Source organism: Nerophis ophidion, linkage group LG12 (genome assembly GCF_033978795.1).
Source record: "Nerophis ophidion isolate RoL-2023_Sa linkage group LG12, RoL_Noph_v1.0, whole genome shotgun sequence".
In the NCBI taxonomy this organism is placed as follows: Eukaryota; Metazoa; Chordata; class Actinopteri; order Syngnathiformes; family Syngnathidae; genus Nerophis; species Nerophis ophidion.
In genome coordinates, this window is record NC_084622.1 from 34,333,205 (window position 1) to 34,477,383 (window position 144,179).

At 41.5% G+C, this 144,179-nt stretch overlaps 3 protein-coding genes and 2 long non-coding RNA genes across 6 annotated transcripts; 1 reads left to right on the top strand and 4 right to left on the bottom strand.

Annotated features, from left to right (window-relative positions):
* The first annotated feature begins 6,427 nt into the window (after positions 1 to 6,427).
* Positions 6,428 to 17,233, top strand: LOC133563352 (myosin heavy chain, fast skeletal muscle-like). Its single transcript, XM_061917439.1, has 39 exons — positions 6,428 to 6,647; positions 6,721 to 6,864; positions 6,960 to 7,116; positions 7,208 to 7,235; positions 7,325 to 7,439; positions 7,524 to 7,616; positions 7,702 to 7,765; positions 7,845 to 7,943; positions 8,027 to 8,130; positions 8,254 to 8,392; positions 8,497 to 8,615; positions 8,817 to 8,966; positions 9,056 to 9,226; positions 9,367 to 9,670; positions 9,782 to 9,849; positions 9,952 to 10,039; positions 10,143 to 10,260; positions 10,337 to 10,460; positions 10,624 to 10,764; positions 10,866 to 11,117; positions 11,186 to 11,428; positions 11,545 to 11,721; positions 11,829 to 11,974; positions 12,111 to 12,201; positions 12,295 to 12,684; positions 12,781 to 12,907; positions 12,999 to 13,117; positions 13,192 to 13,388; positions 13,613 to 13,796; positions 13,892 to 14,057; positions 14,166 to 14,290; positions 15,390 to 15,698; positions 15,798 to 16,001; positions 16,087 to 16,212; positions 16,295 to 16,465; positions 16,538 to 16,642; positions 16,724 to 16,819; positions 16,902 to 17,033; positions 17,148 to 17,233. The coding sequence occupies exons 1-39, from the start codon at positions 6,441 to 6,443 to the stop codon at positions 17,166 to 17,168; spliced, it is 5,814 nt and encodes a 1,937-aa protein (XP_061773423.1). The 5' UTR covers positions 6,428 to 6,440; the 3' UTR covers positions 17,169 to 17,233.
* Positions 9,336 to 40,393, bottom strand: LOC133563354 (uncharacterized). Of its 2 annotated transcripts, none has more exons than XR_009809030.1 (4): positions 40,255 to 40,393; positions 26,465 to 26,532; positions 24,915 to 24,953; positions 9,336 to 10,774 (listed from the first exon to the last, which is right to left on the bottom strand). It is a non-coding gene; the product is annotated as an uncharacterized LOC133563354 (long non-coding RNA). The 2 variants fall into 2 exon arrangements; XR_009809031.1 differs by lacking the exon at positions 40,255 to 40,393 and adding an exon at positions 28,626 to 28,849 and having other exon boundaries at positions 25,637 to 26,532.
* Positions 40,394 to 43,870: 3,477 nt separating this feature from the next.
* syt19 (synaptotagmin XIX) lies at positions 43,871 to 68,224 on the bottom strand. The gene is made up of 8 exons (XM_061917436.1): positions 67,985 to 68,224; positions 67,814 to 67,887; positions 61,380 to 61,451; positions 60,898 to 61,077; positions 56,202 to 56,351; positions 50,426 to 50,545; positions 44,871 to 44,982; positions 43,871 to 44,801 (listed from the first exon to the last, which is right to left on the bottom strand). Exons 1-8 carry the CDS (start codon positions 68,187 to 68,189, stop codon positions 44,494 to 44,496), a joined length of 1,221 nt encoding a protein of 406 aa, XP_061773420.1. The 5' UTR covers positions 68,190 to 68,224; the 3' UTR covers positions 43,871 to 44,493.
* A 476-nt stretch (positions 68,225 to 68,700) lies between these two features.
* Positions 68,701 to 72,288, bottom strand: LOC133563348 (uncharacterized). Its single transcript, XR_009809029.1, has 3 exons — positions 72,115 to 72,288; positions 68,945 to 69,167; positions 68,701 to 68,847 (listed from the first exon to the last, which is right to left on the bottom strand). It is a non-coding gene; the product is annotated as an uncharacterized LOC133563348 (long non-coding RNA).
* Positions 72,289 to 96,871: 24,583 nt separating this feature from the next.
* Positions 96,872 to 127,175, bottom strand: si:dkey-12e7.4 (uncharacterized protein LOC558132 homolog). The gene is made up of 6 exons (XM_061917438.1): positions 126,954 to 127,175; positions 113,795 to 113,846; positions 98,050 to 98,237; positions 97,738 to 97,908; positions 97,414 to 97,524; positions 96,872 to 97,292 (listed from the first exon to the last, which is right to left on the bottom strand). The coding sequence occupies exons 1-6, from the start codon at positions 127,104 to 127,106 to the stop codon at positions 97,179 to 97,181; spliced, it is 789 nt and encodes a 262-aa protein (XP_061773422.1). The 5' UTR covers positions 127,107 to 127,175; the 3' UTR covers positions 96,872 to 97,178.
* Between the last annotated feature and the right edge of the window lie 17,004 nt (positions 127,176 to 144,179).

Consider the following 144,179-nt stretch of genomic DNA (forward strand, 5'->3'; position numbering starts at 1 on the left):
AGAGCTGTAGAAATTATTGGAAACTCAAGACAGCCATGACATTATGTCCTTGACAAGTGTATGTAGACTTTTGACCACGATTGTTTATATATACATATATATATATATATATATATATATATATGTACACATACAAAACAGTATCAGCATTGGTCTGACCAATATTGTCCCTCTAACTACTTGGTATTCTATCAATGTTCAAATTTCTAGTATGACCCAAAACTTACGTGAAGTATCAAACAATAGAAAAAATAAGTAGTTGTTACGTTTTAACATTAGTGTATATAGAAGAATGTTCCAGCAGAAAGTAACCAACTATTAAAAACAGTAAATTAGCTTATTGTTTAATATTGGGACGGCGTGGTGCAGTAGGAGAGTGGCCGTGCGCAACCCGAAGGTCCCTGGTTCAATCCCCACCTAGTACCAACCTCGTCACGGCCGTTGTGTCCTTGAGCAAGACACTTCACCCTTGCTCCTGATGGGTGCTGGTTAGCGCCTTGCATGGCAGCTCCCTCCATCAGTGTGTGAATGTGTGTGTGAATGGGTGAATGTGGAAGTAGTGTCAAAGCGCTTTGAGTACTTTGAAGGTAGAAAAGCGCTATACAAGTACAACCCATTTATCATTTATATCAGTTTTGAAAAGAATAATACAACCGGAAATGACGTAACATGTTACTACGTATGTCAGCTGCTAAATTCGGTATATATACACATACACACACATATATATATATATATATATATATATATATATATATATATATATATACCGTATTTCTTTGAATTGCTGACGCGGCGCTAATTAACTTAAAACCTCTTCTCACTCCTGCGCTTACCAAAGGCATGCGGTAAAAGTAAGCATGCGCTAATTATTTTAAAACCTCTTCTCACTCCTGCACTCACCAAAGGTATGCAGTAAAAAATTGAGTGTGATGTAAGCTTGGACCTTAAATCCTACTGAATAGCTCTTAATCTTCTTCCCTTTATGCGATTTCAAATTGCCGGTATTGAAATCAGCCTCCTCCATTTTGAAAATTATGACAGGAGAAGTGTCACTCGTGACGTCACGAGTTTGACCAGGCGGGAGTACTCAGCATGAGCTAATTATTTTACGAAGCGAGTTTTACCCGGCAGTAATTGAAGGCAGGCGCATACTATATGCCCTGCAGCAATTCAAGGAAATACGGTATATATATATATATATATATATATATATATATATATATATATATATATATATATGCTGCAATATATATCACAATGTAAATAAAGATTTTAGGCCATATCGCCCATCCGTAATTCAGACTTGTATACGCAAATACTCAAAATGTATACATACTTAAATGAACTAGATAAGGCCTATGTTTTTAACAGTCCCTCCCCTACATGCCTTGAAATGTTGACTGCCAGGAACATGTGAAAGATCAGCACTGATGAGCAGTTTCTGCACCTGTGCCTGCCTTTTAGATTTATTATCTGTTTGAAACTATTTTGCTTGTAATCTTAATTTTTCATCATGATTGTCGTATGGCAATTTTAGTCAAAAAGGTGCTCCTAAAATCCTATTATGATATGTCGTGTCCCATTTACTTGCATTTACTTACTGGTTTCAAGAGAGATTTGGACCATTAAGTCCAAGTCTGCAATTAATTTTCCCTTTTTTTGGCCTTGTTTATCGCTCAATCATATACTTGAGGACATAATAATTAACCCACTTATTGAAATCAAATACAACCCTTTTCTTTTCAATGAAATGGGCCATGAGCCAGACTGTTCATAGCTTGTGTGTTCACTAGAACAAAGATACGATCTACCAAACTAACATTTTAGTGAGATAACAGATTGAGATTGTTATTTTGATGATACTACTATCAAGTGCTGAGCAAACACATGAAGAGCATTTATCCATCCATCCATTCCATCCATTTTCTACCGCTTATTCCCTTTCGGGGTCGCGGGGGGCGCTGGCGCCTATCTCAGCTACAATCGGGCGGAAGGCAGGGTACACCCTGTACAAGTCGCCACCTCATCACAGGTGAAGAGCATTTAAGTAAAGTATTTAAAACATGTATGCGTTTGACATTCTGACAATATAATTGAAAGTGGGCCAAAACATCGGATTATTTTTTTTTCAATCAATCATACTCCTAAATCACAAGTGTCTCAAAGGGCTGCACAAGCCATAACGACATCCTCGGTTCAGAGCCCACATAAGGGCAAGGAAAAACTCACAACCCAGTGGGATGTCATGGTGAATGACTATGACAAACCCCCGCCAACCTCCATCGAGGGGAGACCGGATGCAATGGACGTCAAGTGGGTCTAACATAATATTGTGAAAATCCATGCAAGAAAGTAATTTACTGTCATTCATCGGGATTTATCAAAATTGAAGAGTGTAATTAATCTGATTTTCAAAATTAATCATTAGACCGCACTGTTTGTTTGTATTAATTGGATGATGTCTTACTAACAAATAAGCATGACCATGTATTAAATAACTCAACTCAAATCAAAAATGTGTTTGATTGTACATTAGTGAGTGCTACAATATTCTTGAAAATTGTAAAATTTTGATTTTGAAAAAAAATTAGGCCCATTGTTCCTCATACCACACTGGTTAAACATGCCAAAATGCACCGTCAAAAGGTGTCTTTTTCCTGCCAATTACATTTTAACATATTTTAATAAGACAGATATTGAATTACAAATACGGTGGGGCAAAAAAAGTATTTGGTCAGCCACCGATTGTGCAAGTTCTCCCACTTAAAATGATGACAGAGGGCTGTAATTTTCATCATAGGTACACTTCAACACTGTGAGAGACAGAATGTGAAAACAATCCAGGAATTCACATTGTACGAATTTTAAAGAATTTATTTGGAAATTATGGTGGAAAATAAGTATTGGGTCAACCATTCAAAGCTCTCACTGATGGAAGGAGGTTTTGGCTCAAAATCTCACGATACATGGCCCCATTCATTCTTTCCTTAACACGGATCAATCGTCCTCTCTCCTTAGCAGAAAAAACAGCCCCAAAGCATGATGTTTCCACCCCCATGCTTCACAGTAGGTTTGGTGTTCTTGGGATGCAACTCAGTATTCTTCTTCCTCCAAACACGCCGAGTTGAGTTTATATCAGAATGGATACATGGATGATACAGCAGAGGATTGGGAGGATGTCATGTGGTCAGATGAAACCAAAATAGAACTTTTTGGTATAAACCCAACTCGTCGTGTTTGGAGGAAGAAGAATACTGAGTTGCATCCCAAGAAAACCCTACCTACTGTGAAGCATGGGGGTGGAAACATCATGCTTTGGGGCTGTTTTCTGCTAAGGGGACAGGACGATTGATCCGTGTTAAGGAAAGAATGATGGGGCCATGTAGCGTGAGATTTTGAGCCAAAACCTCCTTCCATCAGTGAGAGCTTTGAATGGTTGACCAAATACTTATTTTCCACCATAATTTACAAATAAATTCTTTAAAATTCCTACAATGTGAATTCCTGGATTTTTTTTCACATTCTGTCTCTCACAGTTAAAGTGTACCTATGATGACAATTACAGAATTCTGTCATCATTTTAAGTGGAAAACTTGCACAATCGGTGGCTGACTAAATACTTTATGCCCCACTGTATATTCAATCTAGTGTTTTCACCAGCCGTTGCTTAGTCACCTGCTTTATACAATGTGTTTGTGGTGTCACGGCGTTTGAAGCATTTGCCACAAAGAGAGGAGACTGACAAGCTCAAGATACTGTAATAAACTGCAGCTGAGCCTGGAAACCTCAAAGCTGGAGTCGATGACAGCAGCCCAGCAAAGGCATGAGATAGCCGGTGAGAAGATGCGCCATCATTTTCTACCTCCATGTGATGGTATTTGAAAATGTGAAGTGAGCTACAGTCCACTACTGCATGTACCTTTAAATATGTGTTCCCTGCCTTTAGTCATTTTAATCTGGGTGATTTACGTATATTAACCTTTGACAAAATAAGCCGTTCCAACTGTTATTTAATATAAAATGTGCTAAGCATGTAAACATCCTGCAAAAAAGTTAAGTAATATCAAATATTAGGTTAAATAAGTTATATGAAGTGTTAAGCATACTTTAAGTTACTTAATTTCCATATCTATGTCAATTACAAACTTTATTATTCACATGCTACATGAAGCACAGCACTCATACTGCCTACAAAAAAAAAAAAAGATGTCTTTACGTCATCGGTAAATAAAAATGTAACCTAAACGAGTATAAGAATTAGGTAAAAATTCTCAATTTGTTACATATCGTATTGTATTTGAAATGAATGTAATTTTCACTTAAAATGTAAACAGTATGTTTTTTTTTGTAATCCTACAAATATGTTTAGTGTACTGTGAACTTTGTCAGTATTGAATTTATAGATCCTAGCCAATTTATACCATGTTTCCCTAAGAACGCTGAATTTCCATTTTAAATTAATTTCAAACCAGTCCCTTGAGAGTATGTTGCAATTTAACCATGCTGGGAATAATTAGTCTGTTTTTGGACACAGGACAAAAATACTTTGTTGAAAGTTCAATTAAATGATTGACAATTTGATAAATTGGTAATTAAATACCTATTGCATGTGCAAAGTAAGTTCGGCAAAATAGAACATTTTTTAATCATAACTCAATATCGTGTTGGATAGTAAAGACATGCAGTGCCTAACATTCTTGAGCGACAAGCCAGACATGGAACAACAGCTGCATGTTGTTGTTTATAGCTTAGGATCACAAGAGTCAAATGACTCAAAGAATGAAATGACAAATTAATATCACTAACAATACATTAAGTTGAGGAATTTAACAAGTAAGATCTGTCTGACACATAATAAACACATACTTACTAAATGTATATATGGACAAACAGTGTGGAGATAACTGAGGAGTTCCTGCTGAAGGTAAATATCTTCATAAAGACAGGATATATACAGTATGTAAATATTTTATATATTAATTGAACCTTAATATTTATAGAATGTAATATTTTGGAATCATTGTACCTCATTTGTATGTGTCTATTGGATGCCCTATGTACTTCAATACAGTGATTAGTAAACCAATTATATTATTAACTATGATGCTAAAACATTTTGTAATCATACTTAATAAGGCATGACATATATTAAAAAAAAACAACCAAGTGGTTTAAATTGCTGAAAACCCAAAACACAACAAAAGTATACACTTCCAACATGTTTTAACTTAAGCCACTACTTGCTGTGGGCCATACCACATTTGGCATGTACACCATATTTAACTTTTGCTGTGCAAGCAAACCTCATCCAATATAAGGACGGTTTGAAGAGAGAAACGGCGTGGCGATAACCCAGGAGTTCCTGCATAAGGTAAAGATCTTCATATTTACATTCACTTGGTATTCTTTAATGTGTTAGTGTCTTGAGATAACTTGTGTTGTTATTTGGCACTATACAAAGAACATTTACTTCACTTTATATTTTCCTCACACTATTGAATACATTTGTGGTATATAGACTCTAGACCAGTGGTTCTCAAATGGGGGTACGCGTACCCCTGGGGGTACTTTAAGGTACGTCAAGGGGTACGTGAGATTTTTTTTTTTAATATTCGATAAATAGCCACAATTAAAAATCCTTTATAAATATACCATTTGAATAATACTTCAACAAAATATGAATGTAAGTTCATAAACTGTGAAAAACAAATACAACAATGCAATATTCAGTGTTGACAGCTGGATTTTTTGTGGACATGTTCCAGAAATATTGATGTTAAAGATTTATTTTTTTGTAAAGAAATGTTTAGAATTAAGTTGATGAATCCAGATGGATCTCTATTACAATCCCCAAAGAGGGCACTTTAAGTTGATGATTACTTCTATGTGTAGAAATCTTTATAATTGAATCACTTGTTTATTTTTCAACAAGTTTTTAGTTATTTTTATATCCTTTTTTCCACAAATAGTTCAAGAAATACCACCACAAATTAGCAATATTTTGCACTGTTATACAATCTAATAAATCAGAAACTGATGACATAGTGCTGTATTTTACTTCTTTATCTATTTTTTTCAACCAAAAATACTTTGCTCTGATTAGGGGGTACTTGAAAAAAAAAAATTTCACCGAAAAAAGGTTGAGAACCACTGCTCTAGACTACAGTAAGTAGTATATTTTTTTCTGTTAGACTATTATATCATTGCTGAAGATATTGAATAAATCAAAAGACGATTTTAAAGGTACACTGACTCATTCTGTTTTGAACAGTATTGGACCACAGAATTAACAGGAAAGGCGTCAACCAGGTAGGTCCAATCTGAACGGTTGTTGAAACGATCAAATCATAAATTCTGTCCGACTCAAAATTCACACCATTTCTAAAATGACTGTTCCTTTAACATATTTAAAATAATCTTACAGGCAAACTTCCACCATGAGTACTGACGCAGAAATGGCCGTTTACGGCAAAGCTGCCATCTTCCTTCGTAAACCAGAGAGGGAGAGGATTGAGGCTCAGAGTAAACCTTTTGATGCCAAGACAGCCTGCTATGTAACCGATGCCAAGGAGCTGTATTTAAAGGGAATAATCACCAACAAAGACGGTGGCAAAGTCACCGTCAAAGTTCTGGACACTAATGAGGTTGGAATCTTTAAACTTCTAAACAAAAATATGTTTGACTTTTATTTTTAACGTGACTAATGTCTTCTTGTAGGAGAAGACAGTTAAAGAAGATGACGTCACTCCGATGAACCCTCCCAAATTCGATAAAATTGAAGACATGGCCATGATGACCCATCTCAATGAAGCCTCTGTTCTGTATAACCTCAAAGAGCGTTATGCAGCATGGATGATTTATGTACGGATAAATGCCCACTGAGTAGCATATCAAAGGATTGTATGTACAGTTTTAAGACATGCGGTTAACTGTGTTACACCTCTGATCTCTATCAGACCTACTCTGGGCTTTTCTGCGCAACAGTGAACCCCTACAAGTGGCTCCCAGTGTACGACGCTGAAGTTGTGTCTGCTTATAGAGGCAAGAAGCGTATGGAGGCTCCACCCCACATCTTCTCTGTCTCTGACAACGCATATCAATTCATGCTTACTGGTATGTAGTTAGCTAACACTTTTCAGTTTTGAACAATCAAAGCATTCAGCAGCAGAAATACAAAATTGATTGCACTTTTTTATTTTAACAGATAGAGAGAACCAGTCCGTCTTGATCACGTATGTTTTTGTTCGTTTTAAAATGAGTTTTTTTTTTTTTTTTTTAAACACAGGAAAACATGTTTGAATTAGTTTGCCTTTATTTCCAGTGGTGAATCTGGTGCGGGAAAGACTGTGAACACCAAGCGTGTCATTCAGTACTTTGCCACAATCTCAGTTGGCGGAGATAAGAAAAAGGATAGTGCAGGATCAGCACAATTTAAGGTTTGTAAAATTACAAAAAATTTGGATATATTCTAAGAGAAAAACAAATAAGTTTGTTGATCTTATTTCTAAACCTGATTGCAGGGCTCACTTGAGGATCAAATTATTGCTGCCAATCCTCTTCTGGAAGCCTATGGTAATGCCAAAACTGTGAGGAATGACAACTCTTCTCGTTTTGTAAGTATAGCTACCTTTTGCAAGAAAAGAACTGTTTTACTCTTATCCAATTAATGACTGTTAAACAAACCTTTGTTTAAAACAGGGTAAATTCATTAGGATCCATTTTGGTACAACTGGCAAACTGGCCAGTGCTGATATTGAGACTTGTAAGTACAAAAAAACCCCCAGTAAATTTAGGTTGCAGTAGAAGTGTGCTTGACTGTAATTTAAAAATGTTATTTGCAGATCTGCTGGAGAAGTCCAGAGTGTCATTCCAGCTTCCTGATGAGAGAGGCTACCACATCTTTTACCAGATGATGACCAATCACAAACCAGAACTGATTGGTATGGAGTGGAACAGTCATTTTAACAAGCTACATCATTCAAATGTGTCCAGTAGTTGCTAATTATTACATTTGAATTTGCAGAACTGTCACTCATCACAACCAACCCCTACGACTTCCCTATGTGCAGTCAAGGACAGATCACTGTGGCCAGTATTGATGACAAAGAAGAGCTGGAAGCCACCGATGTGAGTAAAAGTACTTTGTAAACAATGTAATTCAAATAGATGTAAATACATTTGAAGATATGTTTCATTAATTTTCTTTTCTGAGTTATATTATCATAATTTAAATACCTTCTTTGCACACAGAATGCCATTGATATCTTAGGCTTCAGCCATGAGGAGAAGATGAGCATCTACAAAATGACTGGTGCTGTCCTCCATCATGGTAACATGAAGTTCAAGCAGAAGCAGCGTGAAGAGCAGGCTGAGCCTGATGGCACAGAGGGTACGTAGCAACTAAATTCCGATTTGCAGAGGTAGAATGGGTAAAACAAATAATATTCATTTTAGTCTATTTTAAGTCTAACAAAAAAAAAAAAAACTTTTCAGAAGCTGACAAAGTTGCCTACTTGTTGGGTTTGAACTCTGCTGACATGCTGAAGGCGCTGTGCTATCCTAGAGTGAAAGTCGGAAATGAGTATGTCACCAAGGGACAGACTGTAGCTCAGGTAATTATTCATATTTAGGGTGGTATATGTTTAAATGTTAAATTGAGAGCTCAAATTTAGAAAATGGAATAGAGATTAATTTGTATGTAATTTTATTGTAATATATTATCATTTTGTTTTTAATCATATGTTCAACATATATTACAACATTTAAATGTCAACAAAAAAAACATTCTTAATCCTTTCATCTATTTCATTCAGGTCAATAACTCAGTGACAGCCCTTGCCAAGTCCATCTATGAGAGGATGTTCTTGTGGATGGTCATCCGTATCAACCAGATGTTGGACACTAAACAGTCAAGGCAGCACTTCATCGGTGTGCTGGATATTGCTGGTTTTGAAATCTTTGATGTAAGCTTCATTCGTATGAAATGAGTAAATCATATTTTCAGACATTAGTCATGGTGATGGACTGGTGTAAATTACTTGTCTTCCTGTAGTTCAATAGCATGGAGCAGCTGTGCATTAACTTCACTAATGAGAAGTTGCAACAGTTCTTCAACCACCACATGTTTGTCCTGGAGCAAGAGGAATACAAGAAGGAAGGCATTATCTGGGAGTTCATTGACTTTGGCATGGACCTGGCTGCCTGTATTGAGCTGATTGAAAAGGTAAGTATTTGATTCAGAACAAATATTTGAAACTAATTGAATGGACAAAAATAGTGTTGTATTGCTATTGCACTTAGAAAAATAAAACAAGATAATTTGACTGAATCGCTCAAAATGTTTATCTCTACTCATTATTTTAGCCAATGGGTATCTTCTCCATCCTTGAAGAGGAGTGCATGTTCCCCAAGGCCACTGATGTATCCTTCAAGAACAAGCTCTACGACCAGCATCTTGGCAAAACCAAAGCCTTTGAAAAGCCAAAACCCGCAAAGGGCAAGGCTGAGGCCCACTTCTCCCTGGTGCACTATGCTGGCACAGTGGACTACAACATCGGTGGCTGGCTGGACAAGAACAAGGACCCACTGAATGATTCTGTTGTGCAGCTGTTCCAGAAGTCTCCAGTTAAACTTCTGGCTTTCCTATATCCTCCTGCTCCTGCTGAGGGTATGCATAGAGTTCTGTTTTCTGTTAGAATAATGAAAGTTACATTTTTATCACATGAATATCACATTTTACTCTATGGTGAATTGCATTGTCCACCAAAATAATTCACAGAAGCGGGAGGCAAGAAGGGAGGCAAGAAGAAGGGTGGCTCTATGCAGACTGTATCCTCACAGTTTAGGGTAAGATCATCTATTTTGGACAGGTCATGTATAATTTTTATTTTGAGTGAGTAAACACGAGTTACATTGTATGACAATAATCCCTGTTTGTAACTTTTTCAGGAAAACTTGGGCAAGCTAATGACTAACTTAAGAAGCACTCATCCTCACTTTGTGCGTTGTCTGATTCCTAATGAGTCAAAGACACCAGGTAATTATATCAATAAAGTATTTTATGTAATATAATTAGGTTTCAAAATGCTGTTAATGAATATTGATAGCTGATAAAACATTATAGTTGTCTATTTCAACAGGTCTGATGGAGAACTTCCTGGTCATCCATCAGCTCAGGTGTAACGGTGTGCTGGAGGGTATCAGAATCTGCAGGAAAGGTTTTCCCAGCAGAATTCTCTATGGAGACTTTAAGCAGAGGTACTATTTGTAATTTAAAGGTTTTTACTATTTTTATAAGACTTAACTTATGTAACAATATCCACTGACAAAAAAGGTACAAGGTACTGAATGCCAGTGTCATCCCTGAGGGACAGTTCATTGACAACAAGAAGGCTGCAGAGAAGCTGCTTGGTTCAATTGATATTGACCATGACCAGTACAGATTTGGTCACACCAAGGTAAACTAATTATTGAGTTTAAAGTTGTATGTGTAATGTGATTAGTTGTTTTCTAAAGATTGATTGTATTCTAAAGGGTTCAATCCACAATAACGTGTTGTTGACATTTCATTGATTTGGGGTAGATGAACATCTGCTGAACTGTATGTTTCAATCTGGTCAGGTCTTCTTCAAAGCAGGTCTTCTGGGTACTCTTGAGGAAATGAGAGATGAAAAACTGGCAACTCTGGTCACAATGACTCAGGCCCTCTGCCGTGGTTATGTCATGAGAAAGGAGTTTGTGAAGATGATGGAAAGGAGGCATGTTGAAAATCCTGAAAACACAATCAGTATCAAGATAAAACAGTAAATTAGTCTAAATATTCCATACAGTGTCCATAACTAAATATTTATATCCACAGAGAGGCCATCTATACCGTCCAGTACAACGTGCGCTCATTCATGAATGTCAAACATTGGCCATGGATGAAGGTGTACTACAAAGTTAAACCTCTGCTGAAGAGTGCTGAAACTGAAAAAGAGCTAGCCCAGATGAAGGAGAATTATGAGAAGATGACCACTGACTTGGCTACGGCGCTTGCTAAGAAGAAAGAACTTGAAGAAAAGATGGTGTCTCTGCTGCAGGAAAAAAATGATCTGCAACTGCAAGTGGCATCTGTGAGTACATACCAATTTACAGATAAGCATGTGTTTACAAAAAACAATAACACATTTCGGTCCAACAGGAGTCAGAAAATCTGTCTGATGCTGAAGAGAGGTGTGAGGGTCTTATCAAAAGTAAAATTCAGCAGGAAGCCAAACTCAAAGAGGTAACCGAGAGATTAGAAGATGAGGAGGAAATCAATGCTGAGCTTACTGCAAAGAAGAGAAAACTAGAAGATGAATGCTCTGAGCTCAAGAAAGATATTGATGACCTGGAGCTTACCTTGGCCAAAGTGGAGAAGGAGAAACATGCCACTGAGAACAAGGTAAGTAATTATCGTACATAGTTACAGTATCTGTCTGTTTGTATATTGATCTGTCTATCTACAGTTAACACCATCTGTCATTTGATAATAACAGTTTTTTGTTTTGTTTTTAAAAGGTGAAGAACCTGACTGAAGAGATGGCGTCTCAGGATGAGAGCATTGCTAAACTGACCAAGGAGAAGAAAGCCCTTCAGGAAGCTCACCAGCAAACTCTTGATGACCTGCAGGCTGAGGAAGATAAAGTCAACACTTTGACCAAGGCCAAGACCAAGCTTGAGCAGCAAGTGGATGACGTAAGAGTTATTTAGGTTATTAAGTCACATTATTATGTTAGTAATTTGTACTACAAAAAGAAGATTTGTTTTGAATGTCATAAAGACTGAATCATATCACTATACAGCTTGAAGGATCTCTGGAACAAGAGAAGAAGCTGCGTATGGACCTGGAGAGAGCCAAGAGAAAGCTTGAGGGTGACCTGAAACTGGCACAGGAATCCATCATGGACCTTGAGAATGACAAACAGCAGACAGATGAGAAAATGAAGAAGTAAAAAAATAGTTATTTATGTCAATATAAATACAATTCATGACATGTAAAACATGTGTAAACATTCTGAATATTGGCATTACGTGTATGAATTATGTTAAATATTCTAAATATTTGCTCTTTGACATCTCCATAGGAAGGACTTTGAAATTAGTCAGCTTCTAAGCAAGATGGAGGATGAGCAGTCAATGGGTGCTCAGCTCCAGAAGAAGATCAAGGAGCTTCAGGTGAATGTTTTTGTCTGTCTGTCGAACTGTATGTATGTTCTATGTTATATTTTACAACGTAAAAAGTAAACCAACAACAACATGTCTCAAAAGGCCCGTATTGAAGAACTGGAGGAGGAGATTGAGGCTGAGCGTGCTGCTCGTGCCAAAGTTGAGAAGCAGAGAGCTGATCTCTCCAGGGAACTTGAGGAGATCAGTGAAAGGCTGGAGGAGGCTGGAGGTGCCACTGCTGCTCAGATTGAGATGAACAAAAAACGCGAGGCTGAGTTCCAAAAGCTGCGCCGTGACCTTGAGGAGTCCACCTTGCAGCATGAGGCCACTGCTGCCGCTCTGCGAAAGAAACAGGCTGACAGTGTTGCTGAGCTGGGTGAGCAGATTGACAACCTCCAGCGTGTCAAGCAGAAGCTTGAGAAGGAAAAGAGTGAATACAAGATGGAGATTGATGATCTCTCCAGCAACATGGAGTCTGTTGCTAAAGCAAAGGTGCATAAACATGTTACACTGTCTTCAAACAAACGCTTTAATACTGTAAAATATGTAAAAACTGACCAATGATTTCCATACATTTTTACACAATAGGGCAATCTTGAAAAGATGTGCCGTACTCTTGAGGACCAATTTAGTGAACTGAAAACCAAGAATGATGAAAATATTCGTCAGCTCAATGACCACAGTTCACAGAAAGCTCGTCTTTTGACAGAAAATGGTAGGCATAACCCAACTTTAGATTACAATGATTTCCTGTTTTTAGATGTAAAACTGAACACACACTAACGTGATGATTATTTCCAAAAAAGGTGAGTTTGGCCGTCAAATTGAAGAGAAGGAAGCTCTTGTCTCACAGCTGACCAGAGGCAAACAAGCCTTCACCCAACAGATTGAGGAACTGAAGAGACAGATTGAAGAGGAAGTCAAGGTGAGTAATAATACTCACCAAATAATGTCTTGCACAAGAAATATGTTCATAAAGTGCAATATTTGTTTTACCAGGCAAAGAACGCTCTTGCCCATGGACTTCAATCAGCACGCCATGACTGTGATCTGTTGAGGGAGCAGTTTGAGGAGGAGCAGGAGGCTAAGGCTGAGCTTCAGCGTGGTATGTCCAAGGCCAACAGTGAGGTGGCTCAGTGGAGAACTAAATATGAAACTGATGCTATCCAGCGAACTGAGGAGCTTGAGGAGGCCAAGTGAGTGTAATTTCAATTATAACAATTATGCAGGCATATATTTAGTTTTCACCTAAGCGAGCAAGTGGTTGCTACTAGTTCACATTGCAGCATATTAAATATTGACCTTTTTTCACATGATTATCAACATAATAAACTACATACTTGGATTTCCCTCGATGCAATGTATGTGTGTATTTAGAATTTTAACACAAATGCTCATTGATAACCATGTTTATAAACAGGAAAAAGTTGGCACAGCGACTTCAGGAGGCTGAGGAACAGATTGAGGCTGTGAACTCCAAGTGTGCTTCTCTGGAGAAAACAAAACAGAGGCTCCTGAGTGAGGTGGAAGACCTCATGATTGATGTGGAGAGAGCTAATGGGCTTGCTGCTAACCTAGACAAAAAGCAGAGGAACTTTGACAAGGTAAAACTTCTTATTTAGTGCAGTCAAGAGATACCAAAAGTCAGGTAAATACTGTATGTATTGATCAAAATATATTGTAAAAATGGCTGAACTAGGTGTTGGCAGAGTGGAAGCAGAAGTTTGAGGAGGGACAAGCAGAGCTCGAGGGAGCTCAGAAAGAGGCTCGTTCTCTTGGCACTGAGCTGTTCAAGATGAAGAACTCTTATGAGGAAGCTCTGGATCAGCTGGAGACCATGAAACGTGAAAACAAGAACCTGCAACGTAAATTCCTCCAATACTTTAACTGTGGAGTCAGCATATAATTCACAGTATGTGTTACAATGATTAATTCTGATTCTATATTTGCAAACTCTCTTTCCATCTCTGTAGAGGAGATCTCTGATTTAACCGAACAGATTGGTGAGACCGGGAAGAGCGTCCATGAGCTCGAGAAGGCCAAGAAACAAGTGGAGACAGAGAAGTCTGAGATTCAGACAGCTCTTGAAGAGGCTGAGGTGATCTAACATAATATCCTTTAGCTCAGTGTTTTAGTGTGCCGTGAAATACAGTCTGGTGTGCCGTGGGACACTATCTAATTTCACCTATTTGGGTTAAAAATATTTTTTTCCAAACCAGTAATTATAGTCTACAAATCATGTGTGTTTAGGTTTTTTTAAATGTTTTTTTTGGTCCTGTCCAGCTTCTCAGGCAATTTATATTGTTGATGTAGATTCCCATATCGGCCTGACAAATTTACTTTACTAAAGAAAAAAAAAGTGTTGTTGTTAAGAGTCGGTGTTGTCTGGAGCTCAGCAGAGTAATCGTGTAATACTCTTCCATATCAGTAGGTGGCAGCCGGGAGCAAATTACTTTGTAGATGTCGGAAACAGCGGGAGGCAGTGTATAGGTAAAAATGTGTCTAATGCTTAAACCAAAGATAAACAAAAAGTGAGTGGCACTAAGAAAAGTCATTGAAGCTTAGGGAATGCTATGCAGAACGAAACTAAAACTAAACTCGCTACAAAGGTAACAAATACAGATTGCTAGACGAAAGCAAAGACTTACTGTGGAGCAAAGACAGCGTCCACAATGCACATCCGAACATGACATGACAATCAAAAATGTCCCCACAAAGAAGGATAAAAACCACTTAAATGATCTTGATTGCTAAAACAAAGTAGAATGGGGAAATATCGCTCAAAGGAAGACATGAAGATGCTACACCAAAATACCAAAAAAAAGAGAAAAAGCCACCAAAATAGGAGCGCAAGACAAAAAATAAAACACTACACAAAGGAAAACAGCAAAAATCTCTAAATAAGTCACGACGTGATGTGACATGTGACAGTACACCTACTTTGAGACAAGAGCTATATTGATGCATGGTAGGTTATGGTTTATAGTCATATCTAACAATTGCGACAACGACTTAATACTGTCAACTGAGTTTCGGTTTTTAATGTTTTCTGCTGGATGTGTGCCTCTGGAGTTTTTCGATGCTAAAAATGGGCCTTTGATCAAAAAAGGTTGAAAAACACTGTTCTCGCTGAAGTGTATACCTTATCATACTGTACCTGAGTACAAAGAATAATATATCATTATCAATGTCAATAGGGAACTCTGGAACATGAAGAGTCTAAGGTCCTGCGCGTCCAGTTGGAACTCAACCAGATTAAAGGAGAAGTGGACAGGAAACTGGCTGAAAAAGATGAGGAAATGGAGCAGTTTAAGAGGAACAGTCAAAGGGTGATTGAGTCCATGCAGAGCACTCTGGATTCTGAGGTCAGGAGCAGAAATGATGCCCTAAGAATCAAGAAGAAAATGGAAGGAGACCTGAATGAGATGGAGATTCAGCTGAGCCACGCCAATCGACAGGCTGCTGAGTCTCAGAAACAGCTGAGGATCGTACAGGGACAGCTGAAGGTATTTACAGTAAATGTGATGATCTATATCACACACTGTGGTGACTGGTCATGTTGTCATTCATTGATTATCATAACCATTTTACCTTGAACTAACTAGGATGCACAGCTGCACCTTGATGATGCAGTGAGAGCCCAGGAAGATCTAAGAGAACAGGCCGCTATGGTGGACCGCAGGAATGGTCTCATGGTGTCTGAAATTGAGGAACTTAGAGCTGCTCTGGAACAAACAGAGAGAGGCCGTAAAGTTGCTGAGCAGGAGCTGGTGGATGCATCTGAGCGTGTTGGACTTCTGCATTCTCAGGTAAACAAATACATAATTATTTAAGAAAAAAAGTTTTGTTATCTGTAGACTTTACACTGAAAATATACATATTTTGATATCTTAGAACACAAGTCTGATAAACACAAAGAAGAAGCTTGAGTCCGACCTGGTCCAGATTCAGGGTGAAGTGGATGACACAGTTCAAGAAGCAAGAAATGCAGAAGAGAAAGCCAAGAAGGCCATTACTGATGTACTTTTGTTTTTTCTTTATAAAGTTTTCCTCGCTTCTCTTCTCAATAATTTCCTAAAAACAATGAATTTTTTCCTCCTAGGCTGCAATGATGGCTGAGGAGCTGAAAAAGGAACAGGACACCAGCGCTCATCTGGAGAGAATGAAGAAGAATCTGGAGGTTGCGGTCAAAGACCTGCAGCACCGTCTGGATGAGGCTGAGAATCTGGCCTTGAAGGGTGGCAAGAAGCAGCTCCAGAAACTTGAGTCCAGAGTAAGATAGTTATATCGAAAAAAAAATGCCATCAGAGAGTATGCCTGTTACTTAAAACATTGTTTTCTCCAGGTGCGTGAGCTTGAGGTAGAGGTTGAGGCGGAGCAGAGACGTGGTGCTGATGCTGTTAAGGGTGTCCGCAAATATGAGAGGAGGGTGAAGGAGCTCACTTACCAGGTGATTATTGCCATTAGTATCAAAAAAAGTGGCCTTGAACTGATATGTACTTACATTTGCAAACACATATTTCTATTACAGACTGAGGAGGACAAGAAAAATGTCAGCAGGCTGCAGGATCTGGTTGATAAGTTGCAGCTCAAGGTGAAGGCCTACAAGAGGCAGGCTGAGGAAGCGGTAAGGAAAAAATCCAGAGTGCAAAAAGTTACACTATTTATCCAAATGTATTTTTAACTGGATGTTGTATCTCACTTTGCAGGAGGAGCAGGCTAATGTTAACTTGTCCAAGTGCAGGAAGGTCCAGCATGAGCTGGAGGAGGCTGAGGAACGTGCTGACATTGCAGAGTCTCAGGTCAACAAACTGAGAGCCAAAAGCCGTGATTCTGGCAAGGTAATTTCGTTGAGTAGTAACTAAATGCAATCAAAACACTAAAACCTAAAAAATATTACGAAATGGAAATTAAATAAAATTTTAATGAGTGTCCAATTGTTTACTTGTTTGCAGGGGAAAGAGGTAGCTGAGTAAAGAAGACTTATAATACCAAAGGTTGCATAAAATTCTTTAAAAATAAAATATGTGATGCTCTGAAACATGTGTATTCGCTTATCTCTGACTTTTTTATTTTAAAAACAAGCTGTCGACCAAAAATGGCTGCACCCCTGGTCTAAAGAGATCACACACATCATAGTGTGTTCTTTTCTTGTGTGGCATACTTGAACAGGCCCGACATACTGTATGCTGCTCACTACTCATCGCACACGATAATGACGGCGGCCCCTGGCAGCACGGGAATGACACCAGACCGGACCGCGGCTTCATTACAAAACATTGGAAGAGACTAACATTTTAAGCAGATACCTAAAAACAATCCGGCATTGTTATAGAAATGATCGTTGACTCACTTTTTTGAAGTAAGTCCTTAAACACTTTTCATGCAATTTTTATAGCATAATAAACTCAATGGAAAAACATATGTCCACAGCAGAGGACACTGGTTCTCAGGAATATAACAAATGACATCTATGACATGAACAATACAATTTCTGTAATCCATTTCACTTTTATCTTTGCATTGCCTATAATAGGGTTGTCCCGATACAAAAAAATATTTTTATACTTTAAAAAAATAAAGGGAGACAAAAACAAATGTTATTATTGGCTTAATTTTAAAATAAAATCTTCTGGTACATCAAACATATGTTTCCCTTTGCACTCGAAGCACACTTTTAGAAGGTTAAAATAAAAATCTAATGCATTTTGGACTCTGTGCTTTTCTTATTGCACTAAAAGGACGATTTGCCATTTTATGTATTACATATGGTCTGCCATTATCTAGGATTAAGTTAGAATAGGATAGAAAGCTTTTAAACATTGTATTAAATGCTTCATCATTTATGGTTTCCACTCTTGATAACTCTGATAACAAATCAATTTTTAGTTTAGGGAAGTTCTTAACATTATAATTTATCATTGACAAACGCTTGCTTTGTTCCTTTCATAGCTTGTAATAACTGTCCGTAATTAACATGTCATCTAGCACTGATCTCAAAGTTTAGGTCTAGCATGTACCAAAAGGTTAGAAAACAAAACTTTAGCTAACAATAGTTCATTTGTAGGTAGGGCTGGGCGATATATCGATATACTCGATATATCGTGGGTTTGTCTCTGTGCGATATAAAAATGTACTATATCGTTATATTCGAGTACACGTTCTCACGCAGTTGCTTTTAGCTGCTTGCATTACACTGCAGGCGTTTCCCACTCTTTCTTATCTCTCCTTCTCACAGACAGCAAGCGCACCTTCTTACATTTGTCACGTCATACATCACATACGTATACTCTCTCGTGGAGTAGAGAGGTAACAGCATGGGCAACGTTAGCTGTGATGCTAGCGAAGCCGTGCGAGTGGTAATGCGAGAGAAAAAAGGTGCGATCAGGTTACAAATGAAGGAAGAATTAATTCCCAAGAAAAACAGCAGGGGGTCCATGGTCTTGCGGTGGTTTGGCTTCAAGCGGGAATATGTCGAACAGACAACTTTAATTTGTTTAGTGTGGTGCACAAGCATTGCTACAAAAAGTAGCGTTACTGCTAATATGTAGCATCATTTGAAAAGTCACCCGCTAGAGAATGAAGAGTGCACACTCCGCATGTCAACATCTCCGTTCGGTGCCACACGCCCACACAATCAAAATGCCGAGGCAAACATTTCCAGATCAACACCGTATGAAAAAATTGTCAACAACAAAAGGAGATAATGTCTGTAGTGAACTACCACACAGCGAAGGACGAACACTATTTAATTTCCTATTATGCAGCTCATTTTTATTTGACACTTATTGAAATATCTTGTGTGACCTCATGCACAAAAGTGCACTTTATTTGTTTTAAACTGTTGTAGTGGCCAGATCAACACTGTATGAAAAAAAAGTCAACAACAAAATGAGATAATGTGCGCAGTAAGCTACCACAGAGCGAAGGACGAACACTATTTGATTTCCTATTATGCAACTCATTTTTATTTGACACTTATTGAACTATCTTGTGTGACATCATGCAAAAAAGTGCACTTTATTTGTTTTAAACTGTTGTAGTGGCGTTCGATACAAAAAGTGCACTTTAATTTAGTGTTGTGTTGATATGTCATCTTAGTGACATCATGCACACAAGAGTACTAATATCTTGTTTTAAAATGTCTCTGACAATCTTGCACTTTCTGTTTTGGAAATGACATGAATGTTTGTGCCACTGCTAAATAACAGTTTAATAAATACAGTTTTGGTCAATTTACCTAGCTGTGATTTCCCTCTCTGCATGAAAGTTTAAAATGAGGATATATTAATGCATTATGAACAAGAATATTTTAATGTAGACAAATAGAATCATCATACTGCTGTGATTATATGAATTAAGTTTTAATTTAAGGCTAAGGCAAAATATCGAGATGTATATCGTGTATAACGATATGGCCTAAAAATATCGAGAAAAAAGGCTGTATCGCCCAGCCCTACTTGTAGGGCTAGTAATCTCTGTGGCTTACCTTTCATATGACTCGATAGAGCTGACTTTCCTATTGCGAAAAGCTAGCTTTCCTTTTTGCATATTTTGCAGCAGGCTACACGTGAATTTGGTCCACATTTTATCCAAAGTTTGTATTTGTCATTTTCCATCCAATGTTCATTAAAACGACAACCTCCCCCGGCATGATGGACCGATGCACCACTGTCCTCTTGGGGGCAACATACAGCTCTGGCATGACCACAACCTAATGTAAGGGCTTGTGCAAAGCCAACAGATCAAGCGTGTAGCTTTCATTTTTAAGAAAACTTTTTTTTTTTTTCCCATTTTATAATTAGCCTATTGAGGCAGACTACTGGAAATATGGTGAACATTTCCAAGCATTTACAAGCACTTCACCCAAACTTCAAATATTTTTCAAACCTTGAAAACACATTAAAATCCAAGCATTTTCAAGGTTTTCAAGCACCCGTACGAACGCTGATATTAGCTCTATTAGAGTACTATCAAAAGGACTATGTGTCGCAGGCTGATGCAAATCTTCTTTGACATCCATCCATCTATCCATTTTCTACTCCTTGTCTCTTTTGGGGTCACGGGGGGTGCTGGAGCCTATCTCAGCTGCATTCGGGCGGAAGGCGATGTACACCCTGGACAAGTTCCCACCTCATCACAGGGCCAACACAGTTAAACAGACCATCCATCCATCCATTTCCTACCACGTATTCCCTTTTGGAGTCGCGGGGGGCGCTGGCGCCTATCTCAGCTACAATCGGGCGGAAGGCGGGGTACACCCTGGACAAGTCGCCACCTCATCAGGGCAGTTAAACAGACAACATTCTTAAAAAAAAAAAATATGTCTGTTTTTCCTCGATTGGCTGTCTTTTTACACATTGCTTTTTTGCTACATTTAAAGGAGGTGTGTCAAAGTCATTTTAGCTCAGGGGCCGCATGGAGTAAAATCAGACATGTAAAATCATGACATAATAATTTAAAAATACGAGAACTTTAGATTGTTTCTCTTTGTTTTACTTCGACCCAGAATAGTACATCCTAAAAAATTTACATATCACAAATGATACTCTTGACAAAACATTTCAAGTTAGTTGAATATTCTGAGGAAAACATTGGTGCAGTTTCAACAACATTGGAAAACATTACTAAAACGGAGGCTTTTCAAGGGGTTTGATCATTCCTGGAAATGACTAGCTTAGAATGGCCAAAAGTAAAGATGTGTGTGTTCAAGTTGAAGGAAACGGAAACTACAAATGAAATTACCTCAAATATATCGTATTTTTCGGAGTATAAGTCGCACCTGTCGAAAATGCATAATAAAAAAGGTAAAAAACAGACAGTATATACGTCACACTGGAGTATAAGTTGCATTTTGGGGGGAAATTTATTTGATAAAACCCAACACCAAGAAAAGACATTTGAAAGGCAATTTAAAATTAATAAAGAATAGTGAACAACAGGCTGAATAAGTGTACGTTATATGACGCATAAATAACCAACTGAGAAGGTGCCTGGTATGTTAACGTAACATATTATGGTAAGAGTCATTCAAATAACTATAACATATAGAACATGCTATGCGTTTACCAAACAATCTGTCACTCCTAATTGCTAAATCCGATGAAATCTTATACGTTTAGTCTCTTACGTGAATGAGCTAAATAATATTATTTGATACGGTAATGTGTTAATAAATTCACACATACGTCGCTCCTGAGTATAAGTCGCACCCCCGGCCAAACTATGAAAAAACGTATAGTTCGAAAAATACGGTACCTGAAATACGAGACATAATGATGCATTATGTACATTCAGCTAGCATAAATAGCATGTTAGCATCGATTAGCTTGCAGAAATGCAGTGATTAGCACTCCAACAAGTCAATAACATTAACAAAGCTCACCTTTGTGGATTCACGCAAAGCAAAAGACGTCGGATGGACAAATAGAGACAAAGAAGGAGTGGCATAAAACACGTCTCTCTGTGGCAGCATCAAGGTAAGTTGCACATGCTAACAAACTATGGTGCGTTCAAGGACTGCTGAAATCAGGACAAAAATGGTGCGCGCCAAATACTCTCATCAGTGAAGCATGTTTAATGTAAACAGTGGGATTTCGAACAATTAGGAAGGTTTGTGTCATGTTTGTCCTCCTACAGAAACCATATTAAAACAAAACATATATTTTTTTCCTCATATTTTTCCATTTTCATAAATATTTGAAAGCCGTGAAAGCCGTGCATTGCCGACCCCCGCCCTACACTCACCACGAGTTGGTGCTTTGCATATACTTGCACTAGTGTTGGTGTTGAAGCCAAGAACAATTAGAATGGACTTTCCATCACTTTATGTAGATAAAAGTTTATGTTTTTGCAGTATTTGTCAGAAATTATCAGTAATGGTATGACATACAGGGGCCAACATCATCGCGTCCCCTCCATCTGGGGACAATGCTTCCATAGGGGTAGAGTGATTACGTGATGTGCGCTGTTATTCGGAATTGAAAAGAGTTGAGATTAAAGTTGTGCTGCTCCCGAGCGCCCTTCTGGAATTGTGTTTAGGGAACATCCGACCAGCAGGATGACACACAACTCTTTAAACGCAGCAAAAAAGTCATGTGTAAAAAGACAGCCAATTGAGGAAAAAAAGGAAAACATTTTTTTTTTTTTTTTTAACAAGAGACAAATCATAATACGCACAGATATTTAAAAAAACCACACACACGGCTCTGAATACACACACACACACAATGAAATACAGACACAAAATAGTTCACGATCATGTGAATTGTATTAAAGACGGACGGATTGAGATATGCATTTGCATATAATAAACATGCTTAACATTTACGATTGTTTTGGCCCTGACCATTTTTCAAACACTTCGCTAACACACAACATAACCTGCACAACATCGTCACGCGGGATCATTTTCAAGCCACAGATCATCAGTCTGTTGCTGACTTGGGTTGGAAGGAGGAGATTGGGCTAAAAATCTGCGAGGTTGGATGTACTAGGCTTAAACATTTTTTTCTCTCCATTGTTTTCTACTCATTGTTATACTTAATAAAACAATTTAAATCCCAACTATTAATAATATCCATCCATCCATCTTCTTCCGCTTATCCGAGGTCGGGTCGCGGGGGCAACAGCCTAAGCAGGGAAACCCAGACTTCCCTCTCCCCAGCCACTTCGTCTAGCTCTTCCCGGGGGATCCCGAGGCGTTCCCAGGCCAGCCGGGAGACATAGTCTTCCCAACGTGTCCTGGGTCTTCCCCGTGGCCTCCTACCAGTTGGACGTGCCCTAAACACCTCCCTAGTGAGGCGTTCGGGTGGCATCCTGACCAGATGCCCGAACCCCCTCATCTGGCTCCTCTCGATGTGAAGGAGCAGCGGCTTTACTTTGAGTTCCTCCCTGATAGCAGAGCTTCTCAACCTATTTCTAAGGGAGAGCCCCGCCACACGGCGGAGGAAACTCATTTCGGCCGCTTGTACCCGTGATCTTATCCTTTCGGTCATGACCCAAAGCTCATGACCATAGGTGAGGATGGGAACGTAGATCGACCGGTAAATTGAGAGCTTTGCCTTCCGGCTCAGCTCCTTCTTCACCACAACGGATCGGTACAACGTCCGCATTACTGAAGACGCTGCACCGATCCGCCTGTCGATCTCACGATGCACTCTTCCCTCACTCGTGAACAAGACTCCTAGGTACTTGAACTCCTCCACTTGGGGAAGGGTCTCCTCCCCAACCCGGAGATGGCATTCCATCGTTTTCTGGGCGAGAACCATTGACACGGACTTGGAGGTGCTGATTCTCATTCCGGTCGCTTCACACTCGGCTGCAAACCGATCTATTAATAATAATTGTGTTTAATTCCGAACGGGACAATCGGTATAACATGGATGGATGGATGGTTCAAAGGAACAATTGATCCTTTTGTCATAGCTATTTCCAGTGCTTTAAAAATTCTGCAACGATCAGTGTTTACTATTAAACCTAAACCTTTCCTTGTAGGCAAGGAAAATGGTAATATAATTAAATATGGGGAATCATTTATTTGAAGCATAGTTGCTGGTAATGTGAGGATGTGAGTTACAACCAGATTATTTTTGCAGGATTGATTTTATTTTGCCATGTATTTACATTTTACAAACCCTAATCTCACAAAGTGACAACTGTGTGATTCTTCTACCCAGTTTTAAAGGGAAACTGTAGTTTTTAAGGAATTTTGCCAAACATTCACAATCATTATTAGAGACAAGAACACAGAGGTCTTTTATTTTTAATTATTTTAAAGATGATAAAAAAAAAACATCATAGTCATGATACATGCAGCACATCATGCATGTGTCATGGCAGACTACATAACCTGCCTAGTCAGCGGTGTACAGCAAAACATGAAATGTGGGCTAATACTTCACAGATACTCTAATATGATTGTTCATGTTTTTTAGTCAGTACAGATTGGGGTCTTAATGCATTGTGTTATGCATTACAAACTCAAACGTGTTTCGTGCTGACATATAAGCTATCTTATCACTCACCGTAGCTAGCTCACGCCTAATACCGTATGATTCCCGGGCGCAGCCACCGCTGCTGCTCACTGCTCCCCTCACCTCCCAAGAGGTGATATCGTGTGTGTGTGTGTGTGTGTATGTGTGTGTGTGTGTGTGTGTGTGTGTGTGTGTGTGTGTGTGTGTGAGACTATCATTGGTACATTAACTTTAACTTTAGCACACTGATGTGTTAATGTGTTAGAAAAAAGGTTCCTCTGTGTTTGCTCTTACAATTACAATGTCGCCACAGTTTGGTTATTGTATAGGTTACGGAACATATGTGAAGTATTGACGACGGTTTTGCATTCATGGAATGCATTTTTAATGTTTTTTGGAGGTGAAATTGACTGCTCCAATTAATTACAACAAGATGATTTTTACATTTAAGAATGCAAAAAATGTATATTTTGTCTTCTTTTCTCTCATAATGATTGTCAACAATAGGCAAAATTCCCAAAAAAATGCAGTTTCCCCTTAAGGGTGACATAAATCACTATTAGTGGGATAGACAAATCAAAATAAAAGTCAAAAGTATGATTTATCCACAGTAAATATAAAAAAATGTTGCTATACACTTTCGATGTCAGGAGCTACAACCAGTGTTAATGTATGGAAATGTTATTTTATCATACTATAGTATCATGTAAGTATTACAATATTGTATTTGTACACATATCGGCCTACCGTCTCAGCTTCTTCACCTGTTGTCCTTCACATTCAACACTAAAATGAAGAAAAAATATAGAACTTAATTAATAAAACATTATACATACACTGGAAATGGGAATACGTCATCAGCTTTAATATTCAAGGTAACTGATTTTACATTCTGCTGGATTTGCCAGCCAGCACTTTTTCTGTGTCCGAAGTGGCTAATGCTAAGTTAGCTAGCTAATGTTAGAATTTGCTGAGTTGAGTTTCTTTCGAACATGAACACACTTACATTATGATACATCACATAATTTCATATCATTTGTACAGCACATCTGAAACTGAGTAGTAAGAAGCAAAGCTTATTTAATCCATACTTGCCAACCTTGAGACCTCTGATTTCGGGAGGGGCGGGGTGAGGGGCGTGATTGGGGGTGGGGCAGGGGCGTGGTTTTGTGGCGGGGGCGTGGTTAAGAGGAGAGTATATTTACAGCCAATTCACCAACTCAAGTATTTCATATATATATATATATATATATATATATATATATATATATGTGTGTGTGTGTATGAAATACTTAACTTTCAGTGAATTCTAGCTATATATATTTATTGTATTATATATATAAATTAAATAAATAGTTGAATTTCAGACAGCACCTATCAAATACACACTAATAAAAACACAGTTGTTCTACTAACTGTACTGTGCTTGCTGGTTACTTTGTTACTAAAAAAAAAAAAAAAACACCTACCTTTCACTATTTGAGTAACGTCACTTCCGAGTTTCCAGAAGATGGCGCCAGTATGTGCTTTGCCCTGCCGTCTCTCGCTGTCAGCTCTGTTCGTTTTTGTGTTGTTTGCGTCTATTTTTGTCTCTGTCAGCTCACTGCTTGTGTATGACCGCCAAACACTGTTGGATCTCTGCCCCTTTCCCACTGATATGATCAACTTCGACGTTGGCTTTTTCGACGTCCCAGTCAGCTTTTTCACCTGGCCGGATCACTGCCTTCCTTTCCTGCCTCGTGGCTCCTCTCCCCCGCCACCTGCGGGCTGTGTGTTGGGCCCTACCAGGATTAGCTGCGCCCTTGGACGTGCTGGCCCCCGCCAGGTTTGGTCTTGTGAAAGCAAGATCTTTGACAAACAAAACGTTTATCCTGAAGGATTTCTTCACTTCCCGCAGACTTCGCTTCTTCTGTGTGACGGAAGCATGGCTGAGAGCTGGTGAGTCTACCCCTCTTGATGAACTTCTGCCTCCGGAGTGTTTCTACTTTAATTCTCCGCGGCCGTCCGGTCGAAAAAGAAGAGGATTAGCAGTCATTTTTAAAAATGCCTTTAAACGCCATCAGATCCGCCTGCAATCCTCCTTTTCAAGCTTCGAACTGTGCATGTTTGAGCTAGAGTGGGCGTGGCCTCCAGCTCCAGCTGAATTTCGGAAGAAAATTTCTTCAGGGAAGTTTTCGGGAGAGGCGCTGAATTTCGGGAGTCTCCCGGAAAATCCGGGAGGGTTGGCAAGTATGATTTAATCCCAACCATTTCCCACTTCAAAACACTTACTGACAAATATGTTCACTTATGCTCACCTCTTTTGTAACACAATGACAGCATCCATCCATCCATTTTCTTTTGGGGCCACGGGGGGTGCTGGAGCCTACAATGACATCAGTGAACTTTTAATACAGCAGTTCTTGGAATAGATAATTATGTAAGTCATGAAAAACATAATGAGATGAAGAGTATCTTGTTTTCCATTAGGTTGAAGGTATTTGTCAAAATTATTTTCCTTGTATTTTGAAAGCACTTTTAACTTTGAACAGCCTCTTAAAGTGGATCTTACTAGTACATTGTTTAACTGATTTGCTCAATCCATTCCATAATTTCATTCCACATGCTTGAACTAAGGTTATGTTTTTCTTCTTTTGTTGAAAATAATTGTTGAACATTCCTGGGTAGCAGGTTATAGTTTGCTTTGTGTATAATTTTAGCTGTTTGCAAATACACCAAGTCATTCAATTTCAGTATTTTTGATTTAATAAATAAAGGGTTTGTATGTTCTCTACATCCAACAGTATGTATTATTCTAATTGAGTTTTTTTGTAACACGATTAACAAATTGAGTTAACTTTTGTAATTATTCCCCCTTATTTCTGCACAATAAGTCAGATATGATATAAGCCATTTTTTCAACCTTTTTTGAACCAAGCCACATTCTTTTCACTGAAAATATCCAGGCAGACACGATCCCATCCTTGTTGCTGTTGTTGTGTGCCCAACTTGTCACTTATCAGTTAGTGCAAACTAAACTTAATAATTCACCAAAAGTAAGCGTATTGTCTTTTTCTGCCTTTTACTGGTACGGAACTTATAGTTAAAGCCCCAACGATTGTCACACACACACTGGGTGAGGTGAAATTTGACCTCTGCATTTGACCCATCCCTTATTCCACGCTCCTGGGAGGTGAGGGGAGCAGTGAGCATCAGTGTGCGCCGCACTCAAAATAATTTGGTGATTTAACCCCCAATTCTAACTCCTTGATGCTGAGTGCAAGCAGGGAAGCAATGGGTCCCATTTGTTGTAGTCTTTGGTATGACTCGGTCGGGGTTTGAACTCACCACCTCTCAGTCTCAGGGCGGACACTCTCACCACAAGGTCACTGAGCATTACATGGTTAATCTGCTGATCCTCAGACAGCACAGACACCAAACAACGGAAGATAATTTGTGGATTATAATTGTTGGTTTACAAAAAATATTTTTCCCACCAATTAGGCGAAATTGCAAAATTTCCCCCGACACACCAAACAATATCTCAGGGTACACTAGTCTGCCGCAACACAGTGGTTGGAAAACATTGATATATGCAGTAGTTAATATGGAGTGATTTTTTTTTGTCCAGAACCTATTTTGCTTTATGTTGTATATTTTTACATGGGATTTCCCATTAATTTTCTCATCTTTTGTTACACCCAAAATGTGGTTTATTTTACTCTGTCAATGTTTATACTCTGTCTATTTGTATTTGTGTTTGACTTTCTTTTCGACTGTTAACAAATAGCATTTTTTTTTCCTTTTACTGAGATTCAAAGATAGTCTGTTTTTGTCAAACCCTTGGTTCATTTCTTCTGTTATTATTTGCACTACCATGAATTGATTAACGTGGACCCCGACTTAAACAAGTTGAAAAACTAATCCGGGTGTTACTATTTAGTGGTCAATTGTACGGAATATGTACTGAACTGTGCAATTTACTAATAAAAGTTTCAATCAATCAATTAAAAAAGCTTTTGTGTGTTCTTTCCTGAACAAAATGCAGTCGTGTTGTCTTTAAATACAACTAACTTTAACAATTTGGTAACTTTACAAATAGTGTGTGTATAAGGATTAAACAATGTTGGTCCCCAGTATTGATCCCTGTGGTACACCGCAAGATATAACCAGCTGTGTTGACATATTTTCATCTATCTTCACATGTTGCTTCCTGTTGGTTAAATAGCTTGGTTGCTTAGGAATATAGTATTTATTTTCAAACCATACATAAACCTGAACAATGTGCTCAGCAGCCTCGAATGGAAAATAAACCAATATTTTTTTACTACTTTATTTACATCAAATACATCAATTCACAATACTGATTTTTTGGAAAGTCTACTTTATGTCAGGCTGCAGATTTAACATACAGTAAGTGCATTGTTTAAAAAAATAATCAGAAATTTAAATAAAACATTCAAAGTATATTAAACAAACCTTTAAGATGGGAGGCAGTGGCGCGTGAGTCATTAATTGCAACGACAGAGGAGTGAAAGTTGCTGAAAATGTGGCGATAATACTCCCTGTTTTTTTAATCCACCCCTTGTTCGTGTTTTTATTTCTGTTACCTTTGACTCATAAGTAAGCTATTTTAATACAAAACATTGACGAAACATTCATAATATATCACAAAACAAGACGTCGCAAAGCCCCGCCTAAAAAAAAATGTAAGTCTGGGAAGTGACGTAAACTTCGCGCATGCGTGTATTCATCATGTTTTCTGGGCCCGACCAGTGTTGACTGTAATTTGTTTAATGAATGTTTGTTTGGACAAATAACTTACTTGGGATTAAAAGGGAACAAAATATAAACATGAACAAGGATTGGATAAAAAAAAAGGGAATATCATCGCCATATCTTCAACAAGTTTCAATCTTCTGTCGTTGCAATGAATGACGCACGGGGGCGCCACTGCCTCCAATCGTAAATGAATGATGTACTTTGAAATCATTTTTTTAAACTGTAGATTTTTTTTAAACAAGGCACTTAAATTTTAATAAATAAAAATGATGAGTATTGTAATTTATGTATTTGATGTAAATAAAGAAGAAAAAAGGCTGCTGAGCACATCAGATATTGGTACTGTTTCAAAATAATTACTGTATTTGTATTTTTTGGGGAAATATCTTTTATTGAAGTTTACAGTTAAAATCACATTTGATGATCACACTCAAATGCACGCTTGAGGACTACTACCCACCACGCAGTCTGATAGTTTATATATCAATGATGAAATATTATCAATCAATCAATCAATGTTTACTTATATAGCCCTAAATCACTAGTGTCTCAAAGGGCTGCACAAACCACTACGACATCCTCGGTAGGCCCACATAAGGGCAAGGAAAACTCACACCCAGTGGGACATCGGTGACAATAATGACCCAGTGGGACGTCGGTGACAATGATGACTATGAGAACCTTGGAGAGGAGGAAAGCAATGGATGTCGAGCGGGTCTAACATGATAACCATTACCATTGCAACACATGCCAATACGGCCTTTTTAGTTTACTAAATTACAATTTTAAATTTCGCGGGAGTTTCGTCTTCGAAACGTCGTGTACTGATGACGTGTACGCAAGACGTCATGCGTTTTAAGGAAATATGAGCGCTGCACACACACAGCTAAAAGTCGTCTGCTTTAACGGCATAATTACACAGTATTTTGGACATCTGTGTTGCTGAATCTTTTGCAATTTGTTCAATTAATATTGGAGAAGTCACGGTAGAAAGATGGAGTTGGGAAGCTTTAGCCTTTAGCCACACAAACACAAAGTGATTCCCTGTTTAAAATTCCTGGAGGTGAAACTTTCCTATGGATCAGAGCGCGGTCAAGACAACATGGATCCCTACCAAATGTCAACCAGCAGGTTTCGGTGAGAAAATTGTGGTTAAAAAGTCAGTTCTTACCGGAGAAAAGCTGAGCTTGTGCCGTCCATAGCTGCCGTCGACTCCCCTGAGACACTGCGTGTCAAGACACCCGTGGAGACACCCTTCCGACTATCAGGTACTACTTAACTCACTAAAACACTAACAACACAATAGAAAGATAAGGGGTTTCCCAGAATTATCCTAGTAAATGTGTCTGAAAACATCGGAATCCGTCCCAATGCAATCAGGTTTTTTTTTTAACTTGTTTTTTTTTTTTGTCTCTTTTTTTTTCTATTCCGTCGCTATCAATATCCTCAAACACGAATCTTTCATCCTCGCTCAAATTAATGGGGAAATTGTTGTTTTCTCGGTCCGAATAGCACTTTTTGTTGGAGGCTCCCATTAAAAATAATGTGAATATGTGAGGAGCCATCAACATGTGACGTCATCGTCTGCTACTTACGGTAGAGGCAAGGCTTTTCTCTAAACATCGAAAGTTGTGAACTTTATCTTGGATGTTCTCTACTAAATCCTTTCAGCAAAAATATGGCAATATCGCAAAATGATCAAGTATGACACATAGAATTGACCTGCTATCCCCGTTTAAATAAGAAAATCTTATTTCAGAAGGCCATTAACAACTCAAGGTTTACAGCAGGGGTCACCAACCTTTTTGAAACCATGAGCTACTTCTTGGGTACTGATTAATGCGAAGGGCTACCAGTTTGATACACACTTAATTAAATTGCCAGAAATAGCCAATTTGCTCAATTAACCTTTAATAAATAAATCTCTCTCTCTCTCTATATATATATATATATATATATAAATATATATGTATATATATATATATATATATATATATATATATATATAAAAAATGGGTATTTCTTCACGGTGGCAGAGGGGTTAGTGCGTCTGCCTCACAATACGAAGTTCCTACAGTCCTGGGTTCAAATCCAGGCTCGGGAACTTTCTGTGTGGAGTTTGCATGTTCTCCCCGTGAATGCGTGGGTTCCCTCCGGGTACTCCGGCTTCCTCCCACTTCCAAAAACATGCACCTGGGGATAGGTTGATTGGCAACACTAAATTGGCCCTAGTGTGTGAATGTGAGTGTGAATGTTGTCTGTCTATTTGTGTTGGCCCTGTGATGAGGTGGCGACTTGTCCAGGGTGTACCCCACCTTCCGCCCGATTGTAGCTGAGATAGGCGCCAGCGCCCCCCGCGACCCCAAAAGGGAATAAGCGGTAGAAAATGAATGAATGAATGAATGGGTATTTCTGTCCTTCAGTCCGTCGTACATTTTTTTTCCTTTTACAAAAGTTTTTTGTAGAGAATAAATTATGAAAAAACACTTACTTGAGTGGTTTAAAAGAGGAGAAAACAGGGAAAAAATGAAAATTTAATTTTGAAACATAGTTTATCTTTATTAATCAACTTTATTTATTTATTTATAAAGCACATTTAAAATTTACCACAGGGGTAGCCAAAGTGCTGTACAATGGACAGGTTAAAAGATCATACGAGGACCAAGCAAACAACACAACACAAACAGAACATGATATTGTTTACATAAACAAACAGTTGCACGTTCATAAATTGAAAATGTTGCAGACGAAAGGGATTAGGCTGAAGTTGAACACTAATTGCGCCTAACCCTATAAACAATGTCAAATACAATATGAGCGTCCAAAAAATATAAAATTTCCTTTGCACAACATATTATAAATATGTTGTAATAGTATGATGAAGTAGAACAAGATTGTAATAAAATTTAGGTCAAAAAGAGACATGAATTAGATTAGCTTTTTGACACGATTTTTCAAGCGAGAAAATCAACCCCTGTGGCAGCAAAAAAAAAAAAAAAAAAATACTGTCAGCATTTTATTGGGCAAGCTGAAAATGGTCCAAACAAGGACACATCACACTCATCAAATACTACTCATTTGCCAAGAAAGAGAGTAAGAGTTTCGGCTGGATAAAAGGAGATGGAAGTAAAAATGTTCAAATTGATAATAATATACTTAGTCCAACTGTTTCAATTCCTAGCATACCACGGTGGATGTACAACATGATATGCAATTATTAAAGAATATAAGTCTAAACAGTGGTGTGCCGTCAGAGCCAGCAAGGACTTTCTGATGGCCTAACATAAACATAAACCATGATCATAATTAAAAATAACAGTAATTTTTAATTTACTTTCCCTAAACATCTAAAAGTATTCATATTCTCTTCATGTCATATTATGCTCCTTCCAGCGCTGTTGTTTTTAGTTTATAAAGTTTTCATCCAATCAGAATTCAGCAAGTTTATGTTGTCATTAGGGGTGTGGGAAAAAATCGATTCGAATACGAATCGCGATTCTCATGTTCTGCGATTCAGAATCGATTGTTTTTTTTTAAATCCATCCATCCATCCATCCATCCATCCATCATCCTCCGCTTATCCGAGGTCGGGTCGCGGGGGCAGCAGCCTAAGCAGGGAAGCCCAGACTTTCCTATCTCCAGCCACTTCGTCTAGCTCTTCCCGGGGGATCCCGAGGCGTTCCCAGGCCAGCCGGGAGACATAGTCTTCCCAACGTGTCCTGGGTCTTCCCCGTGGCCTCCTACCAGCTGGACGTGCCCTAAACACCTCCCTAGGGAGGCGTTCGGGTGGCATCCTGACCAGATGCCCGAACCACCTCATCTGGCTCCTCTCGATGTGGAGGAGCAGCGGCTTTACGTTGAGCTCCTTCCGGATGGCAGAGCTTCTCGCCCTATCTCTAAGGGAGAGCCCCGCCACCCGGCGGAGGAAACTCATTTCGGCCGCTTGTACCCGTGATCTTATCCTTTCGGTCATGACCCAAAGCTCATGACCATAGGTGAGGATGGGAACGTAGATCGACCGGTAAATTGAGAGCTTTGCCTTCCGGCCTAGCTCCTTCTTCACCACAACGGATCGATACAACGTGCGCATTACTGAAGACGCCGCACCGATCCGCCTGTCGATCTCACGATCCACTCTTCCCCCACTTGTGAACAAGACTCCTTTTTTAAATCTTTTTTTTATTTTTTTATCAAGCCTACAAAACAATACACAGAAATACCATAACAATGCAATCCAATTCCAAAACCAAACCGGACCCAGCAACACTCAGAACTGCAATAAACAGAGCAATTAAAAGGACACAAACACGGCACAGAACAAACCAAAAGTAGTGAAACAAAAATGAATATTATCAACAACAGTATCAATATTAGTTATAATTTCAGCATAGCAGTGATTAAAAATCCCTCATTGACATTATCATTAGACATTTATAAAAATAAAAAAAACAACAACCATAGTGTCACAGTGGCTTAGACTTGTATCTCATAAGCTTGACAACACACTGTGTCCAATGTTTTCACAAAGATAAAATAAGTACTATTTTTGGTTTGTTTAATAGTTAAAACAAATTTACATTATTGCAATCAGTTGATAAAACATTGTCCTTTACAATTATAAAAGTTTTTATTTTTTTTAAAATCTACTACTCTGCTAGCATGTCAGCAGACTGGGGTATATCCTGCTAAAATCCTATGTATTGAATGAATACAGAATCGTTTTGAATCTGAAAAATATCGTTTTTGAATCGAGAATCGCGTTGAATCGAAAAAAAATCGATATATAATGGAATCGCCAACCCAAGAATCGATATTGAATCGAATCGTGGGACACCCAAAGACTCGCAGCCCTAGTTGCCATGCTGTACCAAATCTGCCATGGCCTTCAGAATCAACAATGCCGACGTCCGACAGGCACATACATTTGATAGGCAGTTGCATTAGCCAATCAGATCACGAGTTATTGTCAGTAAGGCCTTCTAGCTGGCCTAAGGCAGATCTATATTGTGATGCTATGAGCTAAGTAACATAAGAACTCCATTACCCATCACAGTAGTGCGGAGCACTAAATGTTATACAACACTTCTCAGGCGGCAAGACCAGATATCTACATCTCCAGATTGATTGTTGTCAAATGTTCTTTGTCACATTGTTTACTTTCAAATGTCCATTAATGAATTTATTAATGTATGATGTCTCAGGTGTGATTCACTACAATAGGGCCCCACAGCACACTGGATTCCATCCATCCATCCATTTTCTACCGCTTATTCCCTTTGGGGTCGCGGGGGGCGCTGGTGCCTATCTCAGCTACAATCCAGTTACCGGTAATTGAAATACCACAACACTGGATATTGTTCAGACAAGTTACATTTAAGAACTCGCACACAATGCAACACTGGAGGTGACCATGACGTGTGCATTTTCCGCCCATGTGTACTAGGTCGCGTACGGAGGGGGTGAGGGGGTCTTAATCGACCATTGTGCGTGTGTGGACAAGGATAAGGTTAGGTGGGATTTATCCTGGATAGCCTTCGCCGCATACTTGCCAACCTTGTGGGTTTGAGGTGGGCTGGGCTAAGGGGGGAGGAGTATATTTATAGCTAAAAATTCAAGTATTTCTTATTTATATGTATATATATGTTTGTTTATTTACACATATACACACACATAACACTCCTCTACTCATTGTTGGATTTGAAGCGCAATGCTTTTAGCCAGTAGCACAACCTTTGAAGGAGCATAGGTATGGGCAGCATCTGTGAAATTTGCCGGAAAGGAGTGAGTTTAGGGTTGAATTGTCCATCCTCGTTCTATTCTCTGTCACTATCTTTCTAACCATTCCGAATACCCTCTCTGATGATGCATTACTGTGTGGCATGCACAAAAGTGCCTTCATCAAAAGTGCCTTTTTTTTTTTTTTTTCAAGATGGCGCTGCTGTAGTGGCTGCTGTAGGCAGGAGCTCTGTGCTCTTGTCTCATCCTTTTGTGTTTCCCTCTTGTTTTAATGTGTTATTAAATTTTTTTGCCTTTTGGTCCGGGACCCTTTGGGACTGTGTGACAAGGGGTGTCACTTTTGTGCTTTTTTTGTGGACTTCTGGATCTGCCTCCCGGGAGCCTTTTGGCCATGGAGACCAGCTGCTGGGTGTCTGCCACACCGGAGTCGGTTTGGAGGGACTGGAGGAGATGCGGGTGAGGGGACAGGGCTGCGGAGCTAGCACTGAGCGGTGGGACGAAGAGGCTTCGCGGTGTCTTGGCTGGGTGAGCAGGTGTCGGACACCTCAGTCTCCTTGGACATATCATCGCTCATCCATGCGGACTGGACACTGGCCGAGAGTGGAGTCGGCTGTCTTGGTTGCTTTGATGGGTCTGCTTCTGTCTCTGGCCATGCTCCCTCCACCCCAGCAGACGATGGCGTGGAACACTGCAGAGGCCACCACAGTGGGTATGTTTCTTTTACTTTTAATTCATAGCTGTATGTAGAAGTGTCTGCTTGTATCTGCTACTTTAATGTCTTTAATGTCCTCTGTGTTCTTTGATGTTTGATGTTTCCCTCTTACACACATGTAAGAGGGATGTGTACTATGACTATGAGTTGTTGTTTTTTTCCCTTGCCCTCTGTCTGCACCCCCTCTCCAGGGCCCAGGCTAACACCGATTTTTTTATTTTATTTTAATCTTCTATTCCCCCCCTTGTATACCTGTATCTCATCTTTTTTTTGTAAGGGGCGCTGGAAGCCGGCAGACCCGTCAGCGATCCTGTTCTGTCTCCCTGTAATGTTTGTCTGATCTTGAATGGGATTGTGCTGAAAATTTTAATTTTCCTGAAGGAACTCTCCTGACGGAATAAATAAAGTACTATCTAATCTAATCTAATCTAATCAAATGCACCAGAGTCTGGAATCTTCCATCTCGCCCTAGCAAACCCCTTCCCCTTCGATCTGTCCTGGATTAACTGAAATTCTTGTTTCCAATCATTTTGGAACTTGCAAAGGTAGTTCTTATTCTTACTCGTCGTCGCCATGACTGTCTATTATTCGTTCTTCTGCTTCGTCTTTGTTATGTTTTTGGACATTACTACTTGCCGTAGCTTTGAAGCAATGCATGAAGGGAATCCGGATGTTGTAAATCAGTGTATTAACGTGCCGGCTGGAATAAACACACACTGAGAAATAGCTCCGTGCCTTCCCACTTTATGGTTCATAGATAAACCTATGGATAACGGAGACATATATAATAGTCTCCTTCTTGTTGTGTGTGCAGTTGCGCACTGAGCTCCAAAAGCCGTAGATGTTGTAACGTGACTGGGCCGGCACGCTGTTTATAAGGAGGAAAAGCGGACGTGACGACAGACTGTCCTCACTCTGGTCCGCATGTTGTCCGGCTGGAAATTGGGAGAAATTCGGGACAATGGTTGTCCCGGGAGATTTTCGGGAGTGGCAATGAAATTCGTGAGGGTTGGCAAGTATGCTTGGTGTAAACAGGGCCTAAATGTGAGTGCCAAATGTTAAATCTAAACCAATCCATCCATCCACCCATCCATCCTACCGCTTATTCCTTTTGGTGTCGCGGGGGGCGCTGGTGCCTATCTCAGCTACAATCGGGCGGAAGGCGGGCTACACCCTGGACAAGCCGCCACCTCATCGCAGGGCCAACACAGATAGACAGACAACATTCACACTCACATTCACACACTAGGGCCAATTTAGTGTTGCCAATCAACCTATCCCCAGGTGCATGTCTTTGGAAGTGGGAGGAAGCCGGAGTACCCGGAGGGAACCCATGCATTCATGGGGAGAACATGCAAACTCCACACAGAAAGATTGAACCCAGGACTACTCAGGACCTTCGTATTGTGAGGCAGACGCACTAACCCCTCTGCCACCGTGAAGCCTAAATCCAAACCAAAATGTTAAATCCAAATCTTGAATCAAAATCTAAATGTAAGCTTAAAATTTTAAATATGTGCGCTCAATGTTTAATTTAAACCTCAATACTGAATCAAACCCTAAATCTTGAATCCCAACCTGAATGGTAAAACTAAACCTAAATCTTAAATCTAAATGTGAGCGCTAAATGTTAAATCTGAACCTAAATGTTAAATCTAAACCTAAATCAAAGTATGAGCGCTAAATCTCCCGCAAAGTGTAGGGATTAATCTTTATACGATGTCATTATTCCACATGTCTGCCGCTTGGAACAGATACTCCTACACCTTTCTGACTGCGGAAGAAGGAAACATAACAGATGCTTAATAACAAATATTGCCAATGCCATCCATCCATCCATCATCTTCCGCTTATCCGAGGTCGGGTCGCGGGAGCAGCAACCTAAGCAAGGAAGCCCAGACTTCCCTATCTCCAGCCACTTCGTCTAGCTCTTCCCGGGGGATCCCGAGGCGTTCCCAGGCCAGCCGGGAGACATAGTCTTCCCAACGTGTCCTGGGTCTTCCCCGTGGCCTCCTACCGGTTGGACGTGCCCTAAACACATCCCTAGGGAGGCGCTCGGGTGGCATCCTGACCAGATGCCCGAACCACCTCATCTGGCTCCTCTCGATGTGAAGGAGCAGCGGCTTTACTTTGAGTTCCTCCCGGATGGCAGAGCTTCTCACCCTATCTCTAAGGGAGAGACCCGCCACACGGCGGAGGAAACTCATTTCGGCCGCTTGTACCCGTGATCTTATCCTTTCGGTCATGACCCAAAGCTCATGACCATAGGTGAGGATGGGAACGTAGATCGACCGGTAAATTGAGAGCTTTGCCTTCCGGCTCAGCTCCTTCTTCACCACAACGGATCGATACAACGTCCCCATTACTGAAGATGCCGCACCGATCCGCCTGTCGATCTCACGATCCACTCTTCCCCCACTCGTGAACAAGACTCCTAGGTACTTGAACTCCTCCACTTGGGGCAGGGTCTCCTCCCCAACCCGGAGATGGCACTCCACCCTTTTCCGGGCGAGAACCATGGACTCGGACTTGGAGGTGCTGATTCTCATTCCGGTCGCTTCACACTCGGCTGCGAACCGATCCAGTGAGAGCTGAAGATCCCGGCCAGATGAAGCCATCAGGACTACATCATCTGCAAAAAGCAGAGACCTAATCCCGCGGCCACCAAACCGGATCCCCTCAACGCCTTGACTGCGCCTAGAAATTCTGTCCATAAAAGTTATGAACAGAATCGGTGACAAAGGACAGCCTTGGCGGAGTCCAACCCTCACTGGAAATGTGTTCGACTTACTGCCAGCAATGCGGACCAAGCTCTGACACTGATCGTACAGGGAACGGACCGCCACAATAAGACAGTCCGATACCCCATACTCTCTGAGCACTCCCCACAGGACTTCCCGAGGGACACGGTCGAATGCCTTCTCCAAGTCCACAAAGCACATGTAGACTGGTTGGGCAAACTCCCATGCACCCTCAAGAACACTGCCGAGAGTATAGAGCTGGTCCACAGTTCCACGACCAGGACGAAAACCACACTGTTCCTCCTGGATCCGAGGTTCGACTATCCGGCGTAGCCTCCTCTCCAGTACACCTGAATAAACCTTACCGGGAAGGCTGAGGAGTGTGATCCCACGATAGTTGGAACGATATTGCCAATGACGTTGCATAATTAAAAAAAAAAAAAGCTCCAACTGTGTGCGTGTACAAGGTGTGTTGCCTGAAGACAATCAGACACTCAAACACGTAGACGCTGCACTTCCGCGTTTGACAATGAAAGGAAATGATTATAATTACATTTAGGCATGCAGTGTGACTGAATACACATATTTCTATTTGTGTGTGTGTCTTTCAGCATTTTACTGCACTCTTACTTCATGATTGTGTCACATATGAACGGTTAGGATGTGTTGTAAAGAATGTGTCTTAATTGAGAGATAAATGGTCAAAACATGTTCATAGCAAAGTCATCTTACTTCCTTTTTAGTCCCACTTTTCGGACAGTGGTGCTTTAAGATGGAAAATAAGTACAATAAATGGCGCCTTTTAGAGGGTACAGTAGGCTCGGCTTGTTCCGGTTTCTGATCTGTACTTGATCTGGAAACATGCAAATTCAACGATTAATAACGAAAATGTTGAAAATCATTGGAATCCTACAGAAAATACTTTAATAATTCAGTTCAATGGATGAATATTCATATGTATTTGATGTTATCATTATTTGTTGTTTCTTTTATTTTTTTTTCTCATGCTCTGGCTCTGTTTCAGCTCCCACACCTGACTGCACATCACTGTTGCACAAGTCAGACGGTAAAACCAGTTGATCAGGTGGTGCAACTGCGAGGAATGTCACAAAATAGAATAAATAACTGTTCAAAATTAAAGGGCTTCAAAAAAAAAGAATGTAAAAATACATTACCAGTTGTTATAGATTTCATTTTTTTTATCCATCCATCCATCCATTTCCTACCGCTTATTACCTTTCGGGGTCGCGGGGGGCGCCGGCGCCTATCTCAGCTACAATCGGGCGGAAGGCAGGGTACACCCTGGACAAGTCGCCACCTCATCGCAGGGCCAACACAGATAGACAGACAACATTCACACTCACATTCACACACTAGGGCCAATTTAGTGTTGCCAATCAACCTATCCCCAGGTGCATGTTTTTGGAAGTGGGAGGAAGCCGGAGTACCCGGAGGGAACCCACGCATTCACGGGGAGAACATGCAAACTCCACACAGAAAGATCCCGAGCCTGGATTTGAACCCAGGACTGCAGGAACTTCGTATTGTGAGGCAGACGCACTAATCCCTCTGCCACCATTTTTTTTAATTGTGCAATATTTTTTTAATAAAACCAATCGTAATTGCAGCTAATTAAAGGCCTTCTGAAACCCACTACTATCCACCACGCAGTCTGATAGTTTATATATCAATAATGAAATATTAACATTGCAACACATGCCAATACGACCTTTTTAGTTTACTAAATTGCATTTTTAGATTTCCCGGGAGTTTCGTCTTGATAACGTCGTGTAATGATGACGTGCACGCAAGACGTCACGGGTTTTTAGGAATATGAGCGCTGCACACACACACAGCTAAAAGTCGTCTGCTTTCACCACATAATTACACAGTATTTTGGACATCTGTGTTGCTGAATCTTTTGCAATTTGCTAAATTAATGGAGAACTCAAAGTAGAAAGATGGAGTTGGGAAGCTTTAGCCTTTAGCCACACAAACACACAGTGATTCCTTGTTTAAAATTCCTGGAGGTGAAACTTTACTATGGATCACAGCGCGATCAAGCGAACATGGATCCCGACCAAATGTCAACCAGCAGGTTTCGGTGAGAAAATTGTGGTAAAAAGTCGCTTCTTACCGGATATCAGCTGAGCTTGTGTCGTCCATAGCTGCCGTCGACTCCCCTGAGACACTGGCGTCAAGACACCCGTGGACACACCTCCGACTATCAGGTGTGATTAAACTCACTAAAACACTAGCAACACAATAGAAAGATAAGGGATTTCCCCGAATTATCCTAGTAAATGTGTCCTGAAACATCAGAATCCGTCCCAACGCAAACGCGTTTTTTTTTTTTTTTACTTTTTTTTTTCTAGTCCATCGCTATCAATATCCTCAAACACAAATCTTTCATCCTCGCTCAAATTAATGGGGAAATTGTCGTTTTCTCGTTCCGAATAGCACTTTTTGTTGGAGGCTCCCATTAAAATCTATTTGAATATGTGAGGAGTCATCAACATGTGACGTCATCGTCTGCGACTTCCGGTAAAGGCAGGGCTTTTCTCTTAGCACTGAAAGTTGCAAACTTGATCTTGGATGTTCTCTACTAAATCCTTTCAGTAAAAATATGGCAAAATCGCGAAATGATCAAGTATGACACATAGAATGGACCTGCTATCCCCGTTTAAATAAGAAAATCTAATTTCAGTAGGCCTTTAAATGATAGTTGTACCTGCAGTCTGAGGCTAACATGCCTACAACAAGTCCTCCCTGCAATCTTTGACTTTCCATCCATCCATCCATCCATCCATTTTCTACTGCTTGTCCCTCTCGGGGTCGCGAAGGGTCTGGAGCATATCCCAGCTACATTTGGGCGAAAGGCGGTGTACACCCTGGACAAGTCGCCACCTCATCGCAGGGCCAACACAGATAGACAGACAACATTCACACTCACATTCACACACTAGGGACCATTTCGTGTTGCCAATCAACCTATCCCAGGTGCATGTCTTTGGAGGTGGGAGGAAGCCGGAGCACCTGGAGCGAACCCACGCAGTCACGGGGAGAACATGTATGTATACTCCAAAAGAAAGACCTGGAGCTCGAGGATCGAACCCACAACCTTTTTATTGTGAGGCATATGATCAAGCCCCCGTCACCGTGCTGCATACTTTGACTTCCCGTCATCGGAAATTAACTCGTACATTATGAGATGGAATTTGAAATAATTCCAAAGACCTGCTTTAACGTGTGGAAAATTAAAGATCCACAATGTGTTAAACTTTTAGGGCAATTTTTTTTTTGGGGACATTTATGAACATTTTTTAATTAGAAGTATTTGACTTAGACGTTTGCATTGTGCTTCCCATTTAAAATGTTGGGACTTGTTCTCCATTTTTTTAATATATAAACATTTGAATAAATATCTCCAAATAATACAATTTAAAATATAAATAACAATCTAACTCAAACACAAGAACAAAATGTATTTGCTTTTTAATTAATTTTGTCTGTTGTTGATGAATGATGTAATTACTATTACTGATGATATTGATAATGTTACTGGTAATGTTGTTGTTATTATTGATTTTTTTTTTCTTTCCCGTTCCCGGTGATATATTTTATGTAAGTATATCGTATTTCTCAATTGCTCTGCAAATGTATATCCTTTTTGATGTTGTAAAGCTGGGATTGTGGTTGTTTTAGTTTTATTTTTACTAGATTGATTAACATTATGTATTCAAAAAAAGTTATTTGCTGACTAATGCATTGAACTGCCAACTAAGTTTTCGAACACTTGTCTCTTATAAAAAGGAGCTATAAATAGGAACAGGTTTTTTAGCCATAGTTGTCAATCAAATGTTTCCATACAAGGCCCTGTCATGCAGTCTACTCCGTATTTACTTCACAAACAGAATTGTACTCAAGAATAATACTTAATGTCATTAATATACCTCCATTTTTCATTTCAAAGATGCGAAACACATATAGGCAGTATTTCAAAAAAAAAAAAAAATATATATATATATTTTTTTTTTCATTTTTTTTTTTTTTTTACATTAGATTGGTATTAGTTTGGCTAAGGTTACAGCTTCTAGCAAAGTTTTCACAAGACACTGGTTTACACTCAAACCTCCCCTACTCGGAATCTACGCCTGGATATCATAAATAAAAATAAAAGATGGTTTACGTGGATAATTTTAGTTTTTTTATGTAATACTTAAGTTTGGTAAAGAATTTCTTTGTCAATAATTATCCTTTTGGAAAAAACACAGTGATAATTTGTGTGCGCTTGCACAAGCATATTTTATTTTGTAGCATTTTTGTTTTTTTGAACAAAATATAATCGGATTTCTTTCTCCTATGGTTTGCATTAGTTCAATAAAGACTAATATTTTTTTAATCAAGTCTATGTATATTTGTTCCATCTAAACACTACAACCATCCATATATCCTTTTTTTTACTGCTTGTCCCTCTCGGGGTGGCGAGGTTTGCTGGACACTATCCCACTCATTCAGGTGGAAGGCAGAGTACAACCTGGACAAGTTGACAAAAAAACGTATCATAAAAAAAAAAAATGATTACGCAACAATATATGTGTTTCTTCAATGTATTTTAATAACATTTTTGTTTAGGATTTTCGTACACAGTTCCATCAACAAAATTAAAAATATGTGACTCTGAAAGTGCACAAGGTGGTGCTGAAAAGACCAAGTACAGTAATATTAAATCCATAGGCAACAGGGTAAAGCGGTCAACCCCTAGATGGCAGCCTAGAAATAAGAATAATCAAGTGAATTTTGCAAAATACAGTATGGACTACAGCGGGGACGCCGTGGCAAGTTTGGGAGAGTGGCTGTGCCAGCAACCTGAGGGTTCCTGGTTCAATCCCCACCTTCTACCATCCTAGTCACGTCCGTTGTGAGCAAGACACTTCACCCTTGCTCCTGATGGGATCTGGTTAGCGCCTTGCATGGCAGCTCCCGCCATCAGTTTGTGAATGTGTGTGTGAATGGGTCAATGTGGAAGTAGTGTCAAATCGCTTTGAGTTCCTTAAAAAAAAAAAAAGGTAGAAAAGTACCACACAAGTATAAACCATTTACCATTTCTTCATTTAAAAAAATAACTGAACACCCAAACATGAGATTTTTGAACCGTCTACACCAGGGGTGCCCATTACGTCGATCGCGAGCTACCAGTCGACCGCGGGGGTTGTGATAGTCGATCTCCAGCGAGGCTTTAAAAAAAATAGACCTAAAAATTAGTGATCATCAATCTTCACCAAGACGTCACTTAAATGACATTCACGGTACCGGAGGGTCTTGTGAGATGACGCTGGCTGCTGCAAGATCATTATTATGAAAATATGACCGAGAGGAAGGCGAGAAACACTTTTTATTTCAACAGACTCTCGCGCCGTACCTTCCGTCAAAACTCTAAAGGCCGACTGCACATTTCCTATCTTCACAATAAAAGCCCTGCTTCATGCTACCTGCGCTAACTAAATACAGAGTCTCGGAAAACTGGCGTGCACAAGCGATCCCTCAGAAAGCTGGCGTGCACAAGTGATGTGCACGCCAGCTTTCCGAGACTCTTATTTTGTTAGCGCAGGCAGCATGAAGCAGGGCTTTTATTGTGAAGATAGGAAATGTGCAGTCGGCCTTTAGAGTTTTGACGGAAGGGACGGCGCGAAAGTCTGTTGAAATAAAAAGTGTTTCTCGCCTTCCTCTCTGTCCTTTTTTCATAATAAGGAACTGGCAGCAGCCAGCATCATCTCACAAGACCCTCGGGTGCCGTGATCGTCAATCAAGCAAGCTACGGAATTTGCCGCCAATGTTTTTCTTGTAAAGTGTATGGAAGCTGGATGAATTAGATGCCAAAAACCAACCACTTTCATGTGGTATTGTACAGAAAGGACAACTTTTTTTCTCCTCCATTTGAAAATGTGGGCGTTATCATCATTACTGTCTGATTCCAATCAATGCAAGTCATCAGAATCAGGTAATACACCAACTTATATTCTTGTCTTTGTGAAAGAAAGACATCTATATGTGTTACACATGCTTGTATTATCATTAAACACATTTAACTTGTTTACAAAAATGTCTCTTTCATGAATAAATAAATATAAGTGATATATATAAATGAGGTAGATCCCCTCGAGTTGGTCAATTGAAAAGTAGCTCGCCTGCAGAAAAAGTGTGGGCACCCCTGGTCTACACAAACAATGCTTTCCATATTGTTGCCATGTTGAGAATGTTGTTAATGAGAACAAATGCGGCGATAGTAATTTGTTGTAAAATAAAAGTGTGTTTAAGCCCCACCTGTTGAATGTAAAAAAGTAATAAAGGGATCCAGAAGTTGTTTAGACATAACTCAGATAAGTAGATCATGCCATCTTGCTATTGGCTGGTGGGCTGAGAACATCATAAGACTCCAGTGCTTGTCTTCTGAATGTTTGTCCTTCTTCACCATCAACTGTCCAATCAGTTGTTTGGAGGGTTTCTTACTTGAGTGAGTCTCAAAAACAGAGACCATTATTTTACAGTCTTGCATAGCAAAATCTGGTAAGCAGAATACAAAAACCTCATTGAAAACGGTCACTGTCCCACATTCCATTGCGCAGGTTTTCTGGTACTTCAGCTTGCAGCTTTTGCACTGCACGCTGACCCTGGCATACAGAGCTGGACAACAAGAAGAAATGAGCTATTAAAGCTGCTATCTACATTTGCGTGGAGATGTGTGATATTTACCTGCGCCCAAGTGTGACTCCTTCTGGACTGTTTGGACCTTTAACACTCCAACCTCAAGTCTTTGAGAGATGGGGAGAAACTTGAGTGACAAAAGCACTTCTCCTACAAGATCCTATTATATGAAAGAATTAACACATCAGCATGATGGGTATTTACCCACACAATAAAAACATTGTCTTTTGTCTAAATTCAACTTTCAATCATAAAATAACACCAAACCAAATTAAGTTGGGGAAAAAAAAATTATATCACTTCCTGCTGCTTGACTTGTTTACATTTCATAAACATCTTCTGAGTGCTGACTTACTTGGTCAGGCAGACAATATTTACAAGTGATCCTTGTTTTGCAACGTTCCGTGTTATGTTTTTTTAACGACCATAATCCATAGTTGTACCTCAATTTACGAGCACACTGCGTTCCACGACCGAATTCATAACTCAAAACACTCATCTCATGTCGGGCCTGCCCATTGAAAGTTCCGTATTTTTTGGACTATAAGTCGCAGTTTTTTTCATAGTTTGGCTGGGGGTGCGACATATACACCGGCGCGACTTATGTGTGAAATTCAATCAATCAATGTTTATTTATATAGCCCCAAATCACAAATGTCTCAAAGGACTGCACAAATCATTACGACTACAACATCCTCGGAAGAACCCACAAAAGGGCAAGGAAAACTCACACCCAGTGGGCAGAGAGAATTCACATCCAGTGGGACGCCAGTGACAATGCTGACTATGAGAAACCTTGGAGAGGACCTCAGATGTGGGCAACCCCCCCTCTCTAGGGGACCGAAAGCAATGGATGTCGAGCGGGTCTAACATGATACTGTGAAAGTTCAATCCATAGTGGCTCCAACACAGCCGCGAGAGTTCAGTTCAAGCGGATCCAAGACAGCAGCGAGAGTCCCGTCCACAGGAAACCATCTCAAGCGGATCAGCAGCGTAGGGACGTCCCCAACCGATACAGGCGAGCGGTCCATCCTGGGTCCCGACGAGCGGTCCATCCTGGGTCTCGAGTCCGGACAGCCAGTACTTCATCCATGGTCATCGGACCGGACCCCCTCCACAAGGGAGGGGGGGACATAGGATAAAGAAAAGAAGCGGCAGATCAACTGGTCTAAAAAGGAGGTCTATTTAAAGGCTAGAGTATACAGATGAGTTTTAAGGTGAGACTTAAATGCTTCTACTTATTATTATTATGTTAATAATTATTCTAATTATTAACACATTACCGTAAAATATCAAATAATGTTATTTATCTCATTCGTGGATGAGATAAAGAAAAAGTCAGCAATCGTCACACACACGTCAACCAATAAGAATTCGGCGGGGGAGGGTTATGGCAGAAGTGCATTGTGGGTCATGGGATACTAACTGCTATATGCTATATGCTACTGCCGTAGCTATTAAAATAGATCATTTCATCGTTGGCGGTAACTTATAAAAACCGAGAAGGGCTGAACAAAAATTGAACCGAAAAGGAAATCATGTACTGCAGATTACAAGCTGGACGTAGTGAAATATGCAACAGAAAGTGACAAGAAATAAATAGATAAATGGGTTGTACTTGTATAGCGCTTTTCTACCTTCAAGGTACTCAAAGCGCTTTGACACTACTTCCACATTTACCCATTCACACACACATTCACACACTGATGGAGGGAGCTGCCATGCAAGGCACCAACCAGCACCCATCAGGAGCAAGGATGAAGTGTCTTGCTCAGGACACAACGGACATGACGAGGTTGGTACTAGGTGGGATTTGAACCAGGGACCCTCGGGTTGCGCACGGCCACTCTCCCACTGCGCCACGCTGTCGAAGCGGCGCATACCTTTGGAGTTGGCAGAGTTGTTTAGAAGCAACATCAAGGAAGAAGATTTCACCGGATTAATCGATTTGGAGTGACAGATTGTTTGGTAAACGCATAGCATGTTCTATATGTTATGGTTATTTGAATGACTCTTACTGTTAAGATCCGCTTTTCGGATCGCCACATATTATTGTTTATTCTTCCAGTTTTTGTTTCATTCTCCGTCTGATCCTCTTATTTCCTGTTTAGTCCGTCACCATAGTTAAACATTAGTTTCACCTCCTCCTCGTTTTCTACACACACCTGTTTCTCCTTGATTACTGCCTATGTAAGCCTTCCTCTTTTGTTTGTTCAGCCTGGGTTCGTAGTTTGTTCTCATACAACGGTACGTCTGTTTTTGCGCATTTGCTCACACGCAATTTGCTATTATTCTCGCGAGCTCCCACGCTACGCATTTATCTCTTTCTTAGCGCTTTGAGTACATTGAAGGTAGAAAAGCGCTATACAAGTACAACCCATTTATCATTTACTATTTAGGTCTCATGCTAAATGTTTTGTGTTTCCCTTTTGTGTGCCTACATGCCAGTTTTAGTTTTCTATTTGTATATCCTAGCTCTCATGCTTGCGTCTTTTGTTTGCCTTTTCTTAGCTCCAGTGTTTTTGTTCTTTAGCTCCGTTTGTTATTTAAATAAACAGTTAAATCTTACCTTTGCTGTGTTCATCATTCGACACATCCACGGAGGATCATGCCGAACAGACGTAATACTTACCATAATATGTTACGTTAACATACCAGGCACTTTCTCAGTTGGTTATTTATGCGTCATATAACGTACACTTATTCAGCCTGTTGTTCACTATTCTTCATTTATTTTAAATTGCCTTTCAAATGTTTATTCTTGGTGTTGGTTTTATCAAATAAATTTGCCCCCAAAATGCGATTTATACTCCAGTGCGACGTATATATGTTTTTTTCCTTCTTTATTATGCATTTTCGGCCGGTGCGATTTATACTCCGGAGCGATTTATAATCTGAAAAATACGGTTATTACATTCAATTTAATCCGTGTTTGGTCCCCCAAAACAGCACGACTGTTTTTTAGTAAGAAAAGCAAACTTTTAAGTAAGAAATATTGTTTAAAAAAAAAAAATTGTATAAACTACAAACAATTACAATAGTTCCAGGAATTGCTGTAGTAATATTGTTTCACATTTAGCAGACTTTTGTACTGGAAGTGTCTGCTTCTCGGTCACGTAACAATATCCATCCATCCATCCATTTTCTACCGCTTATTCCCTTTCGGGGTCACGGGGGGCGCTGGCGCCTATCTCAGCTACAATCGGGCGGAAGGCAGGGTACACCCTGGACAAGTCGCCACCTCATCGCAGGGCCAACACAGATAGACAGACAACATTCACACTCACATTCACACACTAGGGCCAATTTAGTGTTGCCAATCAACCTATCCCCAGGTGCATGTCTTTGGAAGTGGGAGGAAGCCGGAGTACCCGGAGGGAACCCACGCATTCACGGGGAGAACATGCAAACTCCACACAGAAAGATCCCGAGCCTGGATTTGAACCCAGGACTGCAGGAACTTCGTATTGTGAGGCAGGAAAAACAAATTTAAAATCACTGTTTATGTTGCACATGGACATATTTGAGTGACGGACCGAAGCGATATATACTGTATGTCTGTGCACCAAAGATAATGCTCGACTGTCCAGTTTGTTGAGTCAGGACGAGACAGAACAAACAGACACACGTCAAACACAGCCATTTCTCAATATTGTTATGGATAAATGTTTGTCGTTTCTGGCTGCATGCCGCAGAGTGTGGTTGCAGCACCTGTTATGCGGACTCAAAATGCTGCGGCGAGGCTGATTTGCCAGGTAAGCTGCTAACTGGTAAAACATGTTTTTTATAGATTGTTTGTCTGATTAGGCCATCCGCATGTTCACCTTCGCACTAACGAACTAACCGGTCGTTTGAGGGCAGGATTGTGTCGATCTCTGAGCGGCGATCAAATGCACGTCATCTGTCTAAAAAACATATGCTTGTGTCTTGTGTAGACGAAGCAGGAAACAACATTTTTAATATTACAAACATAAATATGCTAAAGTTTATTCCAGTAATTAAATTTACAAGGTGGAACTAATTATAGATTCATAACACACAGCACAAGATATTTCAAGCCTTCTTTTGATGATTATAACTTACAGCTTATGAAAACCTTGAATTGAAAAGCGCAGAAAGCTTGGGGTTTTCAAAAACAGTAAGCCACAATCATTAAAAATGTAAGAAATAAAGGCTTGACATATCTCACTCACCCTGTAATGAGTTTGTATCACATTTTAGTTTCACATTTGAAGTTGAATTGATGATACGGCTGCTAGACTTTTGACAAGAACAAGAAAGTTTGATCACATTACGCCTGTACTGGCTCACCTGCACTGGCTTCCTGTGCACTTAAGATGTGACTTTAAGGTTTTACTACTTACGTATAAAATACTACACGGTCTAGCTCCATCCTATCTTGCCGATTGTATTGTACCATATGTCCCGGCAAGAAATCTGCGTTCAAAGGACTCCGGCTTATTAGTGATTCCCAAAGTCCAAAAAAAGTCTGCGGGCTACAGAGCTTTTTCATTTCGGGCTCCAGTACTCTGGAATGCCCTCCCGGTAACAGTTCGAGATGCCACCTGAGTAGAAGCATTTAAGTCTCACCTTAAAACTCATTTGTATACTCTAGCCTTTAAATAGACTCCATTTTTAGACCAGTTGATCTGCCGTTTCTTTTCTTTTTCTTCTATGTCCCACTCTCCTTTGTGGAGGGGGTCCGGTCCGATCCGGTGGCCATGTACTGCTTGCCTGTGTATCGGCTGGGGACATCTCTGCGCTGCTGATCCGGCTCCGCTTGGGATGGTTTCCTGCTGGCTCCACTGTGAACGGGACTCTTGCTGCTGTGTTGGATCCGCTTTGGACTGGACTCTCGCGACTGTGTTGGATCCATTATGGATCGAACTTTCACAGTATCATGTTAGACCCGCTCGACATCCATTGCTTTCCTCCTCTCCAAGGTTCTCATAGTCATCATTGTCACCGACGTCCCACTGGGTCATTATTGTCACCGACGTCCCACTGGGTGTGAGTTTTCCTTGCCCTTATGTGGGCCTACCGAGGATGTCGTAGTGGTTTGTGCAGCTCTTTGAGACACTAGTGATTTAGGGCTATATAAGTAAACATTGATTGATTGATTGAACTTTAGCACAATGTTCTAATTTTGAGCTTCACCTGAATCAACTCTCTCAAACATCTCAACTCTGTGACAAATACTACTCCAACCGGTGGTGGAATGGATTCATAGCCCTTTCTTCTAGGGGCAGCATGTAAATAAAAAGGAAAGTGAAACGTGAAGTGAAAATAGACATTTTAAAATGTTCAGTGGAAAAATCAACATTGGCTGCTCAAACACCGTGAGCATCATCAAGAATAGAGATGGCATCTTTAACCACATTAGGGATCTTCTAGTATGAAATGAGCAGTGTTGAGAACTAAAGAGGGTAGTGGTCTCATTATTGAGACTTCCTCCTTCCAATAAGACTACCCTTGTGTCCTTTGCGATGTTCCTTCTCATGTGTAAGAAAACCACACGGATACAACTAAGCAATTGTTCTCGTTCCTGGTATCAACTGTGTTAATGCTGGCCCTAAAATTAGGGTATGTGATTTAGTTTTTACCTTCCTGGGAGTGTGAAGCTTTCCCTTGAGCTCCAAAGGGTAGGAAATGTTGAATTGTCCTAAAGAAGTCCTCACATCTCCCAATGTTGTGTGTCTTGAGTATTTATCATAGTCTTTTACCTGTGACACAGACAAACAAATGGGGGTCATGTTTTTGTCACACTGGTTAGAGGATCAAATTCTCAGGGCATTCTGCCAGTCGCAACTGGACTGTTCAGTTTGTCGTAGAAGACGTTTCGCCTCTCATTCATCAGTCCCTAGTAGGGATGTAACGGGTGATCGAAACATCAATACACTGATTTAATACTCCTAAATTTCAAGTGTATCGATCTGTGCACGGCAAGTTTGCCTTCCAAGAGATAGGTTCCAAGGTCATTTTAAAAGGGCATCAATCGTTTTACTGGAAAAACAATAGACTTAAGAACATTAAGAACATTAGACTTTATATGTTGGTAGAGTGGCTGTGCCAGCAATCTGAGGGTTGCTGGTTCAATCCCCACCTTCTACCATACTAGTCACGTCCGTTGTGTCCTTGGGAAGACACTTCACCCTTGCTCCTGATGGGTCCTGGTGAGCGCCTTGCGAGGAAGCTCCCGCCATCAGTGAGTGGATGTGTGTGTGAATGGGCGAAAACACCAACCCCACACGACAATTGTGTAATATCTGTGTGTGTCTGTGTGCCTTTAAGAGAAGAGCCGTTGTGTGTGACATGCGCCAGTGAGGCAGACTAGGGAACGGATTCCCGCTAGAGTTTGGATGTCTGTGTGTTCAGCGCGAAACGTGAATTTTGGTGAACAACAGCTCTTGTATGCCACTGGGTGACGTCATACGCAAATACGGTATCAGCTTTCACTGTTATGCTGATGACACCCAACTCTACATGCCCCTAAACCTGACCAACACGCCGGATTGTAGTCAGCTGGAGGCGTGTCTTAATAAAATTAAACAATGGATGTCCGCTAACTTTTTGCAACTCAACGCCAAAAAAACGGAAATGCTGATTATCGGTCCTGCTAGACACCGAACTCCATTTAATAATACAACTCTAACATTTGACAACCAAACAATTAAACAAGGCGACACGGTAAAGAATCTGGGTATTATCTTCGACCCAACTCTCTCCTTTGAGGCACACATTAAAAGCGTTACTAAAACGGCCTTCTTTCATCTCCGTAATATCGCTAAAATTCGCTCCATTCTGTCCACTAAAGACGCTGAGATCATTATCCATGTGTTTGTTACGTCTCGCCTCGACTACTGTAACGTATTATTTTCGGGTCTCCCCATGTCTAGCATTAAAAGATTACAGTTGGTACAAAATGCGGCTGCTAGACTTTTGACAAGAACAAGAAAGTTTGATCACATTACGCCTGTACTGGCTCACCTGCACTGGCTTCCTGTGCACTTAAGATGTGACTTTAAGGTTTTACTACTTACGTATAAAATACTACACGGTCTAGCTCCAGCCTATCTTGCCGATTGTATTGTACCATATGTCCCGGCAAGAAATCTGCGTTCAAAGGACTCCGGCTTATTAGTGATTCCCAAAGCCCAAAAAAAGTCTGCGGGCTATAGAGCGTTTTCCGTTCGGGCTCCAGTACTCTGGAATGCCCTCCCGGTAACAGTTCGAGATGCCACCTCAGTAGAAGCATTTAAGTCTCACCTTAAAAACTCATTTGTATACTCTAGCCTTTAAATAGACTCCCTTTTTAGACCAGTTGATGTGCCGTTTCTTTTCTTTTTCTTCTATGTCCCACTCTCCCTTGTGGAGGGGGTCCGGTCCGATCCGGTGGCCATGTACTGCTTGCCTGTGTATCGGCTGGGGACATCTCTGCGCTGCTGATCCGCCTCCGCTTGTGATGGTTTCCTGCTGGCTCCGCTGTGAACAGGACTCTCGCTGCTGTGTTGGATCCGCTTTGGACTGGACTCTCGCGACTGTGTTGGATCCATTGTGGATTGAACTCTCACAGTATCATGTTAGACCCGCTCGACATCCATTGCTTTCCTCCTCTCCAAGGTTCTCATAGTCATCATTGTCACCGACGTCCCACTGGGTCAATATTGTCACCGACGTCCCACTGGGTGCGAGTTTTCCTTGCCCTTATGTGGGCCTACCGAGGATGTTGTAGTGGTTTGTGCAGCCCTTTGAGACACTAGTGATTTAGGGCTATATAAGTAAACATTGATTGATTGATTGATTGATTGATTGTATGTGTGTACTTTCACTCCCTGAGTTTCATACCGCTTGTTAGGAAAGCGTCTCAGAATGTATGGCCGACTGTGTCTCTCCTTTTTCATTGACAGGCATTACGATATCATAACTTTCAGCTACCGCACGATTACATAAGCCACGACAAATACAAACACCATAACACAAGGATAAAGCCACAACGCAACTTAAAGGCCTACTGAAATTAGATTTTCTTACTTAAATGGGGATAGCAGGTCCATTCTATGTGTCATACTTGATCATTTCGCGATATTGCCATATTTTTGCTGAAAGGATTTAGTAGAGAAGATCGAAAATAAAGTTTGCAACTTTTGGCTGCTAATAAAAAAGCTTTGCCTGTACCGGAAGTAGCAGACAAAGTGCACGTGACGTCAAGGGTTTTGGAGTTACTCACATCCTCACGTTGTTTACAATCATGGCCACCAGCTGCGACAGCGATTCGGACCGAGAAAGCGACGATTTCCCCATTAAATTGAGGGAGGATGAAAGATTCGTGGATGAAGATAGTGAGAGTGAAGGACTAGAAAAAAAAAGGCGAGGGCAGTGGGAGCCATTTAGATGTTATTAGACACATTTACTAGGATAATTCTGGAAAATCCCTTATCTGCTTATTGTGTTGCTAGTGTTTTAGTGAGATTATATGGTACCTGAAAGTCGGAGGGGTGTGGCCACGGTTGTGGTGACCGCCAGTGTCTTCGGTGGGAAGAAGCAAGAGAGTCCGTAGCTGCAGGAAGACGCAAGCTCCGCTCATGTCTACGGTAAGAGCCGACATATAACCACAATTTCTCATCGAAACCTGCCGGTTGACATGTGGTTGGGAACCATGTTCGCTTGACCGCTCTGTTCCATAGTAAAGCTTGACCTCCGGGAATGTAAACAAGGAAACACCGGCTGTGTTTGTGTTGCTAAAGGCAGCTGCAATACACCGCTTCCCACCTACATCTTTCTTCTTTGACTTCTCCATTATTGATTGAACAAATTGCAAAAGATTCAGCAACACAGATGTCCAGAACACTGTGTAATTATGCGATTAAAGCAGACTACTTACTGTATAGCTTGTATCGGCCTGGAAAAAAATGTCCGCTACAACCAGAGACGTCATCATACCGACGTTTTCAACAGGATACTTCGCGCGAAATTTAAAATTGCAATTTAGTAAACTAAAAAGGCGGTATTGGCATGTGTTGCAATGTTAATATTTCATTATTGATGTAAAAACTATCAGACTGCGTGGTCGGTGGTAGTGGGTTTCAGTAGGCCTTTAAATCACAGAAGAAGAGGCTGACACAAGGGAAGTGACAGCGATGCAAGTTAGCGCCTCCCACCAAGTCTCGGAGAACAAAGAGAAGCCATTTAATGAGAAAGAAAGAAATAGAAGAGATGGATGAAGGAAGCTATGAAAATTGGGAAGCAAAGGGGCCAACACTATCAACAGGGATGGGGGGCATACATGCTTCTGCACACCTGGGTCGCTGTCCTTCATTGGCGATGCCAGAGGCGGAGAACAGATACTGTATGGCCGGGTCGGGGAACTTTATTTAGTTTGTTACGTCTCGCCTCGACTACTGTAACGTATTATTTTCGGGTCCCCCCATGTCTAGCATTAAAAGATTACAGTTGGTACAAAATGCGGCTGCTAGACTTTTGACAAGAACAAGAAAGTTTGATCACATTACGCCTGTACTGGCTCACCTGCACTGGCTTCCTGTGCACTTAAGATGTGACTTTAAGGTTTTACTACTTACGTATAAAATACTACACGGTCTAGCTCCATCCTATCTTGCCGATTGTATTGTACCATATGTCCCGGCAAGAAATCTGCGTTCAAAGGACTCCGGCTTATTAGTGATTCCCAAAGCCCAAAAAAAGTCTGCGGGCTATAGAGCGTTTTCATTTCGGGCTCCAGTACTCTGGAATGCCCTCACGGTAACAGTTCGAGATGCCACCTCAGTAGAAGCATTTAAGTCTCACCTTAAAACTCATTTGTATACTCTAGCCTTTAAATAGACTCCCTTTTTAGACCAGTTGATCTGCCATTTCTTTTCTTTTTCTTCTATGTCCCACTCTCCCTTGTGGAGGGGGTCCGGTCCGATCCGGTGGCCATGTACTGCTTGCCTGTGTATCGGCTGGGGACATCTCTGCGCTGCTGATCCGCCTCCGCTTGGGATGGTTTCCTGCTGGCTCCGCTGTGAACGGGACTCTTGCTGCTGTGTTGGATCCGCTTTGGACTGGACTCTCGCGGCTGTGTTGGATCCATTATGGATTGAACTTTCACAGTATCATGTTAGACCCGCTTGACATCCATTGCTTTCCTCCTCTCCAAGGTTCTCATAGTCATCATTGTCACCGATGTCCCACTGGGTGTGAGTTTTCCTTGCCCTTATGTGGGCCTACCGAGGATGTCGTAGTGGTTTGTGCAGCCCTTTGAGACACTAGTGATTTAGGGCTATATAAGTAAACATTGATTGATTGATTGATTGATTGAAATACATCTAAATATGTTGGTTACTGTACTTTTATTGAAAATTGCTTGAATGTATAAAATGTGAGCAGAAAGGGTTTCCTCCTGTTGATTCAACCTAAACTGTTGGTTGCACTTAATTTAAATAGGATATGAATGCATTGACCATTAATTGTTGTTTGCTTGCTTGTTTGTATCCATAATTCCTCCATCCATCCATCTTCTACCGCTTGTCTCTTTTGTGGTCGCGGGGGCTCTATCTCAGCTGCATTCAGGCGGAAGGCGGAGTACACTCTGGACAAGTCGCCACTTCATCACAGGGCCAACACAGATAGACAACATTCACACTCACATTCAACACACGAGGGCTTATTTAGTGTTGCCAATCAACCTATCCCCAGGTGCATGTCTTTGGAGGGGGGAGGAAGCCGGAGTACCTGGATGGAACCCACGCAGTCACAGGGAGAAAATGCAAACTCCACATAAAAAGATCCCGAGCCCGGGATTGAACCCAGGACTACTCAGGACCTTCGTATTGTGAGGCACATGCACTAACCCCTGGTCCACCGTGCTACCCTATCCATAATTCATTACACATAATTCATATCGAAAACTTAACCTGATGTGTCCAGGTATCCACTATTTATTTCACAGTCACGCTGTTTTTATGTTCTTTGTTAAAAAGTTACTGAATCCATTTGAACTCACTGAATCAATCATTTGAATCGAATCGTTGTTAAAACGAATCGTTACACCCCTAGTTCATAGACATTTGCGGTCCAGTTTAAGTCGATGAGCATGGATTGTCGAAGCCTGCTTGGATGAGAGGAAAAACGTCTTCTAAGACGATTGAATGCCCTGAGAATATAATGACCTGGATTTACGAGAACATCCACAGACAGAGTATTCACGTGGATATGCTTAGTAATATGAGTATAAAAAGTTGAAATTGACTTTTTAGAGTGTTATTGTCTTGATCTGTAATCAAACCTGCCAACTAACAGACATAGGCACTGTGAAATTCAAAAAAGAAACAAGAACGTTAAAATGCTGACAATATGAAATGGGTTTGGCTGATACAGAACCTCCATCCTCAGGTTTAAGTGATCCAGGTCCTTTTCATCTTGCAGAATACAGCTGAACTGGTCTCCAAACAAAGGGTTACAGGTGCCTTTCACAGTGCGAGTCCTCCATTTCTGCAGCACTTTGCACAGGGGAGGAGGTGTCCCTTCAACCTAAAAGAATCAGAGCAGTAATTCACAGTCAATTCAGTACAAGGTTGTTGTTTAGTAGTTGGACGAGAAACACTTACATTTTGTTAAGCCCACAATCAACCATTTAAAGGCCTACTGAAATGAGATTTTCTTATTTAAACGGGGATAGCAGGTCCATTCTATGTGTCATACTTGATCATTTTGCGATATTGCCATATTTTTGCTGAAAGGATTTAGTAGAGAACATCCACGATAAAGTTCGCAACTGGAGAAAAGCCCTGCCTCTACCGGAAGTTGCAGACGATGACGTCACACGTGTGGGGGCTCCTCACATATTCACATTGTTTTTAATGGGAGCCTCCAACAAAAAGTGTTATTCGGACCGAGAAAACGACAATTTCCCCATTAATTTGAGCGAGGATGAAAGATTTGTGTTTGAGGATATTGATAGCGACGGACTAGAAAAAAAAAAAACACGATTGCAATCGCGTTGCATTGAGACGGACTCATATGTTTTTAGAGACATTTACTAGGATAATTCTGGGAAATCCCTTATCTTTCTATTGTGTTGCTAGTGTTTTAGTGAGTTTAACAGTACCTGATAGTCGGAAGTGTACGTCCACGGCCGGGTGTTGACGCGCAGTGTCTCAGGGAAGTCGACGGCAGCTGTACGGGAGGCGCAAGCTCAGCTGATATCCGGTAAGTGGCGACTTTTTAACCACAATTTTCTCACCGAAACCTGCTGGTTGACAAGAGGTCGGGATCCATGTCTGCTGTGATCCATAGGAAAGTTTCAACTCCATGAATTTTAAACAAGGAATCACCGTGTGTTTGTGTGGCTAAAGGCTAAAGCTTCCCAACTCCATCTTGCTACTGTGACTTCTCCAATATTAATTGAACAAATTGCAAAATATTCAGCAACACAGTTCTCCAAAATACTGTGTATTTATGCCGTTAAAGCAGACGACATTTAGCTGTGTGTGTGCGTAGCGCTCATACTTCCTAAAAACCCGTGACGTCTTGCGTACACGTCATCATTACACGACGTTTTCAAGACAAAACTCCCGGGAAATTTAAAATTACAATTTAGTAAACTAAACCGGCCGTATTGGCATGTGTTGCAATGTTAATATTTCATCATTGATATATAAACTATCAGACTGTGTGGTGGGTAGTAGTGGGTTTCAGTAGGCCTTTAATGGCCAAAATTAGAGTCAAACAAGATGAATTTCACCTTTTCTGACTGTAAATGTTTTATAATGTCAGATACTCATTTTAAACAATGCCAAAGCATGAAATCATACGGTTCCCTGCCTTTTTGTCTGATCTTGCAAAGAGTTTTGGATGCCTCTGTTCTCAGAGTTTTGTAGTTTGGAGGAGTTTAGGCCAATAAGTAACACAAAAAGTAATATTTTCATATAATTGTGGCATGCGCACAATAACACCGTCTCCACTTCTAACTGCTCCAAATGCAAAAATCATAAAGAGTACAAACAATTTTTATTCTACTGCCTAAATTATTTTATCTGATTAGCCATTTGTGTTTTATGGCATGAATTAACTAATATCTTGCAGTCATGTTGTTTATGTTTCAAAATGATTCAACTCTTCAAATGTTAACATTTGTCATTATTACTGTATGTCTAACTCCACCTCTCTCTCCTTTTCACAAAACCACTATCAGTACATACATGCTGATATAGTTTATTTTGGCCTACAGCTGTAGTTTAATACGTATATTTCTTCAACAAAAATTTGCACAACACTAAGCAAATGGATGAAATCTTCAGTGCCCATCAATCATATTCATTATCATTCTAGGCTTGCTTTAAAAGAGCCCTTTTTTCTACATTTAAAACACTTTCTCGTGGTCTACACAACAGTAATGGTGGTGCTTTGGTCCAAATTTTGCATGGATTATGCTTTACAGACAAAGTTCAAACCTCTTTCTGACTGTCTCTTCAGGATACAACAATTTGTGGGCTGTGTTATTTATGTGCCTCCACTTTGACTGCGTCTTCTCCACGTCAGCAATGTTGTAGTTATTAGCGCTTCCATATCGAGTCTACTGACAGATATAAGTTGGATTTTGGAAATTGCAACAGCGTAAGATGCATGTGCATGTACGAGACAGTCCGCCCCACAACAAGAGGATAGAGGGGGAACAAAAATTAGCTCATTGACTTTACCATGAATTAATTAACGTGGACCCCGACTTAAACAAGTTGAAAAACTTATTCGGGTGTTACCATTTAGTGGTCGTTTGTACGGAATATGTACTGAAACGGAAATTTTAGTTTTTGGTCCGGCCCTCACTGACTTGGGACCATTGCAAAATTATGTGCGTCCCAAAGTCACCAGCCTTGGCGTCACTATAGACAGCGATTTTAAACTAGACAAACAAGTCAATGGCGTTTTAAAATCGTGTTTTTATCACCTTCGTCTTTTAGTAAAGGTTAAACCGTTTTTATCTTTTAACCTTTTTGAACAAGTCATGCATGCTTTTATTTCAAGTCGCCTGGACTACTGCAATGCACTTTATGCTGGCATTAGCCCAAAAGCTCTCTCCCGGTTGCAGTTAGTCCAGAACGTGGCAGCACGACTTTTAACAGGGGCCAAGAAACCCCATATAAACCCAATTCTTCAGAGTTCGCACTGGCTCCCTGTTCATTTTAGAATTGAATTTAAAACATTGCTGTTTGTTTTTTTTGTTTGCTGCGGGCTATAGAGCGTTTTCCGTTCGGGCCCCAGTACTCTGGAATGCCCTCCCGGTAACAGTTTGAGATGCCACCTCAGTAGAAGCATTTAAGTCTCACCTTAAAACTCATTTGTATACTCTAGCCTTTAAATAGACTCCCTTTTTAGACCAGTTGATCTGCCGTTTCTTTTCTTTTTCTTCTATGTCCCACTCTCCCTTGTGGAGGGGGTCCGGTCCGATCCGGTGGCCATGTACTGCTTGCCTGTGTATCGGCTGGGGACATCTCTGCGCTGCTGATCCGCCTCCGCTTGTGATGGTTTCCTGCTGGCTCCGCTGTGAACAGGACTCTCGCTGCTGTGTTGGATCCGCTTTGGACTGGACTCTCGCGACTGTGTTGGATCCATTGTGGATTGAACTCTCACAGTATCATGTTAGACCCGCTCGACATCCATTGCTTTCCTCCTCTCCAAGGTTCTCATAGTCATCATTGTCACCGACGTCCCACTGGGTGTGAGTTTTCATTGCCCTTATGTGGGCCTACCGAGGATGTCGTGGTGGTTTGTGCAGCCCTTTGAGACACTAGTGATTTAGGGCTATATAAGTAAACATTGATTGATGATTGATTTTAAATCTTTACATGGACTGGCACCTCAATATATCTCGGACCTCATCCAAATTTACATTCCTGCGCGCGCTCTGAGGTCCGAAAGCCAGCTCCAGCTCGTGGTGCCCAAGACCAGACTTAAGACCAGGGGAGACAGGGCCTTCTCTGTGGTCGGCCCTAAGCTCTGGAACACTCTGCCCCTCCATGTTCAAACTGCTTCCACAGTGGAGTGTTTTAAGTCTCGTCTTAAGACCCACTTTTATTCTTTGGCTTTTAACACTACGTGAGTTGTGTGGTCCTCTGTCCTCTGTTATCCTCTGTGTTTTTTATACACTTTGATTTTTATTTGACTGTTTTAATTGATTTTACCCTTTAAAATAGTTTTTAATCATATTTGTTTTTATATTGTTTTTATTGGTTTTATTTTTATTCATTTTTTGTTTTATTCAGTCAGTGGTGGAGCATAATATTGTTTTTAACATGGCTGTGCAGCACTTTGGAAACTTTATTGTTGTTTAAATGTGCTATATAAATACGGTGGATTGGATTGGATTGAACTGTGCAATCAACTAATAAGAGTTTCAATCAATCAATCAAAAGTGTCGGACTACAATGGTGGAATTGCGTAAAGCTCTTTGGGTAAATTTCTACTATACATGGAGATATCCGCTGACATGACAGGTCAGAAAACGTCACAAGTCAGAGCAAATTCCAAACGGTTCATTTGGTGGAATTATGAAAAAAGATTATTGGAAAAAAAATATAGTTTGATTTAAAATGTTGGGTCCTATTGCAGATCCCACATACACAAAAGCTGGTACTTATAGCTAATAAAAGTTGGCTTTGCATAATAGGTCCCCTTTAATTTTTCCGAGATCATTGGCTGACAATTGGGACTGATATCAATCAATCAATGATTATTTATACAGCCCTAAATCACTACTGTCTCAAAGGGCTGCACAAACCACAACACAAACCACAACGACATCCTCGGTAGGCCCACATAAGGGCAAGAAAAACTCACATCCAGTGGGACGTCGGTGACAATGATGACAATGAGAAACCAATGCATGTCGAGCGGGTCTAACATGATACTGTGAAAGTTCAATCCATAGTGGATCCAACCCAACCGTGAGAGTCCAGTCCAAAGTGGATCCAACACAGCAGAGAGAGTCCCGTCCACAGTGGAGCCAGCAGGAAACCATATACAAGCCCACATTTACAGGAAAGTAGTGTCCTAACTAAAAACCTAAGCATCAAATTACCCCATCATCGATGCAACGCTCCCTCTTATCAGATCCTTTCCACAGAAGCTTTAATTGGACAAACAGCCGGAGGCTGCTGATCAGTTTTTTTTGCTGAAGCCCCTCCACTTTCAAGACTGTGACCACAAGCCGGCGGTACTGCTGGTCATAGTACACAGAGTAGTGGAGCCATCCATTGACCTGGTGGAGGAGAAAGTTGGTGAGGTATAGAAAATCTGTTGCCGTCTGCTTCGTTTATGATAAATCTAAACTGTCTGAACACTTTCTTCAGCCTATGAAAGGACTGTAATGTCAAATGTTAAACAGCTTTTCCATATAGGACTGACTAAATTGTTTTAAATAAAGCTATAGATAGTTTATTATAATGATACACTCTCAAGGTGTAGCATTATACTAAAATACAATGTAAGACTGCAAAGAAACAAATAAACTGACAAAGATGGTGATGCAAAAAACAACACACATGCAATACTGATACATACTTTATTATCTGCTGCTGGCTGGCTGGATCCCAAAGAGGACTCAGACGAGACTTCCTCATCAAAATCTTCCACCTGCAAAGTGCGCACACACAGCAAACGTATTATATTGGCTTTGGCAGAGTCCTGTGTTTAAACAATTTTGCCTATTAATATCTGTGTACACAGAAAACATTTACTGTCCAATATTGCTGTTGGTTACAGCTTCCAGACAAATGCAAAAAAACAAAACAAAACAAAAAAACTGAAACTGAACTACTTTATTTTTAGGATAAAACAATTTCAGGTGTGATCAGTACTATTATATCTTTCAAACAAGTTGAATTCTCATGTGTGCAAGTCACTCGCTGTCACACCAAGTCTTGTCTTGGTTTTTTTGTCTTGTGATTTAAATGTTTTATTTTGAAAAGCAAATCCTCTTGTTTCAGATCACGGGCCCTTCCTCTCGTGTCACCAGTCTGACGTCATCCCCGACCCTTGATTGTTTCCACCTGTTTCCCATTATCCTCATGTTCTATTTAAGCTCATGCCTCCTCTCGTCCTGTGCCAGATCGTCTCAAGCTTTTGTGTCTTTCTAGCGTCCATGTCCATGTTGATATCCTTGTCTTGCCTTTTTCCTGGTTTTCTTGTTTGGATAGAGAAATCATTTTGCTGTAATTTTGAGTTTACTTTTTCCTCCTTTCGAGCGCCCTTTGTTATCCTTCGTCCAACCTAATCGGTGAGTTTTTGTGTTTTTCTAAATTCCGTTTTTTGCCTCATTGATTGAGTAAGTTTTTTGTGTATTCATATTCAGTGTACATATATAGTTCCTTTTGTTGTTTCCTCCTGTTGGAGCGCTTTATGTCATTGTTACATTTAATACGACTTCATTGTTAGTTCACTCTCTAGTTAGTTACTTCCTCCTATTTTTTGGAGTGATTTTTATTGACCTTTTCCCGGAATTATTTTCCACGTAATTGTTAATTCTTGCGAAATACGTCGGATAGTCGAACCTCGGATTGAGGAGGAACAGTGTGGTTTTCGTCCTGGTCGTGGAACTGTGGACCAGCTCTATACTCTCGGCAGGGTTCTTGAGGGTGCATGGGAGTTTGCCCAACCAGTCTACATGTGCTTTGTGGACTTGGAGAAGGCATTCGACCGTGTCCCTCGGGAAGTCCTGTGGGGAGTGCTCAGAGAGTATGGGGTATCGGACTGTCTTATTGTGGCGGTCCGTTCCCTGTACGATCAGTGCCAGAGCTCGGTCCGCATTGCCGGCAGTAAGTCGAACACGTTTCCAGTGAGGGTTGGACTCCGCAATGGCTGTCCTTTGTCACCGATTCTGTTCATAACTTTTATGGACAGAATTTCTAGGCGCAGTCAAGGCGTTGAAGGGTTCCGGTTTGGTAACCGCAAGATTAGGTCTCTGCTTTTTGCAGATGATGTGGTCCTGATGGCTTCATCTGACCGGGATCTTCAGCTCTCGCTGGATCGGTTCGCAGCCGAGTGTGAAGCGACCGGAATGAGAATCAGCACCTCCAAGTCCGAGTCCATGGTTCTCGCCCGGAAAAGGGTGGAATGCCATCTCCGGGTTGGGGAGGAGACCCTGCCCCAAGTGGAGGAGTTCAAGTACCTAGGAGTCTTGTTCACGAGTGGGGGAAGAGTGGATCGTGAGATCGACAGGCCGATCGGTGCGGCGTCTTCAGTAATGCGGACGTTGTACCGATCCGTTGTGGTGAAGAAGGAGCTGAGCCGGAAGGCAAAGCTCTCAATTTACCGGTCGATCTACGTTCCCATCCTCACCTATGGTCATGAGCTTTGGGTCATGACCGAAAGGATAAGATCACGGGTACAAGCGGCCGGAACGAGTTTCCTCCGCCGTGTGGCGGGGCTCTCCCTTAGAGATAGGGTGAGAAGCTCTGCCATCCGAGAGGAACTCAAAGTAAAGCCGCTGCTCCTCCACATCGAGAGGAGCCAGATGAGGTGGTTCGGGCATCTGGTCAGGATGCCACCCGAACGCCTCCCTAGGGAGGTGTTTAGGGCACGTCCAACCGGTAGGAGGCCACGGGGAAGACCCAGGACACGTTGGGAAGACTATGTCTCCCGGCTGGCCTGGGAACGCCTCGGGATCCCCCGGGAAGAGCTAGACGAAGTGGCTGGGGAGAGGGAAGTCTGGGTTTCCCTGCTTAGGCTGTTGCACCCGCGACCCGACCTCGGATAAGCGGAAGATGATGGATGGATGGATGGATACTTTTTGCTCTGGAGGTAAAAAAGTCATTTCAAAATAAAAGCTTTATTTTGGAACTTCCTCTCTGCATCTGGGTCCACTTCTTATTCCGAGTCCTGACACTCGCATGATCACTGTCACCCCAGTTTTATTACATCTGAAAGATTTTAAGGCAGCAACATTTCAAGTCAGAGTATGCAGTTCTTTGAAGTGGCCTCTGCTGATCAATTAGTTCATGTCAGTATCAACTCATGTTTTCACTTTGCCATCTAAGATACCTTTTAATTGTCTACTAAAGCAAAACTACAGATCCCTACAGTAAGTAGTCAAAATAAATATGTTTCATTCATACACTAGTATTCCATATGGTAAAAATGGTAAGTCATGGTGATTAGTTTTGGGTTTTTTTTTCATCACACAGGAGACAAAACTCCTTCTCCATTAAAACAATGAGATGTTTTTTCCTCGTCATTGCCATATCTTGCTTGGTAATAAGAAGTGACCTCCCATGGCACATGTCAATCATGCAACAGAACATCAGATAAACGCCTTTTACATAGTATGCATCTACAAAGTAAAACAAGAAGCAATACAATGTTCATACAGTGTAGTAAAGGGTGCTATGGTTGTGGTTGTGAGGACTGGACCAACTTATAGATCAGGCCTGGGCAATTATTTTGACTTGGGGGCCAAATTTGGAGAAAAAAATGTGTCTGGGGGCCGGTATGTCTATTTTTAGGAACACTAATACAACACCTCACAATAAAGTCTGATTGAATGCTAAAAATGTGATGACAGACCGCCTTAAAAACGGAATGGAATTTTAATTTTTTCTATGAACGATAAAACCCTGAATATTGAGAACATATGAACGTCACACCCCTTCTCAATCCACATATTCTACAATCAAGCCAAATGCCACAAACACAGCAAAATATGAACATGAAGGGTAAAAAAAACAAAAAACATCTACAATGTGTATCACAAAGCTTCCAAGTCACCAAAAATTATTCCCGGGCGTGGCACCACTGCTGCCCACTGCTCCCCTCACCTCCCAGGAGGTGATCAAGGGGATGGGTCAAATGCAGAGGACAAATTTCACCACACCTAGTGTGTATGTGACAATCATTGGTACTTTAACTTTAACTTAACTTAACTTTAACTTAACTTTAGAACTTTCTTGTAAAAATCTCCTTCCAGGTCTGTCCCCGATACCCACATTTCAGGCTGGCCACTCTGTCGAAACGCTCCCCACCCACACTGCTTGGTGCCGAGTCTGACCTGCTGTATGTAGATTACCATAGTAACTAGTAGGGTTGTACGGTATACGCGTATTAGTATAGTACCGTGATACTAATTAATCATATTCGGTACCATACCGCCTCTGAAAAGTACCAGTCAACCACACCCTAAGATTTTTTGTTAAAATAAAGCCAATAATGCAATTTTTTATGGTCCCCTTTATTTAGAAAAGACATTGGTATCAGGACAACACTAGTCACTAAAATATCATGCAAAAGCCCAGATTCCAACCATTGAAATACTTTGTATGGTTCAAGACTTATGGTTTTTTGAAAACATCACTGCATATCATAATGGCAGCTTCACTTTTCATCTTAAAGATCTAAAAAAAATATTTGAGAATATCCGGCAAACCAGATTGAAAGGCCTGAAGGCTTATTGAAACCCACTACTACCCACCACGCAGTCTGATAGTTTATACATCAATGATGAAATATTAACATTGCAACACATGCCAATACGGCCGGTTTAGTTTACTAAATTACAATTTTAAATTTCCCGGGAGTTTCTTCTTGAAAACGTCGCGTAATGATGACGTGTACACGTGACGTCACGGACTGTTAGGAAATATGAGCGCTGCACACACACACAGCTAAAAGTCGTCTGCTTTAACCGCTTAATTACACAGTATTTTGGACATCTGTGTTGCTGAATCTTTTGCAATTTGTTCAATTAATATTGGAGAAGTCAAAGTAGAAAGATGGAGTTGGGAAGCTTTAGCCTTTAACCACACAAACACACTGTGATTCCTTGTTTAAAATTCCCGGAGGTGAAGCTTTACTATGGATCAGCGCGGTCAAGCGAACATGGATCCTGACCGAATGTCAACCAGCAGGTTTCGGTGAGAAAATTGTGGTAAAAAGTCGCTTCTTACCGGAGATAAGCTGAGCTTGTGCCGTCCATAAAGCTGCCGTCGACTTCCCTGAGACACTGGCCTCAAGACACCCGTGGACACACCTCCGACTATCAGGTACTATTAAACTCACTAAAACACTAGCAACACAATAGAAAGATAAGGGATTTCCCAGAATTATCCTAGTAAATATGTCTAAAAACATCTGAATTCGTCCCAATGCTATCGCGTTTATTTTTTTTTTACTTTTTTTTTTTTTTTTTGTAGTCCGTCGCTATCAATATCCTCAAACACAAATCTTTCATCCTCGCTCAAATTAATGGGGAAATTGTCGTTTTCTCGGTCCGAGTAGCTCTTTTTGTTGGAGGCTCCCATTATAAACAATGTGAGGATGTGAGGAGCCATCAACATGTGACGTCATCGTCTGCGACTTCTGGTAGAGGCAGGGCTTTTCTGTTAGCACCGAAAGTTGTGTACTTTATCGTGGATGTTCTCTACTAAATCTTTTCAGCAAAAATATGGCAATATTGCAAAATGATCAAGTATGACACATAGAATGGACCTGCTATCCCCGTTTAAATAAGAAAATCTCATTTCAGTAGGCCCTTCTTTGCCCAGGTCTGCGATAGCTGGCCAGGGTTGACCTGGTCCTATCAGCCCTGACCCTTAATCACCCTAGTGAAGTGTGTTTGCACTGTTTAACTCTACAATGTGATTAAAATTGGCAAGAGCAAACATGGCAGATGTGGGTGGTGGGATCCCACAATGTGGTCAGTCTTCTTGAATAGATAAACAAATTCCTATCCACGCTTCACAAACCCCGAGATTGGAATGAGGCACACCACAGTGTGCCCTCCATCCCAAATACTCAAAAGCATCACCAGTGGACACCATCAGGCAATCCACTGTCGACACAAGCTGCATAACTAAGGCAGAACATGGATACCCCCCATCGCCACCAAGCCCTTAACGTGATGTTGTGGTGTGCAGCTCGTTTTGTTATTGGCCTGAGAAACGTTCTACAGACAGAACAAAGACGTCCTGAATTAAAGATTACATAAAAAGCATCAGCCAAAACCCCCCTCCAACATGGGACCCTGACAACCAAAATGGACGATCTGTGTATTTTATTGTACATGGTTGTAAACTTCTGTGCGCTCTGTCATGGTGTGTACAACTTTCATGTTTTTGGAAGCCTGCTCAGTGGCCTTGTGGTTAGAGTGTCCGCCCTGAGATCGGTAGGTCGTGAGTCATACCAAAGACTATAAATATGGGACCCATTGCCTTGCTGCTTGGCACTCAGCATCAAGGGTTGGAATTGGGGGTTAAAATCACCAAAATGATTCCCGAGCGCGACCACCGCAGCTGCTCACTGCTCCCCTCACTGCCCACAGAGTGGAAAATGGGATGGGTCAAAGGCAGAGGGTAATTTCACCACACCTAGTGTGTGTGCGACTTTAAGTGGTGCTTTAACTTTTCAAAAAGGTTTTAATTGGCACAATCATAATATTAATAAAGATGAATAATAATAATACGAAATAAAATATTTCAAGGCGGCTGGATTTGATGTTTTTACTAATTTGCTTTGTTACCTACCGTGTCACACGAAGGGAAATTGTAGATGAACAATGTTCAGATATCCATCCATCCATTTTCTACCGCTTATTCCCTTTCGGGGTCACGGGGGGCGCTGGCGCCTATCTCAGCTACAATCGGGCGGAAGGCAGGGTACAGCCTGGACAAGTCGCCACCTCATCGCAGGGCCAACACAGATAGACAGACAACATTCACACTCACATTCACACACTAGGGACCATTTAGTGTTGCCAATCAACCTATCCCCAGGTGCATGTCTTTGGAGGTGGGAGGAAAACGGAGTACCCACCTACTGAGCATTTTATTGGTTTGTAGCATGTTGAATGTACAAAATGTGTCAAAGTGGCCCCCACATTGTCTGATCTTTTTTGGTATGCAGCCTTTGCTGAAAAAAGTTTGGACACCTGCCCTATCAACCCCAGACCTCATTTATTTTCAACATCACAGACGTGGTTTCACTCTTTTCCTGCCATGGCTTCTCACCTTAATAGTTGGGATTCCTTTGTATTGTCGTGATGCTTGAGATTCGTCATTTGCGTAAAGCAACTCCCCATTCGCTACATAAAAAAGCAAACACAATTATTATTTTTCCAGTCGTCAAACGTTGGACTGAATACATCTGGAATTTAGTGTTTTGACTTAATTGTCGGTGACCTGCTTCAAGCAGACTGCGTGTGGTGTGTTGACTTCGAAAGCATCTGAAGGCCTGCCAGACCAAAATTCCCAGTGCCAGAAGGAGAAGAGAGACGGACAAAGCAAGGATGCTGTATTTAACTGCAGCTGAGAAAGGAAAATTCAGGGCTGCAGCTGATGACAGCAGCCTAGTAGCGGTAAAGTGTTCCGTTGGAAGGACCATCATGTTGTACCTCCATGTGAGCTGCAGATGAATAAAACACAAACAATGTCAGGACTCAAGAGCAGAGAATAGGTTTTAGTACAGGGGTGCACACACTTTTTCAGCGAGCGGGCTACTTATCTACACAGACACACACATATATATATATATATATATATATATATATATATATATATATACCGTATTTTTCAGACTATAAGTCGCAATTTTTTTCATAGTTTGGCCAGGGGTGCGACTTATACTCAGGAGTGACTTATGTGTGAAATTATTAACACATTACCGTAAAATATCAAATAATGTTATTTAGCTCATTCACGTAAGAGACTAGACGTATAAGATTTAATCGGATTTAGCAATTAGAAGTGACAGGTGGGAGGAAAACGGAGTACCCACCTACTGAGCATTTTATTGGTTTGTAGCATGTTGAATGTACAAAATGTGTCAAAGTGGCCCCCACATTGTCTGATCTTTTTTGGTATGCAGCCTTTGCTGAAAAAAGTTTGGACACCTGCCCTATCAACCCCAGACCTCATTTATTTTCAACATCACAGACGTGGTTTCACTCTTTTCCTGCCATGGCTTCTCACCTTAATAGTTGGGATTCCTTTGTATTGTCGTGATGCTTGAGATTCGTCATTTGCGTAAAGCAACTCCCCATTCGCTACATAAAAAAGCAAACACAATTATTATTTTTCCAGTCGTCAAACGTTGGACTGAATACATCTGGAATTTAGTGTTTTGACTTAATTGTCGGTGACCTGCTTCAAGCAGACTGCGTGTGGTGTGTTGACTTCGAAAGCATCTGAAGGCCTGCCAGACCAAAATTCCCAGTGCCAGAAGGAGAAGAGAGACGGACAAAGCAAGGATGCTGTATTTAACTGCAGCTGAGAAAGGAAAATTCAGGGCTGCAGCTGATGACAGCAGCCTAGTAGCGGTAAAGTGTTCCGTTGGAAGGACCATCATGTTGTACCTCCATGTGAGCTGCAGATGAATAAAACACAAACAATGTCAGGACTCAAGAGCAGAGAATAGGTTTTAGTACAGGGGTGCACACACTTTTTCAGCGAGCGGGCTACTTATCTACACAGACACACACATATATATATATATATATATATATATATATATATATATATATACCGTATTTTTCAGACTATAAGTCGCAATTTTTTTCATAGTTTGGCCAGGGGTGCGACTTATACTCAGGAGTGACTTATGTGTGAAATTATTAACACATTACCGTAAAATATCAAATAATGTTATTTAGCTCATTCACGTAAGAGACTAGACGTATAAGATTTAATCGGATTTAGCAATTAGAAGTGACAGATTGTTTAGTAAACGTATAGTATGTTCTATATGTTTTAGTTATTTGAATGACTCTTACCATAATATGTTACGTTAACAGACCAGGCACCTTCTGAGTTGGTTATTTATGCATCATATAACGTACACTTATTCAGCCTGTTGTTCACTATTCTTTATTTATTTTAAATTTATTTTCAAACTGTGTGGGTATTAAGGGCGCCGCCCTCAACTGGTTCCGGTCGTACCTAGCCAACAGGAGTTTTTGTGTAAAAATAGACAGTTTTATGTCTTCCACAGCTCCTCTGCCACACGGGGTCCCCCAGGGCTCAATCCTTGCCCCAATCCTATTAGCGCTTTACCTTCTCCCCCTTGGTTTTATTTTTAGGAAGTATGGTATTGCATTTCATTTTTATGCCGATGGTTGCCAGATCTATTTTCCCGTGGCACAAAATAACACAGTTCAACGTCTCATTGACTGCCTGCACGACATCAAAGCCTGGCTTTCAGCCAACTTCCTGAGTCTAAATGAAGACAAAACAGAAGTTATGTTGTTCGGTCCAAGTCGCTCTCCCTCCCCCAACGTTGACCTCGGCACTCTGACCCCGTATCTCAGCGACTGTGTCACAAACCTGAGGGTAAAGTTCGACTCAGATTTTAAATTTGAAAAACCAATCAGCAGCGTTGTTCAAAAAAGCTTTTATCAATTGCGCCAAATAGCGAAAGTGAAACCGCTTCTGCCAGGACATGATTTCGAGAAATTAATTCACGCTTTTATCTCGAATCGTTTAGACTAGTGCAATGCCCTGTATGTCGGCATTAGCCAGGCCTCCCTCACCCGCCTGCAGCTCGTGCAGAACTCTGCTGCTCGTCTGCTAACACAGACCCGCAGACGTGAGCACATCACCGCTGTATCAGCGTCCCTTCACTGGCTCCCTGTGTGTTGTCGAACCAATTTTAAACTCCTTCTATTTTTTTTAAATGTCTAAACAACCTCACGCCAACATATCTCTCCGACCTCCTTCAGCCTTACTGCCCCACCTAATCCCTAAGATCAGCCGATCAGCTGCTACTGACGGTCCCGGACACAAGGCTGAAGCTTAGAGGTGACAGAGCTTTCGCCGCTGCTGCTCCCAAGCTCTGGAACGACCTACCTCTGAGTGTTAGACAAGCCTCCTCTCTTCCTGTTTTTAAATCTCTCTTAAAAACATACTTTTGTTCCTTGGCTTTTAACACTAAGTGATATCCATCCTGCAATGGCGCCCCATTATACACCTGCTGTGAACCTGTTTTTATGTTTTATTGATTTGTTGTTTATCATGTTCTGTTTGTGTTGTGTTGTTTGCATTTTATCTTTTAACCTGTCCATTCTACAGCACTTTGGCTACCCCTGTGGTAAATTTCAAATGTGCTTTATAAATAAAGTTGATTTGATTTGTTTTGAAATGTCTATTCTTGGTGTTGGGTTTTATCAAATAAATATCCCCCAAAAATGCGACTTATACTCCAGTGCGAATTATATATGTGTTTTTCCTTCTTATGTATTTTTCGGCAGGTGCGACTTATACTCCGAAAAATACGGTATGAATATATATATATATATATATATATATATATATATATATATATACATATATATATATACATATATACATATATATATATATATATACATATACATATACATATATATATATATATATATATATATATAAATTGATTGAAACTTATATTAGTAGATTGTACAGTACAGTACATATTCCATTAAACCAGTATGTATATATATATATATATATATATATATATATATATATATATGTATGTATATATATATATATATATATATATATATTTATATATATATATATATATATATATATATATTTATATATATATATATATATATATATATATATATATATATATATATATATATATATATATATATATATATACACACACACACACACGGTATAGCTCGGTTGGTATAGCGGCCGTGTCAGCAACTTGAGGGTTGCAGGTTCGATCCCCGCTTCAGCCATCCGAGTCAATGCTGTTGTGTCCTTGGGCAAGACACTTGACCCACCTGCTCCCAGTGCCACCCACACTGGTTTAATTGTAACTTAGATATTGGGTTTCACTATGTAAAGCGCTTTGAGTCACTTTTGGAAAAAAACGCTATATAAATATAATTCACTTCACTTCACTACACAACACTTCCATTCAATTAGTTACAAAAGAAAGGGTTACTTGCTTTTTAAAGGCTTTCATATTTTGTATTTATTTTTTTTTATACAGAGTTTGAATCCTAAGAATATGACAACACACACACACGCACACACACACACACACACACACACACACACACACACACATTCTCTCTCATGTTGACTGACCGGTATTAAAATCAAAATGAATAATTGGCCCACAAAAGGGAGGTAAATATTTTCTTAAAAAATATCATAAATCAATAGCACCGTTTCAAAGATGTTCATATTACTGTACAGTTTGAACACTTGGGTTTAAATAGACTCTAACCTTAAGAAGAACAATGATTGCGCTGAGCTTACGTCATCCCCCCATGACCCCATTTTAAAGAACAAAAAAAAAAAAACATACTTACTTCATGTACTCACCAGCCCCTCTGTTGATGTCAGTCCAAGTTCCAAAACAATATTGAACAAGCACTGAAACTTTTATAAAGTGTTCTCCTTGTTTGACGAGGTAGGTTCAGTCCTGTGTTGTCAGATCACAGCACACACACACACACACACACACAAAAACACAACTGACAGCGCATGACTTCCTGCACATGCTTCTGGTAAAACTAGTTAGTTTGGATTTTGATGATATGATGATAGCTTTGGAGAATGAATCGTTCTTCCTCCTAAAAATCCCTTAGATCTCCTGGAAAGCAGATATCCATCCATCCATCCATCCATCCATTTTTCTACCGCTTGTCCCTCTCTCTCAGTGTTTTTCAAACTTTTTTGAGCCAAGGCACATTTTTTGCGTTGAAAAAACGCAGAGGCACACCACCAGCAGAAATCATTAAAAAACTAAACTCGGTTGACAGTAAAAAGTTGTCGTGGCAATTGTTGGATTTGACTTTAAAGCATAACCAAGCATGCATCACCATAGTTCTTGTCTCAAAGTAGGTGTACTGTCACCTCCCGTAACTTATTTTGAGTTTTTTTGCTGGTTTTCTGTGTGTAGCGTTTTACGTTGTTCTTGTCTCGCGCTCTTATTCTGGTGGCCTTTTCTCTTTTTTGGTATTTTCCTGTGGCAGTTTCATGTCTTTCTTTGAGCGATATTTCCCGCATCTACTTTGTTTTAGCCATCAAGAGTATTTCAGTTGTTTTTATCCTTCTTTGTGTGAACATTGTTGATTGTCATGTCATGTTCAGATATACAGTAAGTCTTTGCTGTCGTCCAGCATGCTGTTTTTGTTTACTTTGCAGCCAGTTCAGTTTTAGTTTTGTTCCCCAAGCTTCAATGCCTTTTCTTAGGGGCACTCACCTTTTGTTAATCTTTGGTTTAAGCATTAGTTACCTTTTTAACTGAACCCTGCCTCCCGCTGTTTCCGACATCTAGAAAGCAATTAGCTACCGGCTGCCACCTACTGGTATGGAAGAGTATTACACGGTTACTCTGCCGAGCTCTAGACAGCACCGACACTCAAAAACAACACATAATTTTCCATTTTCTACCGCTTATTCCCTTTTGGGGTCGCGGGGGGCGCTGGCGCCTATCTCAGCTACAGTTGGGCGGAAGGCGGGGTACACCCTGGACAAGTCGCCACCTCATCGCAGGGCCAACACAGATAGACAGACCACATTAACACTCACATTCACACACTAGGGCCAATTTGGTGTTGCCAATCAACTTATCCCCAGGTGCATGTCTTTGGAGGTGGGAGGAAGCCGGAGTACCCGGAGGGAACCCACGCATTCACGGGGAGAACATGCAAACTCCACACAGAAAGATCCCGAGCCTGGATTTGAACCCAGGACTTCGTATTGTGATAATTTGCAGACTATAATTACCGGTTTGCAAAAAATATGTTTAACCCAAATAGGTGAAATTAGATAATCTCCCACGGCACACCGGACTGTATCTCAAGTGGTTGAAAAACACTGGTCCAAAGGCAGTGGTCCCCAACCTTTTTGTATCCGCGGACCGGTCAACGCTTTAAAATTTGTCCCGCGGCCCGGGGTGGGGTGTCCTTTTTTTTTTTTCTTCTTTGTCATGAAAAAGGGACGTTTTTGTCATGAAAAGGGGATTTTTTTTGTGGTTGGTGCACTATTTGTAAGTGTATATTGTGTTTTTTATGTTGATTTAATAAAAATAAAAAAAATATATATATATTTTTTTTTAAATAAAAAATTCTTCTTCGGCCCGGTACCAATCGGGCCGCGGCCCGGTGGTTGGGGACCACTGGTCTAAGGTTCCTTTTATGTGGTCTTCAGAGGCTGACCAGGCTTTTCAACGCCTTGAATATCTTTTTACCTCCGCTCCTGTGTTAGTTCACTCTAATCCTGATCTCCCGTTTTTTGTCAAGGTGGACGCATCTGACACCGGGGTAGGGGCTGTTTTTCCCCAGCATTTCAGTTCCGATCGGAGGCTGCACTCCTGCGCCTTTTTCTCCTAATGCCTTTCACCTGCAGAGAGGGACTTTGACATTGGGAACCAAGAGCTTCTGAGAAGAGTTTGTCACCAGCATCCGTCATTTTGGTCCACCTATTTCCTTTGGGTGGAGTATGTCCGTGACACTCACCTGTTCATCTACTGGCTGGGCTCCTTTACATGGAGTGCATAAGTTCCAACCTCCCATCTTTTCCTCTCAGGGAGTAGAGTCCACAGTCCCTTCCTTGACTGCCTTCCTGCACCGCGTTTGGCGTGATACCTGTGCCGCCCTGTCTCTTACAGCCAGACGGAACCAAACCATGGCAAATCGCCATCGCAGACCAGCATCTGACTCCAAATCCGGTCAGAATGTTTGGTTATCATCCAGAGACATTAAACTGCCAGGAGAGTCAAAGAAACTGGCACCTCGACTCAAGGTACCCAAGTCTTTCAAGTCTTATCCGGTCTACCATGTCTCTCACCTGAAGCCCGTCGAATCGAGTGACCTTAGCTCTCCATCAGTGTCTCCCGCAGCTCCTCTCCAGGTGGAGGGTCATCCAGCCTTCATAGTTTAACACCACACCAGGAAGCGAGGCAGGGCGGTGCAGTTTCTGATAGACTGGAAGGGTTACCCCCCCACAGAGGATCGCTTCTGGATCGCTCAATCCGTTATGAACAGGAGGTCCGCCAGGTGGCGTTCGTTGATTAGGGGGGAACACCGTCACCGCCTGCTGCCAACTTATGGTTTGTATTCAGTTTTTTCTCTTTCGGTGCAGTTGACCTTGTATTTTCACTTCATCTCTCCTTCCCCTTGGAGTTCCTGTGCTCCTATTGTGGGCGGAGTTGTGAGACGTGCACAGCTGCTACCAATCTCTCCCGTCCAAAGGCAAAACCCAGTAACTCAATTTTGGTCAAAACTGAGCTGATAATGTTGTTGGAGTTCCTAGATGATATGCTTTACATTAGTGTATGCGATATTGTAATTTGTTCCGTAAGTAAGTTGTTACGCGCATGGCAGGACCTAGCAACTACCACATAACCGCGTAGATACAACAGAGAAACCTAGTATCTCAAGGTACCAATCGGAGCTTCTTTGTCAGTCGCCTTATGGTCTTTAAAGAGACATTTGCACGAATGGGGGCCGACGGTCAACCTCCATCCATTTTCTACCGCTTATTCCCTTTCGGGTCACGGGGGGCGCTGGCGCCTATCTCAGCTACAATCAGGCGGAAGGCAGGGTACACCCTGGACAAGTCGCCACCTCATCGCAGGGCCAACACAGATAGACGGACAACATTCACACTCACATTCACACACTAGGGCCAATTTAGTGTTGCCAATCAACCTATCCCCAGGTGCATGTCTTTGGAGGTGGGAGGAAGCCGGAGTACCCGGAGGGAACCCACGCATTCACGGGGAGAACATGCAAACTCCACACAGAAAGATCCCGAGCCTGGATTTGAACCCAGGACTGCAGGACCTTCGTATTGTGGTGGCAGACGCACTAACCCTTCTGCCACCGTGAAGCCCTGTTTTCAACCATAACTCTTCTATTCTCTGACATTCCCACAATGAATGAACAAGAGTTCCCTCAGCTGCCCGACACTTCATACATAATTTGCAATCTATTTCACCAATTTTAAACATTTGAGAAGAAATAAAATACAATGGCACGAGGGGATATTTGGAAGATTGGCCCAGGACGTTGCAAGCACCTTCATTAAATGTATTGTTCTTGATTCTTCCCCTTGCATACTCTTTTGGGCAGATAACTGTGGAGGTCAAAATAAAAACTGGACGCTGTACACGGTTCTTGCCCAATGTGCAAACGCAGAACGGGGCCCACCCGAGATTGTGATAAAATATCTGGGGAAAGGGCACACGTTCATGAGAGCAGATTCAATCCATGTGTCAATCGGCAAGAAAAAGAAAGGTCAAGAAAACATCTATATGTTTGATGACTTTGTAGATCTTTGTAAGACAGCATCAAGATAGAATGGTTTTCCTTTGTTTTCTCAAAATCAGCTAGAAGCGAGTTACTAGGTTTTGCCTTTGGACGGGAGATTTACCCTGGTGCTACTTAAGCAGCACCTTGGCAGCTGGATGGCACACTGCGATTCAACTTCTCGGTTCTCCGCGCCTGACGACTCCCATACTTCGAAATGTTTCTACTATGGCTATCTTGACCTTTCCCAGTGCCATCCAGCTTGGTGTTGCTTTTGTAGTTAGCACGTCATGCAACTCCGACCCAAGTTTATTTTAATTTTATAAACAGTAGTTTTTGTTTGTTCCACGATGCACGTTTTGTTTTCTCCCTTTTGTTCCCTCCTGTGAGAAGTGCTTTTTTGAGTACTTGAACTAAGTAACTGTTTAACCCACCGTTCTTCTCAACTGTGTTATACAGTATTGTGACAAGTTCACCTTGGTCCTGTTAAAAACATGAATACCTTGCTCATTTTGCAAAGCAAACATTGTTGCTTACGGCAGTACATTTTAAGCAGACGCATGTCGGACATCTAATAGATGCAAACTCAACTCGATACGATAGTTAGCTTGTTACCTTGCAAAAAACTGTGAGACAAGTTTTGAACGAAACTTTGTTCAAACCACACACACACACACACACATAGAGGTGGGAATCTTTGGGAACCTCACAATTCGATTATGATTCAAGAGCTACGATTCGTTTTTAAAATAGATGAAGTGAAGTGAAGTGAATTATATTTATATAGCGCTTTTCTCAGGGGACTCAAAGCGCTTTACATAGTGAAACCCAATATCTAAGTTACATTTAAACCAGTGTGGGTGGCACTGGGAGCAGGTGGGTAAAGTGTCTTGCCCAAGGACACAACGGCAGTGACCAGGATGGCGGAAGCGGGAATCAAACCTGCAACCCCCAAGTTGCTGGCACGGCCGCTCTACCAACCGAGCTAAACCGGTTGACATATCTTTAATTTACAGTATGTATATTGATGCAGTGGCAGCACGGTGGTACAGGGGTTAGTGCATGTGCCTCACAATAAGAAGGTCCTGAGTAGTCCTGAGCTTTCTGTGTGGAGTTTGCATGTCCTCCCCGTGACTGCGTGAGTTCCCTCTGGGTACTCCGGCTTCCTCCCACCTCCAAAGACATGCACCTGGGGACAATTGGCAATTTAGTGATTGGCAACACTAAATTGGCCCTAGTGTGCGAATGTGAGTGTGAATGGTTGTCTGTCTATATGTGTTGGCTCTGCGATGAGGTGGCGACTTGTCCAGGGTGTACGCCGCCTTCCGCCCGAATGCAGCTGAGATAGGTTACAGCACCCTCCGCGACCCTGAAAGGGACAAGGAGTAGAAAACGGATGGACATTGATGCAGTTTTACATTTCTTTTCGCTCCACTAAACAAGTATTTATCACTTGCAATTTTAAAAAAAAAACCTGTTAATTTAAAACAAGAAACAGTTAAATTAATTGCCACATTTATTAAATTCATGAAAATATGCACAAAACTGGAACATAAGTTCCAAAAACATGCACCTGGGGATAGGTTGATTGGCAACACTAAATTGGCCCTAGTGTGTGAATGTGAGTGTGAATGTTGTCTGTCTAGCTGTGTTGGCCCTGCGATGAGGTAGCGACTTGTCCAGGGTGTACACCGCCTTCCGCCCGATTGTAGCTGAGATAGGCGCCAGCGCCCCCGCGACCCCAAAAGGGAATAAGCGGTAGAAAATGGATGGATGGAAGTTCCCTACAATAAAGGAGCTGGTCGGATATCTCGGGTCAAGTGGCTCACGAAAGTCAGCCACATTTTAGACATTTGTCTGCATTAATTTATTTACAATAAATAAACAGATTATTGTTTGTTGATGTTTACTAATCAATTCTACAATCGTCCATGTCAGAATTGCCATGCATTTAAAAATGTATTATTTCCCCCACCTAAAATGTGTAATTATGTAAATGCTGTGTACCCGTCCCGCCAAGCTCCTACACACAGACTGGATTGGATGATGTGGTTCTTTACTGGGAGATGCAATGAGTACACGCACGCATGCTCACACACACACACACACACACACACACACACACACACACACATGCTTATTTGCTTATGGGTGTCCATCGAGTTGGATGACGACATCCACTTCTATCGGTGAGTTCGTGGGTGGCTGAATAGCCCTATCCTGGGTACACAAACCCTACTGCAGGTAGGGCATGTAAATGTGGTGGTGGAAACAGCAACTGCAGGTGTATTCCTCCCGAGTCTTTTCTCCTGTCTCCTGGCTGTCCTATCCTCCTCCAGCAAGCGGGTGCCATCTTTGCACAGCTGACGCCAGGGGTTACGATCAGCAGCCACACCCTACATGGCCTCAGGTCTGATTTTACACTACCTTAGTGCAGTCTTCAGCTGGTCTTTATATGTTTTTTTTTTCTGCCCTCCAGCAGAGCAACGACCATGGCCGTATAGCACTTTGCAAGGCAGGCGGTCTGAGGGCATCCTTACTACGCGGCCCGGCCATTGTAGTTGGTGCAGCTGGGTGATCATGGCCTCAATACTCCTGCAGTTGGTTTTTGAGAGTATTTCAGAATGAGGCACTCGGTCACACTGTGTAATCCCCAGAATGCGCACACACACACACACACACACACACACATACACAATATGTGGTTAGCACCTCCACTGGTTTTGATGTCATTAGCAGAATGCTGCAAGTCTGCCCAAGTCCATAACATCTTGATATTTTTACAATTACATTAAATGCAATTAAAGACAATGGATTTTAACATGTGATCGTATCATGGTTTTAACTTGCTTTTAGAAGCATTTAAGTCTCACCTTAAAACTCATCTGTATACTCTAGCCTTTAAATAGACCTCCTTTTTAGACCAGTTGATCTGCCGCTTCTTTTCTTTCTCCTATGTCCCCCCCTCCCTTGTGGAGGGGGTCCGGTCCGATAACCATGGATGAAGTACTGGCTGTCCAGAGTCGAGACCCAGGATGGACCGCTCGTCGGGACCCAGGATGGACCGCTCGCCTGTATCGATTGGGGACATCTCTACGCTGCTGACCCGCCTCCGCTTGAGATGGTCTCCTGTGGACGGGACTCTCGCTGCTGTCTTGGATCCGCTTTGAACTGAACTCTCGCGGCTGTGTTGGAGCCACTATGGATTGAACTTTCACAGCATCATGTTGGACCCGCTCGACATCCATTGCTTTCGGTCCCCTAGAGGGGGGGGGGGGGGGGGGGGGGGGGGGTTGCCCACATCTGAGGTCCTCTCCAAGGTTTCTCATAGTCAGCATTGTCACTGGCGTCCCACTGGATGTGAATTCTCCCTGCCCACTGGGTGTGAGTTTTCCTTGCCCTTTTGTGGGTTCTTCCGAGGATGTTGTAGTCGTAATGATTTGTGCAGTCCTTTGAGACATTTGTGATTTGGGGCTATATAAATAAACATTGATTGATTGATTGATTATCTTTACTGGTATTACAATTAATTGAATACAAGGTATTTTTAACTTGTTTTTTTTCATCCAATATCGTCCTTTTTTTTAAATGTATTTATGAAATAGAAAATAGAAAAAGACAAAATACAAGACGTACCATGAAATCAATAATTAAATTGACTTCTGGCACCCTCTAGTGGTGATCAGCGAACATAACAGGCCACGCTGTTCCCTTGTTAACATGTAAACTTTATACACAGGTCTTGACACAAAACAGGCACGTAGTGCAACAATTATTACCTGCAATGAGTGATCAGAATGCACACACACACACACACACACACACACACACACACACACACACACACACACACACACACACACACACACACACACACACACACACACACACAATATGTGGTTAGCACCTCCACTGGTTTTGATGTCTACAGGGGGAAATAATATTGACTTCAGTGGAAAATAATAATAGATCTGACATGACCAACTACTATTACCAATGCAAAACCAAAATGCACCAAGATAGCATTCCAACTGCTAATATATGGCTGTGCATGTTACAATAAAAACCTCACGTTAGTTTTCTTGTAATTTATAATAATTTGCAGTGCAATATGTTTCCATTCGTTCTGGAACTTGCAAGCGTATTTCTTCATTCTGCTCCTCGACGGTGTAATATATTGGGTTGGAGTCAATAACCAGGCGACGTGATGAAGTTACGTCTCATTACTGTGGGCTTCAGAACAGACTCCCTAATGCATGTTCCTTGACTGCACTTAAATGTAGAATATATGTAGAATATATTTACATTCTATTCTATTCTATGTACAGTAGATGGCAGTATTGTCCTGTTTAAGAGGTTCACAACATTACTGAGTCAGGTTCTCATGGAGCTGGAGGGGGAGTGGCCTCCAGCTCCGCCTGAATTTCGGGAGATTTTCTGGAAAAAAAATTGTCCCGGGAGGTTTTCGGGAGAGGCGCTGAATTTCGGGAGTCTCCCGGAAAATCCGGGAGGGTTGGCAAGTATGATTTGAGGAGAGCTGTTTTGCTGAGGTATAGGTTCTAGTGCAGCCCGACCGTTCGTTTTATTAATCCGGCTTGCCAAATTTTAGAACAAAATTAGGCAAAGATCTGTTTTGAAAACTGCCACAACAAAACTAATATGACTTATCATTAGAACAGTGCGAAAACTCTGCTAACAGCATCCGGGTTGCAGTCATACTTATAAACTTTTTAGATATCAGCAGATGGCGCTAATTGGACATCGCATTGCAGGACAAAACAATATCCATACTTTAGCAGGAATTCCACCTAAATAGTATATATATATATATATATATGTACATGTATATATATATATATATATATCTATATATATATATATATATATATGATTGTAGCTGAGATAGGCGCCAGCGCCCCCCGCGACCCCAAAAGGGAATAAGCGGTAGAAAATGGTTCTCAACCTTTTTTCAGTAATGTACCCCCTGTGAACATTTTTTTAATTCAAGTACCCCTTAATCAGAGCAAAGAATTTTGGGTTGAAAAAAGAGATAAAGAAGTAAAATCCAGCACTATGTCATCAGTTTCTGATTTATTAAATTGTATAACAGTGCAAAATATTGCTCATTTGTAGTGGTCTTTCTTGAACTATTTGGAAAAAAAGATATACAAATTACTAAAAACTTGTTGTAAAATAAACAAGTGATTAATTTATAAATAAAGCTTTCAACACATACAGTAGAAGTAATCATCCACTTAAAGCAGTGGTCCCCTACCATTGAAACCGGGCCGCAGAATAATTTTTTATTAATTAAAAAAAAAATGTATTTAAAATGTGTTTTTTTATTTGATTTTTTTATTAAATCAACCTAAAAAACACAAGACACACTTACAATTAGTGCACCAACCCCCCAAAAAACTCGCTTTTTCATGAGAAAAAAAAAAAAAAAGTATCCCCCTTAATATTGCTCATTTGTAGTGGTCTTTCTTGAATTATTTGGAAAAAAAAAGATATAAAAATAACTAAAAACTTGTTGTAAAATAAAGAAATGATTAAATTATAAATAAAGATTTCTACACATAGGAGTAATCATCAACTTAAAGTGCCCTCTTTGGGGATTGTAATAGAGATCCATCTGGATTCATCAACTTCATTCTAATCTTTTCTTCACAAAAAAAAAATACATCTTTAACGTGAATATTTATGGAACATGTCCACAAAAAAATCTAGCTGTCAACACTGAATATTGCATTGTTGCATTTCTTTTCACAGTTTATGAACTTACATTCATATTTTGTTGAAGTATTATTCAATAAAAGGATTTTTGAATTGTTGCTATTTTTAGAATATTTAAAAAAAATCTCACGTACCCCTTGGCATACCTTCAAGTACCCCCAGGGGTACGTGTACCCCCATTTGAGAACCACTGGACTCCAGCAACCCCCCCGTGACCCCAAAAAGGACAAGCGGTAGAAAAAGGATGGATACATATGGATATATATATATATATATATATATACTATGGGGAGTTTTGACGGAGCAGAAACGTGCGAACTCGTTGGGAGTTTCCTCCTCTCCCAGCTTGCTAGCCTCAACCTGAACCTTGGTATTTACCGTGATGACGGACTGGCAGTGTGCCGCGCCTCGCCAAGGAGCAGCGAGAACACCAAGAAGCGCATATGCCAAATCTTCAAAGAAAACGGCCTACGGATCACGATTGAAGCCAACAAGCAAACCGTCAACTTCCACGACGTCACTTTCAACCTGAGAAATAACAGCTACCAACCATTCACGAAACCCAACACAACACTCCAATACGTGCACCATGACAGCAACCACCCACCCACCACCACGAAAAGAATACCTACCGGAATTAATAAAAGGCTATCGATGCTGTCATCTAGCAAAGCTGAATTCGACCAAGCAACCCCCCCCATACCAGAAAGCACTTGATGAAAGCGGATACAACTTCACCCTCACCTATGAACCCACTCCAGGAAACCAACCAAAAAAGAGCAGAAAACGAAACAACATCATCTGGTACAATCCGCCATTCAGCAAAGACGTCTCAACCAACATCGGCCACAAGATCCTCACTCTGATCGACAAACACTTCCCCAAAGGCAACACCCTAAGAAAAATATTCAACAAGAACAACATTAAATTGAGCTACAGCTGTATGAATAACATACAACAAATAATTTCAAACCACAACAAAGCAATTGCAAAAGGACTGCCTACCCCCAGACTAAACGACTCTGAAACCAATAAGGAATGTAACGGTCGCAAGAAACCTGATTGCCCTCTCAACGGAGGGTGCTTACAGACATCAGTCGTTTACCAAGCAAAGGTAATACGCAAGGACATTAACACATCCGACACGTACGTAGGATTAACCGAAGGAGCGTTCAAAACAAGATGGAATAATCACAACGCCTCCTTTAGAAACCAGACTTTGCAGAATTCTACAGAACTCAGCAAACACATTTGGAACCTCAAAGACAATAATGTTGAATATTCAATAACATGGCAAATTCTTGCATCCAGCACAACTTACAACAGTGGTAATAAAAGATACAACCTATGCTTAAAAGAGAAATTATATATCATCCAGATCTATCATCCCTCAACAAGCGCAGCAAAATCATTTCAACATGCCGCCACAGACGGAAACACCTCCTAGGTAACACATGAGCCAATCACCACACCCTACGCCTGCCTGTACCCACCCACTCTGTGCCCTATATAAACCATTGTATGTGAATGCTTCCATTAAAATCTCCTGATGATTGAGGGAACCCCTCATAAAACAGTTCTGTAGAGATGAAGTAGTCTTGTGATTTTTCCCACACCTACATATATATATATATATATATATATATATATATATATATATATATATATACAGCGATGAGGTGGCGACTTGTCTAGGGTGTACCCCGCTTTCCGCCCGATTGTAGCCGAGATAGGCACCAGCGCCCCCGCGACCCCAAAGGGAATAAGCGGTAGAAAATGGATGGATGGATGGATATATATATATGTGTGTGTGTGTTGCAAACAGCTCCTGTTGGTGGCGACAAGAAGAAGTACTCAGAATTGTGAAGCTTTCTAAGTGGTGAGACATTTTTTAATGAATCAAATGATGAATTCTTATTTAGTATAGTACTTTGCAATGCACACATAAGAATGTTCGCTAATTGATGTTGACCAAAACTGTATCTTGGAGCGATATTTTGAAGACAAAATGCACTTTTAATGTGTTCAACGCTAGCTCGTGATCGTTGCTGTTTTATTTTGAAAATCCTGCGACGCAAGTGGACACACGGTCTCACAATTTGCACTGTGTTGAAGGTAATACTATTTTTCATGCCGATGTAATTGTTTCATTGTCAATAGAAGTGTCCTCACTTGTTTCTATGATGCTAATGCTAACGCAGCCTGGTTTGTCAACCGCATGGGTTGAAGCAGCCATCCTGGTAATGCGAGGTGCGTTCAGGGACATCCAGGAAAATATTATGAAGGTGTTTTCTGTTTTTATTTTGCATATTAAAAAAAAAGATTATCGCAGATTTAACTATATCAACGTCAGTACATGTGAAACCAACTACAAAATGTGAATATGATAATTAGCGTGAATGAAGTCTGCTAGGGGGCTTCACGGTGGCAGAAGGGTTAGTGCGTCTGCCTCACAATACGAAGTTCCTGCAGTCCTGGGTTCAAATCCAGGCTCGGGATCTTTCTGTGTGGAGTTTGCATGTTCTCCCCGTGAATGCGTGGGTTCCCTCCGGGTACTCCGGCTACCTCCCACCTCCAAAGACATGCACCTGGGGATAGGTTGATTGGCAACACTAAATTGGCCCTAGTGTGTGAATGTGAGTGTGAATGTTGTCTGTCTATCTGTGTTGGCCCTGCGATGAGGTGGAGACTTGTCCAGGGTGTACCCCGCCTTCCGACCGATTGTAGCTGAGATAGGCGCCAGCGCCCCCCGCGACCCCAAAAGGGAATAAGCGGTAGAAAATGGATGGATGGATGGAAGTCTGCTAGGGGAAAAGGTGAACTGGGCGAAGCAGCAAAATGTTTAAGAAGAAGGCTATAGATGGCATCTGGGTTCATAGTAATGGCACTATTCCTTTTGCCAAACTTCACAACGTATTTTGCTCTGCCTCTGAGGTAGACAGGCATGTCTGCTACCTGACTTTTATTGTGCACAGCTGGAAGTGCAGCCCTGAAGAACAAAATTAAGACGAATGACTGACACTAGCATAAGGGTTGAAACACAGCATTTAAAAGGAGAAGCTTTCTGCTGAAGCTCACCAGTAATTTTGCCCAGAATGCGAACTTGCAAGCACTCAGAGAACGTCTGCGTGACTGTATTGGTCCCGACTAGGAACATCAACACACCCACTAATTTAATCACAAAAGGCATTTTTATTTGTAAATATTTTTTAATCAGACTTTTTGTTAGCGTCTGCCAAAATTCAACGCCTTTGATATAACGTGAACTAAACCAACCTGTTATTTTTGTTTGTTTGTGGATCCATTTTGTCCCTGACATACAGTAATTGTTAGTTTTTGGATACATTTTACGGTACCTCAAATTGAAACTACACTTAACAGGCCTACTGAAATGAGATTTTCTAATTTAAACGGGGATAGCAGGTCCATTTTATGTGTCATGCTTGATCATTTCGCGATATTGCCATATTTTTGCTGAAAGGATTTAGTAGAGAACATCCACGATAAAGTTTGCAACTTTCGGTGCTAAGAGAAAAGCCCTGCCTTTACCGGAAGTCGCAGACGATGACGTCACATGTTGATGGCTCCTCACATATTCACATTGTTTTTTAATGGGAGCCTCCAACAAAAACAGCTATTAGGACCGAGAAAACGACAATTTCCCCATTAATTTGAGCGAGGATGAAAGATTCGTGTTTGAGGACTACAAAAAAAAACATGTAAAAAAAAAAAACGCGATTGCATTGAGACGGATACAGATGTTTTTAGACACATTCACTAGAATAATTCTGGGAAATCGCTTATCTTTCTATTGTGTTGCTAGTGTTTTAGTGAGTTTAACAGTACCTGATAGTCGGAAGTGTACGTCCACGGCCGGGTGTTGACGCGCAGTGTCTCTGGGAAGTCGACGGCAGCTGTATGGGCGGCACAAGCTCAGCTGATATCCGGTAAGAAGCGACTTTTTAACCACAATTTTCTCACCGAAACCTGCTGGTTGACATTCGGTTGGGATCCATGTCCGCTGTGATCCATAGTAAAGTTACACCTCTGTGAATTTTAAACAAGGAATCACCGTGTGTTTGTGTGGCTAACCGCTAAAGCTTCCCAACTCCATCTTTCTACTTTGACTCCTCCAATATTAACTGAACAAATTGCAAAAGATTCAGCAACATAGATTTCCAAAATACTGTGTAATTATGCCGTTAAAGCAGACGACTTTTAGCTGTGTGTGTGCGCAGCGCTCATATTTCTAACAGCCCGTGACGTCAAGCGTACACGTCATTATTACGCGACGTTTTCAAGAAAAAACTCCCGGGAAATTTCAAATTTCAATTTAGTAAACTAAAAAGACCGTATTGGCATGTGTTGCGATGTTAATATTTCATCATTGATATATAAACTATCAGACTGCGTGGTGGGTAGTAGTGGGTTTCAGTAGGCCTTTAATGTATTTTCATTCATAATAAGATACAGAATGTGAGTTTTAAAATCTCCACGTTGGTGGGTCACCGCTTGCCGTTTGCCTAAGCACTTTTGAGAAGCACTGATGTATCTCATAGCAGCCTGTCTGGCGCGACAATGACTGGATTTGCCAGGTTGCAGTGTCAATCTTCAGTTCCCTCAAATTTTGTTCAACGGTGTTCTATCCCTGGCTCCCTCGGTTTCTTTTCCCTTCCGCCTGCTGTGAGGAGGGAAGATGCCGAAGGAGCTCCTCGTGGCTCATTCTTTTTTCATGCCCGAACCATCTCAGGTTCGTTTGGGTTAACATGTCATCCATCGATGGCAGTCCAACACGACTTCGGACCTTTGTGTTCAGGATTTTGTCTCTCCAGGAGATGCCCAAGATGGCCCGAGGGAGGCGCATCATGTCGGCGTGAAGTTTCCTGACTTCCAACCTGTAGAGGGTCCAAGTTTCAGCACTGTACAAAAATGTAGCTAGCACAGTCGCTCTGTACATTTGACGCGAATAGAGACATGCCTGTCATTCCGGAGTCTTTCCCTTAATTTCCCAAACAATAATGTACCATTTGAAGGCATATTTGCCAACCATCCCGAATTTACCGGGAGTCTCCAGAATTTCTGTTCCTCTCCCGAAAATCTCCCGGGACAATCCCTTCTCCCAAATTTCCCCCGATTGTGGACCTGAGTGAGGACAGCCTGTCGTCATGTCCGCTTTTCCTCCATATAAACAGCGTGTCGGCCCAGTCACGTTATAACATCTATGCCTTTTGGAGAGTGCACAACTGCACACACAACAAGAAGAAGAAGCAGAAGAACGAAGAAGAGACAGTCATGGCGACGATGAGTAAGAAGAAGAAGTACGCTTGCAAGTTCCAAAATGATTGGAAACAAGAAATTCAGTTCATCCAAGACAGCTCGAAGGGGACGGGATATGCTGCCAGCAAATTTTGTAGATCAGACTTCTCCGTTGAACACAGTGGCCGAATGGATATAGTCACTCATGAATGGTCAGAGAAGCACAAGGCAGCGGCAACGCAGCAGCGGTCACACACAGCCCAATATTATGGGCCACCTTGCTAAATGGAGACCCGAGGGTGTAACATATGCCGAGACGAAGATGGCTATTAATGAGTGTGCAAAGCCTCATGTCTGAGAGTTCAGAGTGGACCAAACATGCAGGAAACGTCCTGACCTCAATTTGGCTCAGTGTGCCAAACACTGCACCTACAGGAAACAGATGCTTGAGCAACAACCAACTTAACAGGAAACCAAGAGTGGTTCCTAGACACGAGACACATAGCAACTGACGTCAGTCAGTAGACTGACCAATCAGATAACTACTGGCACAGGGTATATAGCTGCTGTACAACAAAATCTCAGACAGATCGCTTTGGGTTTTCCTGGTACTACTGTTCAAGTGTACTATACGATCTCCGCTCTCTGCAGACTGCGTTAAATAAAAATACTTCTACTCGACTCAACTCCTGCCTCCTCGAATTGTTTTCCTGCTCCCGGCCCGGGTGAGACGGCACTGAAAGTGCGTCTCAACAATATGCTGATAGCTGCAAGCAACATCCCATTCTCGATTGCGAATGATTCAGAGATCACTCGCCAGGACTCAAAAGGTAGAACAAAGGCTACTCAAATAGTGAAAGGTAAGTGTTATTTTATTTTTTTTAAGTAACCAGCAAATACAGTACAGTTAGTAGAACAACCAACTGTGTTTTCATCTGTACTATATATATGAAATACTTGAATTTCTGTGAATTCTGGCAATAAATATACTCCGTACACCCCCGCCACCCGCAAAGCCACCCACCTCAATGACTGACTTTCCAAGGGCAGGATGAGTTCCAAGCAGTCTCAGGGCAGTCACTATCTCATCGTATAGTGGCGGTGGACAGAGCAGCATTTTTTGTGATCATGAGGACACTCGAGCGCAGACTGAGGAATGGCTCATGAAGAAGCAGGAAGTAATGAAGAATCTCAAGATGATAGTTCCAATAATGACTTTCAAGTGGATGCCAGGGGCGTCACTAGATCTAATACTGTACTGGGGCACACCTGGGGCACAAATAATTCATGTGAGCGTGCAAAGCGCGCAAGCAAAAACATTTTTACCACTTATTTATCATAAAAAATACATAAATAGTGCTTTAAACTATGAAATCATATCAGATTATGTTGTATGGATCTTTGATTAACCACCTGAAATTAGCTAATGCATTTGACCTACTTGTGCACTTTTTTACTCCAGACTTCAAAACTACTACTGGTAAAAGCAAAAAGGAAGAGCAATTAATCTTTTTGAAATATTTATTGCAGTAATCATCTGCAAATTTAACATCTACATAAGCAAAACAAAAAATAAATCACCCCTACATCTCTGAGTTCTTTTATATTATTTATTTTCCATTTATGGCAATGTGGCTAATCCTATTTCAGATACACAAAACTATAAAATATACACAAAACAATAAAGCCACAGTAGTAGAATAAATGAACAACTGTTGTGTGTCTGTTCAGGGAATCATTTTCTGAGAAGTAAACTGTAACGTCTCCTTTTCATTTTTGCAAAGTGGTCAATCTGTGACGATCCGCTATGCGGATCGTTTATTGTTTTGCCGCTTATATGTCTTTGTTCATGTTTAGTTCTGGACTCTGCCGATTCCTTGTGTTTGAGCACTTCCCCGTTTGTTTAGTCACCATGGCAACGTAGTGTGCTCCTCCTCACGGGCTCCTGTCACACCTGTTTTTGATTATTATTTGTGTATTTAAGCCCACCTGATTCCTCAGTTCGTCCTCGGCTCATTACTTGCTTCTCGCAACACGTCACGTTTTTGTATCCTGTGTCCTCGAGTATTTTGTGCTAAGTTCCGCCTTAGCTTCACGTGCGTGTGGCACGTCGTTTAATGTTTTCTGTTTCCTGCTACGTTTTAGCAATAGCTTTCCGTGCATTGGCACGCGCTTTGTTTTTCCCCTTTTTGCACCAGTGTTCTTTTGTTTTATTATATTAAAACTTATTCTTACCTACAATCCTGCTGACTGGGACAAGGAGTAGAAAATGGATGGACAAAGTGGCAACTCCGTGCAGCAAGTGCGCCGCGAAGCGTTACAGAATGAGCCGAGCCAAAAGCCACTTCGCACTCCTCCAGCCCCAGCAAGAACAGGTGTTCCTCTCCGATGAGGAAAAATCGGAGATCTTCCGGGAGCTCCGAGCAGACTCTCGTCCATGGGAAAGCGAGGACGAGATAGAGCTGCCGGAGGAGGAGCTGCCGGCCGAAGCTGTGGTGGCGTGGGGGCTACTGATGACGAGGATAGCGGATGCGGAGGACCGCTTCCGCCCCCAAGCAGAAGCCACTCCGACTTTCTCCTCAGCGCGTTGCCAGCCGCGCGGGTACGTCACACCACCAGTGAGGCGAGGGCTCCAGCGGCGACCAGGCGCCGTGCAGGGGCGTGCACAAAAGGAGTGCAGGACTTTCCCCTCAGCAGCGACTGCCAGGTGCTTCCCATGTGGCTTTTCCTCCCCTGCACCTGCTGTAAATCTGCCTGAGGGACGCATGCAGCGCACACGCACAAGGCCAGCTCCCAGGCTTCCAAGCTTCCACCCTCCAATGCCCTCGACTGCCTCCAAGCTCGCACAAATGCCCCCCCCCACCAGCTCCATCTGGCATCTGGAATTTGCTTCCTGAGGGGGGGGGCAAGGCTGATGGCGTGTCAGTGGCACAGGCAGACCTCCTTCCATTGAGGTTGATGCCTGCCCTGCCACTGGCTCCGCTCGCACCAACAGACGAGCCACCTGCACCAATGCTAGCACCTAGCCCAATGGCAAGTCCACGTCCAAGGCTAGCCCTAGTGCCAGCACCAAGTCAACCTCCAACGCCAAGTCCACGGCTAAGGCTAGTCCCAGTACCGGCACCACGCCAACCTCCCACACCGGCACCACGCCAACCTCCCACACCGGCACCACGCCAACCTCCCACGCCGGCACCACGCCAACCTCCCACGCCGGCACCATGCCGGGCTCGACCTCCAAGTCCAGGTGCAAGCCGGCCTCCGAGTCCGAGTCCAGGTGCAAGCCGGCCTCCGAGTCCGAGTCAAGGTGCAAGCCGGCCTCCGAGTCCGAGTCCAGGTGCAAGCCGGCCTCCGAGTCCGAGTCCAGGTGTAAGCCGGCCTCCGAGTCCGAGTCCAGGTGCAAGCCGGCCTCCGAGTCCGAGTCCAGGTGCAAGCCGGCCTCCGAGTCCGAGTCCAGGTGCAAGCCGGCCTCCGAGTCCGAGTCCAGGTGCAAGCCGGCCTCCAAGTCCAAGTCCAGGTGCAAGCCGGCCTCCGAGTCCAAGTCCAAGCCGGCCTCAAAGCCCAAGCCGGCCTCCAAGCCGGCCTCAAAGCCCAAGCCGGCCTCCAAGCCGGCCTCCAAGTCCAAGCCGGCCTTCAAGCCGGCCTCAAAGCCCCAGCCGGCCTCCAAGCCCAAGTCGGCCTCCAAGCCCAATCCGGCCTCCAAGTCGGCCTCCAAGCACAAGCCGGCCTCCAAGTCGGCCTCCAAGCCCATGCCGGCCTCCAAGTCCAAGTCCAAGACGACGCCCGGGTCCAGATCGATGTCCTGGTCAGCGCCGAGGTCCAACTGGGGGTCCAGGTCCACGCCAAGCGTCAGGTCGTCCTCCTCGCCAGGCGCATCTGCCTCCACGTCGGTCGTGGGTGTGGCCGTGCCCAGGACGTCCACCTCGCTGGGCGCTTCCATCTCCACGGGTGTGGCCGTACCACGGGCGTCCTCCTCGGCAGGTGCGTCCACCCCCACGCCGGCCATGGTGGTGACCCTACCCAGGGCGTCCTCCTCGCAGGACGCGCCCTGGTCCTCGTCAGCCACGGATGTGGCCTCTGCGGGCCCGCCCGCCTAAACTTTTGTGGTGGCGGCGTCCCACCCGCCGCCGCTGCCTGTGGTGTCCTTGGTGGAGTCAAGGATGCAGGACTTGTCAGCCCTCCACCAGGTCCTCCCTCCGCCCTCCCTTCTCTTTTGGACTGTCTAGTTGTGGGGGGGGGTTTGTACTTCGGGATATTTGGGGCATCTGGGATCGGCTCCTTGGGGGAGGGGTAGTGTCACGATCCGCTATGCGGATCGTTTATTGTTTTGCCGCTTATATGTCTTTGTTCATGTTTAGTTCTGGACTCTGCCGATTCCTTGTGTTTGAGCACTTCCCCGTTTGTTTAGTCACCATGGCAACGTAGTGTACTCCTCCTCACGGGCTCCTGTCACACCTGTTTTTGAGTATTATTTGTGTATTTAAGCCCACCTGATTCCTCAGTTCGTCCTCGGGTCATTACTTGCTTCTCGCAACACGTCACGTTTTTGTATCGTGTCCTCAATTATTTTGTGCTAAGTTCCGCCTTAGCTTCACGTGCGTGTGGCACGTCGTTTAATGTTTTCTGTTTCCTGCTACGTTTTAGCATTAGCTTTCCGTGCATTGCCACGCGCTTTGTTTTACCCCTTTTTGCACCAGTGTTCTTTTGTTTTATTATATTAAAACTTATTCTTACCTGCAATCCTGCTGACTGGTAGTGTGTGCATCCACAAAGTGGCAACTCCGCGCAGCAAGTGCGCCGCCAAGCCTGACACAATCACTCTGGACAGACAGGGAAATATTACAGTAACTGTTATACAGTTGACCAGTGGTTCCCAACTGCTGGGTCGTGACATAAAAGTGGATTGTGTGTCTTTTTCAGTGAGTCGCAGTCACATGTGTGCATGAAAAAAAAAAGTTTAGGGAGAAAAAAATGAAATTGTGGCAACAAAACCAGATTATTTTAGCCTTTTTTCTAGTGACTATTAGTGAGTATTTTAGCAAAAGGCAAACCGACTAACAAGTTGGAGGAGGACTCAGGACAGACATGGAAATATATTCTTAAAAAATCTAAATAGGGCAAAAAAACCAACGATATTTTCAGCCATCTTTCTGAAAACAAATACAGAAATGTTACTATTTTTTCTGGAAACCAAACCAGATGCTTTAGCTGTAGCTATTTTTCTGGTGACAAAACAAGGTTATTTTAGTCAAAGTCGCACCGATTAACAAGACAAGTCTACTGTACTATTTTTCTGTGAAATAAACTTGAATGATTTAAAAATGTGGCTCACGACTTGATGATATGGAAAAAACATTTTCTTCCTGAAGATAAACCATTTGAGAAGCACTCAACTCACACATGCTTACTCCAAATCATCATTGATGCAGAACCAGCAGACAATAACCAACATTATGTTTCATGTTCATTGGAAATTCCCCCAACAGCTCGTACAGCAAATGAATGTTTGTCTTGATACAAGGAATAACGTTAGCAAACTTAGCATCAATTTAAGACAATGATGTTGCCTAGCTAGCTAGGACTTCACTTACATCTCTCATTCCTGCTGCTTCCTCTCTGCTGCGGGCGAATAACTTTCTGATATCCATCTAGGAGTTACAGTTTGAGTCAAATCAAAATCAAAATAATGTAATTAACAAATTGTTGTTGGCTAACGTTACCTACCTCACGCAGTGATTCAATCCCCTCTCTCTCTCAGTCTCGATCCACACGTGAATAAATTACCACATTAAGTAGCCATGTGCTCACTGTTTCGTGGAGTGAATACAGTAGCAAACAATTACCATACTAAGTAGTATGTGCGCTGTTTTCTATGTTATGTAGACTTAAAACTCTGATCCGTTTTCTTTTTTATTGGTGAAATTTTTACTGGGGCACTGCAGATCAACAGCGGGGCACGTGCCCCAGTGAAATATGTCTGACCCCTGGTGAATGCCATTGTGGAAGACCAGTCTGTGCAATCGTTGAACAACCTTCCTGCTGGATCTGAAAACAGCCACATGAGTCATGCACGACCTGAACTGCCATTTAAAGCAGTAGTTCGCACACCACATTTAACCTACCTGTTGCCCTGAACAACTCGTCCCCGCTTGAGGTTGAGTTAGAAGAAGTTGTCTACACACACACCCATAAGACACACAAGCACCCTTAGTTTCCACAAGCAGTTTGAGAAGTATTAAGTCACATTAGGCTTATTTGGGAGATGTCATTCCAGAGGGTTATCGTATCACCGTTATATGGGTGTAATTACTTCAATTGGGTGTTGTAACGAACTGTGGTATTGTTAACTTGTATTGTGACAATTTACTAATGTGAACTGATTTACTATGCTGGACAGTAAAAGCTCCACTACCGGACACAGCTATGTATGAGTATGTGAACTGTATATGGCATTTCTAATGGTCTACGATTGGTCGGAGTTTTGTTACAATCCTGTGCCTACACACTTGAGGGAAAAAATTCTGACATTGACTTTTTCGATTGTACATCATTGCCCGAGGTCGACGTATGATTCCTATTGTTAGTCCTTGATGCTGTTCTTCGTGTTTTGCCTCACTTTAGCATAATTCAACCCTTGTGTAATGTTCATATTGTTGTTACTCGGCCAGCGTTTGTGGGTCAGATGGACCCCTTGCATTTTGTGGCGTTTATTGCCTCACAATCAAACACGTTTATGTTAAAGTGCTGAACAGATGTTTATTGGGATAAGGTAAAAAAGCCACAAAATGCGACGGGTCCATCAGACCCACAACGCTGGCTGAGCAACATTGGGATAATACCTTATCCAAATAAACATCTGTTCAGTATTTTAACATTAAAGTGTTTGATTGTGAGGCATTGAAGCCACAAAATGCAACGGGTCCATCATACCCACAAATGCTGGCTGAGTAACAATATGAACGTTGAACGGAAAATTTCTCTGCCAGTTTCTGCATTCCATGGGGATTCTTCTTTTGTGTTTCTGCACCTGCGGTCCCCACACAAGGTTGCAACATTGTTTGTCAACACTGTCTGCTCTCATTTTCTCGCACATTTGACCCTCTGATGTTTTGTGTACCTACACTCTGTCCTCCTCCTGTCTAGGCCTGCTGTGTCTGTGTGTGTGTGTTATATGTAATTGAAATGTGTAGGGGGGGTGTATGGTGTGTGTTCATTAAACATGTATTCTGATATATGTTCTTCACAGAAAATGAGCCAAAGTCAGTGAATCTGTTTGAAAAATTAATTAATTGTATAATTCCTATTTTAATAAAAAAGTGAAAACAGGTCCCACAGACCCGAACACACCACACGGGGGGGGGTTAGTGCGTCTGCCTCACAATACGAAGTTCCTGCAGTCCTGGGTTAAAATCCAGGCTCGGGATCTTTCTGTGTGGAGTTTGCATGTTCTCCCCGTGAATGCGTGGGTTCCCTCCGGGTACTCCGGCTTCCTCCCACTTCCAAAGACATGCACCTGGGGATAGGTTGATTGGCAACACTAAATTGGCCCTAGTGTGTGAATGTGAGTGTGAATGTTGTCTGTCTATCTGTGTTGGCCCTGCGATGAGGTGGCGACTTGTCCAGGGTGTACCCTGCCTTCCGCCCGATTGTAGCTTGAGATAGGCGCCAGCGCCCCCCGCGACCCCGAAAGGGAATAAGCGGTAGAAAATGGATGGGTTGTTGCTGGCGACAAGTGGTATTTACAGTTACCTACAAGACGTGCTCAGCATTGTGAAGCCTTCCAAGGGGCAAGACACATTTTATGCATGCATCTAAATGTAAGCACTAAATGTTAAATGTAAATCTAAACCTAAATCTAAATGTGAGTGTTCCTAGGGTAAAGATGAATATTTATATAAAGTCAATATTCCACTAATCCGACGTCTTTCACCCTCAAAATCGCGCCCACTTCTATGCATTTCAATGCAGACATTCGTATACCTTTCTGACTGCGGAAGAAGTTAACATGACAGATGAATGACAAATAATGCCAATAAAGTTGCATGTCTTAGTTCCAAACTTGTAACATTTAGGTTCAGATTTAATATTTAGGTTTGGATTTAACATTTGTAAATGTTATAACAATTTGCTAAATCTGAAAAAATATATATCTGCAGGAAAAGTGTGACTGAATGTTTACATTTGGCACCCCATAATTAACCACCGACTACTTCCTGATAACTCTTTGGATCACACTTATTGTCAAATTTCACTTTGTTTTCACATGAAGTTGCTCTTGGTTCACACTGAGCCATGTCAAATCGCTCCAACATTTTTGCAATGCATCTCTTCTGATTCATTTTAACCTCAACTTCCTTCTGTGCAAAATCAATTCCTAGGATATGTTGAAGTTTTCGGAGATCTTTAATTTCGAATTTGGTGGCTAACATTTCCTCTACACTTTTGAGTGTGATCACTATCACTCGCTGTAAAAAGAATATCACTAACCCATATGATCAAAAAACCTTCTCCTTTCCATGTTTACTGTGATAATAATAACAACAATCAGCTGAATTTTGAAGGACATCAATTTCAATAATGATATTGTGCAGCATTTCATTCCGATTTCGCCTTGACTGTTTCAAGCCGTAAAGTTACTTATTAAGTTTACACTCAATTTTTTCCCCTGGTTTTGCTTGTACCTTAAACCCATAAGGCTGTTCCATATACCTATCACAGTCCATAGGTGCATGTAGATAAGCGGTTTGGACATCCATTTGATGCAGTTCTCAGTCATACTGTGCTGAGAGCTGCATTAAAACACGTAAAGAAGTCATATCATCAGTAAGAGAAAAACACTAGTCATAATCACTATCAGACTAAAACCTTTTGCCACATATCTGGTCTTATGAATTGTCTCAACAGGGTCATCTTTAATTGCACAAACCCATCTGCCCCCCAGTGCGTGTTTACTCTCTGGTAATGTTGTTAAATGTAAAAGTATGTCTTTCCATTGTGGTATATTTTTGGTGGAGTCACTCTCCCAGGACAGAGTGACTGTGTGACGGGTGATGAGCCAAGAAGACACCAATGAGAAATCGTCAGACAAAACGCCTTGTTTGATTCAGCGGGCCTCAGACTGGAACTGCAGCTTCCAGGAGGAGAGTATGGGCCTGATTCCTCTCCTCCCGTCTTCTTGGACATCTGTCCTTAAATACCTTTTACACAATAACACTTACTATTTTTGGTTCTAGCCTGGGGTCGGCCAGTCTGGACAAAGCCCAGTTTGTTGATACCAGGTCAATCACTTTCCAGGCCTTATTGCTCCTACCCCTGATCTCTACTCCTACCGGTGGGGGCTCCTAATATGTTTATAATCCCTCCTAAAATCCAAACCTGCATTCCTTTAAGATTCCAATTGTTCTGGGGGCAAGAGCCACCACTGTCTGGGTGAGCTGTGAAGTACATCTCCGCCTGAAACTATCTAAGGGCATATTTCCTTAATAGAATAATCCCCTAAATGATTCTGTCACCAAATACAAATGTATGTTAGTTTACAATAGTATAAAAAAAATGTAAACGCGGCAGTTTACGTTACTCTCTTCATGGCCTCAGTACGTTGTTCTGCTTTTGGTAACCTCATGGCTTCATTTAATGTGTGAAGTAAATCACAATCAACACAATAACAATAATCACTATTTGTTTGTACCTGATCCAAATCACATTTGACTTCAGACTTATAGTTTGTATAAACAAACAGGGGGTCTTCTCTCTCTATTTGGTTATAACTGCATGGGCATTTTCACTTTTTTAATTTGTATCATCAGTCACACATCTCTGTTTTTATGTCTTGTAGGATTTATTACTTATGTCATGATTGCTTTTGGACACTGAGTCTCATCTCCCTTCCTATGTTTAAGGTGATCATACAGACTTTCATCTGTCTGGATGTCACACTGTAGCCTATACCAGCTGCACTCCGGCAGGAGGCAGGATACAGCCTGGACAAGTTGCGAAACAGAATATTCAACAGGGAAATGCAACAGATGGGTTCTTTTTTAAAGTTAAATAGCACTAAATACCACTAAATAGTTAACGGTGTTAACTATTTGTCAATTTAGGAATCATTTTGAATATAATCCGAATCACCAAGGCAATGGCTCTCCTGTGTAGTTCAAAAATGACCCATGATCCTTCTCAGTCAGTCCACCAATAACTGACAAGAGAGAAGAAATGCTCTCTTCGGGACTCAGGGGAGCCTGAAAAACAAAAACATTGTTAGCATCTAATCTGAACAGACTAAATTAATGATTAAAGATGATTATTCAGCCTGTCATTTACATGAGCAGCTGTGATGAGTTACTCGTCTTTACTCTATACCTGAGAACCGCCCATGTCGGTGCGGACCCAACCTGGGTGTATAGCCATACAAAGAATACCATCATCTTCCAGGTTTATGGCCAGAGAGCAGCTCACCATGTTGAGGGCAGCCTGAATGTGTGAGAACAAATTTCTTGTTCAATCAATCAATCAAATATAATTTATGTTGCTCTTAATCGCCAGTGTCTCAACAGTGAGAATCTTAACACCATAATGCACCAGGTGTTATGAATTCTGTTCTATAAAATGCTTTTTGTAACATTATTTATCTTGCTAGAAACGCAATGAAAGCTTATAGCTTGTGTTTATATAAGACTGACAAACCTTAGAAGCTCTGTAGGGGTACCAGTTGAAGCGTCCTACAAGCTCCTTTTTTGTGAGCTCAATAGAGCCAAGTGCAGAAGACATGTTAATGACAGCTGCCCTCTGGATGCTCATGGTCGCTGGATCCCATGCCCCTCTGGATGCAGCTCGCTTCAGCAGAGGAAGGAAGGCCTGACATTAACAGAGAAGGAACAGACTCATTATGTGATTGAGTGTATTGAAATACCAATATATTTAATTAACATGGACAGATAAGTGCCTTTCCCAAAATTGAGTACAGCTTAACTTAATTTTAATTGGTTAAGTGTTTACCTTGGTAATCATTAGAGGTGCTACAGCATTAGTGTGGAAGTTTTCAATCATCTTCTCAGCAGTTACAGTGTGGAAGTCAGCTATCACATTGATTCCTGCATTGTTGATAAGGCAGTTCAGACCTTCCTCCTGTACCAGCTGATGCACCTCTTCCACACCCCTCTGGATACTTTCATGACTCTGTACATCTGGGAGAACAACATCATCCAATAGTTAAACCAAAATAAAATAAGGCTAACAGTTAACTGGTCTGTTTTCCTACAGCAGGTAATTTACCAATGCAAGTATCATAAAGCTTGTTAGACTATTACAACACCTCACAGAAGTGACGTACAGCCCTCACAATTCTGTTTTATTTAGTGCAATCAAATTATATATTTTCTTAGATCAATCAGACCTTTGAACTTGAAGTGGTTATTAATCACAGGTTATTACTCACTTGCATACTTTAAAATAACTTAAAAGTTTTTGACAAAAAAGCAATTTTATTCTAAGAATGTCTTACAAGAACAGTCAGAGTCTTGGCACTTATCTTTGCATTGACATAAGTATTGAACTGATCACTAACCATACATACAACAACCCGCACCACCTTTCAGGTAACCATGAGCGGTTAAAGGAGAACTGCACTTAAAAAAAAAATGTTGTCTATCATTCACAATCCCTATGTAAAACAAACACTCATATGTTGTTGTTGTTTTTATGCATTCTAACTCATAAATAAACGCTAGCAAAGTCTGTTAACAATTCGGGTACTGTAATTCGATCTATTCCGCCTATAAAGTACTCTATAAGTATCCAAAACCTCCATCAAATATTTATGTACATTCTGTGATTATATATGTAATGTAGTAACAGGCACATTCATAATAACGTGCAATAAGCAGGAATAAAAAGCTCTCCGATTAGTGCCTTGGAGCATTTGAACGTCCCGACCACTAATCAGAGGCAGGTGAAAATAATCAGTAACCGCGTCAACCAAGAAACACAAATCTGGGTGCTGAAAAACTGAACTAAGGGAATCCTAGTCATAAAGAAAACATGATCCGGGCAGCGGATCATCATAGAGGAGAACCTTGCAGAAAGAAAAAACATCTCTGTACCAATCCACCAATCATGCCTGTATGGTAGAGTGGCCAGACAGAAGCCCCTCGGCTAGCCTCCGAGCTGGCGCCATCCCCTCGGCTAGCCTCTGAGCTAGCACCAGCCCCTCGGCTAGCCTCCGAGCTAGCACCAGCCCCTCAGCTAGCCTCCGAGCTAGCACCTGTCCCCGAGCTAGCCTCCGAGCCAGCACCTGTCCCCAAGCTAGTCTCCGAGCCAGCACTTGCCCTCCAAGCTAGCACTTGTCCCCGAGCTAGCACTTGCCTCCGAGTCAGCACTTGACCCAGGGTTGGATCCCACTCCAGCACCTGATCCAAGGCTGGAGTCCACACCAGCACCTGCTTCAAGGCTGGAGTACACACCAGCACCTGCTCCAAGGCTGGAGCCCACATCGTCACCTGCTTCCCCGGCGACGACGGCTCCGCGTCTGGCTTCCACGGCTGCCTCACCCACGGAGTGCCTACCTCTTCGTGTCCGGCGGGCGGCACCACGGCGCCGCCCACCTCCATGGTCCGGCGGGCCGCACTACGGCGCCACCCACCTCCTCGTGTCCGGCGGGCCGCACCACGGCACCATTCGCGTCCACCTTACAGACGGCCAAGACGTCGACCACTGCTTGGTCGTCCACCTCGCCGGCCGCAGCGGCGGTCCACTCGCCGCCGCCACCAGACTTGTCCCCGATGGCGGTGGGCCAGCGACCCACCACCAGTTTGCCCCTCCACCCTCCCTTGATTTTTGTTCGTGCTTTTGGGGGGTTCAGATTCTAGGACATCTGGAATCTGTCCATGGGACATGCGCATTCTGCGTCTCCCTCCGCTGCGGGTCCAACCAGAGAACCCGCTGACAGCGCACCCCAGACACGCCCCCGCGCTCATCAAGCGCACCGCGCCCACTCTCCGCCGCAGCCGGCCGCAGTCCACACCTGTGACTGATGACGTGAAGCCGTATAAAGGGACCAGTGGACCAAGGATCGGCGCGGGAACTTAATTCTCAAATGGTGTACCGTAAGCCTGTTGTTCGCTGATAGTTGTTGTGTTTTTTGACATCCATGTTGCTCTCCCGCAGAGTCTTCCCCCTTCGAGATCGTTCTGTTGTTTCCCTCTGTGTTTTGGACTGCCTTCCTCGATTCCCGACCTTCGCCTAAACACGGATCTTGCCTTTTCTCTCCTGCCCTGAATGATCATCTGCCTGCCTCTCGGACTGCCTTGTTCTTTCGCTCTCTATAACACTCGGTAACACACACTTCAGTTGATATACTTCACATAGTCTGACTCCATACACACTCTTGGGTTTTTGACACACACACCATTCTCTAGTTTATTAGTATTGTTTATTATTGTTATTATTAGTATTATCCATCCATCCATCCATCCATTTTCTACCGCTTTTTCCCTTATTAGTATTATATATATATATATATATATTTACCATATATATATTAAATCTCTGTACACTATTGCCACCTGGTGTCCGTTTGCCGTCACCTCACTTAGTAAAACATAACATTATTAGGCGTTTTGGAGACACTATATTATTTGTTTTTCTCTGTGATTTTTTTTAGCATTTAAAGATAATTTCCCAAGAGCAGCAACACTTAAAATACACTTTACCAAACACATTAGGTATATTTGTACAAACTATCGGTATCGGATTGGTATCGCTGATACCAGCCTGAAATTTACTTGGTATAGGATCGGAAAGAAAATCAGTGGTATCGCACATCACTAGCGCTTACCGGGCTTAGTTGGACGACCGCAGCGGGCTCCAGAGAGGTGCTGAGCGGTCGCCTTCTAGGGCCACATTGGTTACAGACACGCACGAGCTCGTTGAGCCCCACCTGTAAAGTTTGCCGCGTTTTCTTTTGCCTACGAAAGAGCTGGTAGTACGAAATTGCATGTTTTCCTCCAACAACATTTTCACTTATTCATTATACTATACAAGTGAAACTCATAACAAAAGAACATGGTGTCAAAGTCCATTCATGTCAGCAATTCAACTTCAAATGTGAAACTAATACGTGAAACAAAGTCATTACATGCAAAGTTAGATATGTCAAGCCTTTTTCTATTATAATTTTAATTATCATGGTTGACAGTTTTTGAAAAGACCACATACATTTCTGAGATTTTCAGTTATATTTTTTCAAAATAAGAAAAATATTGTGTTGCATGTTATGGGCTTCACGGTGGCAGAGGGGTTAGTGCGTCTGCCTCACAATACGAAGGTCCTGCAGTCCTGGGTTCAAATCCAGGTTCGGGATCTTTCTGTGTGGAGTTTGCATGTTCTCCCCGTGAATGCGTGGGTTCCCTCCGGGTACTCCGGCTTCCTCCCACCTCCAAAGACATGCACCTGGGGATAGGTTGATTGGCAACACTAAATTGGCCCTAGTGTGTGAATGTGAGTGTGAATGTTGTCTGTTTATCTGTGTTGGCCCTGCGATGAGGTGGCGACTTGTCCAGGGTGTACCCCGCCTTCCGCCCGATTGTAGCTGAGATAGGCGCCAGCGTCCCCCGCGACTCCACAAGGGAATAAGCGGTAGAAAATGGATGGATGGATGTTATGAGCCTATGTTATTGTTTCACCTTGTAAATCTAAGAAAACTTTTGCACAGTATATTTTCTAGGCAGATAAAGATTCTTAAATGTTTTAAAAAACGTTACTAAATGTTACACTGTTGTCTAATTTCCACATATGTTTTATTTTGTTAAATTCTACAGAGTTTTTCTAATTTATTTTCAAAACAGTTTTTCTAAGCTATGTGCCTCTGAATAGCGCACTGTTGTCTTTGTAAAGTCATGTTAGCTATAAACTGAACACAATTGATGTTAATCCATCTTTATGTTATCTTTTTTTCTAAATAAGAATAAATAACAAAATCATTAAGCAGAGTCGAAGGGGAAAAACAAAACCGGAAAAATCTTATCAATTCCCATCCCTATGTTGGAATAATGTTGGTAATGACAAATATCCAAATCTGGGTGTCGGACAAAAATTTTACAATATGGATCAGTGCATTCCAAGCCCTGATGCTGCCTACACAAATGTCTTTATGAAGGCATAGGGTGGGAAAACAAATTATGGGTGTGTGCGGCATCTGTAATTAGAGCTAGAACCACCCAACTCAATAAAAGCTTCTGTCACTGTCACAGAAAACATCATGTGAAATTTACTGTTCTAAAAAGTGATAGGAAGGCGCACACCTTATGTTATTTTATTTTGTTCATGAATACATTTCAAGGTTTATTTTTGTGTTTGATTTATGCTTATATTTGTTTAAAAACGTCCTCATGACAGTTGTGCATGGTGTTTGCTGGAGACAACCCAAAAATTGTGTAAATAAATCCCAGTAAAACATCTGTTGGAGCATGGTCTGTCTTGCCATAACAACAACTTAGGAGCAGTTGGAGCTTTTTCCCCTTAGTCTGTCGGATTGATGAACAGTACATGTACTCTTTGTCAAACAGCATAAAATTGCCTTTCACACACTTGTTCACTGCATGAAATGCAATTCTATGCTGATTTTTATTATTGTTGCATATGAGATAAGCTCCAGCACCCTGCGCCACACAGTAAGGGACACGCAGTAGAAAATGGATAATTTTGCTATTCCATATTTAGTACTTTATTTCATTAAAAATACCTTATTTTGTTATGTTCCGTGTTTAGAATGACAATAAAATACCTTGCTACTTAGCTTCATGATTTATGTTGTATTTGCACCTCAAGTTAGTCCCGTTAATCGATAATGTCTTTAAAGTTGAACAATTACTCAGTTTCCCATCTTAGCTGAAACATGACTGTTGATCAATCATGGTTTTTTTTCACACTCATCCAGACCTGTTGGTAACTGACATCGGAGCAACATCGTGACTCTTGTGGCTAGGGGCAGTGTTTTTCAGAGTCTAATGTAGACCAGTGAACAAACATGACATTTGTCAACAATATCATTACAGTCAATATCATTACAAACAATATCATTACAAAGGCTGTCCTTTGTCACCGATTCTGTTCATAACTTTTATGGACAGAATTTCTAGGCGCAGTCAAGGCGTTGAGGTGTTCCGGTTTGGCAACCGCAGGATTAGGTCTCTGCTTTTTGCAGATGATGTGGTCCTGATGGCTTCATCTGACCGGGATCTTCAGCTCTTGCTGGATCGGTTCGCAGCCGAGTGTGAAGCGACCGGAATGAGAATCAGCACCTCCAAGTCCGAGTCCATGGTTCTCGCCCGGAAAAGGGTGGAGTGCCATCTCCGGGTTGGGGAGGAGACCCTGCCCCAAGTGGAGGAGTTCAAGTACCTAGGAGTCTTGTTCACGAGTGAGGGAAGAGTGGATCGTGAGATCGACAGGCGGATCGGTGCGGCGTCTTCAGTAATGCGGACGTTGTACCGGTCCGTTGTGGTGAAGAAGGAGCTGAGCCGGAAGGCAAAGCTCTCAATTTACCGGTCGATCTACGTTCCCATCCTCACCTATGGTCATGAGCTTTGGGTCATGACCGAAAGGATAAGATCACGGGTACAAGCGGCCGAAATGAGTTTCCTCCGCCGTGTGGCGGGGCTCTCCCTTAGAGATAGGGTGAGAAGCTCTACCATCCGGGAGGAACTCAAAGTAAAGCCGCTGCTCCTTCACATCGAGAGGAGCCAGATGAGGTGGTTCGGGCATCTGGTCAGGATGCCACCCGAACGCCTCCCTAGGGAGGTGTTTAGGGCACGTCCAACCGGTAGGAGGCCACGGGGAAGACCCAGGACACGTTGGGAAGACTATGTCTCCCGGCTGGCCTGGGAACGCCTCGGGATCCCCCGGGAAGAGCTAGACGAAGTGGCTGGGGAGAGGGAAGTCTGGGTTTCCCTGCTTAGGCTGTTGCCCCCGCGACCCGACCTCGGATAAGCGGAAGATGATGGATGGATGGATGGATGGATCATTACAGTAGCTTGTTGGCAATACTGACAATAGCAATTGATGAGAGATGGGGAGTGTTATTGCAGCAGGGAACTAATCAAGGGGTTTGCAATGGTAGGCTGTACTCTCTCTTCACTACGTCATGTAAACACAGGAAATAATGTACCGGTATCCCAAATAATTTAGTTGCCGCAACTCCTAATGCTCCTCATTCAAACTTGAGATGTATTAATCGCTATCTCAGGGGTGTCAAACGTACGGCCCGAGGGCCGGATCAGGCCCACCAACAGGTTTTAAACAGCCTGCGAGATGAGTTTGCTATGTAGTAAATGAACTTGAAATGTTTTAATGAAATAAACCAGTGTTCTATATGTGTCCCCTGGATGTCGCAATAACAATTCTTTGTAGATGATGCTACATATGTACAAAATAAACCACATGATGTAAGTATATTAGTCGAGGAAAATGATCAAACTTCATAAATAACATCCTGTCATTTGATGATATATTTTTTTTATCTTGATAGAAAATTAACACCAATGAGTTGACTGATGAACATTATAACATGATTTATTAGGAAATTATAAAAAACAAAAAATAGAGATTGAATAATATTAACGGCAACATATAAGTGGAAAAAAAACCCCAACAACATTATGATTTGGACAATTTCAGAATGTGCTCGTTCAATTTTTAAACAAAGAAAGCAATCTGTTGGGTTTTTTTTCATGTTATCGTGCCGTGATTTTACAAGTCTGGCCTACTTGGGAGTAGATTTTTCTCCATGTGGCCCCCCCCATCTGAAATGAGTTTGATAGCCCTGCTCTAAAAATAAAAAAAAAAATAAAAAAAAAAAAAAAAAAAAAATATATATATATATATATATATATATATATATATACATATATACATATATACACACATTCATATATACATATATATACAGTACATATACATATATACATAAAAATGTATATGTATATATATAAATACATGTGTATATATACATATATATATACATACACATATGTATATACACATATATACATACACATATATACATATACATACATACATATATATATATATATATGTATATATATATATATATATATATATATAGATTCAAAAACTATATTTTTCCGATTCAAAACAATTCTGTATTCATTCAATACATAGGATTTCACCAGGATCTACCCCAGTCTGCTGACATGCTAGCAGAGTTGTAGTTTTTTAAAAAAAAAAAAGCTTTTATAATGGTAAAGGACAATGTTTTATCAACTGATTGCAATAATCAAAATTCGTTTTAACTATTAAACGAACAAAAAATATGACTTATTTTATTTTTGTGAAAATATTGGACACAGTGTTTTGTCAAGCTTGTGAGATGCGATGCAAGTGTAAGCCACTGTGACACTATTGTTCTTTTAAAATGTTTTATAAATGTCTAACGATAATGCAAATGAGGGATTTTTAATCACTGCTATGCTGAAATTATAGCTAATATTGATAATGTTGTTGATAATTCTGTGAAGTGTTTGTGTCTCCTCAATTGCTCTGTTTATTGCAGTTCTGAGTGTTACTGGGTCAGGTTTGGTTTTGGAATTGGATTGCATTGTTATGGTATTGCTGTGTAGTGGTTTGTTAGATTGATTAAATTTTTTTTATATATTTTTTTTAATCGATTTAAAAAAAAAAAGAGAATCGAATCTGAATCGCACAACGTATTCGTTTCGATTCGTATCAATATTTCCCCACACCCCTAATATACATATTATATATATATATATATATATATATATATATATATATATATATATATATATATATATATATATATTTGACTTGACTTTATTTATTCATGCTTGCAGTGGAGCCAAGGCCCCACTGAAAAAACAGCTGAACTTTACAATAGATATCAAACAAACAACAATAAAAAATGAAAAGAACAAACAGTATTTTAAAAATTTTGGACGACCTCAGGGCAGCAGCAGCATGGAATCTGTTAGCATTCTGGTATATAACTATATTACTTATTCAATTAGTGTCATTATACAGCTTAATTGCAGCGTGCAGGGTAGAGTTTTTAAGTCTCTTTGTCTTTGCTCTGGGCTCGGGTTCAGCCAGCTTATGTTGGTTCCTCAATGTCCTGGCAGTGCGCCTGCCTCGTGTTGGAGGTAGCAGGTCATGCAAAGTATGTTGCTCATCATGCATATCCCTGACCAGCTTCACTGCAGCCTCCTCTCTCCTGGTCTGGAGTGATGGAAGGGGTTGTGAGATGTTTCCAGCTCTCCTTGTAATGATTTTACAGGCACGTTTCTGGACTCGCTCTAGCTCTGCGTGTTGTTTTTTGGAGCAGCCCACTAAGAGCACTGAGCTTTATTCCAGACACGGCCTGATGAGAGTGGTGTAGATGGTATCAAGGTCGTCTGCAGGTAGTCCATGTCTCGCCATGACTGTGACGTAGTGCAGCCGCTTGGAGGCGTTTTTTATTGCCTTCTCGATGTGCACATCTCCAGTGAGGTTTTGGTCGAGGTGGTAACCCAGGTACTTTGTTGTTTCCACGACAGGGACCTCCTGTCCCCCCAACATCAGTGCAGGAGGTTTTGGTGGATTACGGGCAAAACATATTCGGAGTTCTACCGACTTCTTCCCGTTGAGTATCATTTTTTTATTTGCTGCCCATTCGTCCAGCTTTTGTGCCTCCTGGCACATGGTTGTGTCTGACATGATGCTGGATATAGGGATCGCTCTCGATAGCCCGATGTCGTCTGCATATCCCACATCAAGGGTGTCCTCAAACACAGCATTCTGGGTGGCCATGTAAAGGAGGAAGACATATGGGGGGACAACACCCCCTTGTGGTACCCCAGTTGTAACTTCAATCCAGGGGCTATGAACTCCATTTGCCACCACTCTCTGTCTCCTTCCTGAGATGTAACTATGGAGCCAGGCTGTCAGATATGGGCACAGTCCTAAGTCCAATATGTTTTGCATCAAGATGCCATGGTCAATTACATCAAAAGCTTTTGACATATCTGCCAACAGTACTCTCACCATCGTTGGTTTGGAGTCGGTTTCGGTATGCCAGGTGTGTATTGCCCTGACTAGAGCCGTTGTAGTACTGTGCTTAGGCAGATATGCATATTGATTTTTACACACGTCCAGCACGGTTGGCGTAAGCTTTTTCAACACAAAACGTTCTATTGTTTTCCCCACACAAGAAGTTAGTGAGATAGGACGCCAGTCTGAGATTGAGCCAGGGTCTTGGCCTTTGGGTATGGGACAGACATTTGACTCTTTCCATACATCGGGGACACACCCCTGTTGGAAAGAGGAGTTGGCCAGATGTGTGATGACTGGTGCTAGGTCCTCTGCATGTTCTTTCAGCAGCGAGGTGGGAATGTCATCCGGCCCACTTGCTTTCTGGGGGCTCAGCCGAGTGAGGGCTAGTTTCATCTCATATATATATATATATATATATATATATATATATATATATATATATATATATATATATATATATATATATATATATTAGAGATGCGCGGTTTGCGGTCTCATCCGCGGAGTCCGCGGATAAACCGCGGGTCGGGCGGGTGACATGACCAAAAAATATATTTTAATTAGATTCGGGCGGGTGGCGGTTAAACCCATTAATCCATCCATTTTCTACCGCTTATTCCCTTTTGGGGTCGCGGGGGGTGCTGGCGCCTATCTCAGCTTCAATCGGGCGGAAGCCGGCGTACACCCTGGACAAGTCGCCACCTCATCGCAGGGCCAACACAGATAGGTTAAACAATTCGGAATTATTTGATATACATGGTTCAGGGATCGGTATCCTTTACCATTCAAAGAGCCATTTAGGACCCGTGTCACAAAGCGAAGAAGACAATAGGAAACGCAAACATTGTCTAAAATGACTTCCGGCAGTCACCCAGTTAATAAGTATTAGGGCGTGCTATGAAGCCATTGGCTTTGTCGCCATGTTTTGTGTGGTTTCCGACTGCAAGGCATACTGGGTGACACAGAGTATACTAATGGTTGTGATATAAACAATTTTAACACTCTTAGTAATATGCGGCACGCTGTGAAGCCACACCAAACAAGAATGACAAACACATTTCGGGAGAACATCCTCCCAGTAACACAACATAAACGCAACACAGCAAATACCCAGAATCCTTTGCATCCATGACAAATCCTGACTATTTTACACCCCCGTGCGTCGGTAAGGTGGGCGGGGTTGGGGGCACGGGGGTGTGAAATATATATATATATATATATATATATATATATATATATATATATATATATATATATATATATATATATATATATATATATATATATATATATATATATACATATATATATATATATATATATATATATATATACATATATACATATACTTTTTTTTTTGCAAATAATCATTAACTTTAGAATTTGATGCCAGCAACACATGACAAAGAAGTTGGGAAAGGAACATCCTTCCGAATGGAATGCAAAGTGCCTGTTTTGTGGACAGATGGACCTGTTAACATACTTGGTGTTGTTGTACCAGAGAATCTGGAAGATCTATGCTCAGTAAATTATGATAATCGACTAAGAAAGCTGGACAAAATTATGCAACTATGGAAAGGGAAATCCTTAACCTTATATGGTAAAATATCTATTGTCAACTCGTTAATTATTCCTCAGTTTATTTTTTTGTTTTTGTCATTACCAGCTCTATCACAAAACTTCTTTAAGGTTTATGAACGGAGGGTCTTTGATTTTGTCTGGGACGGCAAACCAGAAAAGATTAAAAGAAAGGTTTTGTACAATGAGTATGAATATGGGGGCCTAAAACTTCTCAACCTCGAAGCTATGTGTCTCTCTTTAAAAGCATCAATTGTTCCAAAGATGTACTTAAATACTGAGTGGTACACAAGTGTCCTGTTGGACAGAAAACATGTAATGTATCAAAGAAAATTGTATCCTTTTTTACAAGTGATCCCCTCCCATTATTCTTATGTAGAGAATCTGCTGGGAAACATGGAGGGGTTCATAAAGGAAACAATCCACTCATGGTGGTGTTTTCAATTTCATGTGCCAAAAAAAAGAGATGATATTTTGCAGCAGATAATATGGATGAACTCTAATATTTTAATAGATGGAAAGCCTTTCTTTTGGAAAAATATGTTTGAAAGAGGAATAATTTTTGTCAATGATATGATCAATGAGAATGGTAAAATTATGAAGTATGATGAATTTAGAACTATGTATGGTGATGCTTGTTCAAGCTTTTCTTTTAATCAACTAACTGGAGTAATTAGGAAAAGATGGAAACAAATAATTAATTATGGAACTACTAAATTACTAGTTTGTAAACCTCTAATAAGAAATTCTAGTTGGCAAAAAGGAACTAAAATTAATAAAAAAATATATAATTTTTATTTAATAAAGAAATCTTTGAAGGCTGTCCCATATAACACATATGGAAAATGGGAAGACTTTTTTGACTGCCCGTTGCCGTGGGATGCCATATTCAAACTAATCTACAAAACTACTATCGATGTGCAAAACCGTTATTTTCAAATTAAAATTATTTATAACTTCTTACCAACGGGGAAAATGTTAAAACTATGGAATATGACTGAGTCAGATGATTGCCGCTTTTGCTGTCAGGAATCTGAATCCACCCTGCATTTGTTTTGGTATTGTCATATTGTGTCTTCCTTTTGGGTGGAAGTTGAAAAAACGTGTTCAAGGATTGGTTTGTTTATGAAGCTTGATATAGTTTCTGTTATTTTAGGAGAGTTTATTGACAAGCATGACTTAGTTAATTTAATTATAGTACTTGGTAAAAGGTTTATTTTTAAGGCCAAAAATAGATATTCACTTAGTATTACTTTCTTTAAAACATTTATTCAGTATTTTTTAACTTTAGAAAGATACATGATTGACAACGATAATGATGCCAAAAAACATGAAAAAAGATGGGAAATCCTTAAAGGCTTATTATGAAAATGTAATAATGTTTATAGATATGCAACAACAGCAACATATATGCTATCTGTTGTGTTCCCTTTTTTTGAGTGTACAAAATGAAGGTGTGTGTTGAATCTGACTTGGACATAATATGGACTATACACAAATGCTTTTTATGAAAATGTAATTTTGTTTATAACTTATATGCAATCTGTTGTTTCCCTAATTTTTGTTGTTGCACATGGATGAGGGTGTGTGTTGCTGAGGCCCACTTTGACATTGTCTGGACTGGACCTGGTTTTAAAAACCTTTTAGACAAGTCTAATTCCATTAACAACCTGGTCTGATGAAGATAAGGTTATTTTATTTTTTTTTTTTTTTAATAAAATAAAATGAGATTAAAAAAAAGGAAAACAATGACATTTTTTTTGGATAAAAAAGACAGTAAAATCATATAAAACAATTACATAAAAAATAGTAATTAATGATAGTGTTAGTGGACCGGCGACACACACAATCATGTGTGTTTCAGGGACTATGTCCCTTGCAGACTGTGTTATATATGTTGTGGGAACCAGCATTTTGGTAGCAGAAAGAAACAACCCTTTTTTTGTGTGAGTGGGTGTGGCTTGGTGTGAATGGGGGAGGGAGGGGTTTGCTTTGGGGGGTTGATGCACTGATGGAAAGTGTATTTTGTGTGTTTTTGTGTTGATTTAATAAAAATAAAAAAAAAATTAAAAAAAAAGAAGTTGGGAAAGGTGGCAATAAATACTGATTAAGTTAAAGAATGCTCATCAAACACTTATTTGGACCATCCCACAGGTGTGTAGGCTAATTGGGAACAGGCCTTTGGCATGATTGGGTATAAAAACAGGTTCCATGAAATGCTAAGTAATTCACAAACAAGGATGGGGCGAGAGTCAGCAATTTGTAAGCAAATTGTCGAACAGTTTTAGAACAACATTTCTCAACGAGCTATTGCAAGGAATTTAGGGATTTTACCATCTACGGTCCGTAAAATCATCAAAAGGTTCAGAGAATCTGGAGAAATCACTGCACGTAAGCGATGATGTAACAGACCTTTGACCCCTCAGGCGGTACTGCATCAAAAACCAACATCAGTTTTTAAAGGATATCACATTAGGGCTCAGAAACACTTCATAAAACCACTGTCAGTAACTACAGTTGGTTGCTACATATGTAAGTGCAAGTTAAAACTGTACCATGAAAAATGAAAGCCATTTATCAACAACACCCAGGAACGGCGCCGGCTTCGCTGGGCCCGAGCTCATCTAAGATGGACTGATGCAAAGTGGAAAAGTGTCCACATTTCAAATTATATTTGGAAACTGTGGACGTGGTGTCCTCCGGAACAAAGAGTAAAATAACCATCCGGATTTTTATAGGCGCAAACTTCAAAAGCCAGCATCTGTGATGGTATGGGGGTATATTAGTGCCCAAGGCATGGGTAACTTACACATCTGTGAAGGCACCATTAATGCTGAATGGTCCATACAGGTTTTGGAGCAACATATGTTGTCATCCAAGCAATGTTATCATGGACGCCCCTGCTTTTTTTTAGCAAAACAATGCCAAGCCACGTGTTACAACAGCGTGGCTTCGTAGTAAAACAGTGCGGGTACTTTCCTGGCCCACCTGCAGTCAAGACATGTCTCTCATCGAAAATGTGTGGCGCATTATGAAGCGTAAAATACGACAACAAGACCCCAGACTGCTGAACAACTTTAGCTGTACATCAAGCAAGAATGGTAAATAATTCCACTTTCAAAGCTTCAACAATTAGTTTCCTCAGTTCCCAAACGTTTATTGAGTGTTGTTAAAAGAAAATGTGATGTAACAACATGCCCTTTCCCAACTACTTGGGCACGTGTTGCAGCCATGAAATTCTAAGTTAATTATTTTTTTCCAAAATAAAAAAAAGTTTATGAGTTTGAGATAGGCACCAGCGACCCCAAAGGGAATAAGCGGTAAAAAATGGATGGATGGATGGAGTTTGAACATCAAATATCTTGTCTTAGTAGTGCATTCAACTGAATATGGGTTAAAAAGGATTTCCAAATCATTGTATTCCGTTTATATTTACATCTAACACAATTTCCCAACTCATATGGAAACGGGGTTATTTATACATACATACATACATATAGGGCTGGGCGATATATCGATATGCGCGATATAGAAAATGACTATATCGTGATATTCGAGTATACGTTCTCATGCAGTTATTTTTAGCTGAGGGTATTACACTACAGGTTCTTCCCACTCCTTCATGTGTCTGCTTCTCACAGAGTTTAAGCGCAGGTTCTTACATACGTCACATACTGTTTTGTCATACGTCACATACGTATACGCCCTCGCCCAGCAGAGAGGTAGCAGCAAGGCTAACGTTAGCCGTGATGCTAGTGGAGTGTTGCGAAGGTGCGAAAGAAGGTGCGAATCTGGTAACAAATGAAGGAAGAATTAATTCTCAAGAACAACAGCACGGGGTCCATCGTCTGGCGGTGGTTGGGCTTCAAGTGGGAATTTGTCGACTAGACAACTTTAATTTGTCAAGTGTGGGGCACAAGCGTTGCTACCAAACATAGCATTACTGCTAACATGTAGCATCATTTGAAAAGTCACCTGCTAATAACTTTAATAAATACAGTTTGGGTTAATTGACTTAGTTGTGATTTCCTTCTCTGCATAAAAGTTTCAAAAGATCATATATTAATGCAGTATGAACAAAAATGTTTTAATGTAGACACATAGAATCATCATCCTGCTGTGATTATATGTATCAAGTGTTCATTCAAGGCTAAGGCAAAATACCGAGATATATATCGTATATCGCGATATTAAAAAAGGCCATATCGCCCAGCCCTACATACATACAGTACACATATATATATATATATATATATAAAACATATATATATATATATATATATATATATATATATATATATATATATATATATATATATATATATATATATATATATATATATATATATATATATATATATATACCTGTATATATATATATATATATATATATATATATATATATACATATATATACATATATATATATCTTTCGAGGTTCCTGCTCCTCTCTAAATCTAATTCCACAGCGATTCCCTCCTTTTCAGGCTGGTGCGTTGGATTTTTAGACCTAAATAGAGTAAGTAAAATATAGTAGACAAAGCTTGGTGAATGACGATAAAAGAAACACACGCTGAAGCACTGAGCAGTTGTGACAGAATAGTAGACTGCTTAAACAGGATGTAAAGTTGGGGCTTCACATCTCCTAAATGGCCGCACTCTGTATGTACTCTACTGCACAGGAGGTGACGTCCACAAAATAGCGGCACCATTGATTGCAGCAGCACACAAAATTAATCAATGAAGCGTTTGTACATGGTACACATTGTACACAGAGGCATATTTAGCGTGATTTAAAAGTTTGTAAACCGAAAAGTTCGCAAATTGAGGGGTGCGTAAATCCAGGTTCCAGTGTACCAGATTTATGTTCCGAATTAATTGAGTCTATTAGATTGCCAAAAATACCAGGAGTTAATCAATAATATACCTGTGTGCAGCTTTTTAAACAAATCAACACAACATGCTTGTTTTTTTGAGGAAGTAAGACATTTTTGGTGTTTGTTGTTTTTGCTTTTAAATGGACAAAAGTTTAATAGTTATTTTGTTTTTGCAACAGACTAATGAGCGGCACAAATACAACACAAAACATTCTTAATGCGCTTACCAAGAGCGATTATGTGGATGTTGGGATGATTCTTCGCCAATTCATGAAGTTTCTGGTAAAAAGAAACAAAAAATACAACCAGATTATTAAATGATTTCAATTCACATGGTGTTAAAAAAAAAAAGAAAAAAGTTTAGAGTCCCAACAACAGTCACACACACACACTAGGCGTGATGAAAATCATGAAATTATCCTCTGCATTTGACTTATTCCCATGTTCACTCCCTGGGAGGTGAGGGGAGTAGTGAGCAGGAGCGGTGACAGCGCTCGGGAATCATTTGGTGAATAAACCCCCAATTGTCATGATCTGTGGTCTGGATTATGTTTTTTATTTTTAATCTAAGACTCCTTCAGTTCTTGTTTTGTGTCCACTCTTGTTTGTTTTGGTTACCATGGTTACTTATTATTTCCACCTACTTCTGTGAGTGTTCACCCGCTCACCTGCTGCCTGAGCACTAATCAGGGACATTATTTAAACCTGTCTTGCCCTCCAGTGAGGGTTGGAGTATTGTTTGCTGTTTGTTGTGGACTGCCTTTTTTTTTAGGAAGCTGAGAGCTATTCCCTGGATCCCGACTCCTGTCCTTGTTTGCTGTTTCCTGGTTTGTGTTTTGCTTGCCTTTTTTTTAACATTAAAACCATGTTTTCATTTTCCAATCCTGTCATCTCTGTATCTTGGGGTTCGTCACCACCACTTTGTGACAGAATACTCCAGCCCTCACTGGAGGGCAAGGCAGGTTTAAATAATGCCTCTGATTAGTGCTCAGGCAGCATTTGCGGTTGAACACTAACCAGAAGCAGGTGGACCTAATAAGTAATCATGGTAACCAAAACAAACAAGGGTGCACAAAAAACAGGAACTGAAGGAGTCTTAGATTGCAAATAAAAACATAATCCAGACCACAGATCATGACATAGTCTATCTCTCAGAACAACTTGGCTCTTCTCGTTGTCGGTTAACCTTCGACACACGTTTCCAAAATGGCTGCGCCCATGTTGTTTATACCGATTAACGTTAATTATACGATGTCTTAAACAGTTGAAAATGTAAGAAAAAAAGTCATGTCGGGTGTTTTGATAAATGTATTCGACGAAACAATAACATTACAATTGTCCATGACAGAAATGTCAAGGTATGAACATTTTTTATCACGGTTATTGTGACCAAAATTGTCACGGTTATCATTATTATCGCAATATTTTTAAATCTGTTCAAAAAGTACTTACACTAAAATTAAACAAAGTTTTATTCAAAAAACAAATAGAACATTCAAAATGATATACTTTTTAGAAGAAACATCATTGTAGAAAATTGTTTTATGTACCTCAAATAGAAAATAAATGTGCATATGAAAGCAACATAAGCATTATTATAAGAGAACTATGGCAGAAACTAAATAACAAATAAATAAAAAATAAATTTAAAATGTGTAAGATGGCCATAAGATGTAACTGCACTTTTTGTCCAAGTATACAACAAGAGTGTTTAGATTAGATAGTACTTTATTTATTCCGTCAGGAGAGTTCCTTCAGGAAAATTACAATCCCATTCAAGATCAGACAAACATTAAAGGGAGACAGAACAGGATCGCTGACGGGTCTGCCGGCTTCCAGCGCCCCTTACAAAAAAAGATGAGATACAGGTAAACAAGGGGGGGAGAAAAAAATAGAAGATTAAAATAAAATAAAAAAAATGTTTATATATGAGAGATCTAGTCTTACACATATCAGAGAACACCTCAACTATTTGAAAGTTTGCCAATGAAATGTGACAGCGCTGCAGTAAGGTCTTTTCCCATTTGTGTCGAGGGAGCATGAACAGCTGCTTCTAGAAAGCATCAGGGATTGTACGTGTGATGTTGGTAGAGTAACTGTGACTAAGGGGAGATGACGACACAGACACCAGGGTGCGGTATAGCTCTAAGATTATATATATATATATATATATATATATATATATATATATATATATCCATCCATTTTTTACCGCTTATTCCCTTTAGGGGTTGCGGGGGGCGCTGGCGCCTATCTCAGCTACAATCGGGCGGAAGGCGGGGTACACCCTGGACAAGTCGCCACCTCATCGCAGAGCCAACACAGATAGACAGACAACATTCACACTCACATTCAAACACTAGGGCCAATTTAGTGTTGCCAATCAACCTATCCCCAGGTGCATGTTTTTGGAAGTGGGAGGAAGCCGGAGTACCCGGAGGGAACCCACGCATTCACGGGGAGAACATGCAAACTCCACACAGAAAGATCCCAAGCCTGGATTTGAACCCAGGACTGCAGGAACTTCGTATTGTGAGGCAGACGCACTAACCCCTCTGCCACCGTGAAGCCATATATATATATATATATATATATATATATATATAGCTCAAATATATAACAATAATAATACAAAACAATACAAACTAAAATAAGAAAGTGGAGTGTGTGACAAAACCCAAGAGTGAGTGGTGTTGGACTATGTGTGTAGTTAGCTTTTGTGTATTACCGTGATGTTGGATGAGGAAGTTAAGTTAAAGTTTAAGTACCAATGATTGTCACACACACACTAGGTGTGGCGAAATTATTCTCTGCATTTGACCCATCACCCTTGATCACCCCCTGGGAGGAAGCAGACAAATCCAAAGAGGGCGAGGCAAAAGGGGTCCGAGATCCGCGAGAGGTCTGTGGGGCAGACAGAGGCTTCAAAGTCCTGGGCGAGCGAGGAGTCGAGGAATAAGGAAGGCAGTGGAGATCCAGGGCAACGGAAGGAAAACAGGTTCACCATTGAGAAACTATATTCCTGCGAGGGATGGCAGATTATGCAGGCTTAAGAAGACCAGGAAGATCATCACCGACAGGTGGGCTGATTTCAGATTGATTGCAGTCGGTGGAGTGACGTGTGCAGGAGAGGAGCGGCCGTGGGCGTGTCCTGAGGTGCACTCTGCTGCGCTCATTGAGGAATGCGCATTGGAATGTGCCCGAGCCGTGACAGTAACTATGGCATCTAACTTGCCCGCTGCACGCCCATTCTTCAAATAAGGGAAAAGCAAATGTATGAATGTTTTATTAGATGCAAATTTTTATTATAATCATCTGACAGGCACACAAACAGTGACACACAAACCATCATGTTAAACTTCTAAAAACAAAACACGTTGCAGTGTTTCTGCTAGAATTGGTTTTAAAAGTAACGTAAAGTAGCAGCAATCATTGACAGCACAAAACACATCAACAGAAGTACATTTAAGTTGTGCTACAGTATACATGGTGTGCACACACTACGCACTCTCACCGACTGCGCCCAATACCAAGTAGCTTTATGTAACAATTAGGTGTACCTATAAGAATGTTTGACGGACATGTTCATTTTAAAACACATTCCATCATGCATTCAGTGACAAGTTGACGTATGGTTGTGACAGCTGGTTCCGGAGTTGGCTCCACATGTTTGAAGTGTTGCCTCCTTTCACTTTTTTCCTGCATTTTCTGGTGTTGGACTGACTGTCCTCAATTATTTTTACCTCCAGCATACTTTACCAATCCAAAATATGTCCAGACTTCAGATTGTGTCCGTTTAATACAAGGGCAAAATCTCAAGAGCAAGGTCTGAGTGTTGTTTTCGGACATTGCAAACAGCGCCAGTGTGCATGCACCATCTTCTGAGGGGCGGCTGATGGTGTGCTAGCAGGAAGTGAGCAGTGCCGCCTAGAATGCATTAATAAATGACGGTTTTTGAATCATTTAAAAATTAAACGGTGTTACTAACCGTCCGGAATTTTACCGCGGTGTATCATTATATCTTTAACCGTTAACCGTTAGTCCATAAACAAGTTAAAAGTCAAGGGCGGTCACGGCATGTTTTTTGCCGTAGATGCTGGTCAATTTTTTAGGGCATTACGGCAAGTGACAAGCACTTCCCACAGTTGCCGTGGTTAAATTTGAGCCCTGACTACGGAGCAGCAGGACAAGTTACACCTGTCCTGATTTACTCGTCCACTCACTGACTTCACTCAGCCAACACATTGCCTTTCTCACAGACACACACACGCTACTCTCATAAGTCAACCAGCTCCCCTGTTGTGCACATTTTAGATACGTAGACGCGCGCACAGCTGCTTGGCTTGATGCCAAATACTAGCGCAGTTAAGACTGAAAAATTAGCAGTCAACTAATGCAAGTGAAATGAAAAAAAATTTGCAAACAAATTCCTACCATTTGTGTTTTGTCTTTAACAAATGTGTTTTACCTGCTACATGGTGTATCTGTGTACATTTATCCATAGTTTTGTTTTTAGTACTTAATAATTGTATTTTTCTTAAAGCACAGATCAGGAATGGCAACCATAAATCATGAATAATTTACTATAAGGTCAGTAAAAGCCCAGAGCGTGGGGGTCTTCAAAACCCTTCTCAAGTCCTACCTCTTCTCGCTTGCCTTAGACCTGAGCTAAGTCCACCCACTGGGACACCACTTTAGTCCTCACCACCCCGCTTCGCTTAATTTTTTTTTCAATTTGTGGCACTTTTATTATTATTATTTTGCAATTTATTTATTTTTTTAAAACTTTTTATTCGACCCTTTTTACCATATTGCTTTTGCACTATCTTGTTTAGCTCATTCATTGTTTATGTTCTTTGTTTGGTTTTTTTGTTTTGTTTTTTGCTCTATGCTTTTTAACCTGTAAAGCACTTTGGTTCAATTAAAAAATTGCACGTAATCACGTTTCATCAAACATATATCAACGCTGTTGCCATAGGGTAAACTGGGTAAACTGGGTAACACATGGCATACTTACTTACATGCCCTCCCGGTAAAAGTTCGAGATGCCACCTCAGTAGAAGCATTTAAGTCTCACCTTAAAATTCATTTGTATACTGTAGCCCTTAAATAGACTCCCTTTTTAGACCAGTTGATCTGCCGTTTCTTTTCTTTTTCTCCTATGTTCCACTCTCCCTTGTGGAGGGAGTACGGTCCGACCCGGTGGCCATGTACTGCTCGCCTGTGTATCGGCTGGGGACATCTCTGCGCTGCTGATCCGCCTCCGCTTGGGATGTTTTCCTGCTGGCTCCGCTGTGAACGGGACTCTCGCTGCTGTGTTGGATCCGCTTTGGACTGGACTCTTGCGACTATGTTGGATCCATTATGGATTGAACTTTCACAGTATCATGTTAGACCCGCTCGACATCCATTGCTTTCCTTCTCTCCAAGGTTCTCATAGTCATCATTGTCACCGACGTCCCACTGGGTGTGAGTTTTCCTTGCCCTTATGTGGGCCTACCGAGGATGTCGTAGTGGTTTATGCAGCCCTTTGAGACACTAGTGATTTAGGGCTATATAAGTAAACATTGATTGATTGATACAAAGTTTAATCCATTGTTACTATAACAATCTACAAGATTAATATAGGTTGCCTCTCTCTCTTCCCATCCATTTTCCGGTATTCCTTTATTTTCTTTTTTTTTAATCTTTCTAGTTATCATTATGTATACATATTGTTGCATTTGAACAACTGTATTGTTGATAATAGAGGTAAACTATTGGTATTGTTCATGATCAATAGCGCTTTTTCTATTGGTATTTGTATTGCTCCATTTGTAGTGTAAAAATGCTCATTGTCATTTCTGTCTTATTATTTATTTCACTAACTGCTTCTTTGCTATAATTTTTACAATCATATTTGTACATATCGTATGTGCTGGTGTTGTTCTATTGCTGTTGTTGTTATTGTTGTTTTTGTCTCTCTGTCTAATCCCCCTCTTATCCCCAGCACCTCCAAAACCCTCAAATCTAGACTCCAAACATCCCAGAATAAACTAATCCGGTTACTTTTAGACCTCCACCCCAGATCACACCTCAATCCAACCCACTTCTCCAAAGTGGGCTGGCTCAGGGTGGAGGACAGAGTAAAACAACTTGCACTGAGCCTAGTCTATAAAATCCGCTACACCTCCCTGATACCGAAGTACATGTCAAACTACTTCCTTAACGTAAATGACCGCCATAACCACAACACCAGGGGGAGCTCCACAAACCACGTTAAACCCAGATTTCGATCTAACAAAGGTCTTAACTCATTCTCTTTCTATGCCACACCAATGTGGAATGCACTCCCAACAGGTATAAAAGTAAGTGCATCTCTATATTCCTTCAAAACCGCTCTAAAACAACACCTCCAGGCAACTTCAACACTTTACTAATACCCTCCTCCATTCACATCCCATCTCCCCGGATTATAAACAACTCAAATGTACTTCTAATGTATATATTTGTTCTTATGCTATCTGAACTCACTATGTTCTCTGCTGGCTGTACATATCCTACTAAATAAGACCTACACTGTTTCAATGTCCACATTTCTCTGTTGATGCAATTGTTGATGACTGAAGTTCTGATATCAACCAAAGCTCCTTATCCCACCCCCCGGATTGTAAATAATGTAAATAATTCAATATGATGATTAACTTGTGTGATGACTGTATTATGTTGATAGTATATATTTGTACCATGAATCGATTAACGTGGACCCCGACTTAAACAAGTTGAAAAACTTATTCGGGTGTTACCATTTAGTGGTCAATTGTACGGAATATGTACTGTACTGTGCAAACTACTAATAAAAGTATCAATCAATCAATCAATCCCCACAATTTCCTCCTCTGTCTTCCTTTTTTTCGCTTTCTATCCCCTCCTGCTCTGGCACCAAATGATAATATAAATACATTTAATAAATTCAAATTCAAATAAGGCAACAAGAGAAGTATCCTACACTTCTCTTTTGTAACGTATGGGCATCTACATCAACTATATGATTTGTCTGAGAAGCTGGACAGGACATAAATAAATAAATTAATTTAAAAAAAAAAAGGATGTAAATGTGCTATATAAATAAAGTTGCCTTGCCTTGCCTCAAACTTTCTGTTCTATTCTAACCTAATCCTTGATTATAGGAGACTATATGTAATGTGAAAAATCGTAAATTGTTGTGTTAACGTAGTGTAATTAGGGCTGGGCGATATATCGATATAAACGATAAATGACAGGATTGTCTCTGTGCGATATAGAAAATGACTATATCGTAATATTCGATCATAGGTTCTCACACAGCTGCTTTTAGCTGTGTGCATTACATTACTGCTGTTTCTCACTCCTTCTCATCTCGTTCTCACAGAGACATAAAACAAGCCCGCCTTCTTACATACGTCGCATAATGTCGCGCGTCTAGCGTCATACGCTCTCGGCGAGAGCTATCGTTAGCATACGTTACCTGAGGCAGGTCGAGTTGCTTTTAGCTGCGTGCATTACATTACTGGCATTTCTCACTCCTTCTCTTCTCTCATTCTCACAGAGACGGAAAACAAGCCCGCCTTCTTACATACGTCACATACTCTCGCGCGTCATGGGGCGGTATAGCTCGGTTGGTAGAGTGGCCGTGCCAGCAACTTGAGGGTTGCCGGTTCGATTCCCGCTTCCGCCATCCTAGTCACTGCCGTTGTGTCCTTGGGCAAGACACTTTACCCACCTGCTCCCAGTGCCACCCACACTGGTTTAAATGTAACTAAGATATTGGGTTTCACTATGTAAAGCGCTTTGAGTCACTAGAGAAAAGCGCTATATAAATATAATTCACTAATTCACTAATACGCTCTTGCCGACCACAGAGGTAGCAGCATGGCTAATGTTAGCTGAGGCAGGTCGAGCGGAGCGGAGCTTGTGACAATACAAGAGAGAGATGGTGCGAAACTGGTCACAAATGGAGGAAGATCAATAATTGCCCAAAATAAAGAGCAGGGGGTCCATCATCTGGCGGTGGTTTGGCTTCAAGTGGGAAGATACTCAGCAGACAACATAAATATGCAATCTATGCAGCAGAAGTGTTACTACAAAAAGGTAGCAAGTCAATTAATTTGTTCTTTCATTTAAAAAGTCACCCATGAGAGAATGAAGAGTATTTAATGAATACAGTTTTGGTCAATTGACTTAGTTGTGGTTTCCCTCTCTGCATGAAAGTTTAAAATGAGCATATATTAATGCAGTATGAAGAATAATGTTTTAATGTAGACACATATAATCATCATACTGCAGTGATTATATGCATCAAGTGTTCATTCAAGGCCAAGGCAAAATATCGTAATATATATTGTATATCGCAATATGGCATAAAAATATCGCGATATTAATAAAAGCCAATATCGCCCAGCACTAAGTGTAATTGTAACAGCCTGTAATTGTTTGTTTTCTTTTATTGATTTGTTCCTTCCTCTGCATTTTGAGAGCTGTCTGACCTAAGTTCACCGAACACCTGAGGTCCTTCCAGACCCTGATGCAAAGAGTGCATCTCTCGGAAAATCTCGGCTGTTCTCGTTGTCGGTTAACCTTTGACACACGCTTCCAATTAATGTTAAATATGCAATGTCTTCATCTGCTGGCTGCCCATTGTTGCATTCGGGCAGGGTTGGCACCTTTACCGTACCTGTTTACGTATAAAGTAAATTGTTTCCTTTTTGTATTATTTATTTCATTTTCTTTTCTTGTATTTTAGTTATCTGCGGACAGGCAGTGGTGGTGTCCTGGGTAGTGGTTCCCCCCCTTTCGGTGTGCTGAGTGGTTGTCATGTGTGATAGGAGTGTCCTTATTTGGCCTTATTTTTACATTAACCCAGCTGATTACGTCTTTTTTCGTCAATTTTAACACTCCTGCCTCATTAGTATCGGACCAGTGTGTCTTGTTGGTATTATCGTATCATCGGGCGAACTTCCCAAGATGGCCTTATCAGTTTTTAATGTTATCTATGTTATCTACATGTTAAGTGGCAATTTGGCTTAACAGAGTCCACTTTGCCGCAATTGCTTATATATTTGCCTCTAAACATTTCAAAATACGCCCAAATTTGCACCGATTCGGGTAAACAAACAGTAGCCTAAAGGGGGTCACGACCATCGCCTGGATTCTGGAAGTGGTTGTGCGAAATTCTGTATCACTGAAATATTTTGTATCCCCTGCCACGGAAGCGCACATGGGGGCAGAGCTCTGTTCCTTGTTTAGACAGCGGCAACACTTCCGTGTTATTAGTGATGTCAATGATACAAAATGTGGATTATTGTGATTGTCCAAAAAATGTTGTTGGTGTAACATGTGACATTCCTACCCGAATAAATTGTTTTGATCATCTGTAAATTACATGTTGTATTCACATCGCTGCACAAACTTCTCTATTGTGTCCTTTGTAATGCTGCAAAGCGGTTGGTCAGCCTACCTATCTTCTGCAAATTACATTATTAACATTCGATAATTTGGTTTTCCTATTTATTTCACCATATGATAGATGAAGAAAATAACACCCATATAATAGGAACAAACACTACAGGGTAGACTCCATCCCTCCATTTTCTAGCGCTTATTCCCTTTTGGGGTCGCGGGGGCACTGGTGCCTATCTCAGCTACAATCGGGCGGAAGGTGGGGTACACCCTAGACAAGTCACCCCATCGCAAGGCCAACACAGATAGCCAGTTCCATGTAAAAAAAAAAAAACACAACAAAAAAAACAAGTATTTTATGCCAGAAAATGTGTCCTGCATACGTCTGTTTTCCTCAAGCTGCAGTGGGGCAAATAAAGTATTTAGTCAGCCACCGATTGTGCAAGTTCTCCCACTTAAAATGATGACAGAGGTCTGTAATTTTCATCATAGGTACACGTCAACTGTGAGAGACAGAATGTGGAAAAAAAATCCAGGAATTCACATTGTAGGAATTTTAAAGAATTTATTTGTGAATTATGGTGGAAAATAAGTATTTGGTCAACCATTCAAACCTCTCACTGATGGAAGGAGGTTTTGGCTCAAAATCTCACGATACATGGCCCCATTCATTCTTTCCTTAACACGGATCAATCGTCCTGTCCCCTTAACAGAAAAACAGCCCCAAAGCATGATGTTTCCACCCCCATGTTTCACAGTAGGTATGGTGTTCTTGGGATGCTACTCAGTATTATTCTTCCTCCAAACAAGACGAGTTGAGTTTATACCAAAAAGTTCTATTTTGGTTTCATCTGACCAAACCTGTCTCCCATCGAAAATGTGTGGCGTATTAGGAATGGTAAAATACGACAGCGGAGACCTCAGACTTTTGAACGACTGGAGCTCTACATAAAACAAGAATGGGAAAGAATTCCACTTTCAAAGCTTCAACAATTAGTTTCCTCAGTTCCCAAATGTTTATTGAGTGTTGTTAAAAGAAAAGGTGATGTAACACAGTGGTGAACATGCCCTTTCCCAACTACTTTGGCACGTGTTACAGCCATGAAATTCTAAGTTAATTATTATTTGCAAAAAAAAAAAAAGTTTATAAGTTTGAACATCAAATATATCTTGTCTTTGTAGTGAATTCAATTGAATATGGGTTGAAAAGGATTTGCAAATCATTGTATTGTTTTATATTTACATCTAACACAATTTCCCAACTCATATGGAAACGGAGTTTTATTATGTATCCCCTACTAACTTTTTTGTGATTAATAACATGAGTCCAAATTCACAAGTTTTGTTGTTGATGATACCAAGTATGTACAGAATATACCACATGAAGTTAGTACATCAATTGAGGAAAACAGAAGGGGGACACATTTTATGGCAGCACAAAAATATGCTGAAATATTATGTGTCCTCCAACTAACTTTTTTGCAATTAATAAAATGAGACCAAATGTACAAATTTAGCTGTAAATGCTACTATAAGTGTACATAATTATCAACATGAAGTTAGTACATCATTTGAGGGAAATAGAAGGGGGACACATTTTATGGCAGCACAAAAATATGATAAAACATGTATCCCCTACTAACATTTTTGTCATTAATAACATGAGTCCAAATTCACCAGTTTTGTACAATGCCAAATCTTTACATATAATCCACATGATGTTAGTACATAGCTTGAGGAAAATAGACGTACGCGGGAAACATTTTCTGGCTTAAAAGTCTTGTTTTTTTTGGTTGTGTTTTTTTAACATGGAATTGAGTCTACCCTGTAGTGTTTGTTCCCATTTTATTGGTGTTATTTTTTTAATCTATCAGAAGATTAAATAAATAATAAACCAAATTACAGAATGTTATTAATGTAATTTGCAGAAAATAGGTAGGCTGACCCCCGGGAAGAGCTAGACCAGTGGTTATTAACTTTGTTGGAGGCACCGAACCCCACTAGTTTCATATTCACCGAACCCTTCTTTAGTGAAAAAAAAATTGTTTTTTTTTCAAATTCAAGACAAAGTTGTATGTTTTCGGTGACACTTTAGTATAGGGGAACATATTGTAAGTAACAAAGACTTAATTTAGAGTTATTTGGACACTAGGGAAACATGTTCTAAGTCATGGGTGTCAAACTGTCAAATCTGGCCCGTCATGTAATTTAATTTGGCCCTTGAGGCAATAATAAATTAACATTAAAGCTGGCCCGCCGGTATTATACAGTGGTAGTGCCGCTGTATCACCGCATTCAACGCTAATTGTCATACTTGCCAACCCTCCCGATTTTTACAGGAGAATCCTGAATTTCAGTGCCCCCCCCCAAAAAATCTCCCGGGGCAACCATTCTCAAGAATTTCCACCCGGACAATAATATTGAGGGCGTGCCTAAAAGGTACTGCTTTTAGCATCCTCTACAACCTGTCGTCACGTCCGCTTTTCCTCCATACTAACAGCGTGCCGGCCCAGTCACGTAATATATGCGGCTTCTACACACACACAAGTGAATGCAACGCATACTTGGTCAACAGCCATACAGGTCACACTGAGGGTGGCCGTATAAACAACTTTAACACTGTTACGCCACACTGTGAACCCACACCAAACAAGAATGACAAACACATTTCGGGGGAACATCCGCACCGTAACACAACATAAACACAACAGAACAAATACCCAGAACCCTTTGCAGCATTAACTCTTCCGGGACGCTACAATATACATCCCTGCTACCAACAAAACTCGATTTTGCATGTCACTATAAAGTTATATAAGGCTTGCTTGTTCAATATTCAATGCAAAACGTGTTTGGGTCCCTATTAAAAGGTTAAGTTGTTCAACTTTGGCCCTCGGCTTTGTTCAGTTTAGAATTCTGGCCCACTCTGTATTTGAGTTTGACACCCCTGTTCTAAGTAATAGAATATGTTAGTTATTTGGTTAGGTTTAGGGTTGGGGTTATAATAAGGCATTAATAAGTACTTAATGACTAGTTAAGAACCAATATATTACTAATTTGATTGTTAATAAGCAACTAATTAATGGTGAATATGTTCCCCCATACTAAAGTGTTACCATATTTTTTTTACTGGTGCACAAAATCAACCGTGCATGAACATCACCTTGTTCAAACAACAAAACTAAGACAGTGAATAGACTCACAACAAATTACACAACTGCAAATCAGTCAGATGTTGCCGTATCTGTAATATGCCAACAGGGAGAAGTTTGTCTTTACACGAAGAGTCGGGTGTGTTTTGATCTCCGCCGGACCCCTGAGGTCGACTCACCGAACCCCTAGGGTTCGATCGAACCTTGGTTAAGAACCACTGAGCTAGACGAAGTGGCTGGGGAGAGGGAAGTCTGGGTTTCCCTGCTTAGGCTGCTGCCCCCGCGACCCGACCCCGGATAAGAGGAAAAAGATGGATAGATGGCTGAAAGGTAGGCTGACCAACCGTATACAATAGAGCAGCTTGTGCAATGATGAGAATACAAAGACAGCTGATCAAAAGCATTTATTTGGGTACGAATGTCACATGTTACTCCAGCAACATTTTTGACCATCAAAGCATGATCGTAATAATCCACATGTTGTATCATTGACATTGCTAATAACACGAGGGTGTTGCCGCAGTCTGAACAAGGAACAGAGCTCTGCCCCAATGCGCGCTCCCGAGGAAGGGGTACAGAGTTTCGCACGACCCCTGAGCTGCCTCTCGGTCACGTGATTGCAACCCAGCTATACTGGCATCGAAAACAAGCCACGGCACAAAAAAATAACCACTAAAAATATTGTATTTTTTTTTATGTTTGAATTGTTTCGGCGCGGGTATAACTTTTTCTACAATGTATTTTTTTGTTTTTTTGTATCGAATCTTACTGGCAGTGTTTTGGCTAGAACGAGTAAAACATGAGTTGTGATGTTTACCAGTGCGGCGGAGGGGTCACGGGTGGTGGCGATAATCTTCCCCGGCGAAAATCCTCCGTTGACCAGACTATCCACCAGCTGTAAACCCAGTCCTCGGTTCGCTCCCGTTATCAGCACGGAACCACACTTTTTGAAACAAGCAAAGCTACTCATGTTCTCGGCTTTTCCCAAAACTGTCCTGTTGCTTCGCCGTCAAACCAGATTAGTGGGCGGGGCTACGGTATGGCCAGTTGCAGGCATGACCACGCCCCTAGCTCCCAGAGCTCATTTGATTGGCCGCTACAAAGTCTTTCGCTTGTGCCTCGAGTACGCCACCTTCGGTGGTGGAAGGAAACACATGTAATCCTGCAAGTAATCCCATCCATCCATTTTTTTTTACCGTTTATTCCCTTTTGGGTTCGCGGGAGGCGCTGGCGCCTATCTCAGTTACAATCAGGCGGAAGGCGGAGTACACCCTGGACAAGTCGCAACCTCATCGCAGGGCCAACACAGATAGACAAACAACATTCACACTCACATTCACACACTAGGGCCAATTTTAATGTTGCCAATCAACCTATCCCCAGGTGCATGTCTTTGGAAGTGGGAGGAAGCCGGAGTACCCGGAGGGAACCCACGCAGTCACGGGGAGAACATGCAAACTCCACACAGAAAGATCCCTAGCCTGGGATTAAACCCAGGACTGCAGGACCTTCGTATTGTGAGGCAGACGCACTAACCCCTCTGCCACCGTGAAGCCCCGCAAGTAATCCCAATTGTGGCATTTATATAACACAGTGGTTCTCAAATGGGGTACTTGAAGGTATGCCAAGGGAGATTTTTTTTTTAATATTCTAAAAATAGCAACGATTCAAAAATCCTTTATAAATATATTCATTGAATAATACTTCAACAAAATATAAATGTAAGTTAATAAACTGTGAAAACATTCAGTGTTGACAGCTAGATTTTTTTGTGGACGTATTCCATAAATATTGATGTTAAAGACTTCTTTTTTTAAGTAAATTAAAGTTAAAGTACCAATGATTGTCACACACACACTAGGTGTGGTGAAATTTGTCCTCTGCATTTGACCCATCCCCTTGATCACCCCCTGGGAAGTGAGGGGAGCAGTGGGCAGCAGCGGGGCCACGCCCGGGAATCATTTATGGTGATTTAACCACCAATTCCCAATCCTTGGGTCCCATTTTTTTTACAGTCTTTGGAATGACTCGGCCGGGGTTTGAACTCACAACCTACCGATCTTAGGGCGGACACTCTAACCCGGTGGTTCTTAACCTTGTTGGAGGTACCGAACCCCATCAATGTTATATGCACATTCACCGAACCCTTCTTTAGTGAAAAATAAAAATACACATTTTTTCAAATTCAAGGCAAAGTTAAATGTTGATTTTTACTGGTGCACAGAATGAACCGTGCATGAACATCACCTTGTTCAAAGAACAAAACCAACACAGTGTATGAACTTACAACAAATTACAAACCTGCAAATCAGTGGGACTTCTGCTTTTGCCTTTGAGAGACCAGTTCAGGTATGCGTGGCGTCACCTCGGCAAGTGCCACTCTCATGTCATTTTAAATGATAAATGATCAAATAAAATTATTTATTTATTTTCACAGCAAAGTCTGTTCCTTTTCTTTGTTTTCCACCCAGACATACAATACTAGTACACAGCTCATGGAAAACAATATTTTTTGTTATTGTCATTGTAAGTGGGCCAAAACACTTATATTAGAAAATAATCTCATGGAAATGACAGCTGTATTTGATTATAATAATAAAACATTTAATTTGTTATTTAGTCAGGTTTGTGACAGGTGTGCTCACATGTGCTCCACTGAATGCTCAAGGAGTTTTTGTGTTTGCTCACGCATATGGAAAATTAGAGGGAACATTGTTTGAGGGTATCCATAATACGTTGATAGGGAGAAGTTTTTATTTACACAATGAGTCGGGTGTGTCTTGACATCCGCGGAGGAGGCTCCGCCGAACCCCTGAGGCCGACTCGCCGAACCCCTAGGGTTCGATCGAACCTTGGTTAAGAACCACTGCTCTAACCACTAGGTCACTGAGTAGGCTTTTTGTGAAGAAACGTTTAGAATTAAGTTCATGAATCCAGATGGATCTCTATTACAATCCCCAAAGAGGGCACTTTAAGTTGATGATTCCTTCTATGTGTAGAAATGTTTATTTATAATTGATTCACTTGTTTATTTTTCAACAAGTTTTTAATTATTTTTATATCTTTTTTTCTAAATAGTTCAAGAAAGACCATTACAAATGAACAATATTTTGCACTGTTATACAATTTAATAAATTAGAAACTGATGATATAGTGCTGTATTTTACTTCTTTATCTCTTTTTTTTCCAACCAAAAATGCTTTGCTCTGATTAGGGGGTACTTGAATAAAAAAAAATGTTCACAGGGTGTACATCACCGAAAAAAGGTTGACAACCACTGATATAACATATTTTTCTGTAACTTTATAGGATTAGTTTTCTTTTTGGATCCTGATTACAGAAATGTGATAGAATTTTAATAGCCAATTCATGTACATATTGGGTGTTATTGTAGCCTATATAAACCAAATCAGTGGTTTCCAAGGAGTCTTTAACTAAGAGTGGCCCTAAATTATAAACATACACCAGAAAAAAACATGCAGGTTTGGTCATATAGCTTTGATCAAACTCACCCTGAAGGCGTTCTGACATGAAAAAAGTCTGCGGGCTATAGAGCGTTTTCCGTTCGGGCTCCAGTACTCTGGAATGCCCTCCCGGTAACAGTTCGAGATGCTACCTCAGTAGAAGCATTTAAGTCTCACCTTAAAACTCATCTGTATACTCTAGCCTTTAAATAGACCTCCTTTTTAGACCAGTTGATTTGCCGCTTCTTTTCTTTCTCCTATGTCCCCCCCTCCCTTGTGGAGGGGGTCCGGTCCGATGACCATGGATGAAGTACTGGCTGTCCAGAGTCGAGACCCAGGATGGACCGCTCGTCGGGACCCAGGATGGACCGCTCGCCTGTATCGGTTGGGGACGTCTCTACGCTGCTGATCCGCTTGAGATGGTTTCCTGTGGACGGGACTCTCGCTGCTGTCTTGGATCCGCTTGAACTGAACTCTCGCGGCTGTGTTGGAGCCACTATGGATTGAACTTTCACAGTATCATGTTAGACCCGCTCGACATCCATTGCTTTCGGTCCCCTAGAGGGGGGGGGTTGCCCACATCTGAGGTCCTCTCCAAGGTTTCTCATAGTCAGCATTGTCACTGGCGTCCCACTGGATGTGAATTCTCTCCGCCCACTGGGTGTGAGTTTTCCTTGCCCTTTTGTGGGTTCTTCCGAGGATGTTGTAGTCGTAATGATTTGTGCAGTCCTTTGAGACATTTGTGATTTGGGGCTATATAAATAAACATTGATTGATTGATTGATCCATTGTTTGGATAAATTCTAAGCTTCCTCCGAGTTAGCTGGGAGGATGTTTCAAAGTCTTTCTTTGGTGTAGAACACATTAAAGCCTTCTACAGAAAGATAGGAGTATCCAACAACAATTTCAAATTCAAAATGGTCACAGCTGACGAGGTGCTTAATAAATTGAGCGCCCTCCACCTAAACAAGGCCACCGGCCTTGACAATATTTCCTCCAGATTCCTCAGGGACTCTGCCACCACTATTGCTCCTATCATAACCTACATAATTAACCTCTCAATTGAACAAGGCCAAGTACCCAAGGATTTCAAGATAGAAAGAGTAACCCCCCTTTATAAAAAAGGAAGCAAATTATAACCTGGTAAGTACCGACCTGTTTTTATTCTCAGTTCCATTTCAAAAGTAATGGAAAAAATAGTTTAGGAACAGGTCAATAGATACCTTGCTACTAAAAAACTCATGTACAAATTCCAATCCGGCTTCAGAACTAACCACTCCACTGACACATGCCTTCTCTGCCTGACCGACCACATCAAACATGAGGTGGACGCGGGCAAATACTGCGGCATGGTCATGCTGGACATTCAGAAGGCCTTTGACACCGTTAATCACGCTACTGTTGGATAAGCTTCAGAGCAATCGTATTCCATAAAACCTCATCAAGCTGGATGCAATCTTACTTGGAGAGGAAGAATCAGGTGGTAGAGGTGAACGGCACCGTCCCCCCCCCTCAGTAAGCTGCGGGGTCCCCCAAGGCAGTATACTAGGGCCTTTACTGTTCCTAATATAAGTAAATGACATGCCATCAGCATGCAAATGTGAATTGTTCCTGTTTGCGGATGACTCGGCCCTGCTGGTATCCGGCAAGGACAAGTCACAGGTGGAAAAAATCCTCAGTGCTGAACTCCTTAGTATTTGCACCTGGCTTGCTGACAACAAGCTAATCCATACACTTAGGTAAAACGGAATTCATCCTTTTTGGGTCCCACATTAACCTTGAGAATGTCAGTGACTTCACTATAAAAGTGGGTGACATTGTTATCACCAGGAAAGATGAGGTTACCTACCTAGGTTCCATTTTAGAGGCAAATCTTTCCTGTGATAAAATGGCAACCAAGGTAATCAAAAAGGTCAACTAAAGAACAAAATTTCTCTACAGAATCTCCTTTGTGGTCAACAAAAGCACCTTGAAGACTCTAGCAGGAACTCTCGTTCAACTCTTTTTCGATTACGCTTGCACATCCTGGTACCCCAGCACCTCCAAAACCCTCATATCTAGACTCCAAACATCCCAGAACAAGCTAGTCAGGTTACTTTTAGACCTCCACCCCGGATCACACCTGACGCCCAAAGTGGGCTCGCTCAGGGTGGAGGACAGAGTAAAACAATTTGCACTGAACCCAGTCTATAAAATCCGCTACACGTTCCCTGATTCCGAAGTACATGTCAAACTACTTCCTTAACGAAAAATGACCGCTATAACCACAACACAATTGGGAGTTCCACAAACGACATTAAACCCAGTTTCCGATCTAACAAAGGTCTCAACTCATTCTCTTTCTATGCCACATCTATGTGGAATGCACTCCCAACAGGTGTAAAAGTGAGTGCATCTCTACCCTCCTTCAAAATCGCTCTAAAAAACACATCCAGGCAACTTCAACCCTTTACTAACACCCTTTCCCCTTCACATCCCATCTCCCTGGATTGTAAATAACCAAATGTAAATAATCAGATGTATTTCTAATGTATATACTTGTTCTCATGCTATGTGAACTCACTATGTTCTCTGCTGGCTGTACATATCCTACTAAGTCAGACCTACACTGTTTCAATGTCCATTTCTCTGATGATGCAATTGTTGATGACTGAAGTACTGATATCAACCAAACCCTCCTCATCCCACCCCCCAGATTGTAAATATGGTAAATAATTCAATGTACATACTATGATGATTAACTTGTGTGATGACTGTATTATGATGATAGTATATATTTGTATCATGAATTAATTAACGTGGACCCCGACTTAAACAAGTTGAAAATGTATTCGGGTGTTACCATTTAGTGGTCAATTTTACGAAATATTTACTGAACTGTGCAATCTGCTAATAAAAGTCTCAATCAATCAATCAATCAATCAATCAATCAATCAATCAATCAATCAATCAATCAATCAATCAATCAATCAATCAACCATTCGTGTACCTCATCTTCGGAGGTAATTCTTAATTTAATTTGGGCCCTAAATTTACCCTCTCCACTTTCCTAATAGGTGCATACCAAGTGGTCATAGCCCTCAGGTAGCAGTTTCTTAAAGAAAGAAAGATCAAAGATCAATAATAAAATAAAACGTTTTATTAACATAATAATCTTACACACATGTAAGAGGGATGTGTGCTATGACTTATGAGTTGTTTTTTTTCCTTGGCCTCAGTCTGGACCCCCTCTCCAGGGGCCCAGGCTTAGTCCGATTTATTTTATTTTATTTTATTTTTATTTTTTATTTTTTTCTCCCATTCCCCCCACTTGTTTACCTGTATCTCACCTTTTTTGCAAGGGGCGCCGTAAGTTGGCAGACCCGTCAGCGATCCTGTTCTGTCTCCCTGTAATGTTTGTCTGTTCTTTAATGGGATTGTGCTGAAAATTTAAATGTCCCCTTGTGGCTTAGTAAAGTATGTCTGATTCTGATTCTGATTCTGATTAAATTATTTATAATTTATGTATGCCAATACTGGGCAGTGTTTTAAGAAAAATACAATTATTAGTAAGTACTAAAAACAAAAACATGGATAAATGTACGCAGATAAGCCATGTAGCAGGTAAAACACACATTTGTGTTTTGTACGGGAGGAGTACACGGCACAGACAACAGGGGGCGTAGTTTAGCTCAATGTTTTATTATATATATATATATATATATATATATATATATATATATATATATATATATATAAAATAACAAAACAATAATCTTAGTAAACTACAAAATGGAGTGTGAGAAAAATCCAAGAGTGTGTATGTGTGAGACTATGTGTAGCAATTAACTGTTGGGTGTTACCGTAAAAGAGGGCAGGGCAGACTGATAGATCCGTCAAACAAGCAAGAAGTCGGGGGCTAAGCGGGGCGTAGAAGGTCCGTGTCCAAGTGGGAGGTCGAGATCCAAGAGGCAGACAGGGAGGCAGAGGAAACATGGAAAAAGACAAAACACAGAGCTCCTCAACGCGGGAAAGGAGGTCTGCAGTAGGATTGACAAGGAGGACACGAGACAATCAATACAACGGGGAGGTTCACTCTTACTCACTCTTGCTCAGAGAGCAAGAGTGAGCATAGAGCATGACGTGGCTTACTGTACGCGGACATAAGATTATGCTCTGGCCCAGAACGCAGGTCTGCACTGGCTTAAGAAGTACAGGAAGCTCATTGATAACAGGTGCGCTGAGTGCAGATTGATTGCAGCTACTTGCTGTCGCCGGAGTGAGGCGTGCAGGAGATGGGCTCATAGATGAATGCGCATCGGCATGCGCCCGGGCTGTGACAATTTGTTAAAGATAAAACACAAATTGTAGCAATTTGTTACCAAATTCAGTCATTTTTCTTGCACTAGTTGACTTTAGATGGGCGGTCTTAACGCTGCTAATAGTTGGCATTAATCCAAGGAGCGGTGTGAGTGTCTACGTATCTATTATGTGTCTATATGTTATGTATCTACATGTTATGTATTTTCTGTGTTGGCCCTGCGATGAGTTGGCGACTTGTCCAGGGTGTACACTGCCTTCCACCCGAATGCAGCTGAGATAGGCTCCAGCCTTGCCTGCAACCCAAAAAGGGACAAGCTGTAGAAAATGGATGGATGTGCACAGCAGGGGAGCTGGTTAACTTATGAGTGTAGTGTATCTAATGCACTATTTAGTCTTGTTTTTTATAATTTAAAAAAAACTAGCAAAATCACTGGTTTTCCGTCTAACTAAAAAGTTCAAAAGATAATCAGGGTGACTTTAAACTGTTATTGTCAGAGGACAACACAGACAGGGTAATGACAGAATTGTTGCATGATGGTATTGTAATTTGATTTTCGCTCACACTTAATATTTTGTGATAACATGGTTTTTCTTTGGTTGACATAGACATTTCTACAGTCAAAGCAGATACAATTATGCCTGTTAAATTGTCCAAAATATGGCTTTGATTAAAAGTGATTAAAAGGTACGTTTGTTATTTTTGAGTAAGGGTTTATCGATCAGCTCAGTGTAATTCTATTAAGGTGTTATGTATTTAATATGGACGTGTGGAGAGGCGGGGCCGACGAGCCAACAGCGGGCCAAGGCAAACGGTGGTCCTGCCCAAGATGGCGGCCAGGAGGCGGAGCATGCAGCAGAGCGGAGAGGCGGGGCACGGCTGGAGCGACACTACAGCCATCAGAGTCAGGTGCGTACACAACACACCTGTGCTCAATCCCTGCATTTTCTGCTGCAGCATAAAAGGGGAGAGGGAGGAACAATCGTGGCAGAAGTAGGAGAGGAACGACCCGACAACAAAGACCACGAGAGCGACGAGATCAACCCAGAACGAGATGCCACCCCACGGAAGAGGCAGGCACCGGCCACCGAAAGGTGCGCCGCGACGACAATCAGGAAAAGCCGGCGCGCTAGAAATTGGCGCGACAGACGGGCAAGAAGACATGATTATTGAAATAATAAATCAGAGTCAAACCTGCTACAATGCGTCTGTATCGAGTGTCACTGCAACCCACACGATGACGGCTGGAGACCCGTCACAGGACGATAGAGCTATAATCTTGGTGCTCCAAGCTGATGTATCTACAATGTTGTGCCTGTTAAAGGTTAATGACAAAAACAAATGGGCACAATGGCACCTTGCCAGCACAGATGCCTCTACTGGTTGCTATTGTATAATATCTCACTTTTTGGAGTATTATTGAGCAATAATAATATACGCTGGATCGGTTCGCAGCTGAGTGTGAAGCGACCGGAATGAGAATCAGCACCTCCAAGTCCGAGTCCATGGTTCTCGCCCGGAAAAGGGTGGAATGCCATCTCCGGCTTGGGGAGGAGTTCAAATACCTAGGAGGCTTGTTCACGAGTGAGGGAAGAGTGGATTGTGAGATCGACAGGCGGATCGGTGCGGCGTCTTCAGTAATGCGGACGTTGTACCGATCCGTTGTGGTGAAGAAGGAGCTGAGCCGGAAGGCAAAGCTCTCAATTTACCGGTCGATCTACGTTCCCATCCTCACCTATGGTCATGAGCTTTGGGTCATGACCGAAAGGATAAGATCACGGGTACAAGCGGCCGAAATGAGTTTCCTCCGCCGTGTGGCGGGGCTCTCCCTTAGAGATAGGGTGAGAAGCTCTGCCATCCGGGAGGAACTCAAAGTAAAGCCGCTGCTCCTTCACATCGAGAGGAGCCAGATGAGGTGGTTCGGGCATCTGGTCAGGATGCCACCCGAACGCCTCCCTAGGGAGGTGTTTAGGGCACGTCCAACCGGTAGGAGGCCACGGGGAAGACCCAGGACACGTTGGGAAGACTATGTCTCCCGGCTGGCCTGGGAACGCCTCGGGATCCCCCGGGAAGAGCTAGACGAAGTGGCTGGGGAGAGGGAAGTCTGGGTTTCCCTGCTTAGGCTGTTGCCCCCGCGACCCGACCTTGGATAAGCGGAAGATGATGGATGGATGGATGGAATTAATATGCATTAATATATCCATCCATCCATTTTCTACTGCTTATTCCCTTTGGGGTCGCGGGGGGCGCTGGTGGCTATCTCAGCTACAATCGGGGGAAGGGCGGGATACACCCTAGACAAGTCGCCACCTCATCGCAGGGCTGCATTAATATATCAAACCCATAATCCAATTGGATTCCCCCATACTACATTTTAAGAAATAGCATGTATTTTGCATTTTGTAAGCCGTGTAGGTATAGAGAAAAGGCCTGACAGCACGGTTGATCAGACTTACGCAGGTCTTGGCAACCATCCTCATCCCTATTTAGTCCGTATAAATCCCTACTTGGAAACAGCAGACATCCCTGCTGAGGACTGGGACTGGTCATTTGAATGTTGGGCTTCTGTGCCTCCATTTACAGACATATTACTTTGGCACAAAACATGTTGCAAATTAACGCTTGTGCAACCCGCATTCACTGTGCAGAGCTACTGTCCAAAAGCTGCGAGAGATTAATTAGCTTTCCCATGTGTGCACAATAGTTACGAATTGTCCACTTTCTGTAATTTATTCATAGCTCACAAAACTATCGGTCTTCCCTGTAATGAGTGCAGATGGACAGTTGATGTTCTATGCATGCAGACGGTTCAGAGTATACTGGTTTTGACTATGATGCTGTCTCTTTTACCACTTTCTGTGTGACATAAGTTACTGTTACAAATATTATATACAGTATTAAATGGTGATGGTTTGGTGATCAGTTGAGGGTGTATCCTATCCTGTACTTCTAGAGCAGGGGTCGGCAACCCAAAATGTTTAAAGAGCTATATTGACAAAAAGTGCAAAAAAGAATCTGGCTGGAGCAGCAAAAAAATTAAAAGCCGTATATAAGTGTTAAAATGAAGGTAACAAATGATGTAAGTGTCTATATTAGCTATATTAGCCTACTATTAAAATGACTCGCAAATCTTTGTTGACAGAAATGTTAAAATGTAATATTTATTCTACACATTGTTACAAAATTGAAAAACATTAGTAAAATGGAGGTTTCTTAGAGGGTGAGATAACTCTTGGAAATGACTTGCTTAGCATGGCACAAGGCATGTGTGTGTCCAAGTTAAAGGAAACCACAGGCTGTCTTCTTCTCATGAATTTATTGCAATCATTTCAAGCTGGATAACGTTTGCTGTCGTCTATAACGGCACACAAACAAATCAGAAATGCAGCCAATATTACATAAATGATAAATGGGTTGTACTTGTATAGCGCTTTTCTACCTTCAAGGTACTCAAAGCGCTTTGACACTACTTCCACATTTACCCGTTCACACACACATTCACACACTGATGGAGGGAGCTTCCATGCAAGGCGCCAACCAGCACCCATCAGGAGCAAGGGTGTAGTGTCTTGCTCAGGACACAACGGCCATGACGAGGTTGGTACTAGGTGGGATTTGAACCAAGGACCCTCGGGTTGCGCACGGCCACTCTCCCACTGCGCCACGCCGTCCCCACATACAGATAATATGTCATCAGACATGCAAATATAAATTAAATACACATAGGACATAAGTAAAGGAAATTAAATGAGCTCAAATATACCTACAAATGAGGCATAATGATGCAATATATACATACAGCTAGCCTAAATAGCATGTTAGCATTGGTTAGCTTGCAGTCACGCAGTGACCAAAAAGTCTTGATTAGCACTCTAACAAGTCAATAACATCAACGAAGCTCACATTTGTGCTTTCACGCACAGCATAAAAAGTTTGGTGGACGAAATGTGAAAAAGGAGGAGTGGCATAAAACACGTCTTTTTGTGGCAGCGTTGGAGAAAGTTGTACATGTAAACAAACTACAGTTCATGAACTGCTGAAATTAGGACAAAAGATGCTCGGTAAATACTCTCATCAGTGAAGCATGTCTAAAATAAACATTGGGATATTTAACAATTAGGAAGGTTTCTTCATGTTTGTCCTCCGACCGAAACCATATCAAAACAAAAAATAGATTTTCTATTTTTATACATGTTTGAAAAAAGCTCCAGGGAACAACTAGGGTGGCACTAAAGAGCCGCATGTTAGAGATGCGCGGATACGCAATTATATCATCCGCAACCGCATCACTAAAGTCGTCATCCACCCGCCATCCACCCGAACCAACATTTCATCAAAGCCACACCCACCCGCCACCCGTCCGTTGTTATATATCTAATATAGACGATGCAAGGCACTAGTGAGGTTAGAAAGTATAACTCCCTCCAAATGGCACAGACACAATGGCTTTCTTGAACTGATTTAATTGAAGGCTTATTTTCCCTTCAAATTCACCGTGAAAACTGTAATAAATAAAGCAGGTTACAAACGTAAAAATAATAACGTGCACAGCATGTGGATCAAACATTTTACCAAGTAAAATACCAACAAATGACAACTACCTCGTTGGCCATACCCGGAAGTAGCTTCCTTACATCCGTCGACAGACCAAACGAGACACTTCAAAATAAAAGTATGCCCACATACTGTTTCAAAGAGTGCTGCTCGTTTTCGTATGTGAGTAACAACATTTAACTATTTATAAATGGTTGATTTCTATAGGCTAGTAAGGTAAAGTGTTGTACCTGACAAGTTTGGGCTACCTTGCTTCTGCAGCCTTCATCACAGGTGTCATGTGATGTTAGCGTGACGTTGTCTGTGACGTGTTATATGGATTGTACCCTAAAGAGTTGTCAGGTACAACACTTTACCTACTAGCCTATATAAATCAACCATTTATAAATACATGTCAGTAGGCTAAATGAACCTCTTCAACATAACATTTAACTATGTATAATGTAGCGGCTGGCTACGGGGTGTTAGCCAATGACTTTGGCTGGGGGGCGGGACTTCCGGGAGAGATAGGGAAGTGACGTTATCGACAGGAAGTGAGAGTTCGAGTTGTCCCGGGAAAAGCGTTAGAGACATGAGAGCTGTTGTGTGGTTGTATTACATCTTGTGCAATGAAGACAAGACAAACGAAGAAGTTTTATGAGCCTACATTCCTGGGATTATTACAATATATATTTCCGAATTGGTTCAACCGCCACCCGCCTGAATCTATTTAAAATCTATTTTTTCATCATGTCACCCGCCCGAGCCGCGGTTTATCCGCGGACTCCGCAGTTGTGACCGCAAACCGCGCATCTCTACCGCACGTGGTTCGAGAGGGTTGCCGACCCCCACTCTTGAGGTATCGATCAGAAAAATGAATAAGTGTGTCAACTCACGGTGGCAGAAGGGTTAGTGCGTCTGCCTCACAATACGAAGGTCCTGCAGTCCTGGGTTCAAATCCAGGCTGAGGATCTTTCTGTGTGGAGTTTGCATGTTCTCCCCGTGAATGCGTGGGTTCCCTCTGGGTACTCCGGCTTCCTCTCACTTCCAAAGACATGCACCTGGGGATAGGTTGATTGGCAACATTAAATTGGCCCTAGTGTGTGAATGTGAGTGTGAATGTTGTCTGTCTATCTGTGTTGGCCCTGCGATGAGGTGGCGACTTGTGTACCCCGCCTTCCGCCCGATTGTAGCTGAGATAGGCGCCAGCGCCCCCCGCGACCCCGAAAGGGAATAAGCGGTAGAAAATGGATGGATGGATGGAACTCATATGTGCAAAGGGTAGACCTCTATTTCACTCCAGCTTTGAAGCCAAAATGTTGGTGTCCATCCATCCATTTTCTACCGCTTATTCCCTTTCGGGGTCGCGGGGGGCGCTGGCGCCTATCTCAGCTACAATCGGGCGGAAGGCAGGGTACACCCTGGACAAGTCGCCACCTCATCGCTGGGCCAACACAGATAGACAGACAACATTCACACTCACATTCACACACTAGGGCCAATTTAGTGTTGCCAATCAACCTATCCCCAGGTGCATGTCTTTGGAAGTGGGAGGAAGCCGGAGTACCCGGAGGGAACCCACGCATTCACGGGGAGAACATGCAAACTCCACACAGAAAGATCCCGAGCCTGGATTTGAACCCAGGACTGCAAGAACTTCGTATTGTGAGGCAGACGCACAAACCCCTCTGCCACCGTGAAGCCCAAAATGTTGGTGTTACAGCTATAAATAATATCATGTGGCAACAGACTTCTAAAACGGGTAGAGTGATGCAAACACAGCAGCCACTTTTTGACAAGTGAAGGAGTGCCTTCAAGAGAAGTGAAGTGAAGTGAATTATATTTATATAGCGCTTTTCTCAAGTGACTCAAAGCGCTTTACATAGTGACACCCAATATCTAAGTTACATTTAAACCAGTGTGGGTGGCACTGGGAGCAGGTGGGTAAAGTGTCTTGCCCAAGGACACAACGACAGTAACTAGGATGGCACAAGCGGGAATCGAACCTGCAACCCTCAAGTTGCTGGCACGGCCGCTCTACCAACCGAGCTATGCCGCCATTTGTGTCTGTAGCTGTGTGTCCTAAGTCCAGAGCAGAAAAGCGGACATTCTCCAAAGCTCCTCAGTCACGAGGTAAGGCGATGCTTCGCCATGACGGAAATGGCTTAGGTATTGTTTGTGTTTTCCTGTGTCCTGTGCTTTCTGCTGTTCACCGCTCTTATTTTGGTTTCTGTTTCCTGTAAGTGCATCTCTGTTCTGAGGGTGCCTTCCTCACCTGTCTCCGATTGGCACTCTCGACACACTTGTTGCCAATCGGGCTCCTCTATAAGCCAACCTGCCCTGAACTTGTTAGTCGCCGTCCTTCCTGTTGCCAACAAATATACTTTTTCTTGCACGCCGTCCGCGATTTGCGCATCCTTGGGTTCAGGCTGCAAGCAACGCTCACCAACGCTTACAATTTGAATACAACTCATCAGTTTCTATTTGTGAATGATACTGAGCTATTAAAAGTTTGCCTATTTTCTCTTTTTGCCCATTATTATGTTAACACTTTTTAACATAATGTCTAGCATTAAAAGATTACAGTTGGTACAAAATGCGGCTGCTAGACTTTTGACAAGAACAAGAAAGTTTGATCATATTACGCCTGTACTGGCTCACCTGCACTGGCTTCCTGTGCACTTAAGATGTGACTTTAAGGTTTTACTAATTACGTATAAAATACTACACGGTCTAGCTCCAGGCTATCTTGCCGATTGTATTGTACCATATGTCCCGGCAAGAAATCTGCGTTCAAAGGACTCCGGCTTATTAGTGATTCCTAGAGCCCAAAAAAAGTCTGCGGGCTATGGAGCGTTTTCCGTTTGGGCTCCAGTACTCTGGAATGCCCTCCCGGTAACAGTTCGAGATGCCACCTCAGTAGAAACATTTAAGTCTCACCTTAAAACTCATTTGTATACTCTAGCCTTTAAATATACCTCCTTTTTATACCAGTTGATCTGCCGCTTCTTTTCTTTCTCCTATGTCCCCCCCTCCCTTGTGGAGGGGGTCCGGTCCGATAACCATGGATGAAGTACTGGCTGTCCAGAGTCGAGACCCAGGATGGACCGCTCGTCGGGACCCAGGATGGACCGCTCGCCTGTATCGGTTGGGGACATCTCTACGCTGCTGACCCGCCTCCGCTTGAGATGGTCTCCTGTGGACGGGACTCTCACTGCTGTCTTGGATCCACTTTGAACTGAACTCTCGCGGCTGTGTTGGAGCCACTATGGATTGAACTTTCACAGTATCATGTTGGACCCGCTCGACATCCATTGCTTTCGGTCCCCTAGAGGGGGGGGGGTTGCCCACATCTGAGGTCCTCTCCAAGGTTTCTCATAGTCAGCATTGTCACTGGCGTCCCACTGGATGTGAATTCTCCCTGCCCACTGGGTGTGAGTTTTCCTTGCCCTTTTGTGGGTTCTTCCAAGGATGTTGTCGTCGTAATGATTTGTGCAGTCCTTTGAGACATTTGTGATTTGGGGCTATATAAATAAACATTGATTGATTGATTGATTGATTGATTTAAACACACAGTTTGATAATAAAGTCAATCTATGACATAGACACACCTGTTGCCAATTATTTATAAGCCAACCTGCCCTGCACACAGGGCTGGACCATTCTACTGTAAGTTGGCTTCCTGTGCACCTTCTTGTTGCCAATAAATATACTTTTATCTGATTTTTTTTTACTGACATGAATGGACTTTTACACCACATTCTAATTGTATGAGTTTCATCTGTATAATATAATGACTGAAAGAAAATCTGGCTGCAGGAAAACGTGCAACTTTTCCCTGACTACAATTGAACATTCAGCTGCCAAAAATGCAAACTTTTGACCACAAATTTAGTCGCTGCCCGGTGACATTCGTCTTGCGCAGGGGTGTCAAACTCATTTTAGATGGGGGGCCAAATGAAGAAAAATCTACTCCCAAGAGGCCGGACTGGTAAAAATCACGGCACGATAACTTAAAAATAAAGACAACTTCAGATTGTTTTCTTTGTTTGAAAATCAATCAATCAATGTTTACTTATATAGCCCTAAATCACTAGTGTCTCAAAGGGCTGCACAAACCACTACGACATCCTCGGTAGGCCCACATAAGGGCAAGGAAAACTCACACCCAGTGGGACATCGGTGACAATAATGACCCAGTGGGACGTCGGTGACAATGATGACTATGAGAACCTTGGAGAGGAGGAAAGCAATGAATGTCTAACATGATACTGTGAAAGTTCAATCCATAATGGATCCAACACAGTCGCGAGAGTCCAGTCCAAAGCGGATCCAACACAGCAGCGAGAGTCGAGTTCACAGCGGAGCCAGCAGGAAACCATCCCAAGCGGAGGCGGATCAGCCAAAATAGAACAAACACCTTCTGAAATTGTACAAATCATAATGTTGGAAGGTTTATTTTTTATTTTTAATTAGTAAAGTGAAGTGAATTATATTTATATAGCGCTTTTCTTTAGTGACTCAAAGCGCTTTACATAGTGAAACCCAATATCTAAGTTCCATTTGAACCAGTGTGGGTGGCACTGGGAGAAGGTGGTTAAAGTGTATTGCCCAAGGACACAACGGCAGTGACTTGGATGGCGGAAGCGGGGCTCAAACCTGGAACCCTCAAGTTGCTGACACGGCCACTCTACCAACCGAGCTGCCTGTGGCGTTTAATAAATGGGTTGTACTTGTATAGCGCTTTTCTACCTTCAAGGTACTCAAAGCGCTTTGACAATACTTCCACATTTACCCATTCACACACACATTCACACACTGATGGAGGGAGCTGCCATGCAAGGCGCCAACCAGCACCCATCAGGAGCAAGGGTGAAGTGTCTTGCTCAGGACACAACGGACGTGACGAGGTTGGTACTAGGTGGGATTTGAACCAGGGACTCTCGGGTTGCGCACGGCCACTCTACCACCGCGCCACACCGTCCCTAGTGTATATACTTTTATTTGTCGTTATTTATGTTTTCTGATTAAATTATGTGATAATGTTCATCGCATTGGTGGTCATTTTCAATCTATCATATAAGAAAATAATATCAAAATCAAATTACAGGATTTTATTTATGTAGTTCGCTCATTTTCCTCGACTGATGTACGAACATCATGTGGTTTATTTTGTACATATGTAGCATCATCTACAAAGTACTAAATAATTGCTATGGCGACATCTAGTGGACGCATTTAGAACGGCAGTTTCTTTAATTAAAACATTTCAGGGTAAATTTTCTACTTAACAAACTCATCCTGCGGGCCGGATACATCCTGTTCGCGAGCCTGATCCGGCCCTCGGGCTGTACGTTTGACACCCCTGGACTAGCGGCAGACGGGAACTGGTGCGGCCCGCCAGTCAAAATCTGTCTCTCGTCATGCTGATCTCAATGAGAAGGCATTCATTACAATTCAACAAATCACAGCGATAACATGATAAGAGTTGTTACTTAGTACCTGTTGTATTCTGATGACTTGCTAGCATTACTGCTGCTGGGATTAGATAGGATTGGTTAAAAACGCGACTTTTATTCATAATTATTGCATGCTGTGTGTCCAAATGTTTCAGCATTAGCTTGTAGGTCCTCTTATTAAATGTGTAAAAGTGCAATCACTTGTTCTTCCCCACATTTCTGACACTTCCTGTAAGTTAGATGAAAAGCCACCCATACCTTGTTGAGTTATTTTACTGACTGACTGA

Excerpts from the sequence above, each read along its gene's own strand:
- LOC133563352 (XM_061917439.1), top strand. The coding sequence starts at position 6,441 with ATGAGTACTGACGCAGAAATGGCCGTTTACGGCAAAGCTGCCATCTTC. Across the intron at positions 7,440-7,523 it reads CAGGATCAGCACAATTTAAG|GGCTCACTTGAGGATCAAAT; the intron begins GTTTGTAAAATT and ends ACCTGATTGCAG. Across the intron at positions 9,227-9,366 it reads GTATTGAGCTGATTGAAAAG|CCAATGGGTATCTTCTCCAT; the intron begins GTAAGTATTTGA and ends TCATTATTTTAG.
- syt19 (XM_061917436.1), bottom strand. The coding sequence starts at position 68,189 with ATGATGGTCCTTCCAACGGAACACTTTACCGCTACTAGGCTGCTGTCA. Across the intron at positions 61,078-61,379 it reads AGCCAGCAGCAGATAATAAA|GTCAATGGATGGCTCCACTA; the intron begins GTATGTATCAGT and ends CTCCTCCACCAG. Across the intron at positions 44,983-50,425 it reads AGCTTCACACTCCCAGGAAG|GATCTTGTAGGAGAAGTGCT; the intron begins GTAAAAACTAAA and ends TTCATATAATAG.
- si:dkey-12e7.4 (XM_061917438.1), bottom strand. The coding sequence starts at position 127,106 with ATGAGTAGCTTTGCTTGTTTCAAAAAGTGTGGTTCCGTGCTGATAACG. Across the intron at positions 98,238-113,794 it reads CATCCACATAATCGCTCTTG|ATGTACAGAGTCATGAAAGT; the intron begins GTAAGCGCATTA and ends TTGTTCTCCCAG. Across the intron at positions 97,525-97,737 it reads ACCCCTACAGAGCTTCTAAG|GCTGCCCTCAACATGGTGAG; the intron begins GTTTGTCAGTCT and ends TCACACATTCAG.